The sequence below is a fragment of the Lontra canadensis genome, unplaced genomic scaffold, assembly GCF_010015895.1.
Source record: "Lontra canadensis isolate GAN:19392208 unplaced genomic scaffold, GSC_riverotter_1.0 scaffold14, whole genome shotgun sequence".
Lineage (NCBI taxonomy): Eukaryota > Metazoa > Chordata > Mammalia > Carnivora > Mustelidae > Lontra > Lontra canadensis.
Genome location: NW_022631008.1, coordinates 19396266 through 19540444, shown reverse-complemented (window position 1 = coordinate 19540444; position 144179 = coordinate 19396266). Strand labels below are relative to the sequence as shown.

Here is a 144179-nt window from a genome sequence, read left to right as displayed (position 1 = left end):
AACTTTCCTGATCCTCTGGCTTGCAGATACCCTGATCCCATGAGCCAATCCTTCATAATACATCTCTTTATACATATTGTATGTATATATATATATCTACCCAATACACACATACATATAAAAATGCATTTATGTGTGTATATGTATGTATATATGTGTGTGTACATATATATACACATACATATGCATATACATATACATTTTCTGTTTCTCAGGAGAAACCTCATGCAGATTTCGGTACCAAGAATGGGTATCATTGAGCCTACATAGTCCACTATTCTGTGGTGCCTGTCTTACCATGAGCCAAATTCAAGAAGCACATTCATTTGCTAGACGTGCTAGTGGTCTTTTGGAATATCAACATTCATTTTTAGGATGACTCTTGAAAATTGTTTTGGTCATCATTTTGTTTGAAATGTATTAAATTACGCAAAATGCATACTTCTTCTTAAAAAAAGTTTATTTATTTATTTGAGAAAAAGAGAGAGAGAGAGCATGAGGAGAGAAGAGCAGAGGAGAGAGAGAAGCAGACTCTTCTTGGAGCAGGGAGCCCAATGTGGGACTAAATCCCAAGATCCTGGGATCGTGGCCTGACCCAAAGGCAGACATTTAAACTGAGCCATGCAGATGCCCCCATACTTTTTCTTATAACAATAGCCAGAATCATCCAGTTTATTTTTTAGTATTAGTTTTTAGAGATAAACATCTATAAAATGTGAGCATTAGAAACCAAGAATCTGGGGCGCCTGGGTGGCTCAGTGGGTTAAAGCCTCTGCCTTCAGCTCAGGTCATGATCTCAGGGTCCTGGGATTGAGCCCCGCATCGGGCTCTCTGCTCCGCGGGGAGCCTGCTTCTTCCTCTCTCTGCCTGCTTCCTCCTCTCTCTGCCTGCCTCTCTGCCTACTTTGATCTCTGTCTGTCAAATAAATAAATAAAATCTTTAAAAAAAAAAAAAACACAAGAATTTTTTTACAGTGCAGACCACTGTTTAAGGACTGTTATTGATAATTGTTCTTGATTAAATACACACATTTTTCTTATTCATCTTGTACCTTCAGGCATATCCCACACAAATCAAGATTGTAGTTAGGCCATTAATAATTTTGATATCAATAGAAAGGATTAATTATTAAAAAATTATATGTTCATGAGGTACATTTAATACTTTTATTATAAAAACTATCTTATAAAAATTAAATAAGAGCTATTATGTTTTGGAGATTAGTCATTTTAGTGACAGTTAAATATTACTTATCTTGAAGTGTAGATCACTATAGAACTTAATTACCTATGTAGAGAATACCCTAATTTTAGAATGCTTTCAAATTACTTGCATTCATCATTTCCATATAAATTAATAATCCAAAATTGTTGTATGTATTTGTGTGGAATCAAAGGGTATGCTTTCTAAATCAAGTAGAAATCTTAATTTCTAAACAAGTTAATTCCAAAGTTTTTAAAATAGAATTTCTTTTTTTAAATTTTTTTTAAAGATTTTATTTATTTTATTTGACACAGAGAGAGAGATCACAAGTAGGCAGAGAAGCAGGCAGAGAGAGAGAAGCAGGCTCCCTGCCAAGCAGAGAGCCCGATGCGGGGGCTCGATCCCAGGACCCTGAGATCATGACCTGGACTGAAGGTGGAGGCCTAACCCACTGAGCCACCCAGGTGCCCCTAAAATAGAATTTCTTAATGAAGAGACGTACTAAAGTTTCATTTATTTTATCAGGTTGGTAGTGACTAGCTTGTAATATCTATGGGAAACTGGTAAATTTTATTATGACCGTTTTCAGAAGTATCATCCCTTTATGAATCATGCATGTGTCAGCGAAAGATCCAAAATCTTTAGCATGGCAGACAGGTTGTTAGTGTTTTGATCTTTCCTAACTTCTCAGCCTCATGGATTTAAGTTTGAATCACTCCCAAATGTGCTATGTTCTCTCTACCACTATATTCTATGCTAGGCTTCCTTGACTTTCCTCTCATCCCCTAGGCTTCCTGGATAACTTCCACTCATAACTCAAGATTCCACTGGTATCACTAACTCTGAGAAGCTTTTCTTTATAAATAAATAAATTTCTGTCTAAATAAAGTTCTGTCTATACTGACACTCTCCTTAATCAAATCACATAATGACTCATTTTCTTACCCCTCTACCTTCCCACCAAAGATCATGAGCTCATTGAAATTCAGAAAAAATATTTTATTCATTTTCCTGTTTTAAAAGCTTGGTTTAGTGATAAATATTTAGAATTCCATAAATATTTATTTAGAAAGATCCAAATTAATGAACCAAAACAGTATAGCACAAAAATAGTACATTTCAAACTGAAGATTCATTGTGTGATCTAGAAAAAATAATTGAGATAAGTTGTCTTTCTTCTTAAGATTTTCAAAATTCCTGGAAAAATCCTTTATAGTATTTTAGGTTCACTGTCTTTAGGGTATGTGTTTATTTTGTTGTATTATAAAGTAATATCTTTAAGTTATTCCCTCCAAAGGTCAAAGTAGTAAACTCTATGTCATAGTTCTACCATTAAACGAGGTATATTTAAAAACCTAGGACCCGTTTACATTATTGAAGAATTGAAAACCCAAGTATGATAAAGAGTTGATCTTGTTTACAACCTTAAAAATTTATGGATATTTAATATTTACAACTTATTTTGTCATTTACTTTAAAACAGTAAGCAGTAGAGAAATATTAAAATCTAATCTTAAGATTCATGTAGGGTCAATTAAAATTATTATGTTATCATTAACACAGTGGGTCATCTACTTTTCTTTGCATATGTGATAAAGTTTCCAGTCTATAGTGTGTTTCCAGTCTATAGTCTGAACCACATGTATTCTTAATATATAAACCACTATCACCAAAAAATTAATTTTATTTTTCACATAGGATTTATAAAATAAATTAGTAAATACAGCTTAGGGATTCTATAAACTCCTTTTTTAGTCCTTGTGAACATCCCTAGATTTGGCTAGGAATTCAGTTGGCTTCAGAATTGTACAACAAACCTCAATTTCAAGTAATCTCCAGAGAAGTAATACTTCTGGGAATATGTGTATAGTGTTTTAAATGTTTTGGAGACTTGCTACAATGTTTTTCTCTGCTTTCCTTCACTTCCTTTCCTCTTTATATCCCTTAAGAAAACCTCAGGCAGGGGCGCCTGGGTGGCTCAGTGGGTTAAGCCGTTGCCTTCGGCTCAGGTCATGATCTCAGGGTCCTGGGATCGAGCCCCGCATCGGGCTCTCTGCTCAGCAGGGAGCCTGCTTCCTCCTCTCTCTCTGCCTGCCTCTCTGCCTGCTTGTGATCTCTCTCTGTCAAATAAATGAATAAAATCTTAAAAAAAAAAAAAAAGAAAACCTCAGGCACTAGATTTAGCAATAAATTGTTATGAGTGTTATCTCAGAAAAGAAAAGGTGCTCTGAGATACAGAACAGAGGCATATTGCCTATTCTGTGAGGTCAGGAATGTCCTCCTTGGAGAAGTTTTGAAGAAAGAGAATGAATAGTAATTATATGGGGCAGGTTTTCCAGGCAAACATAATAGCATATTTAAGGGTTTGGGGAAAAATAAAGAAAAAAAAAATCCATTTACCTGTCTATATAGCTCTGTGTGTGTGTGTGTGTGTGTGTGTGTGTGTGTGTGTGACTGTCCTTATGTCCTTATCATTAGCTGAGGTTACAATGGTCATTTACCCACAGATTAATCTAGATAATCTAAGCAGAATCTGCAAGGAAATGCCCTAAAACCGACTTTGTGGCCATTAGTTCACCCTACTCTAAAAAAGCTTATGTTGAAGAAGTTGGGAAATTTACATAGAAGATATTTTTAGAATGTTATAATATGTACTCTCCTCTTCCAGTGAAAAAAGGAGATGTTTGCCTCCCCCTCACCTCAAGTTTGATAAGCCATATTTCAAGGGACAACATATATAAGGATGAAGGAAGAGCACTTCATGGGCTCAGCTCTCTCCTGTTCATAATTTTCCATTTCAAAGTTAACCCTAAAAGTGAGTGAACTCGCAGACACTTCCTTATTACCTCATTCTGACTTTCTGTAGCTGCTCAGGAATACAAGTAAGATTCCCCAGGAAAATAGGCTCAGAGGTGGAAATTTGAACGCAAAAATTTTAGTCAGTATGCTCCTTAGAAAAACTATGTGGAGGAAGCAGAGCAGTGAAGCAGTTACAACAAAATGCTCAGCCCAGCTACAGAGCCCCTTCATCAATCAATCACAGGCCAGGAGAAGGGACCAGACTCCTATTTCTGTATTAGCCAGTCTTTCTAGGCAGGCCACATCCAGACTGATTGTGAGACCTAACAGGAACCATGTCTTTCTGCTAAGGCAACACCTAGAAAACTCTCAACTTTGTTGCTAGTAGGCAATATTTCCTTCCACTAAAGAAATAAGTTCCTTGGGGCACCTGGGTGGCTCAGTGGGTTAAACCTCTGCCTTCGGCTCAGGTCATGATCTCGGGGTCCTGAGATTGAGCCCCACATCAGGCTCTCTGCTCGGTGGGGAGCCTGCTTCCCCCTCTCTCTCTCTGCCTGCCTCTCTGCCTACTTGTGATCTCTTTCTCTGTGTCAAATAAATAAATAAATAAAATCTTAAAAAAAAAAAAAGAAATGAGTTCCTTGTTTTGGAGGAGCATACGAGTGACTCATTATCATTATTGATGATATATTAATGACATATATTAATGACTCAGTGTCATTATCTTGTGATATGCTTCTTGTTCAGTGGCAGTGGAGAACTGATTCCATCCAGTTTATGGGACATGCCAGCTGGGGGAACTAGCTAGCTGGGATAGCTCAGCCAAGGTGAGACTCAGGCTGTGCCTCTGGAATAATAACATAGTTGCTAAACCTGTGTGGGTATATAACATTTGTGTCTAATTCAGTCAGCTCTTTGTAGCAGTTATTACTCATACAGAATTCAGAGATTCACAGAGCATTCAGTTAATGGGAGGAAATTCAATATGATGAAAGGTTAAGTACCAGTGGGACAGAGGGAGATGAATTTGGAAAGTAAAGCAAGCACAAGTTCATATCCTGCCTAAGAAGCCACGTTTGAAAGTTTGGACTTTATCCTAAGATAAATCAGAAAACATGTCAGAAGTAACAGGATCAGATTTGAATTTCAGCATGCTTACAGAATAAAGAATGAAAAAAAATAAATGTTTAAAAATTAGAAAATTACCTGACCAGGGACTTTGCAAATAACATGTTCAACAGAAATCATTATAAGCTACTGAGCCTAATTAGTCATTCAGGAAATGAATTTTTTTTTTAAATTTTATTTTTTATAAACATATATATTTTTTCCCCAGGAGGAAATGAAATTTTAACCAAAACAAGATGCCAGATAGTTATCATGAAAAAGAAAAAAAAAAAAAGTTTGGCTAGAGATATAGAAACCTAGGGCCTTTCATTACTTCTGGTATTTAGTATTACTGCTTTGAAAACAAGAAGCCTGTACGAAAGTGAAACATAGGACCTATGACCTAGCAATTTTACTCTTTGGAATATATTTAACAGAAATTCATTCATAGACCTATAAGGACATAAATCACAAAAGAAAAGTTTATAGGAACCTTACTCATGTTAACTAAAACTGGAATTAAGCAAAATGTCTATCAAAAATAGTCCCCCCAAATTCCTGGAATGTTCACTATGAAATACAATTTGCAGTGAAAAAGAATGAACTATGAATACATGCAGCAGGATGAAAGAATCTCCAAATGTAATATTGACCCAAAGAAACAATACATGGAGTTCATTTGGCATAAAAACAGCAAAAACATTTGTTAAGAGAAAAAAAGTTCTCAATGAAAAAGTTAGAAAAAATAAGAGCCATTATTATCACAGGACAGATATTAACTGGGGGAAAAGTTTGTGTAAATTTTAAGCAAATGTACTTATAAAACATGATTACATATTTTTCAATGTGTGCAAAATTCAATATACATAGAAATGTGCATTATGAAAAAATCAGAAAAGATATCTATTGGTGAAAAATAAGACAAAAAATTGATAATGAAGGGAGCACCTAATATAATAAATAGTGTACCATGAATTAAGAATTAGTGCTGACTCTCCTGCACTTGACATACTATGTTAATGAAAAATATTATATTATAGTTATTCATGTTACTGGGAAGATTTAGTTGAGTATACTGTCCAGTCCATGAAGATGAATCCTGGTATTTATTCTGCAAAATGAACATTAAGTATACTTAGCTAAGTCTGGAATAGGTACACCAATAAAAATATAAAAGCCAAATGTAGTTCATCGAAAATTAAGAGTTTCGGGGGGCCTGTGTGGCTCAGTGGGTTAAGCCTCTGCCTTCGGCTCAGGTCACGGTCTCAGGGTCCTGGGATCAAGTCCTGCATTGGGCTCTCTGCTCAGCGGAGAGCCTGTTTCCCCTCTTTCTCTGCCTGCCTCTCTGCCTACTTGTGATTTCTCTGTGTGTCAAATAAATAAATAAAATCTTTAAAAAAAAAATTAAGAGTTTCTCTGTATAGTTTGTAATTCTCTTTGAGGAATTATTACTTTGGTCAATCAAGACATACAACACTGTTGATTTATTCACTTGCATATTTAATCAATATAAATAATGGAAGACCAAGTACTTGAGAGGCAAAACATTGTTCTGGACCCTAACAAATCAAGTGGAGGATATAGACAAATGAATCATTTGCTACAATATGTTACACTATAATATGCTATTGTGTGACAGGAGGCATGAATAGAATGTTTTATAAGGTAAGGTAAATGCATCAAACTAAAAGGGTATACTAGGAATGCATTACCCTGAAAATAAGAGAAAATAAACTAAATGTTGACTAGTCGTGGTTCTGGCAATGATTTTGGAGCACCACAATGTTAGATCCTGTGAATATGTTTTTTCATTATCTTTTCCCCTTGCTTCTGGTTTATAGTCACAAATTGATTGTTGCTGCTTTTCCAAGAGACACGTATGGTTCCATAGTCCAAAAAGAAGAAAACAGTTTCTACACCTTTATCTTAATATTTCTGAGGGAACAAGCCCTGTAATTTCTGGTAACAGTTCATTGACCAGGATTACTACATGCTCACTCTAACAATAGAGTTGCTTGGTTAGTTAACACTTCAATTTCCATCCTTTATAGCAGAAGAAGAGAGAAAAAAAGTAACTGGGAATCGATGTGTATGAGAAGTTTTGAAGAAAACTTCAAAAAGCCAATAGAAGGTATTATTTGAGTTTCATTTTTAGTGTCAAGCAGGGTGTCATTTAAGTGTATACACGGAGTGGAGAGAGAACAGCATTCCAGGAAGAGGGAACCACTTTTAAGTAAAACCATGAGCCCTGGGTAAAGCTGTAATTAATTCTATGTAGGTGAACAAAGGGGAGATGTTTGGAGTGGTATAACTTGAGGCTAGAATGGTAAGCAGGAATTACTCCATGAGATGCTTTCTAGAGTAAGTTAAAGAATTTGAATTTTGGACGAAAAATACAACAAAACATTAAAATACCCTTAAGAAAATGTTATATAGTCTAATTTGCATTACAGAAAGATCATTCTTATAGAACACAGAGGCTAAAATAAAGGGATGCCAAACAGTTGCTAGGTGAGAAGTCATGAAAGAGATAGGAATAGTAAAAATATGATTGGAGTCAGTGAAATATATTTAAGACATACTAAGGACATTATATCTATTGAAAATATAAAGGACCAGAGAATAAGTAGTAGATAAGGAGATAAGAAATCTAGAATGTTTGTTATGATTGTGGGTTGATAAATGAATGAGGCTCAATCCATTTACAATGTAAAAAATACAAAAAGTTGAGCAGATACTGTGAGAAAGAAATTAAATTCCTTTTTGTATTTATTGAGTGTTCAATGTCTCTGGACATCCAAATGTATGTACCAAGGTAGTGGATGGACAAGAGTAATAGATTGAGAATATGAGTAGTGGTTGGAATGCTGATTATAGATGAAGTTTACTACAAATTTTATGGAAAGAGGTAAGAATAAGATCTTGGGAGGAAAATCAATATTCAAGGGCTATGTAAGGATGAATGAAATTAAGAATAGATAGCCCTCTAAAACATTTGAAGAATACTTAAAGGGTTCAGTGTCAGAAACTGGCAGCAGGTATGGTCAAGTGAAAGCAATGAAATAGAGAAGTCAATAAGGTAAGTACAGAAAAAAGAATGAAGTTTTTAAGAATGAAGTTGTGAATATATTAATGAGTTCTGTTTTACTAGACTGTTGATAGAAAAGATAAGCTAATCAGTGAGGAAGAGAAGTACATGCAAATGGAACAAAGAGTATAGAGTATGCTCTCAAAAACACTTTCGGGATCATCTATATGATCTATGAGAGCCTATTCATCACATGATACTGACTTATTTGAAAGTGTGCATTTTCAGTAAAAAAGCATAAAGCAAAGGTTTTTAGTACTTTCAGTTCTTTTGATTTCCCTCTCCTACCCTGTATTTTTCCCAATTTTTTACTCCTCAACAGACTGCTTCTGCAGCTTTAAAAAGGGCTTGTGTCTCACTTGAACTTACCGATTAGTTATTACTGATTTCAGTCAATCATTAAGTAAATATTTATTAACCCATCCTACCCTACTCTATGCACACGTTATCTCAAAACTGAATAAAGTAATTATATTGAAATAATTTAAATTAAATTATAAGTATTCAAACTGTTACTCATGGTAGAGTTGCTTTTTCAGTGTTTTAATCTAATAAGATCTCCATTGGTGAAATACACAAGGGATGTATTTGAACATGAGCCTTCTTGGGCTTTGAAACTGACACATTTTTTTTCAGTCCTATCCAGTTATCTTCCAGAACCCAGACATTTTATCATCTTTTAAATGCCAAAGTCATTATATTTTCCATTCCTCCAAAGCACAGTAAAACACAGATATCAGCTAGGGAGAGACTGAATCGGTACAAGGTCTAAACCTAGAGAGTGGAGATGCCACAATTTATTTATTTTTATAACAATGTCCTTTCTTCAACTTAACAGAGCACTTTGAATAAATCAGGAAAAAGAATATGAGAATATAAAATAATTAATTGTGTAATCACACAATCACAAATATTTATTTTAGGATATAAGAAAGGACTTTACAAATGACCATGAATAGAGATTAAATGAAGAAGTATTCTTGAGTACATAATTATCTCCCATGAGTGCTATGAGAATTAATGAGTTAATCTTTAAAAAGCAATTTGAAATATTTTGATGAGAAATGCCATTAAATACTTTATAACCCCAACTTGTTAATTAAATTTCCTAAGGAATATCATTTTATTACTGTCAAATTAAAGTACAGGGTATCCCCTTCAATGTGACTTGCAGTATAAAGTTATAGCTTTTAGCCCTGGAAATTGCAAAGACAGTAGAGTGTCTTGTCAAACTTACAAGTAGAGGGTTAAAATCTGGGGAAAAAAATAAATGAGCCTCTTTTTATCCAGAAGAAAAAAAAAATGCCTTAGTCCATTTTAGAACATGGACCTTACCTGGAATGAGGCTTTTAAAATATAAAAGAACATCTAGATTTTTGATAAAGTGGTTAATCATTTATAAAATGCCAATTCCTAGATGAAATCTAAATAAATAAACATATGACACTCAGCAGAAGAAGTTGATGAGAAAACATTTTAAATCTGTGCAGTTAGAGGCTGAAAGAGATGGCAAGACAGGAAGTAGTTATTAAAATCTCTGCAAAAGAGATGTTTCCATATTAAAAAAATATATGCAGGGCAGATAACCAGTTTCTGTGGGATTTTTGACTTAACCACATTTATATGAATGGCACATCCAATGCTCATTTCAATCTGTAATTCTATAAAATTTACAAAAGAGAACTAAAATATGTATTAGTACTAGTTCTAATTTTCATAATTTATAGAATTCAGAACTCTAAGCAATAATAAAAACAGCATTAAATAGTTTGGTTTATCTCATTTTGTGAGTTTCTTCTTTACATGATCATGGCTAATTCTTTCACTTAAAAGTGCTTCAGATCCTCTATTTAAAAAAAAAAAAAAATCACCAAAGCAACATGGCTAAATCAGGAATCAACTGAAATTAACAATATTTTTATCATTTACAATGTTACAAGGTTTTCAACTGATAGGGAGAGTAACACTAACTAGTGCTTGTACTTAGTAGATCTTGTTTCTATTAAGAAAACTCAATAATCTTTATCTATCTATTTATTTATTTATTTATTTATAAAGATGTTCTTTTTTGAAAGAGAGAGGAAGAGAGTGCATGTGTGCATGGAGACAGGCAAAGGGAAAAGGAGAGAGAATCCACAAGCAGTCTCCCTGCTGAGCACAGAGCAGGACTGGATATTCCATACCAGGACCCTGAGATCATGACCTGAGCCAAAACCAAAAGTTGGTAGATTAACGGACTGTGCCACCCTCGCACCCCAGAAAAACTCAATTTTAAAAATTGATACATTTCCTTTTTTTAATGTTATTTGAAGTATATGCAGTCAGAAAAGTGAAATATTTCCTTAATGGCTCAATTAGGAGGAAAAAAGTCTTCAAAAGTGCTGAACTGGTTAAACACTAAAACCTTGGCTTTATAGTAGGGTCTGTGTTAATGGATAACTTAATTATCTAATAAAAAATTTATTTACCAAGTAACAGTTGAAACATTTAACCATGTAATATGAAGCAAATATACTTTAGTGTTCTTGCTATTTATAATCATTGATAAATATTAACTTCTGATCTATTAATTGATTATTATAAACATATGTTTTTATATAGTTTTATGTTAACTCTAGAAAAATCTGAAGATTTCCATGTTGTTTCTTTTTTTAGTAAGACTGAAATTTTTCTATTACTAGAATTAGAATACTTTTGTAACATTTTTTTATTTTAAGAGAGTTTTAATGCATTTTTAAAGTAAATTTCAACAATGAACTATTATCTACAGTTATAGGTGCTCAGGTATATTCTATGTGATGTTAAGGATTTTAAAACTTTAGAATCACACCAACATACTAGGGGAAAAATAAATCAGTAGTCATAATTTTTTCCCCCAGCTACATGATTTATTTTTCTCTTGTGAAGTGGTCAGAAGTCTCTCCTCTGATGGTCTGAAAGTGTTGGGTCATGTCCTGAGCCTGGGGCAAAGGAAGCAGAAAGAGTTCTTAAGGCAAATACTCTCTGGAAGATTCTGGAAAAGTAAGCCTTGGGGTAGATTCAACTGACAATTATCCGTGTTAAAACAGATCACAGACAAAATATTTCTGTGCCTCAAAGGGAAATGTCCTCAAAGGAGATGAACTTTGAACTGGATTCCTAAGGGATTATAGAATTCAGTTAGGTAAAAAAGTCTGTGGAAGGCTAATGTAAATGGGAAAATAATATGAGATATTAAAATCTTATAGAAAGAGTAGTGTATAAAGCATTATAGGGGTGGCTAAAAGGTGGAATATATGGGAAACAAAATAGGTTAGAGAAATAACTTGATATCTTTGATCTATCAAGAAATGAGTGGTATATTTTAATATCTCCTCCAGATTGTGGGGGCATTCAGTTCTAAGTTAGAGTATGGTATTATCCTATGGGTTAAAAATCACAAAAGGTTTTATCACAGAACACATTAATTAAAAAGAAAAAAATCTAAACATGCACTTTTGTATGTATCTATTTCTGTGTAGTGAACTACCCCAAAATGTTACTTCTTAAAACACTAAGCAAATTTCATGTTCACAATTTTCTGTGCAGCCATTTAGGATAAGTTCAACTAAGTGCTCACTCATCTATCTATTTATCTATGATCTATTTTTACTACATGCTGAGTACTCTTCCAAGAGCTTTGCAATGATTATAATTCTTCCTGAGAACTCTTACATAGTTTTATTATTATTCCTATTTAGAGCAATGGAAACTGAAACACATTAGAGACATGCCCAAAGTCACAAAAGAAATAATGGATATAACCTGTCTATAATTATATAAAAATGGGATTTCACCTTTCAATCATAACTGATGGCAGAGGAATTGTCAAATAGTCCACAGAGAAAAGTAAACTGGGGGCTCAGAACAGAATCCTGAAGAATACCAACATAGAAGAGACAGGCAAAGGAAGGAAAGCATTTTAACAATGGTCATAAGCCTGGCAGTAAAGCTAAACCCTGAGGAGTTTTAATGAGCAAATCCTTATACCCCAGGACACAGTAAATATGGCATGGAGCCATGGAACCTATATTTTCTCATACTCAAATTAGGTAATTCTAGTGCATCCACTTCACAAATATGCATTTAGGTACTTAAGGATTACCTAAAAACTCTATATGAGGGGCTCCTGGGTGCCTGGGTGGCACAGTCAGGTTAGCCTCTGAGTCTTGGTTTCTGCAGAGGTCATGACCTCATGGTCTTGAGATAGAGCCCCACATGGGGCTCGCACTGAGCATGCAGTCTGCTCAAGATTCTCTCTCCCTCTTCATCTGTCCCTCCCACTCGTGCTCGCTCTCTCTCTCTCTCTCTCTCTCTCTCAAATAAATAAACAGATCTTAACAAAATTTTTTAAAAAATGAAAACTGTACATGAATAACCAGAAACTTAGTAAGATAATCTGTGAGAGTTCAGAAACCAAAAAGAAATATTTCAGGTAAGATGTGATTGCTACAATGGTAGAGGACACTTGAGCATTTCAAATTCTAATGAGAAGAAATCAGTAGAAAAAGAGAAGTTGAAGACATAGGAAGGCAAGCTGATAGCTATAGAGTAAGAACCTAGAAAGATAAGAAAGGGTTAAAGCAGCAATTGAGAGTTTAGCTTTTAACAAGAGGCAAATTTCCCAAGTGTGCAGAGATGTGGGATATTTCAGTATATAAAGTGTGAACAAATCAATTTACAACATATGAGAAATAATTGCCTAAGGATACAAGTGAAACTTATAGGAAGATTTCAAAGCCTAGTTAGAGGAGAATATATTTTCTTTGTACTGCTGTGAAAACTTGTATATTTTCCCCATCAGCTTCCAGCAACCATTGTATAGTGCAGATAAATTAATCCAAGTTCAGTGTTTTGCCAGACATTTTATAATGAAAAGGAAGTGAAACTAATTGACTGCCCTTGGTTAGGGTGGAAACATCAAGTCTAGGTTGAATAAGGAAAGGAGTTATCAGTGGGTAGCTGCCTCTTTAGAGATGTAGGGAGAGACAAGATTTAATGATTTTTTTTTAGACCAAGGTATTTCAAGTACTCATGCCAGTTTTGTCATGATCTAGTTTGATGATCTTGAATACAATTTTCTTCCTCACTGTCACTTCTCTGAGACTAAAATCCTACAACTTCATCTCTAGCACAAAAATTCAGTGAAATGAATATATTCAATTATTCAGGTGTTGTGCAATCAAAGCTTTCTCTCCAAGGTTTGTCCTCTCACCTGGCAACCTGAGGAGAACTGACAAAAGATCCCTAGCATTGTTTTCACCTTGTTCCCTGGCACATTTTTCCTGATGTCTTTTACACTTTGTCGGTCTTCTATAGGCTACACATCTGTACACAAATGTTGGTGGACTATTTATTTGAGTGGAAGTTAAGAGATCTCAGCAGAATTTAAAGGGAGGGAATTACTCTCTCCTTTTAACTTCAAAGCCTGGTGCTGCCACTTACATCCATCTGGATGTATCTGTACTTTGTCTCTTAAAATTTGCTAAGTTCTCTTTTTACTGATACTATCATTCTCTACTTTCATTCACTTCTCAGTTAATTCCTTGCACAGTTTTGAACCCTTCCTTCCTTTCTTTCTTTCTTTCTTTCTTTCTTTCTTTCTTTCTTTCTTTCTTTCTTTCTTCTTTCTTTCTCTCTTTCTCTTTTTCTCTCATTTATTGGACAGAGAGAGAGTGAACACAAGCAGGGGAGCAACAGAGGGAAAAAGAGATGCAGGCTCCCTCTGAGTAGGGAGCCCATCATGGGGTTCCCTCCCAGGACTCTGAGGACCTGACCTAAGCCGAAGGTAGACGCTTAACTGACTGAGCCACCCAAGTGCCCCAGTTTTGCACCATTTCAAAATGGTACATTCTTGCTTGTGTCATTCAAATATGTCTTGCTATCACTTTATCCACCTGATTTAACTGTTATGCTTGATAAACTTTCATTGATTTTATTTATATAAATCACTATTGAAATTAATGTGTGTTTTTTTTTTTTTAAGTTTGTTTAAGCAATCTCTACATGCAACATGGGCTCAAACTCACGACCCAGATCAAGAGCTGTATATTCTACTGACTAAGCCAGCCAGGTGCTCCTGAAATTAATGTTTTTGATATAGTCAAGAAAATGTGTTTTCTCTTACTTATTTACTACCCACAGTATCTACATAACCTTAGAAGATATCATTTAATCTTTTATTATCATTTTTTTCATTAGATAATTCAGATATATTACATCATTAAACTAAGTGTACCATCCTCATCTCACTGTTCTCCATGGTCGCTACACAAGACAGAAGCGACTCTGGGCATGTGTCCCTTCATGTACTCATTGCCATATTACTTTTTTACTACTTTTCTTCCAACCCAACCTTCCCTTGCTGCCCCATCACTGTCTAATGTGCTAGATCAAACCCATATTATTTTGTAAACCAATACCTGGCATCCTCAGCCAATTTGTTGAAGACTTCACTTTACTACAACTTAATTGAAAATTGTCTACATTCTGAGGACATACTTTTCATGGTTTTTCTTTCAGGAGGAAGAAAATTGCTTTTTCACAGACTATGACTCTCAGGAGTAGGATGTAAAGTACATGTCTTCTTCATTCTACCCTGTTGAATTAAGATTTTCATTCATGGACTCTTATGGGGGGGGGGAAATCCCATTGGCCCAATTCCTTTTATTTTCATACTATCTGCTGACTATCCCAACATCTGTTCTTTTCACTTGCATTTATATGTTGCTTTTCTTGTTCATCTGTATACTTCCTAAGCATTGAGGCAGAACCTACAAAGTGATCAGAAATAAAAAATCCATTTCCTCCTGAACACACAGGTAGACATCATCTTTAAGCCTTCTTTGCAGTTAGCAGATGCCATGTGATTGGGTTCTGACCAGTAGAATTTAGGCAAAAGTGATATATGGCATTTCTGGGACCAAAATAAATCTCCAGTATTCTTCTCCATACTTTCTTTCAATCTACAAACTAAATATGCAGATGGAAGAAGTATTTGGATTGGGTGTTTGGATTGGTCAGTTTGATTTAGATACTCCTCCCTGGATTGAGATAAGAGCAGTATAGGTTGAAAGAGAGTCAATATTCCAATTAAATAAGAACTTTGGATATCATAAAAGGGAGAAAGTGACAATAAGCAAAAACAGATACAATAAATGATGACAGTCCATTGACTTCTTGTTACTGTTTAGTAAAAAAATAAAGAATTAAATTGAAATGAGCAATTCACCTAAAGACCATTGAATCTAACATAAATGGGAATTTTATCACACTTTTTAAAAAATTCGTCTTTCTGCAGTTTACAAATGTACCCAATTTCATTGGATTTCAGTCAAAGAATAAACACCAGAGTCAGAGAAAAACTTCACTATACCTTCCAAAATTTTCTCTCCTTGCAAAGAAAAGCTCTTGATGAAGCCATCAAAAGTCTTTTTAAACACTTTGAAACACTTTTAAAACACTAAACACCAAAGTCCTGAAAAGGACTATTGTCCTTGCTTCAAGTGTTTAGTAGTGGGCTAGTTCTGTTGCAAATGCTGGCTGAGAATGAATTGAGCCAGGATGAGCAGAATGCTTAAGGGAACTCTAAATAGTAATAGGACTTTTTTGTATTTTACATATATGAAAGGAAGGAAAGAAGGAAGGAAGAAGGGGGGAAGAGGAAGACAGAGCCAGAGGTAGGGAGAAAGAGAGGGAGAAAAAGAAATTTAAAAAAAGAGGAAAACAAAAGAAGGAAGAGAAAGCTTCACATAATTTTTTGATAGGAGTATATGATGGATATATTGCTCTGATGAAGATGTCATAAAGATAGGTAAAATGATGTCATGACCCATTTGAATCTTTTTTAATCAAACATACAAATTATCTACTTTATTACAGGCTAATTTTTTGGGGATCAAAACACATGATTTATTTTAAAATATTTTAATGGATTAGTTCAACTCACCACATAACTTTGGTGTTCTTATTCCATTATATTATGGTAAATATATTGTATGTATTTACATAATTCTTATGTCACTCTACTTTCTTAAGATATTTAGGATATTTTCAACTCAAAATAATCGCATTTGCACAAATTCAGTAAACATCTGTAAATAGGGTGAACTCAATTCCTTTGAAATGTGTGTTATTTATTCTCACGAATTTAAAATAAGAATTGGATTACATATATTTGAACAAACTTTGTTATCTTTATGATACAATAATATACATTCTTATAAAATCCTCCAAAGGGCAATTCACATCAAGTAATTATTAGTACAATTTTACTAAATCATAGACCAATCATTTGGAAAAAGTAGAGTATGTATAGGCTTCTAGAGATACCTACCTTTTTCTAAATTAAACTGTCAACTAAGAAAAAAGATTACAACAAAACTAATGCATTTAAAAGTTATTCTGGAGGAGCACCTGGGTGGCTCAGCCGTAAAGGGTCTGCCTTTGGCTCAGGTCATGATCCCAGGGTCCTGGAATCCAGCCCCACATAGGGCTCCCTGCTCAGCGGGACGCCTGTTTCTTCCTCTCACAGTCCCCTTGCTTGTGTTCCCTCTCTTGCTATCTCTCTTTGTCTGTCAAATAAATAATTAAAATCTTAAAAATTATAAATAAATAAAATAACCTGTGTATTGGTTAGTTACAGCTGCATAACCTATCTCCCCAAATTCTGTGGCTTAAAAGAATAAGCACTGTTAATGTTTGGGAAACTACACCTTGTCGGGGAGGTTTTGGTAATGTGGGCCATTTTCCCTTGACTTTGGCCAGAGTTACTCATGTGTCAACTGCTAACTTATCAGTTGGCTTGGCGGATAGATAGCTTATGATAACCTTATAAAAGTGTCTGCTGATTGGATTGACTTGAATAACTTAACATATATCTCTTACTATCCAATAGGTTAGCCAGGCTTATCTACAGGGCAGTAGATTTTTTAGAAGCTTTTAAACTTCTCCTGGGATTGAGTCCCGCCTCAGGCTCTCTACTCAGCAGGAGGCCTGCTTCTCCGTCTCCTACTCCCCCTGCTTGTTTTCCTCCTCTCTTTGTCTCTCTCTGTCTAATAACTAAATAAAATCTTAAAAATATATATATATATAAGTAGAAAAAGTTCTCTCTGGCAAACTGAAAGAATGTTTTTAGCAGAAATAATTCACCAAAGATAATAACCAAATCCCTGTAAAAGGATTTAAATTGACTTTAAAAACATGGGAACACAATCCATCACTTCAGCAATTTTCATCAAATTGTGTCAAGCAATATGCAGAGAATTGATAAGGAAATGAGTTAAAATATAAAGCAAATAAGAGTACACATGCTTTTTAAATTCATTCTAAAACTAGCCCAAAATAATCATGACCTGAGATCCCTCAGGTGCCTTTATTTATATAGGTATATAGGTAGTTTGAAAATTAGAGGTTTTGAGTGAGCCAGTGATAACCTGATTAGCAGAAAACTATTTCAATCATGGGGTAGTTCACCTGCTTTGAGATTTAATTCCAGTAAATTTCCCTCAACAAAATAAAAATATGATACATTTTAAGATTTACATAAATTAATTTCCTTATCTATTCAAGTAGAGAAGTTCTTGATCCTAAGTCACATTGTGAATGAAATACAACACTATAGAAAGCCGTCCTAAGTAGAGGAGCCTATTTGTTTCATGAAATCAAATAATCTGTTACTTTCAGAATTGTTTATACTATTGCTATTCTCTTAAGAGAGCCTATTACAATTTAGCTGTGTTCATTCAAGGTGCTTATTCGGGGTTTATTTAAAAGTAAAATGTTATACAGTGGGGCTCCTGGGTGGCTCAGTCTGTTAAGTGGCTGCCTTTGGTGTCTGCTTCCTTGCTCAGTAGCAAGTCTGCTTCTCCTTTTCCCTCTGCCTCTGCCCCACCCCCGGCTTGTTCTCTCTCTAATAATTAAATAAATTAAATAAAATCTTTACAAATAAATAAATAAATAAAAGTAAAAGGTAATACTGAGCTCAAGATATGTTTTTGTGTGTAGTTTATCCAAATAAGTATCGCATTATGCAGGGGAAAAGCTTGAAAGTACTTCCACTGCCCAGCAGGAAAAAGTATTAAAATTCTGATAATATTAGCTTATGCTTTGTAACGTCTAATTCTCTGGTCGGAAGATCAGCAGCATTTTTAGCAATAGCTCCTCACAGTGACAACAATCAATATAACTGAAATAAAAAGAGGCGCCAACACTTGTTTTTTTTTTATTTATTTTTGTATATTAACATGAAACAGCTCTGTTTGCTACCAGTCATATGTGCTTAGTTGGTTCAGTCTTCTACTTCACAGCAAACAACAAATTAGACCTATTCAAACCTCAAACCAACACATAAAACTTCACTGAATTATGCAGTTGTCCAGTGCATTTTTAGAAGGAGTCTTATTACAAGAATAAGAGACTGGAAACCCTGTCCAAAGTTAATTTTCTGGCAGTTTTGCCAAAATGACAGAGAATATACAATGAGAAGGCCTGGGCTTAGTCTTGGTTCTGATACCTTAAAATGCCTTGGAATATTAGGAAAATCACTTTATTGCCAACATTTGTCATAGCTGAAAATGTAGGCAAAAAAAAAAAATCTTATCTACCATATCTCCCCCCACAGAGTTTTTGTCAAAGTTGTTAAGAAGATCTCTTTATAGCTGTGTGATCCTACCTTACTTCAGCCCTACTTCAAGGCCCTAATAAAACTTATTTATCATCCAACCAGGTTTTATCCCTATTCCAAAGTCTTTAATAATATGTATCATTAGAAATTATATCTCATGGAAAATGTTTTGTTTTATTACAAATAATATAAAAGGAGGAAAGCCCAAAGAAAAGCATTAATTAGTAGAGAGTTATGGTCTGTTTGATTTTTCAGGTTTTTTTTAATTTACATTTTTCTTGTAAGCACATTACAAATTTTTCATGCAAGAAGAATTGAATGGGAAAAGAAAATCTTCAAACATCTTTAAGAAGGTTTGATAAAGAGACCTGAAATTTGTTCAATATATTAAAAATTTAAATTAAAAGAGACAGTCATATTAGATTTCATTAAGAGGATAAATGAACACAAAGCCTACACACATATTCAATTGGTACTTCATGTCAAATAGCAAAATAAAATGTACTGGGATCTATGCACTTGTCAACAAAACAATAAAATGCATTTTGTTATAATCCCCAGTCAAAAAAGATTTTGCAAATCAAGTTTGCATGCTGAAATGCTATTGTAATGTCCTAAGGTTATATTCCAGCATTCAAAATAAATACTCACTATTCTCTCTGTGGGATAATATAAATATAAATAAATGCAAATATAAATTCCTTATTCTAACTCCACATATTTACAATGAATCCGAAATGTCCCTCAAGGTTATAAAAATGTTATGGCCTAAAACCAGAATTGGATTTGAACTTTGAAACTTTAATTTTTAAATATGCATGTTACCTAAGATTTTAAATTATACAAAGTTTTTTAAATTTAAAATTGTAAACTTTGTGGACTCATAAATGTATGTAATTCAGTTCATTTTTTTTCTTTTAGCATATACATTTAAAGAACAAAGAAATTCACAAAACAATTATTTTCATATTGCTTCATTCTTTCCGTAGTGGATATACTACAGATCTCAAATCTCTTATTTACTATTCAGAAATCCAAAAACCTTTGTTTCAAAGTTTTGGAGTACATTTATTTGATGGCAAATATGTCCTGCACTGGCTTAGATTATTTATAGTCTTTTGAAAATCTCATAAACTGTGAATATTCATCATTTTGTTGAAGAAATATTAAAGTGCTTGCTTATGCAGGACTGTTCACTGGCAGTGTTACATAATCTATTCTATATCACCTTTCTTCACCTCTGAGATCTTTTGAATAGCAAAACACATCATGCCCAAGGTTTTTTTAAATAAGGGACCAAGGTAGTTCAGACTAAGATTACAGTACTTGGCTAATATATAAGGAATAATTTAGGTAGAAGTAGGATATCCATGCAGGTGAGAACATTTCAAAATATTATTAAGGTGAGTAACCTAAGTAAAAATATTTTAGAGTCTGATGACTCACTCCATCACCTGGAATCCCTTTAATTTTCTTTCTGTTGTCCTTTCTTTTCCTTTGCTGCATTTATGTGTTCTTTCCACCTGTTGTGCCTGGTAATTTTTTATTGTGTTTTGGATATTGTTCATGAAATAACTATAAATATAATTTGAGGCCTAGAATTGTATTATCTCTCTCGAGAGGTTTTTTGCTTACATCCAGCAAGCCTCAAGGGAAGCTGGCACTCTTAGTCCCAAAGTGTTGCCCCTAATGGGATTCCAACATCAGAAGCAGGTTTGCAGGTATACCTCCTCATCTTAAAAGACCTCAAGTTCCAATATTTGCCTGTCTGTCAATGAGATGCTTTTAAGTGTGTGATTTGGCTTCTTTACCTCATCCAGAATTTAAAAAATAGCTCTAGAGGAAAAATAGCCCCACATTAGCCAACCTAACTCTCTGGATCACTATCTTCTCTGGCTCTTGGTTCTGTAATTCCTCACCACTTTTAAAAAACCAATGCCTCCTTACATTTTTTTTTTTTAATTCTGATATTTTCATTTTTCTTATGTTAGTGGAAAGCCCTGTTCCCTGGCCTGGATTCTTGAGAAAGAATTCAGAGCCAAATCTTAAGCAAGCAGGCATTTAATAGTGCTCAAAGCAAAAGTACACTTTCAAGGCAGAAGAGCCAGCAGGGCCAGAAGGTTGCCAGGGTCAGGGTTGTCTTGAGTGCTATACTTGCATGGGTTATGGGTAATGGTTGGGTTGTCTCTGACTGAGGTTCAATCATCTAAAGAACTTCTCCTAACAATGGGGAGAGGGATTTTTTGGCCCAATATGGTCCTTGTCAAAACTATTATGGTGGCCATCCTCCACAAGAAGGTCCAAAACCGAAATACAGATGTATTATAATGAAGCTATAGGTTACTTTAGGGCAATGGTTATAGGGAAGACCTCATGAGTGTTCCTTGGGGTTTTCCCCGGCTGTTCATGTTTCAGAGTTGGTTGGCAGTTTCCATCTTTTCAGCAGTTGGAAAGTCCTGTTTCCTGCTCCTATCTAGCTAACTGGTTACTCTATCACTTAAAGGGAAGGTTGTAAAATTATCTAATCTTCCATTTTAATAATCAGATATCCTTGCATAATATTGACTAATTATATAAGAGAAAAAGGACAAATGGTTAAAATAGATTCCATGGTCCAGTTTGCCAATTGCTTACAAATAACTTAATTTTTATTTTTCTTTTAAATGTAGTGTGAGCCATAAAGCCCATTGGAAAGTTATATATCATATTTTGTATCATCTTCTGGTATCATTTTCCTTCTTAGATTATATTCCTTTGATTTATTTGTTTGTTTTTATATATATAAAGGTCGGTTGGCAGAAATTTGCTTGATTTTATTTATCTGAGAAAGTCTATTTTGCTTCCATTCTTAAAAAAGACATTTTTTCTAAATATGAAATTCTAGGTTGTTGGTTATTTTTTCTCAGTACTTGAATGTATTTTTACTTTCTGATAGCTTCCATATTGGTAGTGAGAATTTAAATATCAATCTGATTATAACTTATCTTTAAGAAGTCTATTATCTTTAGGGAATCTATTATTTTCTCTGATAAATCTATTTTTTGTTCTATTTTTGTTTTTGGAATTTGATGTTTTCATATATGTGTGTAGGTGTGGATTTCTTTCTATTACTGCTTCTGGATATTTACTGAGATTTTTGAACCTGAGAATTTTCAAAATACTCATATTCATCATAATCTCTGTTGCTGCTTCCCTTTTTTTCTTTATTATTTCCAAATGAAAATGTGGTTAGGTAGGTGTTGGGCCATTTCATTCTCTCCTCTAATCCTTTAATTTCACAGATATATTTTGTCTTTTTTCCACTCTAGACCAAATTATCTGTACTTTGTTACAATGTTTCTTTAGTCTACTAATTCTCTTTTCTGATATTTCTAATGTATGTTTTATGTTGTTTATTTCATTTATGACTTTTTTTATCATATATTTGTAAGGTTTTATAGGCGAGATAAACACAACACCAGGCGAAGTGGACGCAAGGCAAGATTTATTAAAGGCATTCTCCAGGGAAGTTTCGGGGCTCCAGAGAAGGGGAGCCAGGAAAGTTGCGGGGAGGAGTGGGCACCCTTGAGCAAGGTTCCTCGACTCCGGAAAGAGGAGTGGGGGAAGTTGCACTGGGAGGAAGTTGGTGGGGGTCTTTTATCGGGCCAAGGTAGGGTATGGGCTCACATCCATATATGGTAGGGTATTTGGTGATCGGAGGGTATGGGGTGGGGGTTCCTGATACCTCTGTTTCCTGCATAGGTATCAGGTTACCTATGGAGACATGACCTGGGCATACATCCTTTTGGCGGGAGAGTCAAGGGTTAGGAAAGGGGGGCGGTGGAGGAGGCTGGAAGATGGAGGGACCCGGTGGTCATTTCTATTGTTCCTCATGCACTCCCGGAGCCCGCCGACCCAACAATATTTATCTCTATAAAATTAGTTGCATTTTTGTATCTGGTTAATTCACTTTCAAGGTACCTTGCTGCTTAATAATATCATGATATATTACATGTACTTAATAATCTGTAACTGATAATCTAGTAACAACAGTCTTGGCAAGCGTAATTCTAAATTCATTGTTTTTTCCAGCTATAAATAGTGACTTGTTTTCTCATGAGCTTCATATTTTATCATGAGCTCACATTACCTGCAATTCTAACACTGCACATTTTTTTAACTCCACTTATAAACTGTAATACTTCAGAGAGGATATGGTTTGCTTCGGCCAGCTACTCAAGGGGAATTAAAAATCTATGACCAACTTAACCTAGTCAGAGGACCTTATAAGAGTAAGCTTTTTTTAGAAATTGTAAGGAGAGACTTATTTTTCCATCCTCACCCAGAGCCCAGTGTGAGACAGGTGTCACTCTCAGCAAACCAGGTGCGTGTGTGTGTGTGTGTGTGTGTGTTTTGGCGGATTACATACCAAGGTAAATTATGATTTGGGAACCTCAGAACCAAGTTCAGTCCTTGTTTTGGCCCTAGGCTTTGTCTTCTGCTCCCAGTGAAAACAATGGTCTGGGATAGTCACCAGAAGTTAGCAGATGCCCCCAGGGCAACTGCCAGATTCTTTGCAAGTTTCTTTCCATATAATCCTGGTTTTGTGCTGCTCTGGGGGCTCTGATTTCCTTGTGCTCTCTTTACAATGCAGTTATACAGTCAAAACCAAGATTCTCATACTTTATCTAATGTGGTTGCAAAAGTCTTTCAGCACACCATTTAAGATTTAATTTAGCTGAATAATATTGGATCCGGATTGCTTAGGTTTGAATCCTACCTCTTCCATTTATCAGGTATAAGACCCTGAACAAACTCTTAAAAATTCCAAGGTTCTCAGTTTTTTCATCTGTATATTGGAGAAAAATAATAATAACTGCATCTTGGCTTAACTGTGAAAAATGCATGATTTTAACTTATATACAATGTAAGTTAAAATCATGCATTTTTTGATATTGTTGGACTACTTGGTAATCAATAGTGCTGGAAATGGAAAGATTCAGGTTTTTTTAATATAATAAAATGATCAGATTTCAGAACCAAAATTAGAAAATAAACTATTTGAATCCAACATGAGGTTTTCAGGAAGTAGAAACAATTCTTCTGAGATTAAGGAAAGAATGATTTCGAATTGGTCCATTATGTAGAGTTGCCTTGATTTCAGAGAACATATTCATTTTAATCAGCAGGTATGGTGGAGAGTTGTCATATTACTATAGGAAATAATTCTGCTCTCAAATACATTTAAAGACATCATATAAAAAAAAATACGATTCTTAACTTCAAAGACTTGGGATGAAGCTTTCCAGGGTTAAATAATTATTAAGTTGCTTATGACTTTGCAAAGTTTGGAATCAGAGCTCTTGGCTTATTTCTCAAAATGATTAGTTTATGTACTTTATACATATGAAAAAGCCTCAACTTCTATGGCATATTTCCTAAAAACCACTTAAAAAAAGAAGAAAGCATTTTTGTGAATTTGATGCCAGGTTTAGAAAGCATGTTCTTTTCTGGAAAGTTGTCACATGATACATGTCATAATAGAGCATTATGATGATATGGAACCAATTGATCTCTCCAGGTATCTTTTTGAGATTTCAAGTCAAAGACTCAGTTCAGGTAATTTTAAGAGAATAATAATGTAAAATGCAAATTTTGAAAGCATCAGTTTATAGAAATTAAAAGAGGAAAAAAGAGTTTATTATTTTCCATTTGGTTATGACGTATTTTGTCATTTAACAATAGCTACCTATCTTTACAAAAGTCTAATTTTAAGAAACTTTGTCATCTAGAAGTAAAAAAAAAAAATCATTTAACTTAGATTTACTTCAGGTCAGTCAATAAGATAACTCAATCACCAAGTTTGACAACTTCTAGGTATTCATTAAATATTTCAGAAGGAATCTGTCAATAAATTATCATCAATGAATTGAAGAGTTAACTTTCTGAACTTTGCCATGTTCATAAAATCTATGACATCCTGAATTTTACTGTTAATTTCATTCTAAATACTTTATTATTCTTGCATTTTACAAAATAAAATAGACATCTATTACCTTTATTTCTTGGGTCTAGTTTTCCAACTAACCCTTTTTCTTCACTCATTTGACATCTTAAATGATTTATATCAGTTTCCAAATCACACAAATTTCACAAATAGTGATGTCCTAAGTTATACCATTAGTTGTACCTTTCTCTTTTTAGCATGGTGTTTATATAATTCTATAATGCTAACATCCATTCCATATATTACCCATTTTTTCTAATTTTAATATAACATTAATAATTACACATTCCTCTGTATACTTTTTTCTTTTTAACAGTCCCTTTTAAATTCTTGATCAAATGTCTTAAACTATAAGGAAATATTGTATATTCATTTATTTCATCAGCTTTTCAGAGGTGTCCATCTCAGCAACTTCATTAGATATGTAACAGTTAGGCTTACCTTTCTTAAACTATGCAATTACCTATGCTTCTATTTTTTCTAAAGTAGCTTTCACAGTGAAAGTCATTTTTTTTATGGCATTAGGCCTGCAAGTGGCAGCAGATGCACTCACATGTAATGAAGCACAAGGCCCCAATTTGGCACTGTTAGTCAAGAGTTTCCTCTTATAGGAGATGTCACTTTTTGCACTCAACAAGCTCTCCTGCTAAATTAATCTTTGGTTGGCATTTGTGTCTACTTGAAACTAGCTTGCCACTTCCTCAGTATGGCACCATGACAACCTAACAGATGGGCCTAAGGACATGCATGCCAGATGATCTGAATGACGACCAGGTTTAAGTATTATGGGATAGATTCCCAACCTCAAATATTGCAATAACTATCCACATCAAATATGTGTATATTAAAAAAATTAGGAAGAGTCTCATTTCAACTTTACATAAAATTATAAGTACTTTTTTCAAGTATATGTGAAAATTAAAGATACATCACACCTTGTATTTACACCTAGGTTTTCATATGTCCAGATACCAGTTAAATGAAACTGAGGCCAAATTTGATCCTAAGCGCTCTTAGAATTACAGAGGGTGTTAAAGGTACCTTCCCTCTGATGAAACATTGAAATGACTAAGGTCAGGTATCTGATTTCTTACTCAGCTTCTTAAATACCTTGTCTTGGTTACAGGCCAGTTTTCTGTCCCTCTTCATCTTCCAGATACTAATCTACCATACTCTAAATTGTTTACTTTTTCTTATTCTTTATTACCTGTCTCTTTCATATTTTCCCCTCCCAGTGTAATTTTATTTCTTGTTTTTACTCCAAACTCTAAAAACCTTGACTCATTATCAATCTAGTTGTACTTGCTATATTTATTACATTATTTATCATTGTCATTATCATTATTATTTTGTGGCATTAATTTCCCCTTTAAACTGTGATGCACCTTGCCACAGGATCCTGTGTTTGTCCAGCTTTCATTACCAGTACTTGTATGCCTTTACCTCATTTTTATCTTCCCTTTTTTTGTTTTGTACTTCTTGTTATTCTTGGGAAGAAACCTCAGGTTTATATATCTCTTGTGCTTAGTGACAATATTAACAAAAGTGGTTCCAAAATGTGGATGGATTATTATTTGAAAGTGATATGGTTGAATATGGCTGTATTCTTCAAAAAAAAAAAAAAAAATCATTTATTTTCCTGAGGGTAAGAGGACTTAAGGGCTCTATAATTTGGCTAGGTTTGCCCAATACAGGTCCAAACAGAAAACTAAGTCAATTAGACAACTGGGAAACAAAAATGTTTTTATTAAATCATTGCTTTAGGAAGCCTGATATATGATAGAAAAGTTTTGGTGTCCTAAATCTTCCCAGCTATGAACTTGGATTTCCACTATACTTTCATAAAGTTTTATCATGTAGTTAGAAAGGAGCTTACATGAAAATTTAATCTAGCACTTTTAAGTAGTTAAGGCCACATATTATTTTAAGGTGTATTAGTAACTCTCAGAGAGCTTTAATGTTTCCAGTAGTCATTCAAGGTTTATAGTCCTTCTTTTTTCACACCTTTTGTAGATTCTTTCTAGCACATTTATACCTACAGCTTATATTTTATTTAAGGTTATTATTATTATTATTTTAAAATAAGTATTACTTTTCTCCAAATATATTTAAGATAATTCTATAAGTAGCAATTAAATAATTCTATTAGTAACAACTTAAAGTATACTGAACATTTAGAAAGAGAGAATGTCTAATAGAATTAGCTCAATGCAGTCTACTTTCAATGTAGACTAGCTAAGTTGAGCTCTTGACTCCAGCATCAGGACTATTTCTTTCTGTAAATTTCTGGGATCTTAGTGCTCAATTTTTCCTTCTTGAATTAGGTCTTTTTACAATAGCTCATTGCCTGACATTTTGCCTCGTCAAGTTTTGTTATGCTGGGTTTTAGAACTACAGTTTTATTTGAAGATGATGCTTAACCAAGATGAGAGTGTTGCCTATAGGAGACTGACTGCCCACTGGTCTAATTCAACCCTGTGACACTACCTTAGTGCTGAATTGGGCTGTTAGAGTCCAGGAGCTGGACCTCATCCCTGGAGTCTCAAGATTTCTGTTATTATTATGTCAAGAGATTATTAGAATCTCATAGAGTACTCACCCATTTACATTAACAAAACTCAAAGAGACTGATAAAAATTTAGTAATGACTATGAATTTATATACAGTTAAACACTATAATCAAGTGGACTGGATATCCATGTTACCAACTTATTTATTATTTCCTGTGAGCATATCCACATAGGAAGTCTAATTCTAATCAGATTTCTCAGTGAACTCGGAGGCAAAGGAATGGTTTTTGTGTTCTGTGTTCTTTTAGGTAAAGGCCAGTCAGGTACAGGTGCAAAAGGGAACCCAGAAGAGGCACAAGAAAACAGTTTATTCTATTCACAGATCCTAGAGAAGATGCAGAGCTGCTTAAAGGGCCCCATACACATACTTAGAGCACCTTCCAACCAAGTCAGGGCGTAGAGCCATATTACCTTTTTTTTTTTTAACTTACTTGTTTATTTATTTATTTATTTTTACTTTTCTAACCCTCCTTTATCTGTGCCAGCATTGCTTCTGATGGTCTGTTTGTTTTAGATATGTTAGTAATTTTACTTAGAGTATTATTAACTCTTAGGTTATGGACCTATCTGTGTCTTCTAACAATGCATATTTTATCTCTCAAAAGGAAATCACCCCCTCTCCAAGTGTTTGGATTAAGAGACCTTTATTGATGAAAATAACTTAGCAGCAATGAAGAAAAGATATTTTTAATGTGTGTAGCCTGCACAGCTGTGCCACGTAACTAAGGCTGAGCTTTCACCCTAAACTTTTAGTTCAGTGCTACTTCCTAGTTTCTGAAATTCTGAAATTGCCCTGAAGTGCAATGAATCACTGAAGCCTTTTAACTTCTCCAAGTCCTATCCTCTCTGGCTAGTTCACTGCAGGAGGCTAATAGCCTGGCCAAAACCCTGCAGATCAAAAACATCACATTTTTGAAAATTGGGCCAAATATACTCCTTGATTTGTCTACAAGTGTGAGTCTCAGATTAATCTCTTGAGACAGAGGTGCCTCAGGCTTATTACCATATATTTGTTATAAATTTCATCCTTTATATCCTACTTTTACTATATCAACTCCCCATCCACCTTCTTATATCCTACTAAGGCAGGTACATTACACACTTGTGGTTATGGTTTTTAAACAATTTCTAAAAACCAGTTACTGGTTTTTGTTTATAGTATCTATGGTCTAACCGCAAACATGTATTTAATTAATCTTACCAACTTTGATCACTCTCTTATTTTCTTCAACCAAGCAAAATCTTCTTTATCATATTGCTAGTGCTGACGGGTTCTCTTGGACAATGAAAGCATTTGTACACATAATCTGATCTTGGGCTCATCTTTTTTATAAATGCATTATAAGCCTAAGAATATCTTTGGCACCAAGGACAATATCTATTTGCTTTCCAGCCATCATATCTTTTCCACAGCCTGAGCATGCCATGCCTAGAAATTATCTCCTTCTATGGAGAAATTTCTATTAGTACATTCATTTCTTTGACCTTGACTATTGTCTAGATTTTCTTTACGGACTAAAACTGTGACAGCTCTTTTGAAACTCATATGTTTGGTTGGCATTTGTCCCCTTCTTCACCTGTGTAACGGAACATTAGGAACTCTAGATAAAAGATAAAAATGCTGTATACAGACACACGTTATCTGAGTAATTTCTCACCCAGTGGGGAAAAGGAGACAATCAGAGTTTAGGATAATATTCCACACTGTATTTTCTACGGTAAGGATAATAGCACCTGTTTGACACAATCTCATTTAGTAGCTGCCAAGGGAACAATACTTTTAAGAAACATATAAAAACTTTTGAAATTCTTAAAAGAAGAAAACCTTGAGGTAAATTCCAAGGAGATGTTTAACTTTACAGATAATGCAATGATGGTAGTATTTTTTTTTTAATCTTTACCTTTGCTATGTTCAGTTCTATATTTCTGTCAGTAGACTATCTTGATTTTCTTACATGCTCCTCAAAAAAGAAAAGAAATAAACAAACAAAAACAATGAAGAAAACTATACTAGACTCACATATACAAATTATTCTAATAACAAACTCTTAGATTGCTCTGTTCATATATTCTTATTTAGAATTAGCTGGATGCTATTATTTTAATAGATAATTAAAATATTCAAGGTAAAGTTCATATGAAATTGACATTATTAATATTACAAATTGGTAACCTCTTTTTTTAAAACTTCTGAATAGCAAAATTATACTGAGTATTTTAATTTAGACAGCTTATGAACAGATTAGTGATTTCTATCAAGAAAACTAAGAAGTGAGATTTTATTATTAGTAACACTAGAAGGAATTCCTGACTTGAAATCCATAGCACTATATTTGCAGCTTTATATTATTTTACCTTCTATTTTAAGAATGTGCCAATCTAATCTTTCTTATTAGATTGCATTCTTCTTGAATGTAGAGTCCACATCTAATCCAAATTAATATCACCTATGGTGCCTTATGCTTAGAATGAGCTCAATAAATATTTGTTGTATAAATGTCTAAGAAGCAATAAGCAAGGATCTTCTCTGGCTTGGGATAAAACAAAAGAATAGCATAAACATGAAGCATAAAGTTGCCATGCCAACAATTACCCATCTGAAACTGAACATGCTCAAGTTTTAACAACCACTCAGGTTTTTAGTAAATAATATTTAGAAGCATTTCATATAATGTTAGAAAAATCTAGCCAGGCAAATAGTTCTTAACTTTTCATAATTACATCATGGTCGAAACCTCAGCCAGTCGTGTGGCCATCCCATGTCTTGCATTGTCCCCCAATAATAAAGTACGTAAAGTGGGGATATAGGTTTATGATAACCATTTGGAGAGCATATCACAGTGAAAGAGCAGGCAGTGAAATAAAATATGGGTTTTAAAGCAAGTTTTTAGTGCTTCGGCTAAGGTCCCTGACAGGTTATCTCCTACATGGGATGGATTCAGGGCTCGTCATATAGGTAAATTCAAGAAACGTATTTAGGAAGACTTTCTGAATTTGAAATTTGGTAGCTACAGAATCTTGGTAGAGTTCTTTACGTTTTTGGAGTGAGTTGGCCAAGTATAGGTAGGACTAAGAATGCAGAAAGCTTGGGACTTGGCAATGTTTGAGATTTCTAAGGTTTCTTAGCCTGGTATTCAGAGTTGCACACTATGATCCAAGCTTACACTGCCTTGATTGGCTGCATTGGGCAGGGATGCTGTGTCGTTGGCACTGACTCAGGAATGTTTTCTAATATTTTATTTCTGTGAGTAGGGACATGAGAGAGGCTCTTGGACCCCAAAAAGCACAAGCTATACTTCCCCCCAACCCTGGAGCTGAAGGCAGCTATCTTTTCTTGGTGTCCCTTCAGAGAACATCATATAGTATTACTTCCAGAGCAAATGATTAATACATATTGGAGTTTCTTGAAAATATATTCTATATTTAATACTTGGTCAGTTATAACTGAGATGAAATCCCATTCATGATTAACAGGAAGTTTTCCCAGAGGAACTGTCAAAAAACTGAGACCCAGAGAACAAAAGTTAGTGGCCTTAGACTTTTAAGGGGATTAGTCTTGTTTATGGCCTGTTTTTTGAAGAACTAAAATATGCCAGAAAGACAAGAAAATGCTAATGAATAAATAGGAGAAGGCTAAAAATGATAAAGAAGTTATTTCCTTCATTAAAACATATATATATGATAGACAATTAGGGAGACTGGGAATAAAGTAGTGTGAGAGTTTTCTGAAAGGGTGGTGACTTTTATATGTTTAGGCAAAGAACATATCCCTCTTGGGGGTGGGTCAGACAACCCATTTGAGACCCAGTGCTATGCGAGTAATTATCATTAGAAAATGAACTAAGAAAATCCTATAACACATAGATAGCACCCAAGACACAGGAGGAAAATAAAAGAAGGTACTGGTGGCTGCTGGAAGGGGCAATAGCAGGTAACCACTGCTAGGAGTAAGCAAGAAAAGCAAACCAGGAGATAGGACATGATAGAAGAAGAATTGGGAGACCCTGGTAGATATTGTATAAAAAATCCACCTCACGTTATGCCAGGGTGAACTGTGTGTGTCACAGATCACAGTCAAAGTAAATGACCCAATTGGGAAGTTTAACATTCCAAAAATAGAAAGCATGAGTCTTAAGCTCTGTTGGATTCTCTAAGTCAATGGCTTTGCCTCAGGGTCTCACATCTGCCAATCTTGGATCAAAAGATCAAGGGCAAAAAACTGGAAAGTGTATTAGAAAAGGGAATGTTTCACTGACCTTTTTGATGTAGTTAACTAACAAAGAGAAGAAGACAGAAGAGTATTTTTAAAAAATGCTCTCATATGTATCTGGACAAGTTGCAAGCAATTTAATTTTCCTTGCTTCTACAGGAATCTGCTTAAAATTGTGAACATAACTTTTTTTTTTCCTTTGCCTTCATGACAAAATAGGGTTTCTCTTAGAGAAATCCTAACTTTGAAAAAATAAAAATTTGTTCACAAAATCCAGTAGGAAGAGATTGCAGAGTTTCAAAATAGTTAAATTGGGGAAGTTACCTACAAACGAATGATTAACACTGCTTAACTGGAAAAAGAAAGTTTCATTGTTAAAATTATAAGTTTTCTCACTGTAAAACCATGAATTGTGCATGTGTTTGGTTCATGTGTTTCCTGCTCAGAATCTTCTGCATTCTCTCCTCAGCTGTTTGTGTGCAGTTATAAATTCTCACTTTCTTCTCTGGGATAAGATGGGGCTATGTCTTACTTGATCAGTAAAAATTTACACAAATAGGATTATTAGGAATAGCAGATTCATTGAACAGGAGAAAACAACGGGCTTTCACCATGCTTAATCACTCATTTATTTCCTTAGTCAATCATAATTTTCCTCTTTGGTGGAAATTTTTTTTTTTTTTTTTTTTTTTTTACATTTCACACATAATTTCTTGATTTTTTAATTGGTTTGTTGATGCTGCTGCTGCCACTGTTCATATCATCATCATCATCTGTGTTTCAAGAATAATTTACCCTGCCTTTCAGTAAGAAATTTCTTTTCTTTTCACTTTAAAAGCAGAGTCTATTGATCTGTAGAATTGGAAAGCAAACACAGATAAAGAGTGGAAAATGTTAAATCCATTCTATCTGCTATCTAACTGTTATCTCTCAGTAGTTAAGTATATACTTTAACACCTCTTTGAATCTTGCGGGGCGGCTCAAGGAGGAAAGGATAGGAGACTAAACAACTTCCTTCCGTATTTAGAAATAATCACCTCAATAAGTGATTTTTTAATTAAATTAAAATATGAAAATAATGCAAAACATTTTTAACCAAGAAAATTATTATTTGTAAACTTTAGAATTTTTTTAACCTGAATATCTCAATTATAGTAACATAATTTTATATTTGAAAGTTGGATTTGTGTTTGTGTTTGTATGTAGGGGTGTTTAATGTTGTGTAAGTAAATACATATATCTATATTTTTTTTATCTCAGGGTGACAGTACTGTCACTGAAGAATGCTACATTATGGCCAGCAAAGATTTTGGAGAGCTCAGAAAAACAAATATGACAAACCTTCCCTGTCTATGTAAAGTACTTTGGGTATAGATTTAAAATGCCTGAGGTTAAGAATGTATGAATATAAAAGAAATATTATGAATTCTCACATAACTAAACATATCATGTCACACATATTGTGTCCTTCAAAAAAATCACACAAGAATTGTTAATATCATCTTATCTTACTATGATTAAGAGTAATTCACTTTACACATATTTAATACCCTGAGAGCTGGTCCAAGTTTCCTCATTAAATTACTAGGAAAAAAGATTCTAAGTTTATCATAGAAACATTTGGCCCAATTGAAAGGAGGGAAAGTTGTGTTTCTGTTGCAAGGAATGTAAGCAACAGGAGGAGGGTATGGAAAGATAATGCAAAATCACATAATTTTTCAGTCTCCTACATATTTTATCATAGTTGCCATAATCTGTCAAATCACCCTTGATTATAATCTTTAAACTCGTTCCTAAAAACTTTCTTTTTTTCAGCTTTGCTATTCTTGTGTATGATTTTTCCTACAAAAAACTAGAAATAAATTAGTGATTTTCATGTCATTGATTTATTATATAATATTCATGTCTATATCTGGTTGTCCCAAAACTGCATAATGGAAAGATTTCTCCTATGACATAGTTATTTTATAGTTACCCTAACTCTAAGAAATAATCTCCAAAATGTGGTTCCTCAGAAACTGTGCCCAAGATATTTATGCCAAGTACATAGAATTAATTCCATATCTCTGCCTCTACCAGTACTTTGCTGTATACCGTCTTATGAAACTGAAATAAACATAGGAAACACACAAGAAACACTTTATGCAACTTAAAGAATAATAACAGTTGGGACTCCTACTGTTTATACTCCGTTCATACACCTATGAACGAGAAATGTACCATATCTCAAAAGACCCCGAGGTGCCGTCCCCATCAGGATAGCCTCTTTCTCCCTCAAATAGCAACTACTACATTGAATTTTCTATGAATTATTTCCTTGCTTTCCTTTATAGTGTTTACCATCACTGTGTATATTCCTCCCCAAGTATATTGTTTATAATACCTCTTTCTGAAGTTCGTATAAATGAAATCTAAGCCACATATTTTTCTGACTTACATTTATTTTGTTTTGATTGATCATTGTGGCCATTTTTTTTACTACTATAGACTACTCTCTCCTATAGATGCCTAATTTATTCTTCCCTTCTATTGATATTATCGTTTCCAGTTTTTGCTATTTTACACAATAGTGATATAAGTCCTTTTGAACATGTCTTCTTATGTCCATGTGTTACTACAGCTTTTAGAGGAAGCAAATGTTTAACTTTACTAGGGAATGACAAACTATTTTGTAAGATAAATATATCAGTTTACACTTAGGCTAGAAAGGGAAGAGAATACACTAGTTTTCATTCTTACCATCATTCTGAATTATCTGGTTTCTTCCTATCACTTTCTTGCAAAATGTTGTTATATTATGACTTTATTTTGCATTTCCCTTTCCAAATACATATTGCTAGTTTGCCTATCTTTAAAAAAAAAATGTGTGTTTCATTGGTTCACTTTCTATTATGTCATTTTTTTTATTCATGTCTTCTGTATTTCCATATATTATAGATATTTATCATTTCTTGGTTATTTGTGTTTTTGTGGGGTTTTTTAAATTTTATTTATTTATTTGAGAGAGACAAAGTGTATAAGTGGAGTATAGGAACAGAGAGATAAAGTAGACTCTCCACTGGGCAGGGAGTCTAACAAGGGGCTCAAACCCAGGACCGTGAGATCATGAACTGATCCAAAGTCAGACGCTTAACTGACTGAGCCACCCACGTGTCCCATTTGTTGGTTACTCATATCACAAACATCTTTTCATTGTTTGAACATGGATTTTGATTAACAGAATTTAATAATTAAATATCATCAAAATCATCAATATTTTCCATTATCATTTACACTTTTGGATTTTATTTTAAAAAATCATTTCACATACCAATATCATAAAGAAATTGTCCTATCTTCTAGACTTTTACTTTTTTAATATTAAGTCATATATTATCTATGAGATGTATTTGTTTTGAATAATGAGAGGTAGGCCTCTGTATTTTATTTTTCCACATGGCTAGCCATTGTTCCATCACTTATTTAAAAGTTCATGTTTCCTGATTGATCTGCAACTCCATCTGTCACATAACAAGTGTCCATATGTAGGTAGTTTTCTTCTGGCTTTATTTAATTGTTCTATTTGCATAATAAATGTCATTTCTTTTTTATGCTATAGATTTCTAATACATCAGGATGTATGATAAGACTAGTCCTCCAATTTTGTCTTCATAAACAATAATATAGTGTGATTCCATTTTCTCTCACTCCATCATGAACAAAGGATGACTGTGTATGACATTGCTATTCCGTTAAATTGTTAAGGATTAGCAGGAGACTCCACAGCATTGCCTTTTTCCACCTTTTTTCTAATATTCCTAATTTTCATACAATTTTCTTAGCTTCCTAAACAGTACAATGTTTAGTAGAATTGATAATAGTGGAGCACTTGTTTATTCTTGACCATAATGGTAATACTTCCAGTGTATTTTTTTTTTTTTTTTATCAAGCACTCTGCTGTGGGGGTTTTATAGACATCTTTTATCAGGGCAAAAATAAAGTTTCTATTTTCAAGATTTTCTATGAATCAGTTAAGATAACCATAGTTGTTATTTTTGTTTCCTAAGAAATATTTGTGTATTTTTTTAGAATTATTACAGTTAGATATTTTTGAGTCATATCTATTTTACATTTTGAGTTAAATTTTGTTATATTTTCCTATATATTGATGCCCAATTGTTCCACTACCATTTCCATTTATTGAGATTAACTTTTCTTCATTTAATTATCTTAGCACATTGTATACAATCAATTGTGTGCAAAGGTGTAATTTTGGATTCCCGCTGTCATCCATTGATATATGTGTCCACTCTTTCGACAACCAGACTATCTTGATTATATAACCTTTATAATTTCTTTAAATCAAGTTGTTTGAGTCCTTTATGTTACAATTTAGTTACATTTTTTATAACAGTATATAATGCACAATACTAAATTTTATGAAGTGTGTGTGTCTATGTGTGTGTAAGGAGACATCATAAGTCAGTTGAGACCATCAATGTGATCTAATGACTAAAACATTGTGAGAATACTCCATCAGTGACACAAGAAAATAGTTGCTGGAAATTCCTGTAGTTATTTTATCAATACCTGTTGTAGCAACCAGACCGTAGCCAACTCACTTTCACATCCTGATGGAAATCAGAGCTTTGGTGGAATGTTGGCATACCATTACAAACAAAGACAAAAGACAATGACTCTCAATTTTGTTGTGTCAGAAAACAAAATCGCTTTCAAATATGTTTGAAATGTGTTGGAAATAAAAACAGGAGTCAAATTAGAGAGGACACCCACTGGAGAAGTAGTCACTAATTGAGAATTTTAAGTAAATAAATCTAGATACATGTTACATATGCATAAACATATCCCTCCCCAGTCCCCACACACCTTTGTTGAAAAGAGAGATATCACTACTGTTGTCTCACAGAGGGCCACAGAGTGGAAAATTGAGAGGAGAGGCTACAGGCATATCATGATGTAACCCATAAGTACCATTTTATGAATTATTAATGGAATGAATCTAAGTAATGAGAAAATTATTAAAATAACATAAACTAACATAAAACTGTAGTAAGAAATATTGATTTTCAAGGTCTATGTAAATAGACGGTATATGAATGAATCTCTGCTCAGTAAAAAATTTTCTCTTGGCCTGACATCATTTCTACCAATTACTAAAAGTTAATAGAATGAGAAGGCATAAATAAAGTGTACCAGGAAACTTATAAAATGTAAGGGAATATTGGAAGAATATTGATGTTGAATATTTAGAGGAAGGATGTTGATAATTTAGAGTTTGAAACACTGTTATTATAAAGATCTTCACAATTTTGTATCCGTATTTTGTCCACAGAAATATTTTTCTCAACGTCTTTTCATATACCTCTTTTATACTCACTCTTTTCTTAGAAGTGCTTATTTCCTCCTCTACTCATTGTACTTTTGTCCTTTGTAAATCAATCCAGTGACCATCAGCGATGCTTCCTGTGGGAGTGTTCTGGAGTGTATAAAGTACACCAAGAGAGAAGAATCACAGGTGTTAATTACAATGCAAAATCTCAAATTACTAATGGTCATAACCTACTGCAACATCTGGAGCTTATCTTTTAAAAATCATCCAAAAGGTTACTACTTTTAGATTTTAGCATCAGTATAGAAAAAAGTTAAATCACAGATGGCATAATTCTTTTTATATATCACCAGAGAGCTTTAATATGTCATATTATAATGGAATGCTTTAGACATATGAGCTTCTTAAGATATAAAATTTATCATATAGTTTATTAAACATATTCTCTGAGGCCATAACATGGAGGTCAAGCATTATTAACCTTGAAAAATAGAGACAATATAAAATGGTAAAGAAAATAAAGTTACAGTTCTTTTCAAGAATTGCAATAACCTTATCTTCCATTTTTTAAATAAATAGCAATGCCTCCTCTCTAATTATGTTTAGTTCTAATGAATTTAAATGTACTCTCATTTTATTTAATTATATAGATTAGTAGATATATTTACTTTTAGCAAAGGTACCACCTCTCTAAGTCTTTTTATATCAGATGCTTATTAATTAAATACACAGTCTTATAAATGTATAATGTGTGTGTATATATGAAAATAAAAAGAGAGACTAGGAATCTGTGATCTTGTTTGACTAATAAGACAGTAGATGAAGAAACATAATAAATAAAATAAAATGGATAATATAATGGAAATATAAGATATAAACAGAAATTAGTGAAATAGAAACATATATTCCTATATATAAAATCAACAAAACCACAACTTACTTCTTTGAAAGGATTAATAAAATTCCCTAGATATATTACTTTAGAGGGGCGCCTGGGTGGCTCAGTGGGTTAAAGCCTCTGCTTTTGGCTCAGGTCATGATCCCAGGGTCCTGGAATCGAGCTCCGCATCCATAGGGCTCTCTGCTCAGCAGGGAGCCTGCTTTCCTTCCTTTCTCTCTGCCTGTCCCTCTGGCTACTTGTGATCTCTCTGTCAAATAAATTAAAAAAAAATTTATCCATAAACAAAATCCCTGATGAAATCATTTACCAAGAGAGTATTCCAAATATTTAAGGAAAAAGTACTACTGATATTGTAGCCATTAAAAGGATAATAAGAGAATAGTACAACCAATTCTATGCCCATAAATTTAATTGTAGATGAAATGAGCAAATGTTTTGAAAGACACAAATTATATATACATATATAATTTGTATTTATAGATTATATAATTCATATATATTTACATATATTACATATTATATATCATATAATTAAAATATATATTTAGTATTTATATATGACCTGGTTTGTATCTGTTTTCTTTTTTTTTAAGAGAAAGAGAAAGACAGGGGTGGTTGGCAGAGAAAGAGGGAGAGAGAGAATCTTAGGCAAGTTTCATGCCCAGTGTGGAGCCTGATGCCAGGGCTCAATCTCATAACCCTGAGATCATTACCTGAGCCAAAATAACAGTCAGATGCTTAACTGACTGAGCCACCCAGGCACCCCTGGGCTTACATCTATTAAGAAAATAAAATTCACAGTTAAAATCCTTCCCCTCCAAAAAATTCTAGGTCTAGATTTTTCACTGGTGAATTCTACAAAGCACTAAAATATAGATATGACACCAGTTCTCTACAAGATTCACCAGAAAATAGAAAGAAGAATATACTTCTTAACTCATTTTTTGAGGCCAGACTTATCGTGATACCAAATTCAGACAAGGAATGTATAAGAAAATAAAACCAAAGACCCATGTTCATCACAAGTGCAGACCAACAATTCTCAAAAAGAGCATTAGTCCATCAAATCTAGCAGTATATAATAAAACCTCACATTTAAGTAGGACTTATAACAAAAAGAAAGGCTGGTTTGATGTTCAAAAATTCAAATTAAAAAATCGTTCTTCAATAAAAGGAACCAAGGGTCTTTGAATAAATGTCTTATTCTAGGGCTGGGGTATGGACTATACAAAATGAGTTTGGACTTCTTGCATAAAACCAGAAAATAAAACAAAATAAAGCACAATAACCAGATTATGCCAAAGGGACACAAAGACCAAGTGATAGAGATACCAATGGCCAAGTCTGGAACAATCTGATAAATAACATCAATAATGTGGTATTGTATTATACTACATTACTACATTACTATAAAATAAATATCCTGTATTGATATTGATATAAAATGATTAAATAAATAAAAGTCTGGAAAATACACAAATCTTTTGTGCAGAAAAATTCCAAATAATTTATGCAAATATCCCTCCCTCAAACTGGTATAACCTAAATTCCCATCCAATAATTGTGGATTGTGCATAGTAACTTCCCTTCAAAAACAACAGTATGGAAAGTGGTGAGGGAGAGAATAATTTTACAATGGAGAATTCTAATAAAATTAATTCAACCTGCAAAATCAGGATAACATATACCTTGATAGGATATGATGAAAATAGAACTTAGTCTTTTAGTAGTCTCTCCATTTACTTATGAAGAAACATAAGACAAATCCCAGTTGAAGGACATACTAGAAAATGTCTAATCAGTACTCTTCAACACTACCAAGATCATCAAAAACAAGAAAAATCATAGCCAAATGGAGTCTAGGGAGCTACAATAACTAAATGTGTTATGGAGATAAGATCCTGTAACTGAAAAAGGATGTTAGATTAAAATTAAGGAAATTTGTAAAAAGATGGACTTTATTAAATAATAATGTATTTATATTGATTCATTAGCTGTGGCAAATTTAACAAACTAATGTAAGAGGTTAATAAAGGAAAATGAGTGTGGTCATCTAGAAAGTCTCTAATCTTCACAATATTTCTGTATATCTCAAACTATGATCGTGTCATTTGGTCTAGAAAAAAGATGACAATATTCAACACATATTCATGTTAAAAATTCTCAGCAAATTTGGAATAGAAGAAACATTCTTATCCTGATAAAGTGTATCTAAAAAATACTCTCACTCAACATCACACTGTACGATAGAAGATTGAATGTTTTAACTCTAAGATCAGCTACAAAGCACAAAGTTCAATCTCATCACTTCTATTCAACATATAGAAAGTTTTAACAGTGCTCTAAGAAAATAAATGAAAATAAGTGAAAGAAAATAAATGAAGTAGTAAAAAAAAAAAAAAGAAAAGAAATGACAGCAAATCAGAAAGGAAGGGAGGAATAAAGCTGTCCCTATTCACAGATGGTAAGACTTATCTAAAAAATCCTAAATAATATACAAAGTTCTTGAAATTACTAAATGAGTTTAGGAAAGTCATAAAATACAACTTACAAACATATTTTTAAAACTTATTTCTGCATCTCACACTGAAAATGTAAAAACCACAATTTAAATAGGTACTCATTATAATAGGTTAAAAAATTGAGATGCTGAATTATAAACCTTACAAAAATTGTGCAGGAAATGTGGACCAAAAATAAAGACTCAAAGACCCAAATAAATAGATAAATATATTAGGTACATCGATTGAAAGACTCAGCACACTGAATAAGTCCGTTGTCCCCAAATTGATCTATAAATTCAGTAGAATCACAGTGAATAAAAATCACCTAATTTTTTTAAGTATCCACATACTAATGCCAACATTTATATGGGATTCATGGAACCAATATTACTAAAACATTTTTGAGAAAGAAAAAATGCTGTTGAATGACTCCCACTAAGCCATATAAATTTTTTTTTTTTTTTAAAACCTGTAGTGCTACATGTTACAGTAATAGAGAAAGTGTGTTAGTGGCTTGAGTGTGGTCAAAAAGATTGATGGGAGAAAATAGAGTCCAAAAATTAATCCACACAAATGTGGTCAGTCGGTTTTTGGCAAAAGTGCAAAAACATGACAATGGAGAAGGTATAGTATTTTTAACGAGTACTGCTGATTCCATTTAAATAAAATTCTAGAAATTACAAACTAATCTAGAATTCCAAAAAAGAAATCAATCATTGTCTTATAATTAGAGGAAAAGAAAGAAAGTTCACATCTTTGGGAGAATAATGTAAACATATTTGGGGACATGGCTTCTTGGGGCATATATACAGTTTATTGAATGTCAATTATAGTTCTATCTATAAAAATTTTTTTAAATAACAATGGCAAAAAAACCCTTCATGTTATTATTTTAGTTTGTGGCATCCAGTAATCATTGATTATTGAAAGAGATATTTTAGCAAATGAAAGATTTTTTTCTTAAAAAAAAGTTATTGAACAAATATCTGTCAGGCAGGGAATTAGTGCTTATACCACTTAATTCTTACTACTACACTTTAAGGGAGTAACTTTATTTTAAAAAATCGAGTCAGAAGTTCAAAGAAATTTGTAATTGCAGGTAACACTGCAAATTACAAAACAATATCAGAGGAAAGTTTACAAAAATTGCTGAATGAAAATTCTCTAATAAAATGTGTATCTCCCTAAGAATGTACTTGGTATGTCTAGATATGACACCATCAGATATGCAATTTGAAATATCACTCCAGAGACACCTGGGTGGCTCAGTCGGTTAATCCTGTGACTCTTGATATCAGCTCAGGTCATGATCTCAGGGTCCTGAAATGGAGCCCTGTGTTGGACACTCTGCTCAGTGGAGAATCTTCCTGAGATTCTCTCCTTTGCTCCCTGCACCTACCCTGACTCATTCTCTGTCAAATAAATAAATAAATATTTTAAAAAAAGGAGAGAAAAATATCACTTTGACTTTAATGTGGAAAACAGGTAGAAAGGATGTTTAGGACCAGGTAGTTGTAAAAAAACCAGACAGTAGGCTAAATTCAGTATTCTATCCAGCAAACAATTACAGTCTGGACTAGGACAGTGGAAATGAAGATAAATGGACATTGCCAAAATATATTTGTAAGAAATCTCACTCATGCATATCCTAGTGACTCTGAGAACTTGAGAAAGTATTTTTATTACTTAGAGAAAATAAAAATTTTAATAAGAAAATTAAATTACCTTTGTCCAGTTTGGGGGGGGGGCTTTGAATACACTAAAGTTATAGTCTCTAAATATCACTTAGTCTCAACTCTATCATTAGAATTAATTTAAGTTATATTAAGATCCTACATTATTCATACTACATGGCTAAGAAAATGTAATGAAAGCCACGTTATTGGATATATAATCCTAACAAATACCAAAGCCAAACACATTTATTTCAGTTATCAACTTAGTATCAACACCATCTGCTTTCAGGATCTACAATTCCCCATACCGCTTTTTGGTATGATTCCTGGATAGAGTCTGCTAATGAGGAACAATTAGTATATATGTAAGGTGGAAGGAAAAGAGAGATCATTGTTCTCCAGAGGCGACTGCAGGCTTAGGGGATGTTCAAAGTGGCTCTGAGCAGGCTTCTGTGAAGCATTTGCTTTGGTGCTGTAGCTGCTGGGGGCTCGCAGGGGCTCCCTCAGAATCACTGGTCTGCCAGTAATAGGTGGAGCTCCCAGTAGATTCTTGATATTTAAAACAGCTGCTGTGGAAGACCTCTTATGACCACCTGATTTGTTGCTGCAGGAAGAATCCTTTAATGATAGCTTCTGTCTTCCTTGATCTGTACTCCATCCAACCCATGTAATGGGTGAGTTAAATTTCTAATCCCCTATATGAAACTTGTATGCTTGAAATGTAAATAATGCTTTCTGCTCCTCCTGGTGGAACCCCAGTTCGAGATCTACTTCCAGACATTATCAGACTATGTAAGACCACTTCAGGTGCATTCTTAGATTTTTACTGCATTTCCCCACACCTCTATATACTTATTTATTTATTTATATATATATTAGACTCACAATTTTTAAACACAGAGATCTTTACCTTTGGACCTCAGTCCCTGGAAATGCTGGGCCTGTGCCTGGCACCAGTGAATGCTCGTTTAGTCGCTATTGAATGATTATTGAAATGTTTATAGCATTAAGTGAATTTATTTTTACCCAGGGATCAGCTATTATATTTTGAAAATAATAAAAAGGGTGTTACGACAGTATCCACATGGACTGGGGAAGTATAGAGATATGTTTTATATAAAATTTTATATTATCCTGCCCTCTGTATAGTAAAAGAATCTCTGTAACCAATATTGGAGAATTAATGGTGTGCAGCCATAGTTTTATTATTTTTAACAAGTCTAAAGTTTGAGTAACCTATAATAGTTTTTGATAACTTAAAAAAGCAAGAAACTTATCTCATTCACTTAAAAGAGACATGTGAAATGAATTTCATGAAGAAAAATTACCCAAGGGATAGTCTGAATTTTTCAGTATAAAAGACTTACCCATTCTCCTTTTATTAGCTTTGTAGACATAACTGCAAAATTAACAAACCATGAAATTCAACACCACAGCAAACAGTAACAGATGCCTGACTTTGCAGTTGCTAGAGCAAAAACCCACAAATATATTTCAAGAATTGGAAGAGAGATCGTTTTGCCTCCTTTGAACATTTAGACATTTTCATGCTTTATGCATACCCACTTAGAAAAGATTCTTATTAAATGTACACTCTAAATCATTGGTGAGATGGAGGAAACATTTCAAAACTCACTGAAGCATTGCCGTCATGGGTCACACTTGCAAATATAAGTTGTAGACAACAGTCATAATCACAGATATTTTACAGAATAAAAATTAAATACTACATCTTTGTATGTGTTATTGAAGACCTAGTCACATCTCTTACAGATGAGATATTAAAATTACAAACTAAATTTTATCTCTAGTTAAAGTAATGTGGTAATTATTAGTGGATTTTTTCCTTCATACATTCATAGGATTACCAATATTAATGTTGTTGAGAATTTGGTTACTGTACAGGCTTAAGTTATTTAAAAAATACTTAAACTTTGTGTAAAATTACTTTGAAATTGTTAAGATGAAATTTAGTCAATTTAAAAATCAATTACTGCCTTTTAAAAATAAAATCATATGCCCCTTAAGAAGTAATAATAAAATAAAATAAAATAAAATAAAATAAAATAAAATCCTACTTTGATCCCGATATTCAATTGTTAGGATTTTATCCTAAGGACAGAATCAGAGCTATAGAACAAGATTTATATACAAATACGGTAAGTCACATATTGATGATATTCCTAATAGTGAAAAATTGGAAATAAGCCAAATGGTTAAATACAATTACCCATACAAAGCACCATGTGTCCATATGTGTATTTTAGAAGAGTCTATTAAATCACACGTTTTTGTAACTTTATTAAATACTAAGTTTATTTCACAAGTAAATTTATGTGTCCCCACCATTTCCATTTGTCTGACTACCACTACTACTATGTCCTATCATAACATTCCATACAAACTTAAAACCAAAAAAAGAGTGGAGGAGTTCCATTTTTAAAACTAAATAGGCATTTTGTACAACACATTCTTGGCAATGGAACCTGGACAACACTTATCAGACATGGTAGGAAAAGTTCTCACTCTGAATTTTAAAAAGAACAGTCAGATATCAACTGTTACAGATATGAAGACAACATTTTAATAAACTGTTAAAACTATTTTCTTAAAGAGACTTCTTCCACTGCCAGGGATCTTGAAAAGGCTCTTGGTCAGTCATCTGGAAGCAATTCTTTGCATAATTGACAGACTTGGCTTCCACTTTGGGAAGAAAACCACCTTTTTCTACACTGACTTGTATTTTTGCTTCAATGTCTTCTATAGAACTCTGTCCTTTCAGTGTTTTGGGAGTCTTTTCCTGTTTTTTGAAGGATTCATGACATTTTGATCTTGGTGTTGATGGTTTTGAGTCTTTTCCATTGTAGTTTGATTTTCGTGCATTTTTGGCTGGAGGATCTCATATAGATTTCTTTACTGAAGACTTTCCTTCAACTTCCTCATCATCAAAATCATCATCATCATCATCTTCTTCTTCATATCATCTTCATCAGCAGCAAGTTTTACTTTCTATCTGTGGAACCTCGCTACCACTTCCAGGGGGCAGAAAGCTTTCCAGATAAACTAAGGAGTTTCACATCCTTTTCCTCTTCATCTGCTGACTCCACATCTTCTTCCATAGCTACTAAGTGCAGTCCACTAATATGCAGTCCACCTTTCAATCTAAGATCACAGGTGGAATTATTTCAAAGCCTCCAAGAAAAACTGTTCAGACATTTTCAAAGTTGCCAGTGTGACTCTAATTGGACTCCCTTCCTAATTCATTGCCTCTGATTCAACAGTGTGCAATTCACCCTTTGTACCAGCTGCCAAACTGACCAGTCTTAAAGGTGTTCATTTTCATCATTATCTACCTTAAAGTGATCATCTTTGTTAGCCCTTAGTTCCCAACAGAAAAGATAGTTCTAGGGCCTCAGGGGGTTCATGTCCATGTCCATCAAATCTTCCATGGGGTGGTAGCACACTTAGTGATTTAGAAGTTGGACAGAAATAAATGAACTGTTCTAGAGAACTGCAGTGCTGGATGGAATCACACTATGAAAATGTTTATTGTAATGAGTAATTAAATTACAACAACAATTTTTTAAAGGTTATGAAATATCACCTCCCACTCAAGTGCACAGTGAGAATACACAAGTACACAAATGAAATCTGTGGCTGATATATGTAAAGCAAAATATTAATAGTGTTTATATCTGAGAAGAGGACATAGGTAGGTTTTATCTCCCCCTTCTGCACATTTCTATCTTTTAAAATGTTGTTTTTCTTGAGATTTTATGTATTTATTTGAAAGAAAGAGAATGCAAGAGAGTGAGCATGAGGCGGGGAAGGGGATAGGGAGAGGGAGAAGCAGACTCTCTTTTGAGCAGGGGGACAATGCAAGGCTCAATCCCAGGAGCCTGGAATCATGACCTGAGCCAAAGGCAGATGCTTAACAGACTGAACCAACCCAGGTGCCCTATCTTTTAGAATTTTCTATCATAAACATTAGCAAAAATACAAGTAATTGCTGTTGCTTTAAAAACTGAATAACAGAACATAGTTTGACCTGTCAACAGCTTGTACAATAATCAAAGTATTTACATAATATGAATTTAGTATTATATGAACTTTGTAAATGACATGAGACCAGCAGATCTGTAAAGTCTTGAATTAGAAATTAAGAGATTGTACAACTTTTCACATAATGATCAGGTACGAAGTTTCAGAATATTAAAATATACTCAATCAAATTCAATACTAATAATGGAAATATTAATTTTTGATAATATGCCAAAGGTAAGAATTCAGTGGTTATTTTTAAAAAAGAAAAAAGGAAAAAACAGGCTTATCCCATGTTATGTACCATGGTGAAAAGCAGACGTTTTTAGCTTAAAAATATTTTCAAGTATTCAAATTATTATTAAAGAGTTTTAAGTACAGAAGAACTCATAACAAGTATACCTACCCATAAATGAAAGGAAGGGCCTATTTTGTGATGCCTCAGAGAAAAATACCTGAGCTGAGGAAAAAAAAAAAATGAATAGAATAGATATAGAATAAAATAGCATTTTAAACACACAATATCTTTGGCTAAGATGCAAAATTAGAATGGTGAACATTTAAAAAAATTGTAAAATCCCCACATTAGAATGAAGATGATATTCACAGAATAATACAATATATTCCCGGAAAGGTAGCTGGGCCTGTTCAAGCAGTGTCTTCTACCATCTGAAACAGGTTGTCTTTTGTTCTGGGAACAATGAGAAGCCATAGCCTAGTTTTTAATAGAGAAATTCCATTATCATATTTTTTTGAAGTTTATTCTCTCTGCATTGTAGAGACTTTATTGAAGGAGGAAAGATGTTGATAGCAAATGGATGTTTGAAGATTACCAATAAATTGTGAATGATGGTGAACTGGACATGGTTGTGCCAATAGAGATGGACCCTATTAAGCAGATTTGTGAGATTTGGGGCTAATGGAGTAGAAGAAATCACGCGTGACTCACAAGTTTCAAGCTTGAGCAACTGGGTAAATGATAGTGCCATTTATTTAAACTGAACATTGGAAGTGGGGAAGATTTAGAACAAGGTGATAGCTCTAGTTTGACTTGTTTAATTTGAGGTATCTTTGTGAAATGTAGGTGGAGATTTTGAGTAGATGGTTTGATATTTATGGATGGAGCTCAGAAAAAAAAGTCTAGATATCAAATGTGTGAGTTTTTCTGGAGATAGTTGGGCAAATTCCATTTTGTGGCCATGGGCATCTATCTCTTATCACTTGCTATTTAAACAATGACTTTTAATTTCTTATCCTTGAGGAAAATATAGGATTAATAAATTATACATATTAATTAAAATACACAAATAATTGTGTAACAAGGAAAACTAATAATAATGTCAAAATTCTGGTTAAAAATATGTGTGTGGGGGGAGGAGTCAAGATGGCGGAGAAGTAGCAGCTGAGACTACTTCAGGTAGCGGGAGATCAGCTAGATAGCTTATCTAAAGATTGCAAACGCCTACAAATCCAACGGGAGATAGAAGAGAAGAAGAACAGCAATTCTAGAAACAGAAAATCAACCACTTTCTGAAAGGTAGGACTGGCGGAGAAGTGAATCCAAAGTGACGGGAAGATAGACCGCGGGGGGAGGGGCCGGCTCCCGGCAAGCGGCAGAGCAACGGAGCACAAAATCGGGACTTTTAAAAGTCTGTTCCACTGAGGGACATCGCTCCAGAGGCTTAACCTGGGTGAAGCCCACACGGGGTCAGTGTGGCCTCAGGTCCCGCAGGGTCACAGAAGGATCGGGGGTGTCTGAGTGTCGCAGAGCTTGCAGGTATTAGAACAGGGAAGCCCGCTACAGAGACGGAGCCGAGGAGTCACTCTCAGCTCGGGGTTACCTTGAACTGGTCGCAGGCTCGGTCAGCTCAGAGCGTGGCCGGAGGCCAGGGTGATGGGAGTAATTGGACGCTGTTCTCTGAGGGCGCACTGAGGAGTGGGACCCCGGGCTCTCGGCTTCTCTGGGCTGGAGACTGGGAGAGCGCCATCTTCATTCCCGCCCTCCAGAACTCTACAGAAAGCGCTCAGGGAACAAAAGCTCCCGAAAGCAAACCCGAGCGGATTACTCAGCCCGGCCCCTGGTAAGGGCGGTGCAACTCCGCCTGGGGCAAAGACACTTGAGAATCACTACAACAGGCCCCTCCCCCAGAAGATTAACAAGAAACCCAGCCAGGACCAAGTTCACTTACGAGGAGTGCAGTTTCAATACCAAGGAGAGCAGCGGAATTCCAGAGGAGGAGAAAGCAAAGCACGGAACTCATGGCTTTCTCCCCTTGATTCTCTACCCTTGCAGTTAATTTAATTTTTTTTTCTTTTTCAATTTTTTTCTCTTCTTTTGCTAAATTTTTTTAACTTTTACCCTTTTCTTTTTTAACGTTTTTTAGCTAGTTTATCTAATATATATATTTTCCCTTTTTATATTTTTTTCATTATTGGTTTTCTTTTTTTATTTGTTTCTTTTTTCTTTTTCTTTTTCTTTTTTTTTTTTTTCTTTCTGAACCTCTTTTTATCCCCTTCCCCCCCCCCACGATTTGGGATCACTTCTGATTTGGCTAAAGCATATTTTCCTGGGGTTGTTGCCACCCTTTTAGTATTTTACTTGTTCCTTCATATACTCTTATCTGGACAAAATGACAAGACGGAAAAATTCACCACAAAAAAAAGAACAAGAGGCAGTACCAAAGGCTAGGGACCTAATCAATACAGACATTGGTAATATGTCAGATCTAGAGTTCAGAATGACGATTCTCAAGGTTCTAGCTGGGCTTTAAAAAGGCATGGAAGATATTAGAGAAACCCTCTCGGGAGATATAAAAGCCCTTTCTGGAGAAATAAAAGAACTAAAATCTAATCAACTTGAAATAAAAAAAGCTTTGAATGAGGTGCAATCAAAAATGGAGCTCTCACTGCTAGGATAAATGAGGCAGAAGAAAGAATGAGCGATATAGAAGACCAAATGACAGAGAATAAAGAAGCTGAGCAAAAGAGGGACAAACAGCTACTGGACCACGAGGGGAGAATTCGAGAGATAAGTGACACCATAAGACGAAACAACATTAGAATAATTGGGAATCCAGAAGAAGAAGAAACAGAGAGGGGAGCAGAAGGTATATTGGAGAGAATTATTGGAGAGAATTTCCCCAATATGGCAAAGGGAACAAGCATCAAAATCCAGGAGGTTCAGAGAACCCCCCTCAAAATCAATAAGAATAGGTCCATACCCCGTCACCTAATAGTAAAATTTACAAGTCTTAGTGACAAAGAGAAAATCCTGAAAGCAGCCCTGGAGAAGAAGTCTGTAACATATAATGGTAAAAATATTAGATTGGCAGCAGACTTATCCACAGAGACCTGGCAGGCCAGAAAGAGCTGGCATGATATATTCAGAGTACTAAACGAGAAAAACATGCAGCCAAGGATACTATATCCAGCTAGGCTATCATTGAAAATAGAAGGAGAGATTAAAAGCTTCCAGGACAAACAAAAACTGAAAGAATTTGCAAACACCAAACCAGCTCTACAGGAAATATTGAAAGGGGTCCTCTAAGCAAAGAGAGACCCTAAAAGTAGTAGATCAGAAAGGAACAGAAACAATATACAATAACAGTTACCTTACAGGCAATACAATGGCACTAAATTCATATCTCTCAATAGTTACCCTGAATGTTAATGGGCTAAATGCCCCAATCAAAAGACACAGGGTATCAGAATGGATAAAAAAACAAAACCCATCTATATGTTGCCTACAAGAAACTCATTTTAAACCCGAAGACACCTTCAGATTTAAAGTGAGGGGGTGGAAAAGAATTTACCATGCTAATGGACATCAGAAGAAAGCAGGAGTAGCAATCCTTATATCAGATCAATTAGATTTTAAGCCAAAGACTATAATAAGAGATGAGGAAGGACACTATATCATACTCAAAGGATCTGTCCAACAAGAAGATCTAACAATTGTAAATATCTATGCCCCTAACGTGGGAGCAGCCAACTATATAAACCAATTAATAACAAAATCAAAGAAACGCATCAACAATAATACAATAATAGTAGGGGACTTTAACACTCCCCTCACTGAAATGGACAGATCATCCAAGCAAAAGATCAACAAGGAAATAAAGGCCTTCAATGACACACTGGACCAGATGGATATCACAGATATATTCAGAACATTTCATCCCAAAGCAACAGAATACACATTCTTCTCTAGTGTACATGGAACGTTCTCCAGAATAGATCACATCCTCGGTCCTAAATCAGGTCTCAACCGGTATCAAAAGATTGGGATCATTCCCTGCAGACTTTCAGACCACAATGCTCTGAAGCTAGAACTCTATCACAAGAGGAAATTTGGAAAGAACCCAAATACATGGAGACTAAACAGCATCCTTCTAAAGAATGAAGGGGTCAACCAGGAAATTAAAGAAGAATTGAAAAAATTCATGGAAACAAATGATAATGAAAACACAACGGTTCAAAATCTGTGGGACACAACAAAGGCAGTCCTAAGAGGAAAATATATAGCGGTACAAGCCTTTCTCAAGAAACAAGAAAGGTCTCAGGTACACAACCTAACCCTACACCTAAAGGAGCTGGAGAAAGAACAAGAAAGAAACCCTAAACCCAGCAGGAGAAGAGAAATCATAAAGATCAGAGCAGAAATCAATGAAATAGAAACCAAAAAAAAAAAAACAATAGGACAAATCAACGAAACTAGGAGCTGGTTCTTTGAAAGAATTAATAAGATTGATAAACCCCTGGCCAGACTTATCAAAAAGAAAAGAGAAAGGACCCAAATAAATAAAATCATGAATGAAAGAGGAGAGATCACAACAAACACCAAAGAAATACAGACAATTATAAGAACATATTATGAGCAACTCTATGCCAACAAATTTGACAATCTGGAAGAAATGGATGCATTCCTAGAGACATATAAACTACCACAACTGAACCAGGAAGAAATAGAAAGCCTGAACAGACCCATAACCAGTAAGGAGATTGAAACAGTCATCAAAAATCTCCAAACAAACCAAAGCCCAGGGCCAGACGGCTTCCCGGGGGAATTCTACCAAACATTTAAAGAAGAATTAATTCCTATTCTCCTGAAACTTTTCCAAAAAATAGAAATGGAAGGAAAACTTCCAAACTCATTTTATGAGGCCAGCATCACCTTGATCCCAAAACCAGACAAGGATCCCATCAAAAAAGAGAACTAAGGACCAATATCCTTGATGAACACAGATGCGAAAATTCTCACCAAAATACTAGCCAATAGGATCCAACAGTACATTAAAAGGATTATTCACCACGACCAAGTGGGATTTATTCCAGGGCTGCAAGGTTGGTTCAACATCCACAAATCAATCAATGTGATACAACACATTAATAAAAGAAAGAACAGGAAATATATGATACTCTCCATAGATGCTGAAAAAGCATTTGACAAAGTACAGCATCCCTTCCTGATCAAAACTCTTCAAAGTGTAGGGATAGAGGGCACATACCTCAATATTATCAAAGCCATCTATGAAAAACCCATCGCAAATATCATTCTCAATGGAGAAAAACTGAAAGCTTTTCCGCTAAGGTCAGGAACACGGCAGGGATGTCCGTTATCACCACTGCTATGCAACATAGTACTAGAAGTCCTAGCCTCAGCAATCAGACAACAAAAAGAAATTAAAGGCATCCAAATCGGCAAAGAAGAAGTCAAACTATCACTCTTCACAGATGATATGATACTATATGTGGAAAACCCAAAAGACTCCACTCCAAAACTGCTAGAACTTGTACAGGAATTCAGTAAAGTGTCAGGATATAAAATCAATGCACAGAAATCAGTCGCATTTCTCTACACCAACAACAAGACAGAAGAAAGAGAAATTAAGGAGTCCATCCCATTTACAATTGCACCCAAAACTATAAGATACCTAGGAATAAACCTAACCAAAGAGACTAAGAATCTATACACAGAAAACTACAAAGTACTTATGAAAGAAATTGAGGAAGACACAAAGAAATGGAAAAATGTTCCATGCTCCTGGATTGGAAGAATAAATATTGTGAAAATGTCTATGCTACCTAAAGCAATCTACACATTTAATGCAATTCCTATCAAAGTACCATCCATTTTTTTCAAAGAAATGGAACAAATAATCCTAAAATTTCTATGGAACCAGAAAAGACCTCAAATAGCCAAAGGAATATTGAAAAAGAAAGCCAAAGTCGGTGGCATCACAATTCCAGACTTCAAGCTCTATTACAAAGCTGTCATCATCAAGACAGCATGGTACTGGCACAAAAACAGACACATAGATCAATGGAACAGAGTAGAGAGCCCAGAAATAGACCCTCAACTCTATGGTCAACTAATCTTCGACAAAGCAGGAAAGAATGTCCAATGGAAAAAAGACAGCCTCTTCAATAAATGGTGTTGGGAAAATTGGATAGCCACATGCAGAAAAATGAAATTGGATCATTTCCTTACACCACACACGAAAATAGACTCAAAATGGATGAAGGACCTCAATGTGAGAAAGGAATCCATCCAAATCCTTGAGGAGAACACAGGCAGCAACCTCTTTGACCTCAGCCGCAGCAACATCTTCCTAGGATCATCGCCAAAGGCAAGGGAAGCAAGGGCAAAAATGAACTATTGGGATTTTATCAAGATCAAAAGCTTTTGCACAGCAAAGGAAACAGTTCACAAAACCAAAAGACAACTGACAGAATGGGAGAAGATATTTGCAAATGACATATCAGATAAAGGGCTAGTGTCCAGAATCTATAAAGAACTTAGCAAACTCAACACCCAAAGAACAAATAATCCAATCAAGAAATGGGCAGAAGACATGAACAGACATTTCTGCAAAGAAGACATCCAGATGGCCAACAGACACATGAAAAAGTGCTCCATATCACTCGGCATCAGGGAAATACAAATCAAAACCACAATGAGATACCACCTCACACCAGTCAGAATGGCTAAAATTATCAAGTCCGGAAATGACAGATGTTGGCGAGGATGTGGAGAAAGGGGAACCCTCCTCCACTGTTGGTGGGAATGCAAGCTGGTGCAACCTCTCGGGAAAACAGCATGGAGGTTCCTCAAAATGTTGAAAATAGAACTACCCTATGACCCAGCAATTGCACTGCTGGATATTTACCCTAAAGATACAAACGTAGTGATCCGAAGGGGCACGTGCACCCGAATGTTTATAGCAGCAATGTCTACAATAGCCAAACTATGGAAAGAACCTAGATGTCCATCAACAGACGAATGGATAAAGAAGATGTGGTATATATACACAATGGAATACTATGCAGCCATCAAAAGAAATGAAATCTTGCCATTTGCGACGACGTGGATGGAACTAGAGGGTATCATGCTTAGCGAAATAAGTCAATCAGAGAAAGACAACTATCATATGATCTCCCTGATATGAGGGAGAGGAGATGCAGCATGGGGTGTTAAGGTGGTAGGAGAAGAGTAAATGAAGCAAGATGGGATTGGGAGGGAGATAAACCATAAGTGACTCTTAATCTCACAAAACAAACTGAGGGTTGCTGGGGGAGGGGGGTTGGGAGTGGGGGGGTGGGGTTATGGACATTGGGGAGGGTATGTGCTATGGTGAGTACTGTGAAGTGTGTAAACCTGGCGATTCACAGACCTGTACCCCTGGGGAAAAAATATATGTTTATAAAAAATAAAATTAAAAAAAAAAAAAAGATGTGTGTGTGTGTGTGTGTGTGTGTGTGTGTAGTAGGATTGTAGAGTAGGATGTTCCACTTAATCTTGCAAAGGAGATAGTCAATTTGTGATAGGATGTCACTAATAATTCGATTCCAAATGTTCATGGAAGTATGTGATGCCTAGGATCTGCCATTTCTGTCTCAAGAATTATGATAAGAATGTATCAAAAAACTTAACCAATTTGAAACAAGCTCCCTGCCTTACCTTGAGAGATTGTCTACTAAATGTAGATAAATCCTTCTTTGTCTACCTATTTATTTAAAGTTAGCTCTGATAATTTGGTTGCTATGAATACTTGGAAATTCTCTCCTATGATAGAGGGCTAAAAGCAGTGCTAATAACAACTAATTAGCATTTACATGGAGATGAAACAAGTGGTCTGTTTAAAACACTACAAACAGAAACCCCATCTCTTAGAATCCTGAAACTTCCTTTACATTATGTATAAAACAAACAAGTCAGATTCTATGTCTTTATTGAGTTCTTTATTATTTCTGAGAAATCCTTATGAGTTCCACCTGTATTACCTGAGGCACTAAACACATTAGAATATTTTTCTATGAATTATAAGTTGGATAAATTTTTAATTTCTTGGAAATACACATTTTATTGCTCAAAAACTACATATACATGGCTTCACTATTTCCTAGCTTTAAATATAATCAATTTTACTACCTGTGTCATTGGCATGCTTTTTCTTGCCCTGATAGCTTTTATTTTGTCTCAATATTTCAAAGCTTTGTAACTTCACTGAAATATATCTACCTATTGCTGATTTTCTGTGTAGTTTTTTCCTGGAACTTTTCTTTTCTTTTCTTTTTTTTTTTTTTTTGGACAGATTTCTTTCTCTTATTATCACTTATAAGTAAAAGAAAAGAAAAGAAAAGTAAATATATCTCCTTTGTTTTGGTTTTGATTCTATCAATTGGTCATTTTTCTCTACTTTACTTGAGTTATTGAGTTGCTATGGTATTGCCTTTGTCATAACCATTGCTATACCTTAATTTTCTCATCTACATGATTTTCCTCTCCATAATCTACATGTTTGTTTCAGGCGTTTTCCTTGTGTTATTGATCCACTATTAAATTTTCTTCTATTCTTCCTGGTTTTCTTTTCATTTTTTTTTATTTATTTCTAAATTCTGTGATAGTTTTGCTTCAGTTTAACTAATCCTCAACTTGGATCTTGCTCATCTATGTCACATTTTATAGCCCTTAAATAATCTTATATTTGTTATCTTTGTAACCATTAATGTTACTAAGATAGTATAAAATATTTACTGTTACTTGTTTCTCTCCATTATAAATGTTGTTTATCTGTCTCATATAGTTTATAGTACTTTTTACTTTTTAATATTTTGTACTGTTTCTGTGCAATTGCTCCTTTTTTCTGTTTTTGTTTTTGTTTTTTTAAGCAGAGACTTTCCACTTGTTTTTAATTTAATTCAATTTTTTTTTCTCACCAAATATATCTTTGTTGTATTCTCTTTCCTTGTGTTTACTACCATAACAAGTTGTTATTTGTACAATACTTCAAAGCACCAGTTTGAAAACTGGCTGATGGTCTTTATTATGTGTTTCTTTTCTTTCCTTTCTTTTTTTCTTTTTTTTTAGATTTTGACAGAGCAAGCAAGCAAGCAAGCATGAGCAGGGGTGGGGGAAGATTTACAATAGTTTTAGAAGAAAAGGGTGGTTGGGCAGAGGAAAGCAAGAAGCAGACTTTCCACTGGGCAAGGAGCCCAATGTGGGGCTTGATCCCAGAACCTCAGGATCATGACCTGAGCCAAAGGCAGGTGCTTAACTAAGTGAGCCATCCAGGCACCCTTCTGTGTTTCCTTTCTATATGGCTAAGGGATATCAGGTCAGGGGATAGGGGCATATATGCCTATTTTAGTCTTCTCTCAACTGTCAGAATCCCTTGGAAAGGACACTGTGTTTTGCAATACACATTAAGAGTGAATGGAACAAAAAGCTTTTACTTCTGCCAGAGACAACCAGTTCATTCCTCTAATCCACCTATCTCCTAGCTAAAAAGCTACTTTTCTCATTCTCTTTGCAGGTAGAATTACAGGAAATAGACAAAACCTAGGTATACTTTTTTTTTTTTACTGTTACTTTTTTTTTCTTTACTTTATTGTAATTTCTATTATGCAAAAGCAGAAGCTTGCCCAAAGTTACTCAATTGGTGGGGACCATGGCTTATTTGAGGACATAAAAGTCCATTATGGATAGAAATTCAGAGAAAAAGACAGTATGGGTGAAATGGAAATGTTGAAGTTGAAGGAATACAAAGTAGCCAGTCTACATAGTCTATGTATTAAATATTTACAAGGGTTTCAGCAGCTACAGGTTATGATGCCATGATTAGATCAGTATTTTTAAAAGCTCTATCTTGTTACAGTATGGATAATGGATTAAAAGTGTTGTTTGGTGAGCAAAGCAGTCAAGCCCAGGATGATAATCACTTTTATTTGATTGGTATAATGAAAATTGATAGAAGCACATGGATTTATGATTGATTTAGTTGTCAAGATGATGGAACCTAGAGAAGCTTAATTAGGAGGTATAAATTTGAAAAATACTGACATTCATAAGTAATTAAGACTATAGGTATGGGCTCTTTCAGAAATCTAATATTGATTGAGGGAATCTAGGAACTTAGATCTGAGCCTTGCTAATTCCCACTATGCAAAGAGATGACAAAGAAAAATAGTGTGTGGGGGGGTAGGTAAGACTGCAAAACTTTGGTTAGGAATCTGGACAATGTCAACTAGTTCCTTTGAAATACATGTTTCCCTTAGGCAAGACCTTTGCTATGCAGTAGTTTTACAAGAAGGCATTAGTCTGAAGTGGTTAAGAACATGAGTTCCATCATCAGATAACTAGGCTCTTCTTAGATGTTGGCCCTACTAACTGCATTATGGGACCTTCTACAACTTATAAACCTCTCTATGTCTCCATTCATCTTAAGTAAAATAATTGTTTTTGTGACATAGAGTTCCGAGAGAGTTAAAATATGCACCTGACATATAGTAATGTTGACAAAAGACAGTAGTTACAATGTCTGCCATAACTGAATTCTAGAATTATGTTACCAATCTCACACTTTCTGTCAGGAAAGAGCTTAACTACACAGTTATGAAGACAAAGATTATATTTGTGAAGTAAGTCTAATATTATAGAAAAAAACCTACATATTCAAAGATTATGCTAATCCATTTATTTTTATTATTTTTTAAGATTGTAATTTTAAGTAACTTCTACACCCAACACAAGGCTTGAAACTGCAGCCCTGAGATCAAGAGTCACATGTTCTACCAACATGCCAACCAGTGCCCCCATATCAATCCATTTAAAGGAAAGTAGAGGTCTATAGTAATTAGAAAAGTCTGCATGAAGTTTATCCATTCAAATAGCTTTAAATGGAATGCTATGTTTGGAGTATTAAAAGGAATGAAGCGGTACCAACTATCAATTCCTGAATAACAAAACAGCCCCAGGCTAAAAAAGAAACCATTCAAATTCTCCATGATTCAGTGAGTTACCAGTTTGGATTGAGTTCAACTGGATGGTTCTTTGCCGATATCACATAGTCACTTGTGTGGCTGCAGACATATGAAAGCTTGATTGCATTTGGGTTGTCTCAAATGTCCCCAGTCACATGTCTAATGCTTGGGGCTTCCTGTCAGATGGTTGATATAGGAAAGTTTATCTGGGTTGATTTGTCTCCACTTCACTCAGTTTCTCACCATCTAGTACACTAGACCAGGCATCTGCACAGCTAGTGTTTGGGGCATCATTCTAAGAAAAAGAAAATAGAATCTGTAAGACTTTTAAGGACCTAGGTTTGGTATTCTCACAAATTTGCTTCCTCTGAATTTCATTGGTCAAAGAAAGTCATAATGCAAGAGAATGGAGAAATGGGTTCTGTGTTTCTTGAAGGGAAAAAATAACAAAAACTCATTGAAGAAATAAATACATTCATATACGGATGGGAGGAAAGTGTATCCAACGGATATTGTAGATGACAGATAAGGGGAACATACATGACAATAATATGAACCACCACATGTTGAAATGTTAAGCCAGGCTGGTCTGCTTAGAATGGAAATTTTTGTGTGAAGTCTTGAGCTATATAAAGTATTAACTCATGGAGTTTCTAGAAAAACACTACCTGATAGAATTATATTCTAAGCTACAATAGTGAGCCAAATATAAAATTTTAAATCATTAAACAAAGTAAAAAGGTGAAAAATATTTTCTTGACCCTATGTTAACATTCATATATTATTATTTAAATGGGTAATTAATGCTTTTAAAGTATTAGAGGCATTTTGCTTTCTTTTTTTTGTACTAAGTATTTTAAATAGGGTATGATTTTAGGACATTTCAATTCAGGCAACACACCTTTCACATGCACAGGAGCCAAATGTAGCAACTAGTCACTGATTAAACAGTTCAGATATATAATGCTGGATTTAGAATTTTTCATTTGACTATTTTAGAAAATATAGTTTCAGGGGTGCCTGGGTGGCCCAGTCGGTTAAGCAGCTGACTCCTTGATTTTAGCTCAGGTCATGATCTCAAGATTATGAGATTAAACCCCCTGTTCTTCTCTGCACTGGGCATGGAACCTGCTTAAGAGTCTCTCTCTCCCTCTTTTTTAGCCCCTTCTCCTCTCTTAACATAAATAGAAAAATAAATAAATAAATAGAAAAATATTGTTTCCAGTTTGTAGGAATAGACAGATAGTAGCTTGGAATGATTGTAACTCTGGCTTCTAACTCTGGCTAAGGCACATATGTGTATTTATATTATAAAGTTAGTAAATGCTATTTTTATTTCCTTATCAAATAGTAAGGGGATTGGCACATATATATATATATATATGTATATATATGTATATATACACATATATACATATATATACATATATATATATATATATATATATAATATATAATTGGTGATCTGGGCTCTTTCTGTAGTTTGGCTATTGTGGACTTTGCTGTATCTTTGGGGTAAATCCCTAGGGATGCAATTGTTGGGTCATAGAGTAGCTGTATTTTCAACTTTCTGAGGAAACTCCAAACTGTTTTCAAGTGGCTGCACCAGCTTTCATTCCCACCAACAGTATAGGAGGGTTCCCCTTTCTCTGCATCCGCTCCAACATCTGTCTTCTTCCGACTTGTTAATTTTAACCATTCTGAATGGTGTGAGGTGGTTATTTCATTGTGATTTTGATTTGTATTTCCCTGATGCTGAGTGATGTTGAGCATTTTTTCATGTGTCCGTTGGCCATTTGTATGTCTTCTTTGGAGAACCGTCTTCTGCCCATTTCTTGATTGGACTATTTTGTTCTCTGGGTGTTGAGTTTGATAAATTCTTCATAAATTTTGGATACTAGGGCGCCTGGATGGCTCAGTTGGTTGGGCACCTGCCTTCAGCTCAAATCATGATCCCAGAGTCCTAGGATTGAGTCCCACATGGGGTTCCCAACTGCATGGGGAGTCTGCTTCTCCCTCTGACCTTCTCCCCTCTTATGCTCTCTCTTTCTCTCAAATAAATAAATAAAATCTTTTAAAAATTTTTGGATACTAGTCCTCTGATAATACATTATATATACATACACACACACACATACACACACAGAACAGAGTACTATTCAGCAATCAGAAAAATGAAATTTTGCCATTTGCAATGACATGGATGGACTAGAGGGTATTATGCTAAGTGAAATAAGTCAATCAGAGAAAGACAATTATCATATGATCTCACTCATATGTAGAATTTAAGAGACAAAACAGAGGATTGTGGAGTAAAGGAGGGAAGACTAAAACAAGACAAAGTCAGAGAGGGAGACAAACCATAAGAGACTCTTAATCATAAGAAACAAACTAATGGTTACTGCAGGGGGTGGTGGTGGGTAGGGGAAAGAGTAATTGGGTAATGGGCATTAAGGAGGACATGTGATGTAATGAGTGCTGGGTGTTATATATAACTAATGAATCACTGAATTCTACCTGTGAAACTAATAGTATGCTACATGTAAATTAATTGAATTTAAGTAAAAAAAAAAAAAAAAAAGTATATGGCCTGAAACTGTGGCAATGGAAAGACAGCAGAAAATGTCACACTGATTTGGGAAAGTATATTACTTGTAGAACTCATATGGTATTTCTCCTTATACCATTTGTTCCATCGTATTTAACTCAAGTTGTTCACAGGATTTCCATTAGGCATGTGGACACTTCTAATAATTAATCAACTGATTATGTAGATGTGGGGAAGGGAAATAATTTTCCCTTACTCTTCTGGGTTCTTGGCTGAGACCCAACCCTACAATAAAAGACCATTAATAGAAGAAAAACAAACAGAAATTTAATAACAGGTACACCTCCTATATACCTGAGCCATACCCAGAAAAACTGAGTTAGTCCCTAAAAGGGCCCAAGCCACCACTTTAAAAACTATCTCCAGCTAAAGGCAAAAGATCTTGGCAGGGCAGGGGTGGGGGGGGGCGGATTAGAGAGGGCAGGGAGCCAGTCATGGCAAGCTAATGGAAAAAGCACAGTTAACAAAGATAAGGTTGTTACCCAGATTTAGGCCATTGCCTTCTTCATTGATGAGAGTTTCTATATATTTTCTTCCTGATACAGGGAGGGAGACACCCTTACAGATGGGGATTTCCCTTCTAAATGTAAAGGTCTCTTACAAAAGGATAGCTTATATACAGTTTTCAGAACTTTTCCTATCTGCTGTTTCTTAAGTGTGCAGCCTTTAATAATCCATATGCTCAAGAGATATATTTTGGGTGGTAAATTTTGCTTCCATTCATAGATAAACTTTTCTTTTTTTTTTTTTTAAAGATTTTATTTATTTATTTGACAGAGAGATCACAAGCAGGCAGAGAGGCAGGCAGAGAGAGAGGAGGAAGCAGGCTCCCTGCTGAGCAGAGAGCCCCATGCTGGGCTCGATCCCAGGATTCTGAGATCATGACCTGAGCCGAAGGCAGTGGCTTAACCCACTGAGCCACCCAGGCGCCCCCATAGATAAACTTTTCTATAAATGCAGTTGCTAAATTGCTAAATTAGAACTTAGATGTTTAAATAACCTCTAATAACAGGTATATGGATTGGTATTTTGCTAAGTAATAAATATTATTAATTGAATCAGGCGTATTCCTGGGAAGCTTCTCCACAAATTTCCTTTCTATACAACCCAAAATTTTATAATAGTTTACTAATGTTTAAAACATTATCAGCACTATCTTGTCAAATAAAAACTGCAAAGAATTTAAGTGGCATATGGTAGCGATAGTATATATTAATATAACTGACTAAAAAAAAAAAAAAAAAAAACCGAGGATCCCAATTTAGCAGTTTGGAAAATTCAAGTAAAAAACAGAAAATGAGGTGAAGTAAGTGTTTCAGATACAATTAAAAGATTATATATACATATTTATAGTATATATATTATATTTTATAAATGTATATATGTTATATATAGTATATTGTATATATATAGTATATTGTGTGTGTGTGTATATATACACACACATTAAAGAAAATTGAAATTGTTCTACTTTGCACCAAAAGGTATTAAATAATGAAAATTCAACCTTGTAAATTTAAAGATCTGATTGGTTTTAGTCAATGACTTATGAATTGGGCAGCAATGCTTCTTACAAATAGAATGGTACTCTGAGGAGGTGTACAAAATGGAGGCTTTTATAGGCAGAAATGGGATAGGACAAGGAAGTTATTAGCTAAAGAAAAGAAAGGTCACTTAACCCTGGAGAGAAGGACAGAGGCCTTATCATGTGATTACCTTACAAGTGCTGATCACAAATTCCAGACTAATTGGTTTAAAATTCCACTCCTAGGAGAGGCTGACACTGCAATTAGGTTAGGTATTAAGTCTTGGTGGCCCTTATCCTAAGTGACTACATTTTAGACCTGTTATTTCTTTTTTACAAAGATAAATTGTTAACATAAGAGAATTTATTAAGAAAAATTGGATTTAAAATATTTTCATACATGTAAATTAAAATGTTAACAAGTTCCCTGATATAGCTATGTTTAAATCTTATTGTAGTTAAGTTAGTAGGCATTAGAACTTTGATATTAGAGTAGTTCTTAGAATTTTGAAAGCATATATATATGGTTTACAGTCCAAGACAACTATTTCGATTGGCCACAGGGAACCTGGTCAACTGTAAGAATATTATTACAATACTATTTGGAATCTAATCCCAAATCTGCACCTACTTGGTTTGCTACACCTTAATATTCCTGCTAGCCCTCCAGCTAATTTTTCTTCACAGTGGGTCATAACTAATGTCTGCTCCTTGCTTATCTCTGACATTTTACTGCTGCTCATCTATCTTCTGCTGATGACAGAATGTGTGCCAATATAGTTCTATAACTTTGCTTCCTCTGCTTGGATGCACAGAACAGCTATATTCTTGCCACTTTACTGTCCTCTCTGCAGTGCCTTAGAATTGGGAAAGTGTCATTTGCTCTAATGATTGTAGGACTTTTAATCAAATCTGCATTGAGTTTTCTTGTGATTATAGATCAGTAGGGGAGTGATTCTTGTTTTCAGTAAGCAAGTAATCTTTTCTTCTCATTTTAAGATTCTTTTTATCGGGATACATTAAAGATTTCCCTTCGATATTTGAAGCACATCTATCAGTATTGTCCCACACATTCCTCTTAGTTCTTAAATGATGTCCCAGGTTGAATCACATGAGTTTGGACTAACACCAAGAGTGGATGCTTTGCTACCCCTCCGAGAAACTAAGCAATTGTGTTCTCATCCTTTTCGTGTTTTATTCCCCATGCTACTGGAAAATGCACTTGTCACCATTCGTCACTAAGGTCCTAGGTTTTGCTTCAAACAAGCCTCCTGGGGGGTGAAGGGAAAGAGAAGTAGCCAGTCAGATAAATGAATCTTTGGCATAAGGATTATCTTGTGCTGTTTTGTTTTGTTTTGTCTTTTAAGATTTTATTTCTTTCTTTGAGAGAGAGAGTGAGAGAGGGCAAGAGCTGGGAGGAGAGGAAAGAGCAGGCTTTCTACTGAGCAGATATCCTGACACGGAGGTGGATCCCAGGACCCCGGGATCACGACCTGAGCCAAAGGCAAAAGTTTAACTGACTGAGCCACCCAGGTGCCCCTTGAGCTGGTTTTTAAGAAATAGCAGACACAGGGATGCCTGGGTGGCTCAGTTGGTTAAGTGGCTGCCTTCCGCTCAGGTCATGATCCCAGGGTCCTGGAATTGAGTCCCACATCTGGCTTCTTGCTCAGCGGGGAGCCTGCTTCTCACTCTGCCTGCGCTCGTGCTCTCTCTCTCTCTCTCTAACAAATAAATAAATAAAATCTTTGGGAAAAAAAAAAAAAGAAATAGCAGACACAGGAGAATCTCTGAAAATCTAGTAGAAGTTACTCTTTTATAAGGGACATTTACATTTAAAAGGAAATCTCCATTTGTGAGGCTATCTCTGTACTAGGAAAAGGAAGATGATTAATTCTCTGGAAACTCTTATCAATGGAGAAGGCACCAACATAAATCTGCATAACAACTATAGTCTTATTCACTGTGCTTTTCCCAGTAACTTCTTATAAGCAGCCCCCACATCCCCAATATCTTTCTTTCCCCTTTAGCTGAAGATGGTATTTAGGATGGTGACTTGGGCCATTTCAGGTAGTTACTCAGTTTTTCTGGACATCTCTTATGTATACAGGAAGTATTTGTATTATTAAACTTCTGTTTATATTACTTCTATAATCTATATATATTTATATTTCTCCTATGTGTATAAATTAGAGGAGAAATATATATATATTTATCCTCTAATTATAGTGTGGTCTTAGCAAGGAAGCTAAAGTAAAAGGAAAATTATTTTTTCCTCCCCTGCAGTGGCATTCCTGGATCAAAGTTTCTGAATCCTGAAATAAACATGTTGATTAATGTTATGTTTTCCTTTCTTCTAGTCCTCTCTACTTGCCGCTGTCTCTAATGAGACTCTGACATGTTTTTTACCTCATAAAAACTTTAGTCTATACAATAATCTATCCATTTAATAAAACTTTATTTCTTTCTTGAGAAAAATTTGACAAGGGACATTTTTTTCCTGTTTTTTTGAGAATCTCCATTTACATGATTTTTGTATTAGATTGTATGACTTTATAAAGGAGAGATTTATTAGACATTTTCTTTGGTAAATCGTTCTCTAGATTTGGAGATATAGTCAAATAAATTACTCTGACATAGTTATAGCTTAATGTATCTTCTCAAAATGATCAATTTGTCACAGATTTTTTAACAGAAGACTATATTCTAAAACGTCCTTTCTGGAATTGTATTTTAAGTACCAGTTTTACATGATATTTTTAAACTTATAAAACTCTTGGTGAAAATCTTCAGCTTCTCTGAGAGAGGAACTAATGATTTTCTAATTCAGTCCACATTGTATAAACAATGGGAAGTTATATATTTGAGAAAGATATTTATCATCTTCTGAAAACTGAAAGTGACCCTGTTCAAAGTATAGGTTTATGATGTAACCTGACAAACATATTGAATAAAAATTATAGATTAATCTTATGTATAAGGTAAACATATAACTTCTCATCCAAACTGTGATAATTTGAGAATAAAGTTATGTGCTATTACTGATTGTGGTAGGAAAACAGACATAAAATTCAGGGTTTCTGAGCAAAACAAAACATATGATCACCATACTAATGTAATTTTGAAATGTTAGAATATTAATAGAATGGGTAAATTCATCACTTCCAGGCAAGGACTGTAAGAATAATTTTGTAACATTCCAGTTCCACCAAACTGTTGTTTATGAGATATAGGATTGACTTAATAATATCATCAGTTATGAGAATAAAGAGAAAGAAAGAAAGTAAAGTCTCCTATTGCAATTCTGTATCAATTATAAGATATACCCTAATAATTGAAACTTAAAAATACTAAAAATGCGCATCTTATAGTTAAGGAAAGAAAATATAAAGATATTATTATAATATGCCATATTAAGTTAGCAATAATTTAAGACTATGAAATTGTAACAAACACTAAAAAAACAGTTAAAAATATATAATACTTTCGTTACAAGGAAACAAGTTGAAGACAAATGTTTCCATGTTAAAATATATCTATTTCAAATCATCATCACATTTAAAATCTGATACTTTACGATGTACTATGAAAAGTATAATAAGCCGCATCTTTAATTCTCATTTTAGTAGGAATAGTAGTATGCTAGTGCAGTACACAATAAAAAAGAAGTGATAAATTTTCAAAACAATTAGAAAATGGTGGCCAAAGTGTTTGTTATTGAAAGGTACATTTTTTACTGCACAAAGAACAAATCAGTCATACTTTTGGCATTTGGAAGGCATCTTTACTGATACAAAGAAACTGCTAACAGACAGATTCCTCCCACTGAAAAAATAATAATGCTTACCAAAGATGCATTTGAATATATAGAACATCTATTTGAAAACAGGCTCCATGACCAATTTTATAAATACCTTTTTTCTAACAGCCACATTTGATATAATGAAACTATCAATTATATACAAAGTTTGAAATATCAAATATATCAAGACCATGATAAGGCTTGTTGGACTCAAACAATTGCAAGTCTTCAGATCTCCGTCAACTTAGTTTTCTATGGTTGGTGCTGTGGATACTAATCACTTCCCCTTTACCTCTACAGGTTGTGATATAATTGTGAAATAGTCAAAGAATATATATAAGGATGAAAATGTCATCTTTCCTAATTGTAACATTTGATTAGAAAATATCACCTGAAATGAAATCAGATTCCTGTTATGGATTGACTTGTGTGGGTTGAATTTATAAGCTGAAGTTCTTAACTACAGTACCTTGGAAATACTGCAGAAAGAATTAGTTAAGATGAGACCAACGAAAGTAGATAGACTTCTGGTTTGTGTCACTGGTGTCCTCATATAAAGAATGCCATGTGAAGAAAAAGAGTCATACAAGAAAGCTGATATAAAAAATAAAAGAAGAATGTCATCTACAAACCATCTACAAACCCAAGGCTACCAGAAGGTAGGAGAAAGGCATGGAACAGCATAGTTCTCAGAAGGAGCCAGGCCTGCCAAAATCTTGATTTTGGAACTTTTAGCCTCTGGAACTGTAGGAACAATAAATTTTTATTGTTTTAACCATCTAAAATGTAGTTATTCCTAATGGCAACCTTAGGAAACTAACGCATTTCTTACTATTCTGCACTCATCCACTACTCCCAACTAAATTTAGAAAGTGGGTTCAGATTATTTGGACTTTTGTTATGATTTAAGTTCGTTATATATTTTGGATATTAGCCTCCCTCCAAAACCCTGTATCAGAGATATGATTTGCAAATACTTTTTCCTGTCTAGTAGACCACATTCTCATTTTATTGATGGTTTCCTTTGTTCTGCAGAAATTTTTAGTTTGATGTAGTCTCACCTGTTGATTTTTGCTTTTGTTACCTTTGCTTTTGGAATCAGACACAAAAAAAATCATCACTAAGACCCAATGTCAAAGAGATTACTGCCTGTGTTTTCTTCTAGAAGTTTTGTGGTTTCAGGACTTACTGTCAAGTCTTTAATCCATTTTGAGTTAGTGTTTACATGTGGTATAAGATAGTATTGTAGTTTCATTCTTTTTCATGTGGCTGCCCAGTTTTCCAACACCATTTATTGAAATACTGTCCTTTCCTCATCATGTATTTTTGGGTCCTTTGTCATAAATTAATTGACCATATACATTTGAGTCTATTTCTAGGGTATCTATTCTGTTCCATTAATTTGTGTGTCTGTTTTTAATACCAATACCATACTGTTTTGAGTACTACAGCTTTGTAATATACTTTGAAATCAGGAAGTGTGATATCTAGCTTTGTTCTTTCTCAAGATTGCTTTGGCTACTTGGGATCATTTGTGGTTCCACACAAATTTCAGAATTGTTTGTTCTGGTTCTGTGAAAAATGCCCTTTGAATTTTGATAGGGATTGCATTGATTCTGTAGATTGTTTTCAATAGCATGAACATTTTAAAAATATTAATTCATTTAATCCATGATCATAGAATAATATTTAACATTTTCTATAAAATAAGGTTATTGGCAATAACCTCCTTTAGCTTTTGGTTTTCTAGAAAACTAGTTATCCCTCATTCAATTCTGAATGATAATCTTGCCAGGTATTGTTACTGATTTTTGTTTCCTTTCAGAACTTAGAATATACCATTCTACTCTTTTCTGGCCTGCAAAAGTTCTTGCTGAAACATCTCTCTAAAGGGGGTTTGCTTGTATGTACACATTCTTTTTCTCTTGCTGCTTTTAAGATTCCCTCTTTGTTTTCGCTTTTGACATTTTAATTATAATGTGTCTTAGTGTAGATCTCTTAAGGTTCATCTTAATTGAAACTCTCTAGGCTTCCTGATCTGTGTATCTATGTCCTTCCTCAGGTTAGGAAAGTTTTCAGTCATTATTCCATCAAACTAGTTTTCTGACTCTTTTCTCTCCCTTCTCATCCTGGGATCCTTAGAAAATGAATGCTATTCCACTTGATGATGGTCTCTATGTGCCTTAAGCTATCTTCACTTTTTAAAGTTCTCTCTCTCTCTCCTTCTCTCTTTTCCTGCTCTGTTTGGGTGAGTTCCACTGCTCTGTGTTCTGGACCACTAATCTTTTTTTTGTGCTCCGTCTAGTCTTCTGTCAAACCTCTTTACCTTATTTTTCAGTTCAGTCGTTGTATTCTTCAGCTATGTGACTTCCATTTGGCATTTGCTTCTATTTTATATCTCTTTGTTGAAGTTCTCACTGTGCTCATCCAATTTCCTCCTGAGTTCAGTAAACATCTTTATGACCATTTCATTGAATTCTTTATTAGGTAAATTACTCATCTCAGTTTAATGAAGGCATTTTTTCTGAGGTTTTATCTGGCTCTTTCATTTGGCATATATGCCCGTTTGTTTGTTTGTTTGTTTGTTTTTCATTTTGCTTATCTCTGTTTATTTATTTATTTATTTATTTGTAGGAAATTAAAGAATTCATGACCTTCCAGTCATGAAGGAATGGCCTCATGTAGGAGATGGAATTTATTACTCAAGATGTTGTCTCCCAAACCTTCATGATTGTCTAAGTAGCCCGATTTATTTTCATTAGGCCCTAACTGTTGAAGGTGCACCAAGATCTGTCAGTATTCTAAAGAGAAGGGTATCAATCAGCATCTTATTTAAAGCTGATTGGAAGCCAGAACTTCAGGGTAAAGCTTTAAAAGTGTACAAATGTATAGAGTCCTGAGGGACAATAAACTCTGCTGGTCTCCTAACCAGGCAATCTGAAAGCACCCCCTGAGCAATGGATGCAAAAATTGCAGCTCAGACAAGTATATAAGCTCTTTTGGGGTAGGCACTAATAAGCTGCAGCAAGGCCAAGGGAGAGCACAGTGATGGCATCCATCAGCTTACATACCCAAAGAGAAACTCTGTAGCCTCTAGATATGAGATAAACATGAAATCTCCTAGCCATTTAACTAGTTTTCTAGTCTTTTTCAGAGGGAATTGCTCCTTATGTAACTGTAAATGTGGTTTGTCGATGGGATTTGGTGAGTTCAGTGTCTTTCTATGCTGAAAATTTTTTTAAACAATCCTAATTTAGATTTTTAAACCAGATGCCTGATCAGTTAAAATTTGATGATATGGCAAAATGTTAACAAATATAACATTTAAATTATAACTTGAATAAACAACATCTTTCCAATAACTGGATTATAGGTTTCAAGCCCTAATTTAGGTTCTGAAATAACATTTATTGCTTGAATAATAGCATTCAAAGCTTTCAGAAATAACTGGAATTATGTGCAATCTATTTATGATTAGCTGCAAAAATGAACCCTATTAAGCATATTTTTTTTGTAGGAGTGTCTGTATATTTATTATTAAAGTATATTTATTTTAAGGAAGGTATCTTAAATGTAAAGTTTTTAAAAAAAATTTCAGGTGATAATAGTGCAAATAGATAAGAGTGACGATTTTTAAACAACCTTTCAAGGTAAAAAATGTTATTATATTTTCTCATCACAAAATATGAACATCTACAAGTACATTTTGAAAGAGTAGTTAGGGTGTTGTCATGGAAACATTCCTATGCTCCCACTCTATGAGTCTGTGGCAAAATTTTCCAGACTCTGCTCTTAATAATCTCAATACTATCCAAAAATGCCATTGATGTTGTACATGCCTCTTGTACCACAGATATTGAAATTGATATAAAATCCTTTATTTTCCATCTAAAAGTGAAAAAATAAAATCTATCTAAATTGGCAGTAAAACATTTTTGATTCCTATATTAGTAACAGCTTACTTAGAAACTAGAATATAGCAAAAATTTTAAAATTAGTATTTTCTATTATATACTTTTCAAAGGCTTTATATATATGAATATCTCTACATATGCATATTTATGTATTTTATATACATATAATATGTTTGCTTTTGTTTATTTATTTATATTAAGACTTTTGTAGCAAGATGGCTCAAGCTACTGCAAAATTTGCAATCATGATTTGAGATGGTTGTAATTCATGGTGGAATTTGGATCTGGGTGATGTACATTAATAACTATTAAAATTAACTTTCGTTATACTGGGCTCAACTTACTGATTATTTTCCAGACCATTTAACACTCAACTTGTTCTTTGGGAATGAAAATCATGTAAATAAGATTACAACAACACTGACAAGTTATGTGTAATTCATAGCACATGGAGAGGGAATAATAATAACAACAATAATAATAAGAGCTCTTGTATATTTTGTATTTTCTTCATTACATACACTTTGTTTAGCACTTGAAAATCTATGTTTAACTATGAGATTTTAATTCTATTTTATGAACTAGAAAATCTATGCTCAGAAAGATTGTGTAATTTGTCTAATATTACAAAATTTTTAAATGTTTGAATCTGGAACTAAAATACAAATTTATTTGACATTAAAGCCAGTTCTTGTAGCACTGATATATACTGTTTCTCAGAGAAAAGGACTATGGTTATTATAGTGGAAGCTAGCTACAAACAAGGTACAAACATTAATTTAGATTTTAAAAGATAAGTAAAAGTTTATCAGACAAAAGGAATCATGAAAAGTAGAATAAAAAATGTTATATGTTATAAATCTTGCCCCACTGTTTATTAGCATTATGATGTTTGTCCAGTTACTTAATGAGTAATTATATCAAAACAAGGAAAATAGCATTATGGAGTTATAGACTTATTTTGATAATTACATAAAATTAATGTATAGGGGCTCCTGGGTGGCTCAGTGGGTTAAGGCCTCTACCTTCAGCTCAGGTGGTGGTCCTGGGGTCCTGAGATGGAGCCCTGCATCAGTCTCTCTGCTCAGCCGGGAGCCTGCTTCCTCCTCTCTCTCTGCCTTCCTCTCTGCCTACTTGTGATCTTTCTCTCTGTGTGTCAAATAAATAAATAAAATCTTTAAAAAAAATTAATGTATATAAAGAATGTAGCCTAATGCCCATCAAAAAGATGTACTTAAAAAATAAGTATATAAAAGATCCCATATTAGTAAACCACTTTAAAAATCCTGGAATTATTTTTTTTTTTAATTACTCCAGAAAGAATGATGGTATAAATTAAGTCTTACAGGAAGTCCAATTTTATTGAAGTAATCCATAAAAAATATTTCATGAAGCTATAAACAATGAACTATTAACATGATTCACTCATTGATCCTACCAATAGTATGGTTCCTTCTATGGGAAGCCATAATGTACAAACTCTTATGGTGTTATGGGTTAAATTGTGTCTCTCCCAAAAAGATAAGTTGAAGTCCTAAATAACTCAATGCCTTATAATATGATCTCATTTGAAAATAGAGTTCTTGAAGATGTAATTAATTCAAGTAAGATGAAGTAGTACGGGAGAGAGTGGTCACTTAATTCAATCACACATTAACTGAAGTAATAATTAAGAAAAATGTTAAATAAATTACATCATAGTAAATAACATATACACAGTAGAGAGAGGTAAAGTCACATGTTAGCTGAAGGGTGAACAGAAAGACCAAGCTAGAGAGAGATGTGGATAAAACAGCTGGATCACATTAAAGGCAGTATTGCTGGAATGAACATTGTCAGATTTTAATTACTGAGGTTCCAGAATTCTTCAGATTTTAGAATGACCCTTTTATCTGGTACTCCTTGGGGCATAAAGTTCTTGTTGAATTAGCCTGAGCTTGTTTTCATTATTGCTCCACATAAAACATTTTGATAATTCTCCTCTTCCTGACTTTTTAGCTGAATGATCTACATTTCTTGTGGAACAGTAAGTTCCCACTAGCAAAAGTAATTTTTTCCCTGATAAAGAAAGAAGTATTTTAAAAAATTGATTTGTCTTTGCTTTCTTAAATCTTTATATTTGTTCTTCCCTCACCACCTTTCCTTTTGTTTCTTCCTTAAATGTTTTGCTTACTTATAAGACAGAGAACAAAGGACTGAAAAAAACCTCACTTGATAAAGTGAGCTAAGATGAATCCCATGCTTAAGGAACCACCAATGGGGGGCGCCTGGGTGGCTCAGTGGGTTAAAGCCTCTGCCTTCGGCTTGGGTCATGATCCCAGGGTCCTGGGATCGAGCCCCACATTGGGTTCTCTGCTCAGCAGGGAGCCTGCTTCCTCCTCTCTCTGCCTGCCTCTCTGCCTACTTGTGATCTCTGTCTGTCAAATAAATAAATAAATAAATCTTTTAAAGAAAAAAAAAGACTTGATATTAAGAAACCACTAATGGTAGGTACAGTAGAGAGTCAACAGGAGACACACAAAGAATGAAGATGGACATGGGGAATGGAAGTATGAGAAGTAAGAGATTGGGAGAGTTTGAATGATAAGGGATTGTGATAAAAGAAAATGGGATATTGGTTTAGGGAGAAATAATTGCTCTATAAAAGTAATAAAAGTGTACCACAAACCAGAAGTTTATACTGTTAAAAATTTTAAATTAACCTCTCCAGATTCCTTTATGGATATATTTTATAATACATGGATATTTATGATATATATTGATATTATATATATGATATATATGGAATTATACATGTGGACTGTATATGTGATTATATATTATAGATACACACACACGTACATATATAGAAAACATTTATCTGCCAATTGTAGTAGAGCAGAGTGTTATAAACATCTGTAGAATCAAAATGTATGAATTTGAATACTTTCTTCACAACTTTCTAGCTATATGATTTGGGATATTATGTACATTCTTGTTGCTTCAGTTTTCACATCTATAGAAATGATAAATAACGTTATCTAAACAATCTGTACTAAAAATTTAAAATAAAGCATACAGTGTTCTTTAGTAATCATTCAACAAATCTCACTTCAGTTCTAACTAAATATATCTGGACATGCTGCCATCTTTACACAGTAGGATAATAGAATTTAATGTAACATACTGTAAGCTGAAAGTTTAAAATCCATCTAAAATCTGATCTCCTAAGGTTTTCTCTGATTAAGCCATTATGTTGCCCTCTATTTGCTGTAATAATTCTTGACTGAAACTCTTAGACTTAACTGCTTAAGCTGTAGAGTGACTTATGTTTTTAGGACTTCCTTAGTTCATGTATGTTAATGAACTTCTGTTGAAGAGATGTAATAGTAAAATACAATATAAGAAATCAAGTGGTTTTGCTTTTCTTTAGGGCTTAAAAGGGTACAAGGGAGCAAAAGTCCTATCCTAAAATTCATTTAAAAAAAAAAACTAGAAAACCTTCAAAAACATAATTTTTTGAGCTCATTAGAGTGCTGGAATCACAAGTGAACTGAATTCCAAATGATGCCAAGCCTGTGTATGGAAAGAGACATGCAGACTCTTTCACTTTGGGAAGACCATGGAAGGAAGAAGTGGATACCATAAAAAGTATGTAAGAATAAAATAAGTAAACATTTAGCAAATTTTTAAGGGCTGAGTAGACTGGTGTGATATTTCAGAATCTGTGGGAGTCCCAGACAGAAGAAAAGTCTGTCCCAATTGCCATCATTTGCAAGAACTTTCCTCTTAGGCTTTATTTACCGTGCCACTAAATAATCCTATTATTTCAAGTTGTAGCTTTTAGCTTCCTTCCCAAGGTTCACATTGCTGATCACTGAATCACAGAATATTTTCTTTTATAATCAGGCTCCAGTTACTTTTTACATCATCCTGGGTTGTGCTCCGAGGAGATTTTAGGAATTGAGCCTTAAACTTGAAGCATTATTAGCTTACAGCTAATAAACTCAAATGTTCATTTTTATCATTCACCAGGTAGTGAAATAAAAACACTGAAATTTTATGACAGTAGTTTGTAGGCCATAAGAGGAGAGCATAGTCTGATGGAAAGAGGACAGATTTTGGCATTAGACAGACTGAGTCTTACCCACGTACTCACTGTGTGACCTTTAAAATGTTACTTTAATTTTAGCTCTTGGTCTCTCATTTTCCCAATCTATAAAATGGGATTAATAAAATCTAACTTCCCTATGTTGAGAATTTGAGGTAATATATGAAAAGTCATTCTATAAACGGTAGTCATTATAAATTCAAGTTTTTTCAATACTCCATCTATTGTTAATAGTAACCTTTGGATTGTCAATAGTTTGTCTATATTAATGGGCTTGTGAGAGAGTTGGAGAGGATTATTTTTATAAAAATAAGATTATCTGTTAGTATTTTATATGTCAATTAACATTTTTAATATTGGTATAATTTTCTGTCAGTAACCTACATTATCATCATCATCAAATCTGTTCCCACTAACGAAATGGAAAATCCATAATGATCCATAAATCTACATGAAAGCCTAACTATGTAGAAGCTATTAATATTTTATTAGCAACATAGTTGCAGCTGTCCTTACAAAAATTTGATTTTAAGAAAAGTTTTTGAAAGATTTTTCTCCATTAAACAATTGAGGATATATCTATTTTCATTTTTTAAAATATGGCTTTTAACTTCAACTATGTCACTGGATTCAGAAAGGAACATTCAATCATGTTTAATGGAAATAACTTATTAAACATTGTAGAGAGATGACTTTGATGATACTTTCATTAATTGAAGGTTGCCATAACAACTGAAGGTCTACGTTCACCACCTCATAGTTACAAAGAGAACTAGCTGTCCTATATCACCTTTATTATAATTCTTAATACTTGCACATGTGTGGCATGCCTAATTTATCTCAAAATGATATTGAGGTGAAAAGGACATGATAAAAATGCAAATACAGGGACTCATGTCCATTTTTGTTAGCACAAAGTATCACAAGTTAACTAATGTTTTTCTGTCTCTGAATATCTTAGAATGTATTTACTGTTTTCAAACATGTAATTGTACCCAGGCAATACTCCACAAATTGGATCTTTATGAGATTTTCTAAATATGTTATATATATATATATATATATATATATACATATATATATATATATATATATACATGTATATATATATATATATATATATATATATATATAACCAGACATCTTTTTGCCCTATGTAACACTCACACTAATTAAGCAGTGAATACATGCTTGTTGAAGGAATATCACATTAGAAAGTAAATAAGGGATTTAGTTGACAAAAAAATATAAAAAATTAATGTCTTCTGGAAGGAACACAATGTAGGGCTGTCATATACTAGTATGCATGTAGCTCAGTCACATCTTTTGAGGCAAGAAATATGGCAATCCATATAAATCTATATAGTTTCCACGAGACACAATATATTCTGAATCCAAATTCCCCATTTTGAACAAATCATTTAAGATTCATCTTCAGCCCTACCTAGGGTTCTTTCCCCCATCCTTAGGACTGATCATTGTATTTGATTATACAAAAAACTAGCTAGTATTTTATGGAATGAAAAAATTTTCTGTTCTATTTTAGAATGGTCAAAGACCTTCCTTTTACTCAAATTATTTACTAGCTGTTATTAGTTACCCAGAATTCTCCCTTACTATAATATTCGATTAGTTGGATTTTATTAATATTTTAAAAATTATGGGTAGGAAGGCAGTTTTAGTTAGTCACATCTTTGCTCAAATATTGTAACAGGACCTATATTCATTGAACCACCAGACCTACCTACCTAACTAGAATATTTGAGCTCATGTTCCTCTGCCAATATGGTTTCAGACATGCTAAAAAAACATTTCTCTACTTTTTCCTGCCTTAAGTCAGTCTTGCAGTTTACTTCTTGATTTACACTGTCCTCATCTCAGTGTGATGGAAAATTTACCTAGGCAGACTTAGCCAAGAATGTAGGGCTCCTTTCCCCTCACAGCTCCTGGTCTACAAGGATGGTTCTTATGGGGGGACAGGTGGCCAGTATGTCTTATCATCCTCAGCCCCATGTTACAGAAGCATTATTTTAGGAAAGTACAGCTGAGATGTACTAGGCTTTCTTCTTTCACTCAGCTTCTACTTATAAGATAGAAGCCTTAATCTAGACATGGCAAGCTGAGGACACCAGGCTTTGTTTGCTCTCAGTCTTTGGAGGTTCCAAACCAGAAGGGGCAAGTTGAGATCAGGACTATCGTCACCACTCAGTGCCTCACTAGTAGAGCAGAATCATTATCCTGAGAGAAGCAAGCAAGAAGACAGAGTCCTTAGTCCTGGGATTAGATATATCTGGCAATTTTTATGGCAAATTCTTATTTCTTTTTACTTGTTGCTTTCATAATGTCATTCAGCTTAGAACCACATAATCTGGATTTCCAGAAATGATACCTCTCAGTTTTTTTCTAGAACTCTAGCAATCTTTTTTATTTCTTGCTCCTTCATCCTGTTGCCATTTTTATTACTAATGAGAAAGAAAATTTCTCATTTTCTTTCTAGATTCATTGGTCCAGAACATCTATATATGTAGATAAATAATGTAACATTATTTTTTTAATGAAAAGAACAAAATTTGTTTGAAATACTTATCAAAGTGCATGTAACAGATTAAGTAACATTTCTTTAACTTTCTAGAATGGGTGGCACAAAAATTGAGTACATTTATCCTACCTGGATAGTGTTTTGTGTTTTGTTTTTGTTTTAAATACTAATGTGTTTAATTTTTTAAATTCAAGTTTAGTATAATTTATTCTATTATTCTGCTCAGGCTGCCATAACAGAATACAACAGCAGAAATATTGTCTCATAGCTCTGCAGGCTGGGAAGTTCAAGGTCAAGATGCTAGCAGATAGGTTTCCTCTGAGGCCTATCCTCTTGGTTTGTAGATGGCTGCCATCTTGCATTGTGCTCACATAGTCTTTTCTTTCTCAGAAGTGGAGAGAGAGATCTCTCTTCCATAAAACCACCTAAATGATTAGAGCTCACCTTTATGACTTTATCTAACCTTAATTATTTCTTAAAGGACCTATCTCCAAATAAGATCACATTGAGGTTATGGTATCAACAGATGAATCTGAGAGGAGGGAGACACAATTCAGCATTTACATTGGGCTTTTACTATGAATATGCACTGAAATATTCAGCCATTGCAGTAGTAGAAGTCTATTTTAATACTTTATTTTCATATCTTTGAACATGTTTATTGGTGAGATTTCCTAGCTTCATGCAGTTTAATATTTGACCTCACTTTCCTTTTAGGATGGTTGCCAAATGGTCTATAACCTCTGCGATGACTAATTTTATAGTTACTTTCATAGCAAAGTCATTATCTTCTAGCAGTTTCTGAACGATTTTCCAAGGATATTTCACATGTTCAGCCTGTAAAAATTCCAATGTGATATTTGCTTCCAATTTCATTGTAACATTTTCAGATATGCCTGCATAAAATAGATTGGCTAAGAATGGATTTAAACACAACTTCAATTTTTGCTTTGGAGAGGAGAATAGATCACAAATGGCAGAAATCTAAAATACATTTTCCAAATAGTGGGTGGTAGCCTAAGGGTACTATGGAAATGATCTGAATTAAAATATTTAATTTGATGTTAACATAGTTTATATGTGCAAAATGTCAAATGTTTTAATGATGATAATAAATGCAATATTAAATTGTTACCATTTTCCTCTAAACTGCTACAACTGATATTCATTGGAAATATCAACATGAAATTTTAGAAAATTGTTTCATTAAAAGAGTTTTATTACCACCACTAGGAAATAGAAATAAAAATAAGTAATAAAAAGACAACATGGTAAGGAGATTAGGAGAACAAGCAGCTTCAAGAGCATTTTGGGGTAAATTAATTTATAAATAACATAAAGATAATAAATCTGTCTTTTGATCATTGTAATTGGCAAGATTTTTTTATTAAAGATCAAATACATTGCTTAAATATTAAATAGTTGCAGCTGAGATGTTTAGTATCTATAAATTTGAGATTCTAATACTTAAGGTTTCTTTTTCCCTTAACCAAATTTGTGATGCTAATTAGGAAGCAAGTGAGTTGTCATGAGTTACAAATGTTTTCAAGGAGATAATTAATGTTACCTGTCCAGGATAAGTGACAGCTCTTTAGTTATGTCACTTAATTGTATCAAAATACATTCAGATTGATAAAAGTAATCCATTTTAACTTTACTTTGCTGTTGCATCTTAAAACTGTGTCCTCCATGGCAATGAATCAAAGAACATACTTTAACGTTAGAAGCAAAAGCATCTTCCCATGACTGGATGTTTTAAAACATTTTTTGTGCATTCCTATTTTTAGTGTTTTCAACTTGTTTTTTATACTGATTTTTCTTAGTTTGGCTCATGCACGTGACAAGCAGAACTACAACTTATTCTGTGTTGGAATATTTAAAGATACATAGATCGCCTGTTCTGATTAAACCAAATTTCAAGAAAACATTTCTCTTTACTCTAAATCACATGTTTTTTTTAAGTTCCCTTTGATTTCAAAAGTCATAATTTCTTATTCTGACTTTCAGTGAAGGGGGGGACATGAATCGGAACCTAATTACTCTTTACTTTCTGTGGTTTATTTTCCAGGTTAAGTATAAGAGTCCCATACAGTCTATATTGAGGCTTACATCCCTATACCTGGGCCTTAATTGAAACAAACAGTTGTTCCAGAATAAAAGAAAAATATAGAGGAGATGGAACTATATCACATGGGAAGAAGAAATAAAGGAAATACCCTCATAATTCTTCACAGATGAAGAAGTCAGCAAACTTCTAACAAAAGGAATGTATTTTTAAAGGAGAGATTATTCTAAATCAAAACCCCTTGTATTTTGTAGATACTGATATATGGATTCAAAATGTGTATGAAAACACAAAAGATTGAGAATGACCAACACAATACTGAAGAACTAATTTAGAGTACTAACACTACCTGCTTTTGATACTTATAAAGCCATAGTGCATCCATACAACTTGGAATTGGTGAAAAAAATAGACATACAGATCAATAGAACCAAATAAATAACCCAAAAATTGAGTGGCACAAATTTAGTTACTTGATCTTTGGCAAAGGTGCGAAGATAATTCAACAGAGAAAGGCAACTCTTCCAAAAATGGTAATGGGGAAACTGGAGTCCAGGTTCAAGACTAAAAATGACATGGACATGGAATGCAGTTTATATTTCCACAAAAATTAACTTCAATGTGTTGTAGCTGGATTAAATGACAAATTCTAATAATGACAAAGTATTTACTATTAAATAGTTAACTCAATTTTTTGTTTATTTGTAAGTATATATACCTAGTCATGCCTAATCTATGGATATTAAACAAAAAATCAGTGATTACATTTGTTAATTCTATTGTTTTTACTAAAGAATTGATTTGCCATTTATTTTCCAACATACATTTTTAAATCAAATTTACACATTTACCTCTAAATATTTCTGACATCCCTTGAGTTTAGTTACTAGGCATTTTTTAATTTAGTTTTAATAGTGTTTAATTTCCATTATGATATTTTTTTTCTACCTATCACTGATTTTGTTATTTTCAAAATTTTACTCCTGTGTTTAACATTCTTTGCAATTTAATTGAAGTATTTTACAATATATTTTCTTTGGCTTTTTTTCAGGTCCATGATAATTATGGTAATTATTATTTCTAAACTTCAAAACATGGAAAGTGTTTATTCACCTAGGATATGACTGTTTTGGAAAATTGTCAATGTAAATGTGATCAGGAATATAAAATCAATTTAAAAAATATGGATTTATGAGCAAACAGGTTAATATGTCATTTAAATTTCCTATACCTTTCATGATTTTTCTGTTAATACATAACAATAGAGGCATGTTAAATGTTTTGATTACAGTCATGGACCTACCAACTCACTCTTGCGATTTGGTTTAAATTTTCCCAGGTTTATTGAGATATAGTTGACATATATCATCACTAATCATTAGGGAAATGCAACATAAAATGACAGTGAGCTTTCATCTCACACCTCTTAGAATGGTATCATCAAAAAGAGAAGAGAAGGGATAACAGGTGTTAACAAGGTTGTAGAGAAAAGGGAACGCTTGTGCATATTGGTAGGAATGAAAATTGGAACCATCACTACAGAAAGAAGTGTGAAGTTTCCTCAAAAAAATTGAAAGTGTAACTACCATGTGACCCAGCAATTCCACTTTTGGGTATTTATCTGAAAGAAATAATATCACTATCTCAAAAAGATATCTGCATCCCTATGTTCACTGCAGCATTATTTACAATAACTAAGACATAGAAAAAACCTAAATGGCCATCAAAGGATGAATGGATAAAGAAAATGATGATATGGGGACACTAGGTTGGCTCAGTCTGTTAAATGTCTGACTTTCCATCTCAGCTGGCCTTGATCTCAGGGTTACGAGTTCAAGCCCTATTTGGGCTTCATGCTGGAAATAAAATAAAAAAAAAAAAATGGTGTGTATTTGCTTGATGATTAGTGATGTTGTGCATCTTCTTATGTACCTTTAATTTATTTCCTCTCTTTGAAATAGTAACATATAGTATTCCATATTTACTGTTTTGGATGCAAAAATATTTGTAGCAGAAGTTTTAGTAAGATTGAGAAGGAAGGAAGGAACATAAGATTTAGTATGTAGAAAGACTTTTCAGTGTGTGGAATTACATACTTTCAAGTTCTAAGCAAAAAGGGATACTCTCAGGTGATGAAGGTATCAACTGTAGTAAGAAGAGATTTTTATGTTGTGATAATTTGTACATCAGATATGGATTTGAGTCTTCTTTGTACAGAGACCTATGAACAGTCTTCTCCCAATTCCTACATACCCACACAAAGGTAGCAGGACCGGGACAGAATAACCATAACCCTCTCATTTATGGGAGATGGGACAGTTCTGAAATCCTCCTCCTGAGGAAATATCCTAAAGGTTGCAACCCTGTGGCAGAAAAGTGATCCTTAATTCCATTCAGCTTCCACTTCCTGCACTGTTTTGTTCATGTTTCTCTGTGGTTCTTCTGGGAGAACTTTTCCATTAACTTTCTAAAACTCAGGATGACATAAGCACTGGGGAATATACTCTTTGAATGGCCTGCATATTTTTAAGATTACTTCAGCCTAAAGAAGATCTAAGGTTCAAAGTTCTAAATCTCACAACCACAACTACCAGCCCAATTTTTCCTGGAAGTAAAACTCACACAGTGTGGAATTTATGTCTTTTCTGATGCCTGGCATCTCCATTTGCCAGGAGCCACCCTTACAGTTGTTTTCACACCTTTGTTCTTAAATATGCCTGCTTTGGTGGTGCTCCTCTTTTCTTGCTGGAGTTTTATTCTTTCTCAGTTTACATAGGACTACCTTAAAGCTGTGGGATTCTGTGGGGGAGGTTTAATCAGGACTTTGCCCTGACATATTTTACTCAATTAAAAAGATCTAATAGATATCACACTTTTGGTCTGATATTAGTTCTGATTCAACTTTGTTTAAAATTTTACTGTTTGTTTATCTTTCAAAGATTTTCTCAATAATTTGGGGGGAGGTTAGGGGTCTCACATCAATTGGCTTTTCAGCTTTGAAAAGCTCACAATTTCTGTATTTTTCTATCCCATTTCATTTTTTCTTTCAAACCTACCAATTCTTTCCTTGATTTACTATTATTTCCCTAACACCTTCCTGAGGACAGACAACAATAAAAATATCACTGGTATTCTGTTTTCTGAACTCTTTTCCTTTAGTTAGAGTCAGAAGGTGAGATCTTTTGACTTTTAAATTCTCTCAAGTAACAGTTTTCTAAAATGTTTTGCCATTGTGTTATGTGGATTGCCTTTTTTTTCCATTTCCAAAATGTTTTTTAGCATCTATTTTCCTAATTATGACCCTTATTTCTTAAGAGTTATATTATTCAAATTATCTGATATTTTTGTAAGAAAACATATATATTTAAAGATTTACTTAATAACTGCTGAATTTAAATTTAATACATTACAGAGAGACCATTACTTATCAAAATTGCGGTAAGGTAAGGTAACTTCTTCCTTAAACATTGGATGCCATATCTTTATCTTTGTTTTTTATGGAATGAACTAAGTTGAGAAAGTCTCTATGAAATTTGATCATTTATACCTATAAAAATACAAAAGATAATTTATTTTTTAAAGGATTGTATTTATTTATTTGAGAGAGAGAGAGAGAGCACAAGCAGGGAGGAGAGGCAGAGGGAGAAGCAGCCTCCCTGCTGAGCAGAGAGCTCAATGAGGAACTTGATCCCAGAACCCTGGGACCATGACCTGAGCTGAAGGCAAACGCTTAACCAACTGAGCCACCCAGGTGCCTACAAAAGATAATTTTTTTTAAAAGATTTTATTTATTTGATGGACAGAGATCACGAGCAGGCAGAGAGCAGGCAGAGAGCAGGCAGAGAGAGAGAGGGGGAAGCAGGCTCCCCGCCGAGCAGAGAGCCCGACACGGGGCTCGATCCCAGGACCCTGGGATCATGACCTGAGCTGAAGGCAGAGGCCTTAACCCACTGAGCCACCCAGGCACCCCTACAAAAGATAATTTTAAAACTTCTAGAAAACGGTTAAAAAAGATTAGATATAGGCAGAATAGTGAAGAAATTCCTTGAACAATTTTAATCTCTGTAATTATGTCTGCAACAGAGCTTGGGTAGTGAAAGTAAGGAATTGTATGTGCTTTTAACACCAATGAATTAGGAATCACTTACAGAGCCTGAACTCAAGTAGAAAGCTCTAGCATCCAAAAGGTTCTACAGGCTGAGAGCCATAAGGATTGCAGGCAGAGTATCACAGCATGGGTTCAAGTAAGCAGGAATTACATAAGGCCGTAATCAATGAAGCTCATCTAGTGTATTTGTCATAAACAAGCAAATTAGTTACTATAACCAATGTAGGGAAAGCTAGCAAGGATAATTAAAAGCTAAGCTAATGATGAAACATTTAAAAATGCTCATTATCTAATTTAAAATTATCACTGAACTCATAAGTATAGAGAACAGATGGGTGGTTTCCAGAGCTGGAGGTGGGGCTAGGTGAAATGAGTGAAGGGGGTCAAAAGTACAAATTTCCAGTTATGAACTAATTACGTTCTGGGGTTGTAATGTAACATATGGTGACTATAGTTAATAGTACTATATCATGTGTTTGAAAGTTGCTAAATGAGTAGATCTTAAAGGTTCTCATCATCAGGAAAAAAAAAGTAACTATGTGTATTGATAGATGGTAAGAAGAGTAATTGTAGTGATCACTTTGTAATATATACAAATATCAATTCTTTATGTTGTACCCCGAAACTAATAAAATGTTATATGTCAATTATATCTCAATTCATTAAAAAAAGATATTGAAGTTTGAGATGCATCTCTGCTACAAATGGGTATTAAGTAGGCAAAAAAAAATTAGTAAGATGCAGAAATAATAAAGCAAAGATATCATTACAGAAGTCTCTAGGAAATACTACTTTTTATTTGTAGTATTCATCATTTTAAAGTATTTTTTCTATAATAAATATTTTAAATGTCTCATAAGTTGGGACATAAACCAACTGATCCATTAATTTGATTATTGTAAATAAAAATGAAACACATAAAGTATTTTTTATTATTAAAGTATAATTGACATAGAATATCCTATTAGTGTCAGGTATATATTATCCTGATTTGATATTTGTATGCATTATGAAATGACTACACAATAAATTGTTACCATCTGTCATGATACAACATTATTACAATATTATTGACTATATTTTCTATGCTGTACATTCTATAATCATGGCTTACTTATTTTACAACTGGAAGTTAATACCTCTTAATCTCCTTTACCTCTTTTACCTGACCCTGAGCCCTTTCCCCATGTGGTAAACAACAGTTTGGTTTTTTGTATCTATAAGTCTGTTTCTGTATTGTCTTATGTGTTCATTTGTTTTGTTTTTAAAATTCCACATATCAGTGAAATCATACAGTATTTATGTTTCTCTTTCTGACTTATTTCACTTAGCATAATACTCCCTAGGTCCATCAATGTCATAAATGGCAAGATTTCATTATTTTAAAGATTATTTCTTTATTTATTTGAGATGGAGAGAGAGTGTGCATGAACTGGGAGAGGGGTAGAGGGAGAGGCAGAGAATCCTAAGCAGTCTCCACGCTGAGCCGGAAGCCTGATTCAGAGTTTGATTCCATGACCCTGAGATCATCACCTGAGCCAAAACCAAGAGTCAGACACCTAGCCTACTGAGACTTCCAGGCACCCCAAGATTTTATTCTTTTTATAGTTGAGTAATATTCTATTATAAAAATAATACCACATCTTCTTTATCCATTCAACTATTGATGGACACTTAGGTTGCTTCCATATCTTGACTATTGTAAATAATGCAGCAACATAGGTATACATATATTTCTCTGGATTGGTGTTTCCATTTTCTTTGGATAAATGCCCAGAAGTGGAGTTGCTGGTTATATAGTACTTCTATTTTTATATTTCTGAGGAAACTCCATACTATTTTCTATAGCAGTTTCACCATTTATTTACATTTTCCACTGATAGTATATAAGCATTTCCTTTTCCCTACGTCCTCCCCAACACTTGTTACTTTTTTTTTTTGTCATTTTGATAATGGCCGATTTGATAGGTATGAGGTGATATCTCATTGTAGTTTTGATATTTATAGGTATGAGGTGATATCTCATTGTGGTTTTGATATTTATAGGTATGAGGTGATATCTCATTGTTGTTTTGATATTTATTTCCCTGATGGTTAGTGATGTTGAGCATTTTTCATGTGCTTGTTGGCCATGGGTATATCCTCTTTGGAAAAATGTCTATTCAAGTCCTGTGTCCATTTTGTAATCAGGTTGTTTGTTTTTCAAAAGCAAGTTGTGTAAATTGTTTATATATTTTAGGTAGTAACTCCTTATTGGACATATGGTTTGCAAATAGCTTCTCTCATTCAGTAGGCTACTTTTCCATTTTGTTGATGGTTTCCTTTTCTGTGCAAATCTTTTTAGTTTGATGTAATCCCATTTGTTTAGTTTAGCTTTTGTTGCCCTTGAAAACACAGAAAGCTTGAACATTATAAAACACAATGGTGAAAAATGTGGATCCTAAATGTATGTCAGGCACCACTAGATGTTTTATTCATATTACAGCATATAATCTTAAGAATGACTTATTATTATTATTCTATAACATTTTTCATAAATATACTCAACCATAAATTAATTAAGTGCTAACACCTCTGGGAAAATTACTAAGAGTTATGATATGAAATCAAGTCACAAATACCTATATTGTACAACTTAAAGTCTCTATTGTGAGCTTATAAAATATTTCCAGCTGGTAGATAATAGTTGTGTGCTATTATCAAACACTAATATGTTAAACAATGACACCTTTAGTACATGTTCCAGTGGCACAATAAGTTACTCTTATATAATAAACCCCTCCAGCTTTATTGTAAAGCTGGGAGCTGTTTCACTATTGTGAAACACATGAAGTAGAACATTTATTGCTATTATGCCAAATAAATGAAGTGAAACAACAAAGAGGCCCTTAAATGAACGGTATTTTATGGCTAAAGCACAAAGAAGACTAAATGAAAAACCAACTTGGAATTCATTCAGTCATTTTGCTTCTTCGTTTGTCTGTGTGAGAGCACAGTCCATTCTGAACAGGAGGGGAAGCCCTAAATTCTAGTACTGTCTTGTTATGGCAAGGGGAGGGTAAGGTATGAATATGTGTTATGGCAGAGTTATGAAAGAGCCTAAACCAAGAGTGAAGAAAATCTGCATAGTACATCATATCATGTGATTTAAAATATGATTTTAATATGGTTTATGATTTCAAATACAGAGATGAAAAGGAATAAAACCTGTCATTTTCCAACTTCATATGGATATGATGAAGCCAAAGGTGTTTAAATCTCACTGGGGAAAATGCTGATATTTAAGTTTATAGCGCAACCACAAGTAACATATTATTTTTTTAGATTTTATTTATTTATTTATTATTTGAGAGAGAGAGAGAAAGAGAGATGGGGGTGCAGAAACAGAGGGGGAGGGAAAAGGAGGAGGAAGGACTTTCAAGCAGACTCTGTGTTGAGCGCAGTGCCCAATGACGCACGTGATCTCAGAACCCTGAGATCGTGACCTAAGCCAAAACCAAGAGTCAGACATGTAACCAACTGAGCCACCTTGACCCCTCAAATAATGTTTTTATATACCCTATTTAAAACCCCAGTTTTTGAAATTTTAGATTCCAAACTTTAAAATATGTAATTTTTTAAAAAATCTAATTTTGGGGGGAGGGTAAGGTATGAATATGTGTTTTCATATCTTGATAAATATCTTCTGTCCTATTTCCTTAATTCATCCCCCATATTTTTTACATCATTCCTATTATCTTAAAAGGTACATGTTCCCATAAAAATAAATTTGCTGATATGGGAATATTAATTTGTGTGGACCTGTGTCAATTTTGACACTAAAGACAGCAGTGTATGGGACGCCTGGGTGGCTCAGTTGGTTAAGACAGCAGTGTATACTGTCATAAGCAGTTGCAGAAAATCAATTGTTGTACATATTTAAAATCAGTATGATGTTGGAATGGGTTACAATGATATGTTATTGATCTCTCCTTAAAATATTATAACAACCATAAATCAGGTTTCTGGGACCATAGCATTATCTATATATAAGGACAGCAGCAGTGCTCATTTTTATATCTTTGATGATTTTTCTCTAATCCTTTTCTTTCATAATAGCAAAACTAGAGCAGAAATTTGCTGGCCATAAGGCAGTAAAAAATATGTGTTCCTCTCAGTGCTGCTGGAGTTTGTTCTATCTGTCTGTTTAATCCCTCACCTTCCTGAGCCATCAGCCTTCATAAATGCACAAGAATTTGAAAGAAAAAGAAGAGGAAGAGCAAGAAGAAGGAGGAGGAGAAAGAGAGAACAAAGGAGGAGGAGGGGGAAGTAGAGGAGGAAGGGAAAAGAAGAGGTAAGGGAAGAAGTGAGAGAGGGAAGAGAAGGGGAAAAGGAAAAGAAAAGAATGTACCTAATCTCATCTCTAAGGGTATATTTTTCTTTTCTCACTGCTAATAGTTTTGGGGAACATGTGGTTTATTTTAAATATCTCCATCCTTCTTTCAATTCCTTTCCTCTTCCTCCTGTAATACTTGTCCAAGAAATCCATCAGCCTATCTCCCACGGAATTTATCATTACTTTGGCTTTGGATACACTTAATTTTCCTAGGTCTTTGCTGTATTTACAGTAGATTCTTCTCTCTCACTCAGTGTTTCATATTCTGATTTAAAGTTGATCAAAATAGCTTTATTCTTACCAGTGTTTATATAGTCCATATGAATAGTAAGCAGATTTCAATCTTTCCCTTTCGTTCTCTCTCTTTTCTTATTCCTCCTCCTCCTCCTCTCTCTCCTCCTCCTCCTCCTTCTTCTCTCCTAAAATAAAAAGAGAACATATCCTAAAAAGAGTAGTATAGTGGGATACCTGGGTAGCTCAGTTGGTTAAGCAGCTGCCTTTGGCTCAGGTCATGATCCCAGGGTTCTGGGATCGAATTGTGAATCAGGCTCCTTGCACAGCAGGAAACTTGCTTCTCCCTCTGCCTGTTCTGCCTGCTGCTTCCTCTGCTTGTGCTCTCTCTGATAAAAAAAGTAAATCAAATCTTAAAAAAAAAAAAAAAAAAAGTAGTTTAGTACTGGTATTATTGTTGGAATTTTGGAGTGGTAATTTAGCAAAAATAGTATGAGAATAATGTGTTTATCTCATAGGAGCTAGAATTCAGTCAGGTTTGTAGAGATGTACCTTATCTTCTAGATGACTACAAACATGTCGGCTGAATAATTAAAAAAAAAAAAAAAACTTGGCATTTTGCCCACCCAAAAATCTACCCTAACATGGATTCTATGTTCTTATTACCTGCTTGTGTGTTCTATATGAGTCCAAATCTTTCAAAATGATATAAATCATTTTGGAATAAAGACACTGCCTGTTTTCCAGGTCTCCCAGGGAGGGAATAAAAAGGGACAGTAAAGGGAATTGACTACTTTTCTTTTATCTAGGTTGTTTGAAAATAGGTTATTTTAGAGATCTCCACCCTAAAATGGTGTGAGTGTTGTCAGCTGAGCCTGGTCCTTACAGCATACCATAAAGTGCTTCAGAAAAAAATGCAATGTGAATGTGTATATGTATACACACGTGCCAAGGAAAAGGACAAAAAAGAAAGAGCCATAGAGAAAATAAAAACAAAATGGTGCAAAATGAAAGCAATGTCTGAATCAGGGAAAGGGGGTATTAGAACTTCTTGCATTATTCTTGCAACTGTTCCATAAATTTTGAAATAAAATAGTAACAAAATTTGCAAACACATAAACATTTTTAAATATAGAAGGAAAAAGATTGAGCAGGATGGAGAAGACCCAAGATGACTTTGGAGAAATAAATAGGGACCAGAACATCAAGGGTTTTGTGGCCCATGGTCTGGGCTTAGATTTTACTCCAGCTGCATGGGAAGCATTAACTTATTTCTAGTAAAATCTGATTTGATGGTTTCAGATCATTGAGCTGCAGTTTGGATGAGATGGGGTTTTTGTTGTTTTTTATTATTTGTTTTGTTATTTTCATTTTTCTCTAATAACTGCTATCAGCTGTGTAATGTGCACTTTTGTTTGCTAATGGAAAGCCAGTTTACTTATTGACATCCGTCTAGTTCACAGCTTTTCAATTGCTTTTAGTTTTTACAGCTGTCCACTTAACAAAGCTTCTTCCTGCCTGCAGGACAATATGGGATTGTGACTCCAAAAGAGTGGAGTAGAGGATTGGAGAAGTCTCATGTATTCCATCCTTCCCCTCTTTGTTTGATTCTCTGCTCTCTTGTCTGAGAGACAACATCAGAAAACAAAGGCAGTTCCTCCTTTGAGGCTTTTGGAGATAACTTGTATTTGTTTTTTTAGAATCAATATTTCTAAATGAGAGCAACAATATATCCATGAGAGTGAACAATGCTATCTCTCATTATTCAACTTAGGTTTTAGCGCCTGGCTGAGAATTTGACTTTAGTTTGCATTGAAGTTGTCCTTTTTAAGCGAGCCCAATATTTTTGCCAATAGTTATATTTAAACATATTTATCATTTTTAACAGAAAAGTACTGCTTTAGAAAGTAGCATAATTAAAATAGGCATTAGTTCACATAGATTTTTTTTTTAAAGTTGAAAAAAGCTTATTATATATAAAAACAAGAGTATGGCTAACATATCACATATACAGTTGTGGATATAACTGATAGAAGCAAATTTAAATAGCAAGAAAAATAACAAAATGATGTTGAATCTTTATCATGAACCAACATATATAGATCATTGATTATTTTTCCCTAGAATCCTTCATTCAAAGAAAATGTCACAGGGAACTCAATATAAAATAGATGAAATCTACTATGTTCTGGTGAAAGCATTGGTATTTGTCCTAAAGTCCCACCTATTCAGCCCTTCCCAATTCCTATCACCTGCAGACTCCGCAAATCACTTCAAAGCTCTCACAATAAACTTTGATACTTGCTTAAGTGATGGTGTTTTCCATAGATCTCATTTTTCTTGCTAAGAAAATATGTCTGAAGTCAGTGTAATAGTTTATTAAATGGTATATTATAATTAACATAACATTTTTATAAAAACTAAAGTGCCATTGACATTATATTTAAGAAAACCATGATATAAAATGTATTTGCAAGAGGACTCAATTTTCTAAAAGAATGGATAGAAATATAAAATATATTGAAGTTGAGAAAAATGTTAGTGTGTTTATCTCTGTGTTGTGGGATTTTGGAGGGAGTTTTACTGTATTTTGAAAATGTGTATGTTTTCTCAATTATCTATACCACATAAGTATAACGCCAGGAGAATATTTTAAACTTAGATCACTCTTTAAAGTCACAGTAAAACTTGTGTTTAAATTTTATTTAAATTGTCTTTAATCCAAACTTTATCCTAATAGAATTGTTTTTGGAATTACAAAATATTATAGTTAAAGAAAACAATATAGATCTTCTCCTTAAGTCTACATAAAATCAGTGCTCTTGAAAACACTGCTTTGTCATTATATAATGTAACACTTCAGGAAATACCACATCGTATCCTTTAACTTTAGAGATTTATAATTACATTAGACTTGTAAAAGCTAACAAATTGGAGATTTTTAACTTTGTCTGACTGTTTTCTAAATTTATTTTCATTTAACACTCATTATAATTTTTAGTAGCACAAGATGTAGCAATATTACTATAAGCTCTTCATTTTATAGGTGAGGTAACTTAAATCGATGGATGAGGTTCCCTGCCTGAGATTATATTATCAGAGGGGAAATAAAAATGAGAACAGAGACTTTCATTTTTATCTTATTAGAGAAGGAGGGGAGGGCAGAGAGAATTTCAAGCAGGCTCCAACCCCAGCATTGAGCCCTGCACTGGGTTCAATCTCACAACCCTGAGATCATGACCTGAGCTGGAATCTAGAGTTGGCCACTTAACTGAGCCACCTAGGGGCCCCACAGAAGAGAAGCTTTTTAAACTAGTGTTTATAGTCTGTAGATATAGTCCAATGCTTAGTACTTGGCTCTAATAGTTCCAAAAAATCTGAATCCTGTATATTTTAATCGAAGGCACACCAAAAGGTTTATTGTACTTAGACAAATAGTTAAATCTTATTTTTTAAAAAAGTATTTATTGTATTTGCTACAGGCTTCAGGAATAATCACAAATTCATAGACTATCATTATATTTCAAATATTAATCCTACAGAAATATCTTTCCTGCTAGATAAATAAGAGATGGGAAGGGGTAAAAGAGCAAGCAAGAAAAAAAGATGAATATAAAGAATTCATTCAAAAACAATTATAAGGAAGTCTTACTATGTATCGGCATATGTGTTTAATTCAAATGTAACTTTTTGTTTACTTTATTCACAATATTTCTCTATTCATATTTTTAACTCAAATTCCGGAAGGATACTCAAGAGAATGAAATGGTCACTCTATTTTTTCTTTTCTTTTTGTTACATATGAATTTTTAATCACTATTTGATTACATAGATACCATGATGTTCTAAGGAATTTTGTTCCTGACGTCTATTACTTTATGGAATGAAAATCCCCACATGCTTATGAAGGATTCCATGGCTTATAATTCCCTGGAAAAAAATCACCATTTATATTCAGTTTTGTTTAATGTAAATAATGCTATCTTAATGATGTCTTTTATCTTCAAAAGAAATAGTTCTGAAAAAAGAATTCACACAAGGAAGAAAATATTATTTGAAAAGAAAAATGTTAGGTCAACAACTTAGATAAAAAATGACTGTTAAGAATTAAATTAAATATAAACTGGCAAAGCCATTGTTAGAACAATCTTCAGTTTGTGTTATGGTTCAGTTATATTTTAGATAAAGTTACTATAAAAAATAGACTCAAAATGCATATTGGCTTAAATATAATACATATTAATTTTTTACTGATATTGCCATTCAGTTTTGGTATTACTGATCAGTAGGTGGCTCTATTACACATGTTGACTCATACATGGATATAGATTTTCTCCATGCAGTTTTTTATTCCCCAGGGCCTTATTATCAGTGTACTGCTATGGAGAAGATACACAGCTGTCCCCTAAGTTTTACACTGGAAGACACATTATGACTTCTATTCATATTACAGTGATAAGAACTACTCACATGGGACAGGACTAACCATGGGAAATGTAAGCTTGTTAATGTAGTCCTTGGCTGGACAGCCACTTTATTTATTTATTTATTTATTTATTTATTTATTTTTTAATTTTATTTTTTATAAACATATAATATATTTTTTCCCCCAGGGGTACAGGTCTGTGAATCGCCAGGTTTACACACTTCACAGCACTCACCATAGCACATACCCTCCCCAATGTCCATAACCCCACCCCCCCCAACCCCCCTCCTCCCAGCAACCCTCAGTTTGTTTTGTGGGATTAAGAGTCACTTATGGTTTATCTCCCTCCCAATCCCATCTTGCTTCATTTACTCTTCTCCTACCTCCTTAACCCCCCATGTTGCATCTCCTCCCCCTCATATCAGGGAGATCATATGATAGTTGTCTTTCTCTGATTGACTTATTTCGCTAAGCATGATACCCTCTAGTTCCATCCACGTCGTCGCAAATGGCAAGATTTCATTTCTTTTGATGGCTGCATAGTATTCCATTGTGTATATATACCACATCTTCTTTATCCATACGTCTGTTGATGGACATCTAGGTTCTTTCCATAGTTTGGCTATTGTAGACATTGCTGCTATAAACATTCGGGTGCACGTGCCCCTTCGAATCACTACGTTTGTATCTTTAGGGTAAATACCCAGCAGTGCAATTGCTGGGTCATAGGGTCGTTCTATTTTCAACATTTTGAGGAACCTCCATGCTGTTTTCCCGAGAGGTTGCACCAGCTTGCATTCCCACCAACAGTGTAGGAGGGTTCCCCTTTCTCCGCATCCTCGCCAGCATCTGTCATTTCCTGACTTGTTAATTTTAGCCATTCTGACTGGTGTGAGGTGGTATCTCGTTGTGGTTTTGATTTGTATTTCCCTGATGCCGAGTGATATGGAACACTTTTTCATGTGTCTGTTGGCCATCTGGATGTCTTCTTTGCAGAAATGCTATTCATGTCTTCTGCCCATTTCTTGATTGGATTATTTTTTCTTTGGATGTTGAGTTTGCTAAGTTCTTTATAGATTCTGGACACTAGCCCTTTATCTGATATGTCGTTTGCAAATATCTTCTCCCATTCTGGACAGCCACTTTTTAGCTACAAATGTATACCATGAATGGAAGATTGCAAATTGATAGATAATAAGACAAATCTGCCATTAAAAAAACATATATATCAAGATATGCATGATAATTGCAAACAACTCTTAACAAAAATTTACTTTTTACTAATTATAGTGCATTTAAATTCTAAAAAGCTTAAATGAAACTAAGAAGCATTTTTTTTTAAACTTCAGATTATCAGATAGTAATAACAACATCTACCTAAAGTGCATATACATATGAATCCTAGCATATCCGGACTAAAGTAGAAGTTATTGATTATTCTTTTAAATAGTGCTTAAATGGACTTATATGTGACCTTTCCAGCCTTATTTTTCTTTACTGTGGACACTCACCCTTCTCTGAACAGGCCATTACTCTCTCACACATATACAGGATGATAGAATGAATTCATTTTCTTTACTTGATAAACTCTAAATTTCCCTTAAGTAGACCACTCAACTACTACCTACTCTAAAACGTTCAATGACATTAGATAGACTGAATGCATTTCTACACTGCTCCTACAGCACAAAGCATAAGTAACTAGCGGCAAACCTCAGAGAAATTAACCTCTTAAAACACCTCATTCTAAGGAATACTGCTTAGTACTACTCACTGGGGCCGATTATGTTTTTCAAAAATGGCCACAGGAATATTGCGATCTTACATGATCTTACAGAATCCATTTCCCTTTGAATCTGTGCAGAATTCTGTGCCTCAAGAAATACACAGAAATGATGCGGTATTACCTTCTAGTTTAGGTCATAAAGATGGTATGGCTACTCGCTCTCTCACTCTCTCTTGCTCTCTCTCACTCTTGTGCTCTCTCCCTCTCCTTCCCTTACTCTCTTTATTTCTCTCAGGCCATTTGCCCCTGGGGAATAGCTACCATTCTGAGAGAAAGCACAAAGTAGCCCTCTCAAATAGAACACATGGTAAGAGAAGTGAGACCTCCAGCCAACAGCAGCAACACCTGGAACTGTGAGTCAGTTTGAAGCCACATGACTCCAGCTTCCAGGCTTTAAATCTTCAGTCTGTGCCCCCAGACCTTGTGGAACAGAGACTAGCAATTTTGCTGTCCTCTGTCTGAACTATTTCCCTCAAAAATCTGAACATAATAAAAGCTGTTTTTATGCCACTAAGTTTTGGAATAATTTGCTAAATAGCCAGAAAGGCCGATATACCCATTTTAGACACAAAAAGCCAGGTAGGTTGACACACTTTAGATACTTATTAGATATCAAGAAGAGATTAGAGATATCATGGGATCAGTAAAGAGTGTAGTTGAGAATGACTAACCCATAAGATGGACTTGGGCTAGAAACACATTACAATATCGATAATACAAGCATAAACATATCCAATTCAAAACCTTTGTGTCCTGGGATGCCTGGGTGGCTCAGTCCCTTAAGTGTCTGACTTCAGCCCAGATCACGATCCCAGGGTCCTGGGATTGAGCCTCACATCAGGCTCTCTGTTCAGCTAGCTTAGCCTGCATCTCCCTCTACCTCTGCCTGCTGTTCCCACTGCTGTGTTCTCTCTCTCTCTCTCTTTATTTTTTCTCTCTCTCTCCTTCTGTCAAATAAATAAATAAAATCTTTAAAAAAAAATCTTTGTGTTCTAATAATCATTTATAATTATCTTCTCAATAAGGAATTAGCAAAGAATTCACCAATGTACACCAAAGGAAAATGTCTTTATTCTGATCACATTCAAATATTTTTCTGTTTTGTTCTTTTTCTTATCTTCATTCTTTGATTTTTTTTTTTTAACCACATGTAAATTCATACTGGGTTATCCTCCGATGTCTAAGACCCATGTTCTCAGTCTTTGTTACTAAACATCACAAAATTCACTAAAAATACAGTTTGAATCAATTAATTACAAAGAGACTGACTGCCTCCAACACTTTCTGGGAAAGAGCTGGCCACTTACTACCAGTTAGCTTTGGAGTGGCCCTCCTTTGTATCTTTGTGACCTGGCAGCTTTCCGATGATCTTAGTTCTAAGCCCAGGGTCAGAATACTGTGTCCTGCCTATGCTGTGGCGATGGTCGGGATTAACTCTCATTCTGGTCAGCCACGACACGTACTTCCCTGCGTTAGAAGCTAATGACTGACTTTCCCAATTGGACAGCACAGAAATGCTGACCCTGTCAGTAAGGCATTGTTACATACCTGCTCTGGCAGAGGCAGCTTGGGAGCACTCTCGTTCACTCAGTCACCTCTGCAGTAGGGACTATCAAACCCAATTATTCCTTTTTTTTATTTTGCTCTTATCTACCTGGCTAGAATCTCAGCTCCGTAAGAACAGAAAACCTGTCCCATCTTCATTTCTACAATCCTAAGAACAATTTCTCATGTAGGGGTGATGCTCAATAAGTGTTTTTGAGTGTACTTTTACATAGAAATCTTAAAATTAGTATCCGGCAATAACACTGCTCTTTGCCATCTTAACAATTATTCACTCTACAGTGGTTCTTTAACTTTTTCAGACATCTGGTTTTTAACTCCTCTCCTTTCTTTCAAACGATAAGCCATGCCATGTGTTCTTTTTATAAATATAGGCTGTTCTCCACATGGGCCACTTCAACCAAGCCCCTATCTATACTCACAACCTCAATATGCGAAACTACAAGGACAGAGTAACCAAGATATATACCATTTTCACCCCTTACTAAGGTAGCTAAACCCAAAGAGAGAAACATGTCGTTGAATATGTAATGAATTGTTAGCTCCAAAAATTCTCAGTCTCCAATTTTCATGGCCCTTTAGAGCTACCAGACAATCATTCGGTTTTCCCAATAAATCCAATCTCCCCTTATTTCCAAGGCTACTTCAAACCTTCTTCACTTAATTCCTTTTGCACATTACATTTCTACTCACTCTGGATAAATGATTCCCTATTGACTAAAAAGATAGACTCTATCACACAGTTCGTCATTCCTCTGTGCTCTTGTGGTCTTGTGGAACCTTGTCACTATACTTCCATCCATCTGTCCACCCATCCTTTATTCATACCTAACAGATGAAAATGTGTCTCCCACCATTTGCTCCAGATCGAACCTACCGTCTATGCCAGCTCTTCAATACAAAAATCTGAGAAATTATTCCAAATGTCTTATTCTTCAACCTTTCACTTTTTGTTGGCTCATCACTTCAACATTTAAACATTGAAAAAACAGATTCTTCCTCTCGAAGTACCACCTATCTCTATCTCCTTTCAGAAATTATCTTCTTTACCTGAGGTTTCTACTTCCACACTTCTAATGGACTCCTCAAATACTTCTTCTCTTTCTTCACTTCATTCTCCATCCAACCACCTCTTCATTGAAAAAGTCACTTATTTATGGTAAATGTGATTGACATTAATGTGTGTGCGTGTGTGTGTGCATAAAATTTATATAAAATGTAATTTATATATATTTTTAAAGATTTATTTGTTGGAGAGAGAGAGTGTGTGCACATGTATGAGCAGAGGGAGAGTCAGAGGGAGAAGGAGAGAGAGTATCCCAAGAAAACTCCCTGATCAATACAGAGCCCCACAGGGGGTTCCATTCAGGATGCTGAGAGCATGACCTGAGCCTAACTCAGGAGTCGGAGGGTTAACCGACTTTGCCACCCAGGCATCCCAGTATTTTTATACTTTATCACCAGACCAGATTCTTGCTTTTGATAGTTTCAATTTTGCCTTGATGTTTTCACTTCCATTTACTCCATTTACAACACTGTTTTTCCTGTTTTTTTTCTCCAAGCACTTCTTAATCTTCTTAATGTTTGTTTTTCTCTTACCACATTTTCAGTGCTCGTGTGTTTCTTTGTGTAAAACACTGTTTTTCCTCTCTTCATGCTATATCATTTCTCTGGGTGATATTGTCTGTCTCTTGTTTTAATTATTATATCTGAATGCTATTAAATTCTAAATACACTTAATATATAAGATTTATTTAATGGGTTCCAGATCTATATATCCTACTACCCAATGGACATCTACACTTGGGTTTTCCATAGTTCTTACAATTCATCTCTGTTCTTATAAGTTCCAGTTATTACAAATACTAAAGTGACCTCATAATTTACATATCTCTTAAATTTTGTTCATGCCTGTGTACCTTAAATAGTTAAAGCAAATAAAAGACCTTCTTGTGCTTTTGATATTTCTAAACCAGACTTAACCACAGGAAATTTTGGCAAAATAGTGCAAAATTCATTCTCTACATATGTTGCCAGGAATCAGGGCACGCACTCCCTTCACCGCCCTAAGAAGTCGCCGATCTTGGACCAGCTTTCAATTAGTGAGATCCTTTAGTTCTTACTTCTCAATTCTCAGAAGAAACCACTAGAAATTCCTTCACTATACATCTGAGATCTCCAGCATAATTCCAATGGTGTTTTACAAAATGCAGAAAGTTTCTTAAAAGCATCTTTTTATTCAGTCCTACCATAGATTTCAGAGGAAATAATCTTGGTGAGGAAGAATCCAGAAAGGAGAAAATAGAGGGGGTCTAAGTAAAATGTAATTTAATTTTTTTTTTTTAAAGATTTTATTTGTTTATTTGACAGAGAGAGCAAGGGAGCACAGACAGGGGGAGCAGCAGAGGGAGAGGGAGAAGCAGAATCTCCACTGAGCAGGAAGCCTGATGCAGGGCTCGATCCCAGGCCTGCCTGGGATCATGACCTGAGCTGAAGGCAGATGCTTAACTGACTGAGCCACCCAGGCACCCCTAGTTTAACATTTTAATTAATTGTCTTGTCATATTTACACAAACTTAATATTTTAACAAAAATATTTTAAGTTAACATGGAAAGTCTACAATAATCTTATTGTTTCTCTAAAATGATCTAATCACTGATGTGTGAGAAATATAAATATACTTTCTACTTCTCTCACATGAAAGGTTGTGGGGAAGGACTATAAACCATCAAAGACAGACTCTAGATCTCACTAATCTCCCACTCCAGGGCACATGAGCAAACTGCTTCTGTAGATTTGCTTTTCTAAGTCCATAAACCATTGTCCAAACCACATACAGAGAGATGTTTTGGAATTCAGACTTTTTTTCCCAGATTTTACGAAGGTAACATGGTACATGCACTAAATATTTTTGCTAAACAACTCTGAAAATCTCTGAAACAACACTCCATAATCATAAACATTCATATGACTTCAGTAAAGGTAAGTGAAGACTTAAAGAGTCATATGCAAACGTAGGTCAGGTTTTCTAACTAACTAGACTTACACCGAACTCAAGCACGATGCCTGTTACATTTTTCGAGACTTTTAGATTTTGAGACTGCAAGGGAAAAATGTGAATCTGTATATCTTGAGAGTTAGATTGCAATGAACAATAATGAAAAATGAAAATCAAAAACTTCAACAGATAATTGGAAATATAAGTATATAATCCCTGGACTGCATAAAGTGTGTTAAATCTAACTAGAAGTAATTACTTTGCTGGAATTTACTTTTAAGATCACAAGAAAATGGAACAAAGAAAAATGGAAGGGAACAACGACTAGCTAGAGTACATTCATAAAAGTTCAAACCTCTTAGTTCTTGAGTATTATCCTGGTTTAGATAAAGTAATCAGCTATTTAGTGTTTCACATGTCCAATCCTAAAATGGAAAACTATCCCTGTTCTCTCTTACCTTGAAGAAAAATGACCGAGTCTCAAAGTATGTATAATAGATTGTGAAGTTCATGGACTAAGGATAACATTTTTGTGATGATTCTGAAATATTTAATTAAAATATATTTCAGTACTTATTTGAAAGGAATTAAGCTTTAATGAGTTTATAATAAAATAATTAAGAAATTCTACTTCTCATTGAACATAATTGTTTTTATTAAAATATAGCATTAAAATGTTCTAAAATAAACACTTCTCTACATTTTTTTTAAATTTTAGAGTATTTCTTTAATTTTAGAATTTTATTTTTTCAGTGTTCCAAGATTCTTTGTTTATGCACCACACCCAGTGCTCCATGCTATATGTGCCATCCTTAATACTCACCACCATGCCCTCCCAACCCCTCACCCCTCCTCCCCTCCAAAAACCTCAGTTAGTTGATTATCATATGGTTTCACTTCTGTACATTTTTAAATGTTTAGAAATGTTCAAAAGTTACAATGCCACACAAGGCTAAAAAGACTAATGAACACAATTAGTTTAAGTAATGCTATCCATTTAGTTTTATATAGAAGAATTAGATTTAAAATGTCAAATTGATATCTTTTTTACAGAGTATTAAAAAAAATTTAGTGGAGGTTTTCTTTTCTTCTTTTGTTTCCTAGATGAAACTATTTGACATCTCAACAATTTGTACATTAGTTGAATGATAATTCCATCTCAATTCAAGATTTTACATGCCTTCATAAATTTTGCCCTACGTTCCATATTCTTTGTAGTTTGAAACATTAGAGACGCACTTTTATACATCTTATTTTACCTCTAAAATAATCCTTAGGTCTGTGTTCATTTCTTCATTCAATTCTCCATTGCCGTAGCACATGTCTTACCTCCTGTCATTTGGATTGCTGTGACCTTTACTGATTGAAGTATTCTATAATTCTTAGAGACTTTTGTCTATGGAAAGAAATAACAACCCAAATGTGTGTTTTACTTAACATTCAATGATCAAAAATATTCATCCAAAAACAAAATTTTGTGTATTTGTCAGGGTTCTTCAGAGAAATAGAATCAATAGGGTATTTTTAGAAATATATATATAAGAGGAGGTTTACCATAGGAATTGGTTCATGAAGTTACAAAAGTTATGACATCCCACAACCTGCAGTCAGCCAGCTGGAGACACAGGAAATGTGGTATAATTGTCTGAGTCTGAAGGCTTGAAAACCAGGAAACCAATGCATTTTATCCCACTCCTGTGCTGAAGGTCTAAGTGCCAGCAGTTCTGATGGCTGAGCACAGAAAAGATGGAAATCCCAGCTCAAGAAGACAGAGAGAATTTGTCCCTCCTTTGCATTTTTGTTCTCTTCAGACCCCCAGTGGATTGCGTGATTCAGGTCCACATTGGTGAGGGAACATCTCTTCATTCAGTCTAAGGAATCAAATGCTCATCTGCTAGAAATACCCTCACATGCACACAGAAATAATGTCTTACCAGTTCTCTACACATGTCCTACACATCTCTTGGCCTAGTAACATTCACACACAAAATTAAGCAACACAGTTTGAAAACTAAAAAAAGAAAAATTTATTTTTCTTTAAAATATTAAAATAAATTTGAAATTTAAAATATGAAAAATTTAATAAATTAAATTCTAATCAGATTAGTCTGAAATTGTAAATTCATTCAGGTGATTATTTTGGATGGACCAAACACAAGAAAAAATTGTTAATATCCAAAAAAAAGTGCATCATTACAAGATAACCTACAAATGCTAACATGTTAATAAGGCAATATTATTATATTTATTTCAATAATTTTGACAAACTAGAACAAAGCTTATAGACCAAATGTGCCCACTGCCTATTTTTATACAGCTTATGAGCTAATTTGAAATGATTGAAATATAATCTAGAGAAGAATAATATTTTGACTCATGAAAATTACATGAAATTCCCATTCCATTGCCCTTACATACAGTTTCATGGAACTTAGCCACACATGTCCAGCTATGTATTGTTTATGGCTGCTTTTATGCTGTAATGGCAGAGTTGAATAGATGCTAAAAAAACTTATATGATGCTCCCATTTTGTGCACTTCTACACAACATGAATTGTAGGGAAACAGTTGCCACTTTATAGTGTTTCAAGTCAAACTACAATTAGGTGAAATGTAATCTTCCGGAAAAGACTTTAATACTTCTCATTAGTCAATTGTGTTAAAAAGGTAGTAGATCTGTATTACAAAATAATAATGTATCGTTAATATATTTTGAATTTTTTTAAAAGATTATTTATGTATTTGAGAGACAGAGATTACAAGCAGGCAGAGAGGCAGGCAGAGAGAGAGGGGGAGGCAGGCTCCCTGCTGAGCAGAGAGCCCGATGTGGGGCTCCATTCCAGGACCCTGGGATCATGACCTGAGCCAAAGGCAGAGGCTTTAACTCACTGAGCCACCCAGGTGCCCCGTATTTTGAATTTTTTTCTTGTTATGAGAGTATTTAAGTACCTTGATGTTGAGTCTTGGCCTACACAGCCTAAAATATTTAAGATCTGACCCTTTAGAGAAAAAAATGTTGACTTCTGACAAAGAAGAAATAAATTACTTGAAATATACATATTACCCAAACAAGTGTAACACAGATAAAATTGGAAAAATCGTCTATAAAATAAAATGAATTTATAATGTAAAAATTTTCCACAGAGAAAACTTCAGGCACAGATGGCTTCACTGATAAAAATTCCATGAAACACTTAAGGAAAAATACATGTATTTAAGAAAAAACCACGTTTGTGTAGAATCATCTACACAAACTCTCATGAATTAGAAAAAGGGGGATCACTTCCCAACTCATGTTATGAGGTAGTAACTCTCTGGCCAGACAAAGTATCACAAGAAAGGAAAACTACAGAAAATAGCCTTCATAAACCTCAACAAAGAAATCAAAATTGGCAAGCCATATATAAATGGATCAGATATGATGACCAAGTGGGGTTTATTTAAGGAAAGCAAGTTTGGGTTAACTTAAAAAAATTAAAGTAATTCACCCTACTAAAAAATAAAATAAAAACCTATGCCCATATCAATAAATGAAAAAATCTTGATTAATTTAGTACTCGTTCATTATAAAATCTCAGCAAACTAGGAATAAAAGGGAGAGTCTCAGTCTCATTAATGATGATCATACATAAAAATCTACCTTCATGCTGAATGTTGAAAAGGTGAATGCTTTCTCCTTAAAATAGAAAATAAATGAGAAAAGCCCACTCACACATCTATGTGTTCTGATCTGTTGTATACATTTATATGATTGTCTTAATATCAGTAAAACACTGCCTTGGTTGCTATACCTGTCTATGGTATGCTTTCAAGTCAAGTATTATGAATCCTCAAATTTGTTATTTTGTTGAGAGAGAGAGGGAAAGAACGCACATGCACAGGGTTAGAGTCAGAGGGAGAAACAGACTCCCTGCTAAGTGCAAAGTCCTATGCCAGGTTCCTTGCCAGGCTGTCTCTGACCGGGGGCTGATCCTAAGAACCCAAGATCATGACCTGAGTTGAAGTCAGATGCTTAACTAACTGAGCCACTCAGGTCCTAAGATTCTTTGCCTTTCTATCTACATAAATTCTAGAATAAGATGGTTAACTGCTTTAAGAAGAAGAAGAAGAAGAAGAAGAAGAAGAAGAAGAAGAAGAAGAAGAAGAAGGGATAAAAGAAAGAAAAGAGAAGAGAAAAGAAAAAAGAAAAGAGAAAAGAAAAGAAAAGAAAAGAAAAGAAAAGAAAAAAGAAAAGAAAAGAAGAAAAGAAAAAAGAAAAGAAAAGAAAAGAAAAAAGATAAGAAAAGAAAAAAAGAAAAGAAAAGAAAAGAAAAGAAAAGAAAAGAAAAGAAAAGAAAAGAAAAGAAAAGAAAAGAAAAGAAAAGAAAAAGAAACCTATTGGAATTTTTACTGATGTTGTGTTAAATCTATAGATGCATTTGGGGAAAACTGGCATCTTAACATTATTGAGTCTTCTGATTCATGAATGTAACATCTCTTTCCCCGTATTTATCTGGCTTTTAAAACATATAATTCAGAAATATACAGTGTTCAGTATATAAGTCTTACACATATTTTTTTAAAAATTTAACCTTAAATATTTCATGTTTGGGTATTGCTGATGGTATGTTTGTTTTACATTTCATTTGGCAAATTTTCATTGCTACTATATAGAAATCGTGACCTTTGTGTAATCTTGCATTTTGCAGCCCTGCTAAATTCACTTGTTATTCTAGAGGCATTTTTTTTTAAGGTTAGTTAAGATTTTCTAAATGTAAAATTATATCATCTGTAGAAAACAAACAAACAGATTTTTATCTTGTTCCAATCTAATATTTTCATTTCTTTTGGTGTCTTATTGCATTGTCTATGATGATCATATAGCAAATAGCAATACTGCATTCTATGTATTTCCTTCTTTAATGCTCCATAAAACATGCAAAATATTTTCTTATGTTTTTGGACTGCTGATCTCTAATCTGATCCCACCTACTTCCTCATTGTTTACTATTTTTACTTCTTATTTTAACGACAATGCATACAATTAAGGAAGATTTGAATTCTCAGATTTTGTAATAGTACTTACTACAAACTTGCCAGGCACTCTCCTCATTCTGCGTCTTCCCCTTCGCTGTTCCTTCTGCTTAGGACAAACTTACCCAAATAGCTGTAGAGCACATTCCCTTGTTTCTTTTAGGTCTCTACTCCTGTTTCCTTATCAGTGAAATCTACCCTGACTATCTTATATAAACAAAACAATCCCTTTCCAGAAGCTCACTTAGAGACCCCTGCCATGCCTTATTTTTCTAAATGCCACTTATTAACATTTAGTGTTATTATATTATTTTCTCTCCATATTAGAATTTGAGCCTCATAATTGGGACAAAGTATATTTTGTTCTGTGGCATCTTCATCAATTATAACAGTGTCTGACAAATTATGGGTGCTCAATAAATACTTTGTGGAGGAATGATTGAAAGAATAATGAATAACTCCAATGGGAACTCAAAATGCTTTATGTGTTTGTTCAATATATTAACAAGTACTAGTTATTGTCAGTGCAAGGACAAGATAATTTGAGATTTATAGAAACATTTAAATATATATATATTTTGGTGAACATTAAACAAGTACAGAAAGTATATAAACAAAATGTGGCATAGAACACTTATTTTAAAAGCGGAATGAATAGCATGTGTTTCATGAATTAATAGAGGAAAACATGACCAAAGAAATTAGTTGTTTCCTAGGTCCTTCATGAAGCTCAAAGCTGTTGCTTTCTATGGGCCAGATTTTGACATAGAAGATATCATATTCCCTATTTTCCAATATTACATAAAGATTTATCTTACCTTTTCTAGACTGGAAAGAAAAAGACTCAATTCTTTCAGTGAATAGCTGAATATGATACATCCCATTTTCATTTTTTACAATCCAGTTTAATTTAGAGACTGCAAAATGACCAGAATCTCTAAACCATTGAAGTGATTATCTACATGGTCATCAGCAGTGGTGGGGTAAGGATAGAAGGATACAAATGATTTAAAGGAGCTAGCATTGCTTCATGGGGATGGATCCACTCAGTGGGAAACAATGCTGTACAGCCCTAGTCAGAGATGCACTTTGAATGTCCCCCAAGGTTTTTACAAGATCATACAGCTGCTGCATGCTGTGTGGTGAATTCCCTCCAAGCCCCAACATGAGATCTGGCTGTGTCATTGCCCTTTTATCAGTATTTTGGAAAAACTGACACTAATAATCTATATAATACTTTTTAAATAAAATATTAATGAGAGTAGGAGCTTATCAGTAAGGACACATATTTTTCCCTGGGCATGGGAAGGAAGAGTGAGAAAAGCAGAGGCAAAATGCAAATATCCCTAAATAGATTCTTTGTCTTCTGTTTTATAGGATCCAAGAAAATCTACTTCCAAATAAAACATGTAAACCTACAAGGAGAAAGACACTGTAAATGATGAACCAAAAGGAAGGTCTATGCATATATGTTTGCCTAGGTAAATATTAAAATAGCACATGTTAAAAATTTAAAAATAGAAAAAGTTTTGTTTCATTTCTGTTTATATTTCAGAAAGAATGAACCTTATTAAAGGAAAAAGAAACAAAAAGAAAGCAAGCTGTGAAATTTCTTACCACTGTTATTATGCTCTTTCTGACACCACAATTATTTTGCCACTCTATATATAAATAAATATTATAAATTATATAATTATAAACTATTATATAATCATATATAAATTTATATATTTTATATGTTTATTAATATAAATTTATATAAATGTATAATTATAATTTTATATTTATTATATATGTATATCTTGAGTAGGAAAACATATAAATCCATGTGTATACACATGCACACATATTTACCAATATATAGTGGGTAAGAATATACAACAGAAGGTAAATTATTTTTTCTAAAAACTGAGGAATTATTTAGCAAGTTGGAAAGTTCATTTATCATTTTCAAATATAATCACAGCTTTTTCTGTGAGTCAGTCCACATGCTATTGTTCAGTGTTGCCTATACTAACATTATTCAGCACTTTTCTGGGTAATAATACTTCTAAGACAAATATGTAAGCAGAGTACTTTTTTATTACAGGTTTTCTAGAATTTAGAATTCTCTCAATTAATCAAGCTTTGTCTCATTTTTGATACTTTTTTTCATTGAGAAGTTCTAGCAATTCCAGGTTGGAACTGAGTAAAAACCGACTAAAATTGAAAATAGAAGTTAAATGTCAGAGTGACAAGTGTCTGGCTTTCAAGAAATAAGTATTTTCAGGGAATTCAGGAAACATTTTTCTGAAGAGCACCTGAATGAAATTATCTAGTATTAAAAGACATTAATACAATTTTATGTAAATGTATTTTATCTTTACAAATAAACCCAAGGCTTTGACATAATTATTATATTCTTTTAACACCAATAGTATATTTTTATGATTAACAGTATTTGTGAACTATTTTGTGGAAATTAGGAAGACTGGAAAAATAGAGATTAATCTCAATGAAGAAGTTAGTAAACACAGAAGCAGAAATATAAAGGTCAAAATTAGCATTTCTTGCTAGATATATTAAGATCTTTTATTCTTTTACTCAATTTGTTTAAATATTTTCATGTTAAAAAGTCAGAGTGATTCATATTAAAATTTTATAGTGGAGTTTGTCTTCTGCAAGCATGGGCTAACAAATCACCTAAACCGTATAGAGTAACCAGAGTTGACAATGAAATTACATTTTGTAAATCGACTATGACATGTTCATCTTTGATATTCTAGACTTAAATTTCAAGGAGCAGTCTCAAATGCCCATTATGGTAGGCATATTAATGGCCTCTCAGAGATGTCCACATCCAAATCCCTGGAACCTATAAATGTTACCTTACATGGCAAAGGAAGAATATGGTATCAGATAGAATTAAGGGTGCTAATCAATCGCTTAACACAGGGAAATTGTCCTTGTGGATCCAATATAATTTAAGGGTCTTTATTGTGAAAAAGGATGGCAGAAGTTTCAGTATTTGAATAATACTATAGGAGAAAAACTCCACCAGATATTATTGACTTTGGTGCTAGAAAGGGAATAAGAACCAAAGGTATGTGAGCAGCCTCTAAAACCTGGAAAATACAAGGAACTGATTCTTTCCTAGATTTTCCACAGTGAAATGTAGCCCTCCTGACAGCTTGAGTTTAGTTCAGTAAAAAAGACCCATTTAAGGTTTCTAACCTACATAAATGTAAGATAATGAGGATAATAAATTTGTGTTATTAAGTTTATGATAATTTGTTTTAACAGAAAAAACTAATACATTTACCAAACACAGATGTTAAAGAAAAGAAAAAAAATGTTTGCTATGAGTTAAATTTATATTCTAATGCTATTTTTGTATAAATTAATATATAATAAAGTATAAAAAATTAAGTCTATCAGGTTATTCCCAAATGTATTTTTATATCTAGTCATGTTTTAAGACTCTGACCTTCTCTATCAGACCGTTCTTGAAAAACTCGAGATAAACCTACTGTTTCACATTTTCTAGTTTACATGAAAGTAAAAAGAAAATTTTGAGGTGTAATACATAACATCAGCATAAATAATCACATAAATCTTAAGTGAACATTCAATCAATGCCTAAATTTTGAATCATTTAGAGCATAAACTGTTTTTTAGAATCTCAGCTAGATTTAGAATATTATCAGCAAACTCAGAAACCTTTTACATTCTTCTTCCCAGAAGATACTCTTGCCAAATGTAAATAATATTCTGAATAGTACCTTTGATTTGTTTTTTGGTAGATTTTGAGCCTTATTTTTTTTTAAGATTTTATTTTTTTTTTCATTTTAGAGAGAGAGAGGGGGTATGGGTGAGCTGGGGAGGGGCAGAGGGAGGAGAGAGAATCTCAAGTAGACTCCATGCTGAGCACAGAGACTGAAGTGGGGCTTGAGCCCACGACGGTGAGATCATGACCTCAGCCGAAATCAAGAGTCCAACATTCACTAACTGAGCCACCAGGTACCACAGTGTTGAACCTTATTTATGTAAACAGAATCATATAGTATGTACTTTTTATTTTTTAACCTGGGATGTTTTATTCAATATTCTATCTGTATTAATCATCCATTCTGTGTTTCCTGTAGTTCATTCTTTTTGGTCATTGTATGTTATTTTGACATTTGTTTATGCCAGGTGCAGATGGAATTAAAGCTGCTAATCAATTAACTTTAACACAGAAAGATTATCCCAAATTATCCAGGTGAGCCCAGGATAATCAGCATAGTCTTTAAAGATGGAAGAAGAAACACACACACACATGGTTTATTGAGATAATTATTAATGAATTATGAATCAAATCTTTAGAACATTCTGGGGAGAACTGACATCTTCACAATATTGAGTTTTCTACTATGTGCCTTCCAATCTAGGAAAGTCTCTAACCTCTAATTATTTGAGGTTTTAATTCATGTCAAGTAACTTTTATATGGTTTTTTTTTTAAGATTTTTATTTATTTATTTTTGAGAGAGAGAGAGAGAGAGTGAGAGAGAGCATGAGAGGGGAGGTCAGAGGGAGAAGCAGACTCCCCATGGAGCTGGGAGCCCAATGTGGGACTTGATCCCAGGACTCTGGGACCATGACCTGAGCCGAAGGCAGTTGCTTAACCAACTGAGCCACCCAGGTGTCCCTTATATGTTTTCTTGTGCCTACTGTTCAAAAGACGCTAACACAAAGACAAAAATTCATACTTAGAGATGACACTGATGCCTTGGACTTATAGATTATTTTTATTTGGATTGATGGGATTCTGTCAAATTCTGTCAAATACCATTCCCTGAGGTAATAAGAAAACTACAAATAAACTGCAGTTGAGCAAATATCTATTTACCTATCTCTCTCTTTCAAGTGGCAAATTAGTCTTTTGTGAAATCCTTCTTTAAATGTAAAGGAAAAATAAATTATAGTATAAATTACATTTTCCCTTCTAGACTGTCTCAAACATCTACAACGTAAAGTTCAACCTTTATGTTTGTAACTGTTGCTTGGCAAATAATGCCAACTTATTAAATATATTCTTGTTATATTAAATTATATAATAAAAAGATAAACAGTATAGGTTACTTGCTTTTTGCTTTCTGTTTTTGTTTTTCTAACTATGTATATGTGTATATATACCTTTTCTGAAAAATATGTCAAGGATATTAATATTCATTTCTGAACTGATCTTTCCATTCTCGGCAACATATTTTTTTCTGGGAGGTAAAATTAAATAATCCATTTACTTAATTTTTATCAATTACTATTTTTTCCCTTAATTTGCTGCATCAGCTTTTCAAATACATAGCTATAACTTACTTTTTCACAAATGCATAAACTTTATCAGATAATCTCTCAGTTGCAAGGCCCATGGGTGTCCTGTTGTAATCTGCAACAGGAAATAGATTTACAAGTCTTATACTAAATTATGGTTCTGGGACTCCTATCTACTATTCATCTGTGTTGGATGCTTATTTCTTTTTAAATGCAATGTCCTCTAATTTTTTTCTTGGTTTCATGCTTTATTTTCTGAATGACTCTTTCAGTTGATTCACAAAGGAAGACTACATAGGATATGAAATTGTTAGTCTTTTTACATCTTAAAAATATTTTTATTCAACTATTGCTATTCATTAATTTTTTAGCCTAATATGTCAGTTTATGAAATATATTTCTATTACATTCCCTATATATTAAATATAATAAGTGTCTTTATTTTGCTTTTTGTTTCCTGTTTATGTTCCTGTAGGTCTTTTGTGTTTTTCTCTTGTTTATTTTCCATGTGTTTGATTCCTTGCTCTGTTATCTTTGAACCCTTCTGCTACTTTTACTTCCAAATTGTGGTTATCATATTTTAAATCTTTAAAGGTGTTTCTTATCCTCAAAACCTTCATCATAGCATGACTTTGTGTCTTATAGTAGCAATATATCTTCTCTCTCTGAATATGTTCAGTACATTAAGTTTTGCTCTGCTCCCTGCGCCTGCCTTCTTCCTTTCGAATGTGTAGTTTGTCTATTTTAGTTTGTTCTTCATCCCTAGGGATCTGCTTAAATATCTGGTGATCTTCGACCCTCCTTGTTTAAGATGAGGCAACGAGAGGTGAAGGAGCTCTGACTGTGTCTGTGAAAGAGTGTGTGAAGGACACGTTCACGATTTTACATGTGATTCTGTCTTCTCATTTGGAGATTCCCTTTTCTCAGATGTGACAGACTTTTCCTTGGGCAGTTCAGTTTTCTGCAAGATTTGGGGATGGGGACCATGAACTACCTCTGTCTGTTTACTTTCGTTAAGAATGTAAAATAGAGAAAAGGATGATGAAAGTTAATAGCCACATTTGTATTGTATCTTTAACTATAGCTTCAAATCCTATGTCCTATGCCTGTATGTTTGGTGTCTGTGATGTCTGGAGCCCTTTGGTTCAATTTCCCCTGTGAGAAAGACCTCTGTTTTCTTATAGGACATGGAAATTTAGGTATCTGGTTACTTGGTATGTGCTACTCTGTTTTCTTTAAGTTTTGAATATCTCAGGGATTCTATACAGAAACTGATTTTTATGTTAGTCTCTCCCTTTTCCTGCTTAGACTCTAAATTCTTTGGCTCCCAAAAGTCACTTCACATTCTTGTTCCTGGTTTTTATCTTTCAAAGAATTTTAAATATTTTATTCACTTTTTTCCTCTCTCCAGTTCTCTTTGTCTTTGCAGTGTAACACTTTCATTCCTCTAATACCACTTTATAAAACTGGAGAAAGAAGAACATATAAAATAGGTTTTCCTGGAAGTCTTTCTTTCTGTTCTCCTTACAGAGAGAACCCAACCATTATTACAACTTTAAAATTGTAGATACTCTGCTAACTGCATAACAGTCACTTTATTTATAACATAACTACTATCTTACAGCCTTCAATGTCTGTGGTATATCTGACATCTCATTGAATGGTTTATTGCCACTACAAATGCTACCAACTTTGACACAAATTTATTAATTCTCCAACTTCCCCCTCCTGTTCATGTTTCTCCACATTAATGGACATTTGAGTTGTTTTGAATGAGTAGTATTACTATAAATATTTTTGTACATGTGTTTTGTGAGATATATATGTAATATCTTAGGAACTTACTTAGGTGCGAGATCACTGATTTAAATGTGTTGTTTGGTTATTGCTGCTATCTTTAGATTGTGTCTAGAATCATCTAAAGTTGTAACTGAACCAGAAATTGAAAATGACTCAATCCTATAACGGACAGTTAATGTTGTTTGTCAGTTGGGAGTTACTTCAAATAAGTCATTTACTCATTGCTTTTGTTTTTACATGTTGTTTGGGATTCTCAAAAATGGACAGTGGGGTCTATGAGGGAGTGTCAAAGGTGAGCGTTCCAGGAAATCCAACAGGATGTTGCAAGACTTCTGATGTCCAAGACTGGATACCTCAAAATACCACATCTGCCTTATTTAATTGTTCCAGCCAGTTGCAAAGGGCAGACTGATTGAAAAAGCAGGAAAGATAACTTTGGAATACTAGGGTTGAGAGGCCATCTTTGGAGACCAGCTACCAAATATACTACATTTAAAAAAAAATATTATTTATTTATCTACTTATTTGAGAGAAAGAGTGAGCAAGAGAGACAAAGTACAGGAATGGGCAGAGGGAGAAGCAGGCTGAGCCTGATGTGGGGCTCGATCCCAGGACCCTGGGACCATGACCTGAGCCCAAGGCAGATGATTAAATGACTGAACCACCCAGGCACCCCATATACTACATTTTGTAAACATCCAAAGAGTTTTCCAAGACAGATGCATCAATACAGGGGTGCTCCAGATTCTCCATACCTCATTACTACTTCAAACTTTTAGTACTTTTAATTGTAGTCATTTTGGTGAGTGTGTATAGGCATATTATTGAGATTTTAATTTACAATTTACTAATGAGTATGTTGCTGAGGAATTTCAAGTCTGATCACTTGAATGTTCTCTGGTATAAAGTGTCTACTTAAATTTGTGCCTGTTTTTTATTATGTTAATTTACTTATTTTTCTTATTTGTAGGAAATTATTTAAATATTTGAAGTACAGGGGTGCCTGGGTGGTTCAGTGGGTTAAAGACTCCGTCTTCGGCTCAGGTCATGATCCCAGGGTCCTGGGATCAAGCCCTGTGCATCGGGCTCTCTGCTCAGCAGGGAGCCTGCTTCCTCCTCTCTCTTTGCCTGCCTCTCTGCCTACTTGTGATCTCTGTCAAATAAATAAATTAAAAAAAAATTGAAATACATGTTCTATGTCAAATGTATTTGTTATTCATACACTCTTGTATGTGGTTTGTCTTAACATCCTGATAATGTCCATTTTTTAAGAAGCCCTGAATTACAATAAAATCCAAAATATTGTTTCTTTTATATCTAGTATTTTTATATTCTAAGAAATTTTGTCTACTCCAAGGTCATACAAATATTTTAGAGTTTAATTCTAGAAGCCATTATATCTTATGTTTATTTTAAGAGGGTCTATAATCCACTTAAACTATGTTTTCTATTTAATTTGAGGTAGGAATAAAGGTTCATTTCATTTCATGCAAATCTTTAACTGATCCAAATTTCAGGGGAACTTCTGTCATAAATCTGGTGACTATGTATGTTCAGGTCTATTTCTAAAGTTTCAATTATCTTTCCCTAGTCTATTTGTCTATATGTTTTGCACATGTTTTGTTATATTGTATTTTTTCCTAGGTACCTATTTTGTTGGTATTTTAACCTCTAAGGAAAGTATAGATGATAAAGTCTAAGTAATTTGCACAAAATTAGTAGCTCACAGTGATGGAACAAGGCTTCATGTCCCTGCCTGTTTGCCCAGATAATTTGTGTTATTGATACTTCATTATACGAATGTCTATGATAATAATATTACTTTCACATAGAAGTACAGTGCAAATCAAAGAGAATAACAAAAGTGAATCCTCTTTACTAGCTGGAAAGCACTAAAAAAACCAAATAAATTATTAAGAGATAGATGTATTTTTTATTGGCTCAGAAGACATCAGTTGTGAGTCTTGTCTTTCTTAGTTATATGGCATTGCATAAGGTACTTACACTTCTGGTGACATGCCTTCAAACTATCTTAAATCCCTGACATAAAATTAGACTACACATTTTCTAACATCCTTCATAGTTATTATGGCTATGTGGTTAAATTTTGGCCAATGAAATATGGTCAGGAGGGCTCTTGGGTGGCTCAGTCGGTTGGGCAGCTACCTTCAGCTCAGGTCATGATCCCAGGGTCCTAGATCTAACCACCCTCCTCCTGGATGGTGCTCGCTCTTGCTATCTCTGTAGCTCTCTCTCAAATAAATAAATAAAGTCTTAAACAACAACAACAACAACAACAACAACAACAAAAGCATGGACAGCAGTGATGTACAAGCTCTTCCAGTGCTACCCAGTAAATCTTCCCATGCATTTTCCTTCATCATCTACCTTGCCTAATGTCCTGGTTGGATATTAACACACACAACAAATTCAGAAACCAAAGCTGAAAGAGGCAGAGCTTTCATCAGCTTGCATTCCAGAATGTCTATGTGAACCAGAAAACTTCCCCTCATATTGAATTCCTGCAAGCCTCTATCAGAAACAGCATGAGTAAAAAATAAGTGCCTGTCAAATTAACTCTCTTCAGAGTTTTCCTATTTTATAGTATATACTGTATAGTATTCACATTTAATCTGCATGGTATTTCGCATTTGGTTTGGTACCCATATAAAACAATTTTATATATTTTTTTAAAATGTAAAATTACCCTTTTGTGTAAATTTGTTTTTTTCTTGTACTAGTTACATTTATAAACAGTATATTATAGCAGTAACCAAACCCCCCCATAAAACAAAATAAAACCGCCCAGCACTGACACTATCTTTGTATCACAAAGAGAAAAACAAGCTCTTTTAATAAACAAGTAGGAGCTTGTAGTAAATTTTAGACAAAATGCATATTGAAAAATACTCCCTCATCTCTAAGTCTATTGCCTTTTATTATATGCCGTAAATCCTAAAATTAATTAGAACTGCACAAATGGTAAAAATAAAATCCCCAAACTACAAACATTGGTTTCAGTGCCAATCCAGATATCCAGATACACTTATATGAAATTTTATATTGCACTTTCAAGCTAAGAATAGCTTCTCTAGGACACGTATAGTAGAGTTTTATATCGGGGCTCTTTTCTGGAATAAAAATATATATTGTTTATGAAAGCATTCATGTGTAAAACGTAGTTCAGGAAATATTCTATAAACTTAATCAAGCATACAATTTTCCATCTTAAAGTGACTGGCACTTTTTTTTGTTTTGTTTAGTTTTTTTTTACTTTGTGGAGTAAATAGATAAATATTCAAAAAAGACTAAGAAAAGTAGCATGTTAATATTTGATTTATTTGCAACATTTTTTTCTTCTTTCTCACTATCAGTATCAGTCATAAAAAATAAAAAAGTAGCATATAAGACATAGTTCTGTGGCTGTTACATCTCTCTCTTCAGAAGTACAATTGACAGTGGTGCCAACATCCTAGCCTTTGCCTGGGGGTCTGTCAAAGATTCATCTGTTGAAGGACAAACTGTCTTTAATACATTGCTCTCTCATAATCTTTTAGATTTCTGTGATATTACATTATATTACAACTCCTACTTCAAAGATCTCAGAGTGTTTCACAGATGTCGTGTATTTCAATCTCAAACTCCCTCCAAGGTCAAATCTAAAAAAAAAAAAAAAAAAATTCTCCTTTTTTGTGGTGGGATTTCTCTAAACATGCAACAATCATAATGAAGTGTTTAGCATAAATAACTCTCAACCGGCAATCGCAATTACGTGGAGGAATATGAAAAAGTAAAAGTAATCATAAGATAACTGAATTTTTAGTTGTAACAAATTCTCCAATTTAAATTGTATCAGCATGATTAACATAACTGATGAGAAAAATTTACAAAACCTTCATTATTCAGTTATATGCATCCTTTAAAATTAATTCTTATAAAAATAATTTTGCTATTCTTTTTTTTAAACAAGGCAGTATGTTCTCCTGAAAAATATATTTGATTTGTTTTGAAATGAATCAGTTTTCTATTTTGATTCTGACACTAGCTATCTAACTTCAATATGGGGATCATCAACTAAATATTGAGAATTTTGTGCACTGTAAACTATTACTGAAATTAATACAATCCAATGGATAAAATGTGAGATAGGAAAATATTTTTGTATACATGTATATATTTTTATTTAAAATTGCAGAAAATTAAGTACAATATATAATAACTAACTTTTTAAATAATAACTAACTTTTGAAGAACATCTACTATGCATCAAAAAATGAATAAACTTTATTCACTAGCAAAAACAAAAGTAATATTTTGTAGGTCAGGATATTGAGAATCAAGTGGGCTTAGTGACTTTCAGATTCATCTAATAAATGGATTAGCTTAAATGTGAATCAAAGATCACTAACCTTTGAATTTTCTGTGATACTCCTAATGATATCTGTTATGCAGTGACTATCTCATATAGTTTAAGGAAGAAAGCCAGAAATATATATAAAATTGCCTTTGAAACTAATGGGCATATATTCTTAAATGCCCACTATTCTCCACCACCAATAGTAGCCTTGGTCTTGAACAAATATTCACACTCTTGGGACACAGTAGACCAGGTCTATTTAGCTTTAATGAAACACACATGACAGCCAACAGAGCACACACAATAGAATAGCAGATTCTCCTGACTTTCAGGGCAGCTTCTGATTGTCTTCATTAGTTGGTACTGAGACACACGTGATCAAAACGGACTCAGCCAAGTAGATAAGGAACTCCTCAGTTTAAGGAATTGTCTTTGGCATTCTTTTAGGTCTTACTTTGCGGGTCACACAGCCTTCTGGGAATGACATGTGTAGCCCCTGCTCTCTAGGTTAACCACATTGCATCATCTAATGGTTACTAACCAATTCGATATTATAAATTATCAATCTGAGCAGGCAGCTGGCTACATGGCAACTTCAGCAGGATTATCATTTATTTTGTATCTGATACATTCCAATATATTGCATGAGTAAGGAATACAAGAAAGATTATACAGAAAGTCAAATTCTCAGGCATTCTCGAAGTTAGAGGGAAGACTACAGGACAGTTGTTTAACCATTCCTTTTCAGATCCTATCAGACTTATGCACTTGACTTAATTGGAAATACATAATGCCAATTCCTTTCTGCCAAGGGCTCCAATAGGTGCTGCTTCTAATTTTCTATTGAGGTGTTAGATTGTTTTCTCTTCATTCAAGGTCTATTCCCACATATGTCTAATCTCTCTTTTCAGGTTGGAAAATGTTCTGAGGGTAAAGAGCTCATGCAAAAGAAAAAAATAATAATAATAAAGTTAGAGACAGACGACCTATGTTCTAGTCATACTATTCCTTAACTTTAGGACATCAAGGAAGTATATTGAACTCCTTGATTCTTAATGGGTACAATAAGTGGGATTGCCTAGATGGATATCAAAACCTATTTACAAATCAATTACTTTTTTTAAAAGATTTATTTATTTATTTATTTATTTGAGAGAGAGGGCACAAGCAGGAGTGGCAGAGGGAAATGGAGAAAGAATCCCAATCAGACTCTGAACTAAGTGTAAAGCCCTAAGTGGGGCCTAATTGCATGACCCCGAGATCATGACCTGAGCCGAAAACAGAGTCAGGTGTTCAACCAACTGTGTCATCCAGGCACCCTACAAATCAAATATTCTGTATATCTCTGAGTCTACCAAAATAACTCACACAGAGTATAACATTAGTTTGGAGGGAGATTTGGGATGCATTCCATATAGTGGTGTATATTTTTTGCTGATAAGAGAAAGGGAAAATCTGGAAGCAAGAGGGGCAGCTAGCTTATATTTTTACTTTCTGTTACTTTCATTCCAAGACTCTGTAATGATTGCACACCACTGCCCATTGTCACTTGCAGCAGTCTCCTGTGGGAAGAGTTGTCCTTGCCTCTTTTGTTGTGCAGCTTGGCCATGTGAATTTTTCTGGAGGAAGAATCTGAGCGGAAGTGACATGATAGTTTTGAGAAGAACCTTTAACAGCCACTACATTTTTCAGTAGCTTACTTGAACTTTTCCATCTGTTCCAAAGCCAGCATGTTTTAGTCGTGTTGATCCCATTGAAGACACAGAGCACAAAATCTCAGCAAACGTGTAGCTTACATGTAATGAGAGAATATACATCTTTGTTCTGAAAGTCACTGAGACTAGAGTTGTTATCAATTCATGAATTCCAGATGGCTCAATAAGCAATATCAGAAACCAGATTTCTACATAGCAACATCTAAATAATTTATATCTCAAAGGAGATTCATGTGTGTATTGCCTTTTGTGGAAATGTTTAAGCCTATGTAATTTAACCTCCCACAAAATATATGTTTGCATGTATCTGAACATAATAAACTAATCCAGCCTGACAAAAGAACATAAAGTAAAATTAATATTTGATATTTTAATGCATCAGATGAAAGTAAGATGCACCAGCTGACTGTAATTAAATTTATACTACTTATCTATTTGGGCTTGGTGATCATCAAAATACCACATACTAAAGTGTTAAAATTGGATGGTTGAAATAAACTCATTTGACAATTTCTTTACTTCATAAACTCCTTCATATAATCTCCCCAAATTGTCATTAGCATTGTGATTGTCAGTGATTCATGATAAGAACTGATCAGTAATAGATTGTACTAAAAAATAAATGATATATTGAGTAATCAATTTCAGAATTCTTTCTATGACTTTAAACCTTACTCAGATGAAACATAGAAAGTAACATTGAGGAAATATTAACAGTGATTTGAAATCATTTAAAATTCATTTTTGGATATTTTTCCAGATTGGTTAGAAAAATATATGACTAAAATATTATTCTCTATGAGCTCTATAGATGTAGATTTAACCATTGTATTCATTTGCCTTATATAAAGAGAATTAATATAAGAAACATTGAAATATTGCTAATTATATTGGGCTCTGGCTTCAGGTCAGTGGAGGGCAAGGCGGCCAGGGCAGCAGCTCCCACCCTGCGACATGCAGGCCATCAAGTGTGTAGTGGTGGGAGACTGCCTATTGATTAGTTACACGACCATGAATTTCCTAGAGAATATATCCCCACTGTGTTTGACGACTACTCTGCCAATGTTGTGGCAGATGGGAAACTGGTCAGTCTGGGTTTTGGGGATGCAGCTGGACAAGACGAGTAACATATTTTATAGCCTGTCCCATTCGCAAATAGATGTATTCTTAATTTGCTTTTCTCTTGTGAGTCCTGCATCATTTGAAAACATTGGAGCAAAGTGGTACCCTGAAGTAGGACACCAGTGTCCCAAAAAACTCTCTGGGGCTCTCTCCTGCCCAGTGCCCCTTGGAACCTTTGTACGCTTTGCTCAAAAATGGTGGAAACTGCGCGCTCAATTTCAAGTTTTTGTGACAGATTAGTTTTTTTCATAAAACTACTTTGAACCAGTCAGTAATTTTTAGGTTTTATTTGTTTAAAGTGTAAAACCTCAAACTTACCCATTATATTAAAATTTAGCTCTAAAATGACAAGATTTCTTAAAGCTGTATTTTTCCAAAAGCTCCTATTCTTGCTCACATTAAGAGTTGGAAAAATACTTTGTGAACTAAGTTGTATTTTGCTGAGAACAGTGAGCCCCAAACCATTCAAGACCTTTGTCTTTAAGAAGAGTCTGCAGTGTCTCTTTGGAAATACGGACACTTCCGAAGAAGTTTCTGATATGGAAAGCAGCACAGCCTCCTTCATGAAACTTTGCTATCTAATGCACCCCTAGTTTATCAACCCCTATCTGTTCCCTAACACTGAGTTTGAACTCACCTCTTACTCCTATGTCCCTCTGACAAAGTGTCTGTTCTAACCGTGTGCAACAGGTGTGATCTGCGTTTGAAGACTATTTCGACAAAACATGGAGATTATATATACCATATTGTACATGCCATAATTAAAATGAGTGAAAGTGTCATGGGTAAAATTTTAAAAGGTTAATCACTAATGCAGTAAATGATGAAGAAAGGTCAGTGTTACAACTAAGCAGTTTTAAACTTTACCTTTATTCTCAGACTTGCCTTCCTTCCTGAAATCGGGCATTTAATTCATCTTTGAACTGGTCATGCCCATAGTTGCTAACTTAGTATTTTTCTTATAGAACCCCTTCTTAATGAGCAATATGCCTCCTTGTATTATAAAATCTTTCTGATGATGCATTAGACATTTTTTATAGGTTAGTAAAAGTGCATTCTTCTTTCTTTGTTACTTTATTCAATGCTAATAAGTGGTTTCTTTAGTTTTCTAGGAAATAGGTGTAAAAATCACATGTGGCTGCTTTATAGTTTTTGAAATATTTTAGATATTCCTAAACTATAAACTTTCTTAACATCACTGTCTTGCCAGATTACCAACCATGTACCTTGACTAATGCTGACCCTCCTCTTGGCTTAACCCCGATGGACACGCCCTTCCTATTGCTCTGCCTAACCATGTTCCTCTGGATCTGTGAGGTTCTGTAAGGCCCTGCTCAGGCTAACAAATTTCTGTACAACTTACTCACTGACAAGAAGTCACCTTCCAACCAACAAAATTTTTTAAATTGACAGTTGTAGAATTGAAGGGTATCTTTACATTGATCTTTTGCTAATGGAATTAGCAGTATGTTTTGCATGTATGACTTAATAAATCCTTGATTCATAAAAAATTATTGCTAATTTTAAAAATCCTAAGTAAACCTTTATTCTTAGTAGTCTTCTAAATAGAAAAAATGTATATTTAATGTCTTAAAAATTTGTCAATGTTTTAAAGTTTTATAGGGATAATATAATCTTTCCTTTTTTTTTTTTTAAGATTTTATTTATTTGACAGAGACACAGTGAGAGAGGGAACACAAGCAGGGGGAGTAGGAGTGGAAGAAGTAGGCTTCCTGCCTAGCAGGGAGCCCAATGTGGGGCTCAACCCCAGGACCCTGGGATCATGACCTGAGTTGAAGGCAGACCCTTAACGACTGAGCCACCCAGACACCTGGGACAACACAATCTTTCCCCCATGTGCTGTTGCCATATCAAAGTATATTCTTCAGATATATTTCTAGTTTTTTTTTTAATTCTTGCATGAAAGAAATTCATGGAAAAGATACTTACATTATTTATTATAATAGTTAAGAATAATACCTTTTCCTTAAAGATGTCTCCTTAAAGATTCCTAGAATCTGTGAATATGTTAGGTTATTTGGCAAAGTTTAATTAAGGCTATAGGTGGAAGTAAAGTTGCTAATCAACTAATCTTAAAATAGAGGTTATCTTGAATTATCTATGTGGGCTCAATAAAATCACAAGAGTCCTTAAAAGTAGAAGAAGGAATTAGAAGAAGAGTCAGAAAGATGGCAGCATGAAAACTGGCCCAATGTAGCTAACTTTGATGATGGAAGGACAGGGCCATGAACCAAGGAAAATGGAATCATGAGAACAATAATAACAAAGACAAAGACATGGATACTAGGGCCTCCCTCCAGAAAGTAGTACATCATGACAATGCCTTAGTCTTAGCCAGTTAGATCTATATGAGACTTCTGATGTATAGAACTGTAAAATAATAAATTTGTGTTGCTTTAAGATACTAAATTTTTATAACTTATCACAATGATTGTAGAAAGTTAGTACCTCTATCCAATAAATCTCATTATAGTTCTTTTTTTTAATTAAAAGATTTTATTTATTTATTTGACAGAGAGCGAGATCACAAGTGGGCAGAGAGTCAGGCAGAGAGAGAGGGGGAAGCAGGCTCTCTGCTCAGCAGGGATGCTGAGGCAGATGTGGGGCTCCATCCCAGGACCCTGAGATCATGACCTGAGCCGAAGGCATCGGCTTAATCCACTGAGCCACCCAGGTGCCCCCTCATTATAGTTCTTGAGCAGTATGTAACCTTATTATATTCAAATTGTGTTAGGAATGAAAATAGGAAAAGAAGAAAATGGAGAAAAACACTGAGAAATGAATTCATTCACTTATTCAACACATATCTGTTTGGTAGTATAGATATATTATAGCGTGTATCTATAAACAGTATGTCTATAGCATATCTCTATATCTGCATATATAGAATAAATATATCAATAGCAATAATACAGAGAATTGGTTGTTGTGAGGAACAGCCAAGACAGATACAAGAAACTGGTTAGGAGGCTCTTTTTCCAAAGAAAGGAAAATACACAAAGATCCATGCTTCTTTATTAGTGTGGTTTTAAGTAGTGATGAGGGTAAATAATGTGTTTAGATATCTGCAGCATATGCGTTGTAACATCAAAATACCCATGATTTCTATTGGTGACAAAGCAGTTAGGTTTTAAAAATACTACTGTAGCTTGTAACCATCACAATGAAGTGCTAAAATTTTGTTAGAGGTTAGTGAAAATAAAAATATTATTTTCTCCAACTATGTTCAAGGATCTTTCAAGTTCTGTATATAGATATCTTTGGCTCAGTTCTAGGTCTAATGATCCAGGATTAACTTTCCTTAAATGCCTGCTAGAAGCAAATATAATTTTTTCTCTGGAGGAATATAATATTATCCTTAGGTATCAAATCATGCAGGAAACTTTCCCTATTGAAAGTCTGAACAGAGGCGCCTGGGTGGCTCAGTGGATTAAAGTCTCTGCCTTCAGCTCAGGTCATGATCCCAGGGTCCTGGTCTCTCTGCTCAGCTGGGAACATGCTTCCTCCTCTCTCTCTCTGCCTGCCTCTCTGCCTACTTGTGATCTCTGTCTGTCAAATAAATAAATAAAATCTTAAAAAAAAAAGTCTGAACAAACAAAAACAAAGCACTTCAGCCAACAGTTAGTAGAATACATATTCTTCTCATGTGCACATGGGAACGCACCAAGATAAGCCATATTCTGAGCTATAAAATAAGCCTGAACAAATTTAAAAGAATATAGGTCATATCAAACATTTCTCAAGACATAATTTAATTAAACTATAAACCAGTATCAGAAAAATACATGGAAACTTTCTAAGTAATGGGAAATTAAATGATACACATCTAAATAGTTCATGCACTCAAGGCAGAAGATTCAAATAAAATTAAAATTATTTTAACCAAATGTAAAAAAATACAATATCAAGTTTGTGAAATGCAGCTAAAGCAGTGACTTAAGTGAATAAAAATAGTATTAGAAAACAGGACATATCTGAAAAAAGAGAAACAAAATGACAAGCAAGTAGAAGGAAGAAAACAATAATAAAATAAGAAATCAATGAAAATGAAAATGAAACAATATAGAAAGTCAATGGAAGCAGAATCTAAGTTTTAAAAAATAACTAAATTGATCATTTCTAGCCAGACTAACCAAGAAAAACAGATAGAAAATAAAAATACCAAGATCAAGAATGAAAGAAGTATATTACTACTAATCTCAAAGACATTCAAAAGATGATAGGAAATACAGTTAACAAATCTATGCTCATCAATTTGAGCATTTAGCTATAATGAACCAATTCCTTTAAAAGTGCAAACTATCAAACTCACAAAAAAGAAGTGAATAAACTGAGTAGTTCCATATCTATTAAAGAAATTTTATTTTTATCTATAATAATCTAAAAAAGATAACTTCAGTCTCAGATAACTGCACTGAAAAATACTGTTAAATATTTAAAAAATAAATAACAAACTTTACATATTTTTCCTGAAAGCAGATTAATATCAAAAGCAGATAAAATCACTAGAAGAAAACTACAGAACAATAACTTTTGTAAATATAGATGCAAAAATACTTCACAAAGTACTAGCAGAATAACTTATTTTTAATAGATTGATATGAAAAACATATATATATAGATTATTTGCAAATTTGCACACAATGAATGTGCATGTATGTATACATGAATATATAGACATATATATGTGTATGTCTATATATATATATATATATATACATATATATATATATATATGATAGCTTTCTCTCTTGAGAAGGCCTCCAACAAGCAGTGAGAACATAATAGTGATGAACACATTGAACACATCTTGTTTTCAGATCTTGGTTTCTAAATGTTATTTTCTAACAAAAAGAACCAGGATTCCTTGACAAGGTGACTGACTCTAGTTAGGAAAAGGAAAGGACAAGATGAACATGGAGCATCTTGTACAGTCATAAGGAAGTGTTTGAAAAGATAAATAAATAAAAATGATTGGTGGCATATCATCAAAAGGACATAGGAGGCAATCTGGAAAGAACTCCCCATGGCCAAAGTTGGAACAACTAGAGCAGCAAAATAAATGAAGTTCATTATAACTCAAAGAATCAAATAAATACACATATATTTGTGTCCAAAATAATAAGATACACTATTGAAAAATAAAGAAAGTGGAGAAAAAGGGAAACTCTTCATTACAGAAAAATTTCAAGTAAATATGGAAGTTATGTGGTCATAGAAAATCAGTATTCGTACTTTATAGTAATGAGTACTGCAGGTATGATCCACTGATGAATACTATATTAGCAAGCCTAAGAAGAGAGCTCCATTGCCTCAAATAATCTTAAAATATATATTAATTGATGTAATTTTAACATGTATTTACAAATTCATTAATACTCTTCTTTCTGGAGATAAATTTTAAATATCTTTTCTTTGAATATTGGCTGGATTTGGTGAATTGCTCAAATAAGTAAAGTATAAAAGGGAAAATTGTAACTTTAAAGAGGAAAAATCTGGAAGACACCATCTTTTTTAATTTTTTATTTCAGTATGGTTGACACACAATGTTAGATTAGTTTTAGGTGTTCAACTTGGTGATTTGACAAGTTTATACATTTCACTCTAAGTGTAGCTGCCATCTGTCCAATTACCTTGCCATGACTATATCACTGACTATATTGCTTATGATCCATTTTTTATTTACATGACTTACTCATTCTATAACTGGATGCTTGTGTATGTCTCTCCCTTTCACTCATTTGGCTCAACCCCGTCCCCCACCCCTTTGGCAACCATCAGTTTGTTCTCTGTATTTATAGTTCTGATTCTGCTTTTTGTTTATCATTTTTCAAGGATTCCATTTATGAATGGAATTATATAGTATTTGTCTTTCTCAGTTTGACTTATTTCATTTAGCATAACACCTTCAAGGTCCATCCATGTTGTCTCAAATGGCATGATCTCATCCATTTTATGTCTGTGTAATATTGTGTGTGTGTGTGGGTGTGTGTGTACATATACACACACTAAAATATGACATTGCACATGATTTCTTAATTTTGATAAATGAACTATTTATGTAAGATGTTAACATTTGGAAAAGCTGAGTGAGGAGTGTATAGAATCAGTCCTTACTATCTTTGCAATTCTTCTGCATATCTAAAATTATTTCAAAATGTTCAAACACAAGAACAATAACAAAAATAACTAGAAATGCAATAAGGCAAAACTATGACAAAAGAATATGAAGAACAACAGTCAATAAGAACAGATTTATAAGTAATCCAGTTAATGTAATCATCATGTGCAGACTTTAGAGTAAGTACGGTTAAGATAACCAAGGAAATAAAGGACAATATAAAAATGTCACCAAAGGAGGGGCACCTGGGTGGCTCAGTTGGTTAAGTGTCTGCTTTCGGCTTAGGTCATGATCCCAGGATCCTGGGATGGAGCCCCGCATCTGTCTCGCTGCTCAGCGGGGAGTCTGCTTCTCCCTCTGCCCCTCCCACTCTCTCTCTCTCTGTCAAATAAAAAAAAAAAAATTAAAAATCTTTAAAAAAAAAATTCACCAAAGGACTGGAAAGTATAAAAGAATAACCAAATGTATATTTTGGAACTTGAAGCTACAGTAACTGAAATTAAAATCATCAAAGACCATAACATCACTTTATTGAAAAGACACTTCTCCGTTCCTATTTTATTTGAGTTTCCTGAGTATTTAAAATTGTTGACCAAATGTCTCTTTTAGTTCTTACTGCTTCTTGCTAATTTTCCTCCAAGCGTTCTTTGTCTGATCAGTCTCTAGAGTCTTGCTTCCTAAGATTTCCAGATTTGTGTTTTATGTCATCCTATACAATTTCTTATCAATTGTCTTTGAAAGTATATAGCGTACACCTCAAATTTGACAAATATTTACTTATCAGCATTTTTCTTTACTTTCTAAAAAATTATTTGTTTTCCCAAAAAGAAATTAAACTCTTGGTATTTGTTTCTTTGAAACCCTAAAGTGTTTAATGTTGTGATTTGCACATAGTAGACACTAAAAATATATTAACAAATACAACTTTTACAAGGATCCTTATTACAGTTTAGTGTCACATTATTACAGTTCCAGAACAAATGCAAATATTCTTAGTATTTATGGCAGTATCAGGCTTTGAAAATTAATCTTTAATAATCTTTTTCGTTATGATGACATCATTTAACTTGTTAATGTTTTAGAAATGACTTACTTGGAAAACTAAAATGTCAGTTTTAAAAATCCTCTATGCAAAGCAGAATTTATTTATGGTTCTTAATTTTGAAGCTAAATAGATTATTTTTCTCATATTATTACACTTCACCATTTTAATTATTAAATGTGCTCAAAGATGAAAATGACTATGAAATGAAATGTCTTTTTTTTTTTTCACAAGCAGCACTTATTGATTATTTTGCTCAAACAGGTACTTTGGGAATGAAACACCGTTATGCTGTGCTTACAGCCTATTTGTCTTCTGAATGACCAGACATAGTCACTAGGTATCCACTTATGAAGCAGAGGAACTAATATTCCTTATGAGGGCAATATATAAGGCAATCTGTGTTTCTAGTAGAGAATGTGTATAAGCAAAACACAAAAACTAATCAAGCTAACTAGACTGTGCATTGATGAAATTAGTGAGGTGTATGAGTTCACTTTTTAACTGGGAAAGGAAGAAACAAATGTGAAATAATAGAAGCATAATTATTCTCATAACTTCTGTTTAGTGTCTTGTTGAATTTAAAAATATATACAAATTTATTAGATGTTATACATTGATAATAACTTTAAAAATATTTCACATGAGAAAAATTGAAGAAAAATGGCAGTTTAGAACATTTAGTGTCTCAAAGCCAAAAAAAAAAAAAAAGTGGAGGAAGAGAGAATAAAGAAGGGGGGAAGGGGTAATTCCCCCACAGGATAGTATGGCTGAAGTTGGAACGCAAACTAGCACAAAAAAAATTTCATTTATTATTATTATTTTTATTATTAGATAAAGCAGTCAGTTGAGCTCTGATGAGCTTAATATAAATACATGTATTCTGTACAAGTCCAGTGTACCACCACACTCTAATTAACCACATCACATTTCTTCATTAAAGGGTGAACAGCATTTTCAGCGCTGTTTAAATTCTGAAAAAGAGTATGCAATGTTATAGATTCGTAATTCTTTATTCAGGATCATGAATTCAGAAGAAATCTTTTGAATATACCTTGAGATCTGTGTTTAAGATTAGGTTTTGATGTGGCTTAGGGTCTACTAGCATGTTTTGGAGAAATTGATCCAAAATGCTGGTGCTTTACTGTTATTTTCTCCATGTAAATTTCCCTGCATTAACTTCCATCAGATTGTTGATCTCTGTGTAGGCAGCTACTCATCAATAGTTCTTTAAATGATATGATTATAGGAAGTATATCAGTTTAAAACATGGTAATACAATTTTAATTTCCTCCACATTTTACTCCTCCATTCATGTTGTTACATAGTATTTAAAAATCTCAAAACCTTGTTTTATAATATGACCCAACTCAAAAGTACACAATGGATAAATGCATTCCCTACTCTTATATCAAGATTTCGCATGTTAGTCCCGATACTTGTTCATTACTTTATAATAGAGATCATGACAACAATTTTACTTTTATTTTCCTGGTGGTCTTCAAAGTTTGAAACTTTACAAAAGCATATAAACATTAATATTTCAACAAGTCTATTTTCTCCCTTCACCCAGATATTCTAAGATTTGTACATCCAAACTATTTTTATGTTAATGTAGTGAATATATTTCAGCCATTTTAATAATATTTATTTGGGACTGGGGTCTAAAGTAAATACATCCAGCTGAAACAGCCCAAATATTGTATGTTACCATCGTCCTCAAACTTGTTCTTTTTTCATGTTTTAATTTTGAAGAATCATTTCTCTTTGCACTTACTGGAACTTTAGCTTTTTTTTTTTAAGCTTTTATTTATTTATTTGACAGGAAAGAAAGAGAGAATACAAGCAAGGGGAGCTGCTGGCAGATAGAGAGGGAGAAGCAGGCTGCCCACTGAGCAGGGAGCCCTCCTCAGACATCAGTCTCAGGACCCTGGGATCATGACCTGAGCCCAAGGCAGATGCATAGCCAACTGAGCCACCGAGGTGCCCCTAGCTTTTTTTTTTTTTTTTTTTTTTTAAATATTAGTAATCTGTATGAGTGCTAAGGGGAGGAACAGAGACAGAACGCCCTATAGGAAAAGAGCCATACACTTGGAGTGAAATGTGTTTGCTTTTTAACTGTGAAATTTTAGCCACATTAACTTATGTAATATACTAAAATTCTAAAAAAATCAACTTTCTTAGATAAGATATAATACAGTTTACATGTAAAAAATGTAATTATGACTTTTGTATAATCACTACTGTAATAAGCACATTAGATTTACACATGAAGACATTTTTAATTATAAAAGCCTAAAAGTACATAAAATAATATTTTAATTGACTAGGTTGTGGGGAATACATTTATATGTCCACAGTTTGTGCATTAAAAATAAAAGTGGATAAAATTGGGCATTAATAAATTAAATGTGAAATGATAAAATAGTTAAGACTAATATAAATTAGTTCATACTGAATTCACTGATAGACAATAAGCATATTAACCAAATTCCATTGTTTTAAGAGTACTAACCACCTTGCCAAGAGCTTTATTTTTAATTTGTAGTTAAAATAATGCAACTTTGCAGAATTTTATTTGAAATGTGAAGCAAGATACAATTAACAGGGGAAATGCAAATGCAAATTAGTGGTTGTTTTCATAAAGGATTTAATCTTCATGCTCATTTAACAGTAGGTGATTATTGTGTGTTTAAAATTTTACTGTGATAAAATATTGGTCCTAGGTGTATAAAATAAAGAATTCATAATGTCTAAACTAAAATATTATGATTTGTTTTTACATTGACACTCTTCCATATTACATTCTCTGACTTGTGTGTGAAAAAGTGAAAATTCATTTCAGGCTTAAAAAAATTCATGTGGTATTAAATACAATTTTAATATGCTCTAATATATGTTCTAGGTAGATTTGATTTAAAAAGAAACAAATATTTGGAGAATTAAGGAAATACATTGAGTTGATACACACACACTGCATCAAAATTAATTCCATATAGCTACTGAATATTAAAAATACATAGAGAAAAAGAGGAATAAACTGAGATATGTGTAAATATCCCAGGTTAACTTACAGTAGATGTTGACTCTAATAATGTCTCTGAATAACTTTCTCTGGCTGTACCATTTGCTTTCAGTCTACAAAAATTAAAGACAATAACATGATTAATTTAGAGGAGATAGCGTAGCCTGTCAAAATACATTAGAAGATAAAAGCATCTACAATTGTGAAGCAAACTTCTTTCTCAACAACAACAACAACAAACAAGTCAGTAACATCAATATTTTAAATGGTAGTTTTTAAATATTTGCTTTTGCTAAAACAGTACAAAGATACACATGTGATGTTGCTTCACTTGGAATGATTTCAATAAATTAAATTTGTCTCTGACCTCTTTCTCATAAACATTTCTAAGGTTATTAATAACTCTTGTTAATATGGTAAAAGTTTAGAAACTATTACATATTGGTAAATTCATCACTTAAATGTAATGAATGATATTTAAAATTATACGACATAATAAATTACCTGAATATTCTTTTTCACTGTAAACTAATTTTAAGCACACATATTAAAGCATAAAATATTTTATCACATTGCCATCAATGGAAGAGTTTCTTGATGTTGAAACAACTATTTGATGGTGACGGAGGATAGGAATACCACAGCATTCCCCATGGAGTAGGACATCAACTTTTTTTTTTTTTTAAAGAACCAAATTATTTTTAATTTTTTGTATTCATATACATAGAAGAATGATGACTGATAAGTCAGGAGAGCAAAATCAGTTTTCCCAATTCAGAGCACATTCTATAGATGCATACAACATCTCTATTTAGAAGGAGACGGTACTTAAACAGTAAGACAAAAATATTCCTGCATAACCGCCTGTTACAGTATCATAAGTAAAACCTTGATGAGAAAGTTTGGTAGAGTAAATGATAGGTGGATTGATAGGTAGATGCCATAGAGATTTATCTTCCATATTTTAGGTTATTTAAGGAGTATTTCCTATGTATAGAAATACTGGATAAATATATATGAAATATCTTAAATCTTTTCATAAAAATAATTTTGGAAGATACATTTGAAGATTATCTCATGAAGAACACAACTAAAAAATAAAAACACTCAGACAATCAGAGAGAAATAATGAAATCCAGGGTGACACAGTGTACATATTCCTAAAACAATAAAGAATTTCCATAGGCCATGAGATAAGAAAACATAAGTCAGCTTAGGATACCATTTTTAAAGAACACAGAATTGGGATATAATAAGTAAGAACAACCCTCGTACATTTCAAAGATGAACATCCTTCAGCATTGAGGTAGAGAGTCAATACTTGGAGTATAAATTTCTCTTCAAATGTCGTCTTGGAAGATTCTCTTCAGCATTACATCTTGTCCTATTTCTTCTCATTTTGATGCAGTCCACTGTTGACGTTGTTGTTGCTGATCACTGCCTAGAATGATAGACTTCACCCCCATAGGATTTTACTCCTCTCCACAAGTGTCTGAGAGAGTACTGTGAAAGGTAGTTTTCTATTTTTTGTTCTTTTCCAAACTTTCTCAATCTTCTGTTTACTTTTCAAAATCATTTTATTTTTTTATTCAAGATTCCATATGCATATTTATCATTTTCCCCCTGACATTCCTTGTTTTCTCCCACAGAAGTATTACTAATCTATAAACAAAAAAATAATAATTACCCAAAACTTTATTTCCTCTCACCAGTGTAGGTAATGGCACCAAATTTATCTGTGTATACTGACTTGCTAAGATTTCCTTCTAATTTTATTTTTGTTGTTGTTGTTATTGTTCTTGTTGTTGTTTAAAGATTTTATTTATTTATTTGACAGAGAGAGATACAGCTGGAGAGGGAAAACAAGCAGGGGGAGTGGGAAAGGGAGAAGCAAGCTTCCTGCCAAGCAGGGAGCCCAATGGGGGGCTCCATCCCAGGACCCTGGGATCATGTCCTGAACCGAAGGCAGATGCTTAAGGACTGAGCCACTTAGGTGCCCTCTAATTTTAAAATAATAACAAAACAGTATCTCACTGTAACTAGGAAAGTGAACATGACTTATAATCACAAATTTAAATATGTGATCCTTATTTCTGATGAAAGCAATATTGAAAGATTAAAAAAATTTTCTAAGAAAACTAGTAAGTTTACATGCAGTTCCACATAAAGAGAACATGTTCTCTAAAAAGAAAAGAAATGTTTAAGTACAATCAGTAAGAACCACTAATGTCTCAGGAAAAACGAAGCATTTAATTTTTTTTCCTATACACACTTAAAAAAAGAAAGAAGAAGAATTTGGACTCTAGATATTGTCCATTAATAAAATATAAATGTAGAACACTGATATAAAACTTTGGTTATTTAAATAAAATAAAATTGTAAAATTTCTAAATATTTCATAAAGCATTAAATTGTATAATTTTGAAAGTATAATGTATAAAAAACATATGTATCTGTATGAGAAACTAAAGTAGTTGAAATTTCTGAAAAGCAAATTAACATGGAAATACCATCTGGCTGAGTGATGATGTACTTCCTGTAATATGAATTCTAGAAACATTAGAAAAGCTGACACTAAAATATGCATAATGCAATATTGTTTTGAATAATGACATTAGAAATGATAGTTAACACATTTCGACTGCTTTTTATATAGTGGGAACTGGGGTAAGTGTTTTTATATGTAAGTATTGGAAATCAGAAGATTTTAGATTCAGACTTCACATGTGCCATTTATTATATGATCTGAGGCAAGAACCTAATCCTTGTGAAATACATCTCTAAAGTGTGGTGATAATAGAAAATAGCTAGAAGTGTGGTGTCTAAATTAAATGACACAATACACATGGAACTATCTGGTAAAAAATATGTTCTCTTTAATTAGCATTTCTAATTTGCAGGAATAGGTTGAATTCTGGTTAATTTTTAAAATTCAATAGTTTCAATATTTATATTTATTTTAAAATTTGCTGCTAGTTAAAACTAAAATAGATTTCAAAAAAAGAAAGCCAATTGCTAAAGTTTATCCAAAGGAAAATTATATAAGCAAGGATATTAGTTTATAGCTGTGCTACACATATTAAGTCAATACTGAATGCCCACCTAAAGAGGAAAAATCTCAAAAAAATCTCAAGAAAAATGTCTCCTGTGATTAGGAATGTTCAAGACATAGATAAAACACTTCAAAAAGAAGTGAAGGCTGCAATTTCAAGTCTTTTTTTTTTTCTTTTTTCTTGATTCTCCAAAGATTAGGCACTGGAAAGGTGAAACTTCATAACATGGGAAAATATAATTGAGACAACAGGTTTAGAAAAATATATAGAAACAAGAAAAGATGATTTAGGTCAAATATAATTCTCTCTCTTGAGTAAGTAAGGTGGTTCAAGAACAGAAAGTTAATGTGTGGAAACTCTAACAGAGAAAATAAAAGGAGAAACCCTCTTTTAATTCATTATATCACTTTAATACTGAATCCAGAAAAGAAAAATACAAGGAAGCAGTTCTAATGGAAGTAACAGATATTATTTACTTCAGTTTCTGGCTTAAAAATCATCCCAAAATTAGTGGCATAAAACAACCACCATTTTATTGTGTGGGGCAGGAATTGTGATAGTGCACATTTGGGAAGACATCTCTACTTCATACCTGGAACCTCAGATGGAGAGACTCGAAAGGCTGTGGATGACTTGTACAGCAGAGGGCAATAATGCTTCATTCACATTTCTGTCATTTAGGCTGAGATGATCTACAGACCACAGTCAACTATGAATGGTGACGCACATGTGGCCTCTCCATGTGACTTGAGTTTCCTTCAGCATGGTGACTGAGGGCTCAAGAGTGGGTATTCATGCAAGCAAGGCGAAGACTAAAGTTTCAGGTAAAAGGGACATAGAACGTACCCCTTCTTAGAAGGAGAATAAAAGATGTAGTCATATGTTGGGTGCCTGGGTGGCTCAGTCGGTAAGGTATGTATCTTCGGCTCAGGTCATGATCCTGGGGTCCTGGGATAGAACCCCATGTCAGGCTCCCTGCTCAGTGGGGAGCCTGATTTTCCTTCTCTTTCCGCCTCTTTCCCGTTTGTGCTCTCTCTGTCTCTCTCAAATAAATATGTTAAAAAGTAAAAAATAAAATAAAATATTGTTAAACATTTCAACATTTTATTTTTAAGCATTGAATCAAACATAAAATAATAACTTAATTAAAAGTCATTATTAGCTATTGGTCAAATATGAAACATAAGTTTCATAATATATATTGAAAAATAAAAAATTCCCAAGAGTGTAATATATTATTTTAAATATTAGAAAGATCTACATCAACATTACTATCAACATGATACAGCCTAATATATACATTTTGACATAAGCTAAGGAAACTGACAGAGAAGTTTAAGCTTTCTTATTTCCAAATGCCTTGGTAATAATATAGAAATTTTATGCTGAAACCATAAATATTTTGAAAGACTTTCTGGTAGTGTTTTCCTCCCGAGTTGTTTTTTAAAATAATGTATAATAGATGTGAGATAATATCCTTCAATAACAAAAGAAATTCTGGACACCTAAGCTACTCTAATATTATTTCTGCATCTGGATCATTGATTCCATTTCTGTTGGCTTCTTAGGTTGTTACTATTACTGACATTTTAATACCGTCCTTTGTTGAGAGAAAATTTAGGTAATGAGAGTTTTGCATTTAATTAGCTCTCATGGATTTTATAGTCTGGATGACAAATCAATTCCCTTAATACACAAAACTAAATGAAAAACAAACACTACCTCATTTAGTCTATTGATTTCCCCCATGTTTTTGCTGTCTCGCTTTTATTTACTTATTTTTTATATTTTTCTTGTCATGCTTGAATTGAAACCTAAGCTTCCAGGCACAGTTGCTACCGTTCAAGCTCGTCCGAAAAGTGAAATGAAGTCCGCTCCTCTCGCTGACCTTCCTGGCCTTAGCTTAGAATGAGATCACATATTCCCTCTCTCAGACCGATGGCAGCACTCCTCCCTTCCTGAAAAGCTGCTCCGTCCATAATCATTAGATAAGGCATAAAGCACTGGGTGCTATGAATGCTTTTCTAGCACAGAGAGCTTGCTCATTGCTTATGTCTCAGTTCAGGGGACAAAAAAAGGCTTAAGAAGTCTTCTATTTGTTCTGAGGTCTTAGTTTATTCTGCCAAGAACTACAAACGGTTTTATACTCCTCTATAGTTTTTGATGATGAGTCTACAAAGGAAATAATTTATATGGCTTCCTTCTTGATACAGTTCCTCTTACCGAAAAGAAATACACTTAAAAATAATTGACAAAATTAAAGTAAACACTCAAATACACTCACAGATTCTAGCCTCTGCTTTATAGATGGACTCTGTCAGGATTCTATGGTGGGACAACAAAAATAAATATTATTTTCTAAATTGATACCGAAACAAATGAGATGGCCGTTGTCATTTTTCTTTTGTCATATTGTATTAGTCCACACTGAGGAAGAGCGGCACAGCTATTCGAAAACATTCCCATGTTGTCAACCCACGTAATGGCTATAAAATGAAAACCTTTCCTGTAATCATGAACATTTACCGACATATGCTTTGGATTCTGTGATATGTATATGCATTTAATTTTACATTTATATTTGAAAGACCTCTTGGGTCAAGTATGTCTTCATTTATTTAGGTCTGAATTGACAGGCCACTCTTTTATATTCTGGATGCCATTTTCTAGAGGCAATATATCAGAGTGTTAAGGATTTGGATGTTGTTGTGGCCATTTCTTTTGGAAAATACAATTTGTGACAATGTAGAATATTCTCTTAATCTTGACACATTTTAGTAGTCTTAAATTTTGTTGTTTCTCAAAAGGATATTGTTAATTCTTCCTTAGTTATTAATACATTTAGAATGTATAAGACAAAGGTGATTTTTAACATATATTGAACATTTTTTTATTATAAAAGGTAATTATGTTGACAAATGATTTGAAAATGAGAGAAACTCATGAAAGTTCAGTGTTATTAAGGAGCATGATAACTCTTAAAAATGTCATAATAAAATAAATAAAATACAGAAGTCACTTTGCCATTAACTTCTTTGGCATAATTTGTTAAGCTTTATAATTTTTCTTATAACCAAATAATAAAGGAGTCTTTCTTGAAATCTTTAATCGTCCGTATTGAAGTTAATTACTTCAAACTAAGGATTAGCCATGAGCTGGGTAAATGGTTTCAGAAGATAATAATATTATGAAACCACATAGTCACGGCAAGAGATACTTAAGATATTAAAGAAATTAATATGGTCTGTTCTTAGTGAATTAATAGAGATTCAAAGGATTTGAGTAATAAACACTCACATACTTGGAAACTTTACAAGATGGTAAAAGGAGCTGTGGCGTACAAAATTAGACTTCTGGGTCAAAATGTTACTACGTAATGTAGTCCTTTCGAAATTGATAATTAAACAACCATATTTTCCCAGATGACGCAGGCACATTTTCTATATGATGAAAGTTTATCTAGCTGTGAATTTTAACTGGAAACAATGAAAAAATAATATGCTCTAATTGTCTAGAATGGTGTTTTATTTCAAACGGCTTAATGATTTCCCTCTCTAAACTAAACACAGAAAGTTCTGGGTGAAGGAACTGGCACTCTGTGGAAAAGTTGTAACTTGGTCTTACATAGTATGGAAACACACAACAGCAACAAAAAGGAGATGCTTGCCTTTTATGATAGTTGAAACCCACAAGTGAGAAGAAACTGATTAGATACCAAAGTTTAGAGCTGGGTAATATGAGAAGTTGAACAGATGCCAGAGGTTTAAAAAATAAATTAAAAAGGCTGGAGAGATCATTTATTCTGAGAAAATGTAATAGCCGTTTGAGAGCCTTTAAAGCTCAGAATCAGCGGCAAAGTTGTACTAATAAGTTACTTAATACCTTTATTCCAACCGTTAGCTGAGGATAAGCAAAAACAATGGCTAGAAAAGGAGAATGGGCTGACATTTATCACGGGTAATAGAAAAGATTTTTTAAAAACCCACAAAAATAAGCAATAAAAGAGATTAAACGGGAGTGAGAACTCTGGCTAGTACAGTTCTTCAATTTTAAATTAGATTTGTGTTTCTTTTAATACTTAATTCTAACATCTTCCATCAGTTGTTTAAAAACAGAAATAAACAAGTAAGGAGACATTACCTAAAGAAAGGTTGGTATTTTTATGTATTAAAAAGCACAATTAAATAAGCAAACTCATATTTAATTAAGTTAGGTATCTCTCGTTTCCACTTCTACCCGAGTTGGTATACATTCTTCTACTCGTCCCAATTACTTACATCTGACAGGACTGTTCAACTGCTGGCAAATTACAGAACCAAGCAGAGAAATTGAAAGAATTTGTCATTTGTGCCAGTAGTCAATGTTAGGTGTTTGGGAAACCTTCCTTATCCTACTTCCACATGCGTAGCTGGTTCTGTGAATTATCATGGAATTTATCACACAATAACAAATAAATAAATATGTAGGTGTTTGTTACTTTCATATCACAGATTATTTTTAAATATAGCAACCTTGAGAGCTAGGAAAGAAAATATCACAAGGCAACAGTTTCATGAACTAGGTTAAAAAAATCCATAATCTCTTACATTATTACAGGCATGTAACAACACACAGGTAAGGTTCTTAGACTCTACTGATTGCCATTACAAGTTTTTTGAGTAGGTATATCATATGTCCCCTATAGCTGATCAATTTGTGGTTCCAGTAAGAGTTGCCTTAATTGTCCATCCCTAAACCTCCCAGCTATTTTAAGGCCTTTGGCCTCTTCTCTCCTCGCACTGTGGCTTGTTAGAAATGAGGATGAGGATGAACTAGAAAAACGGATCACAGTAATTGCATATGCCTCGAGCAGTTCCATAGACCTTCTCACACACCTTGGTGCTGCTTGCTCTAATTTCCCGACAGATTCTCCTGTCTAGTAAAGAAGTGGAATGTCCCACTCTTGATTTTTTTAGACCTGTAATTTAACAATGCTGTCAGCTGTAGACAACTGAAAAAGCAAACAATCCAAAAAACACCTTACCTTTGTAAAATCCACTAATTTTAGGTGGTTACATCTGCAGATAACTAAAAAAAATAAGCAATTCCTTTGCTTCTTTTCTCCCTTCCTTCTTCCCTCCCTCTTTCTTTTTCCCTTTCTTTCTCTCTCTCTTTCTTTCTTTCTTTCTCTCTTTTACTACCACACTCCTCTTTCTTAGGACATATAAGATAGTAGAACTCCATTTTTTCCCTACAACTATGCATCTGACAAACATGGCATATTCCTCTTTTTATAGATGACTCACCATTTAATAATTTAATGACAAGTGTCTGAGGTTCTGTGTGTGTGGAGTGGGCTGGTGAGAGTATGAGAAACAGATGTGAAGAAGGAAAACAACTTTCAAAAGGCCGTTTTCATATCTCCAGGGAACGTGGAATGGTTGAAAAATTCACCTCACCACCACCACCACCACCACCATCATGATGATTCTGATAAAGGTCCTTGGCTTAGACTCACGGATGAAAGGCAATGGCAGAAGCATGAGGAGAGAGTTTTGAACCACCAGGAGGTTTCGTGATCACCTTATGCAATATCTATCTACAGCTGCATCTGGCCTGATTCCTGCATGACACACAAATCATCTTCTGTCCTGTGTCCTGCTGCCTTTCACTGAAATTTGACTTCTGTTGCCCTTCTCCAGTCTGTCTGTTTGTATGTCAAACCAACTGTTCAATGAGAACATTTGACCAGATGCCCATTGAAATGTTTCAAGTACCCTGACAGTTAAGAAGGCTTTGTCTGTTCAGAACAGATGGAAACTCTGGGCAGGGCGAGATGGGATGTTACCTGATCCACATATTGGCACTTCAAAGTCTAAACTTCAGCCAAAAAACCCTAAGAAACATTGTTACAAATATACCAGAGTCTTCAAACCTTTTTAACCCCCCTTCAAAAAAAAAAAAAAAATCAGTTAAGTCCTGGCTTAAGATCTAAAAAAGTTCTTGTGTAGATGAAATCTATTTATAATTGCTGCACATAGACTAATAAGTTGAAAAGCAACTGAAGCATCTGCTTACACTAGCTGGCCAGCTCTTTAGGGACAAGAAACAAGGTTCTATCCATTTTTATACATCCAAAATTTATCTATCCAAACATTTATGTCAAATATTTAAAAAGTATTGCATTAGGCACCTTCCTGGGAGCTATTCCCTTCCATCTGGATGTCACGGTCTTCCTTCTCAAAGAAAGACAATTAAGCAACCAGTTTAATATCTTTTTATAACTACAGGGCTGGAGGTACAGACAATGTTCTGTGGCGGCACAAGGAATGTTGGGTGGCAAAGTCAAAGTTTCCCGGAGAAAGCCACACTTGAGATGAGCTGTGAAGGATGCCAGAACACAGACAAAGTTTACAGAAAGGAGAGATGAAGTGCCACCCAGAGAAACATAACAACACCGTAACAAACTGGTATGTTTGGGGAAGTAAAGGTAGAAGCCGGGTTGAGCTTGAGAGAGAATGCAGAAGGAAGGATTGTGTTCTTCATTCTGAAACATATGGGACCACAGAAGGATTTTATTACAGGGACTGGTATGATCATATTTGGATTTTATAAATATCCCTTTCGCAGCAGCGAAATTTATAGGAGTGGAACAGGACTGAAAGCAGAGGTACAAGTTATATTTTACTAAATATAGGATTCTTATATGGTTCAGATATTGCATCCAATACAGTTTTAAATTGGCTAAGTTTTTAAAATTTTCTTATCAAAGCCATATGATTAGTTTTATTGAACTAAGCCTAGGATGGGTTTGGTACTAGTTCCAGCTCTAACATGGTCTTGTCCGGTAATATATGGTACTCATATGCAATGAAGAGGCCTTGCATTTACACATGGTAAAATCAGAAAAACAGCCCTTCTCTCTTACCCCTACACTTGTGACTCAGCATACATCTACCTTTTTCAAGAGCAGCTAGCAGGGCACACGCTAATAAGCACAAAAGGAATTCAAATCTGAGCAGGTAGCAAGGACTTAGTGGTTGAATGAGTGGCAGATGGTGGTGAGAGAGGTACCTTCATCCCTTGGTGGGACAGTAAGTTGTATGAGAGTGTCCAGTGACTTAAACTACATGTGGTCCGCCACTCACCAGGCCTGGCTTCGAGGGAGTCACTAGGGTATGTGGAAAGTTATCCTAGAAGTACATGAAATATGTGCAGGAAATGTAGATCGACATTCCCTATCTGCACTATCAAGTATTTAAACATATGGGGAGAACTACAGTATGGCATTCTTATATTTAATTGGGTAAGTAAGGTACATTAACTAGAGTATGAGTTTTCAACACTTGAATTTGGCAAACTCTTTAAGAGAAGCATATAGTTAACAATTGGATTGTTTTTTTCACAAAAAATATTTGTTGAAGAAAGCACTCGGGTTCTATCTTTTTGTGTCTTTTACGACAAAAATATCCTGGTTGTGCAAACATAGGATCTGAAATATTTATACACCTTAAAGAAAAATCTTAAACTGAGACTATCTTCCATTCTGAAGCACTGGCTCTGAGCTTATCAGGTGAACTTCCAACAAAAAAACAAAAGGAAGAAGCATGCCAATGCCTTAAATCTGCTTTCCTAAAAACAGAGGCTGTTCTTGAGAAAGGGATTGATTGAGGGAGGGCTCTCAGGAGAGGAGAGTAGAAGGCAGGGAAAGATCACAGGAAGAAAGGGAAACAAAGACTGTCTTGGCAGGGGATTAACTTCAGCTTGGCCCTAGGGGAAACTCAAATCACAGGGAAAAATGTCCCATGTAATGCCGGGAAGCTAGATATTTTAATTCCTTCGGTGGAGAGGGTGATGTTCTCCAGCAAGACAGGCAGAGCTATTCTCTGCCTGTTGAGAGCTATTCTCTAGAAGGATGGAGCCGCTAACAGTCTGAGCAGCAAGAAGCACCAGAACCCCCAGGACCCCATAGATAATTGTCCCACTGAGAGGATGGGGAGGAGGGGCATAACGGGATCCCTTACAACTGCAACCAGATTTGTGCATTTATAAGTTAATTTTCTGTTCATTACATATGAATCTTCCAGAATTTTACTTATACTGTACATGTGCTGCTGCATTTAAAAATATATCAGATCTTCAAATGGTAGCTTAAAAATTACAAAAATACCTTCTTATTCCTAACGGGCTCATCAGTCTAAATTACTCTGTAATTTTTCTAATTTAATTGGAAAAAATACACAGTTACCCTTTAAACATTAAATGCCAATTTTCAAATTTTCATAGTACAATTTAAAATCCTTGAAAAATAGGGGTTACAGTGGACGTGCCAAGACAGCCTTAATTACAGCACTGGGAAAAGTAATGCTCTAATAGCTAAATAGTGGATTGTATTTCAAGTGAAGAAACAATAAAATTGTAAACCATGAAGCGCAAGTGGGAGGATGAGACATATGTCTCATGGATTCAGCCTCAACTAAAGTGACAATTTTGAGACCCGGTTGGATTCTTAATCAGATAACTTTATCAGGTGCAAAGAGCTGTCATTCTCACTGGCCATTAAAAAATAGCTTTTAAAATGGTGTTAAAAGTGGATCCCTGTTTCTTTCCTTCAGTCACAGGCACTAGGGTCTGCCAGCAGCATATATGTGCTCACTTCTAAGAGCCTAACTCATCTCGTTTAGGTCTTTTACATTTTTTCTTAGAAATAATAAAATGCTAAACACTACAGAGTATAACCAGGCAGCATCCACACCAAAAGAATTAACTAAAACATTTTCACATTAGCCGTGATTTTTCTTTGAGGGCTAAGTCACAAGTTCTTCCTGAAAGGGATAATCTTGAAATTTCGATAAGGTGGAAAAGCTTCTGAACAAAAGGTGAGGAAACCTATTTGTCCAGCATAGCTAAAACACTTTAGCTAAAACAACTATATAAAACTATTTCAATCTATTATATTCAGTGAAAAGTTTCCTCTAAAAATGAAATAAAATTCAAACATAAGAACAAAAAAAATTTTTACTCATAGATTACCCTTCCCTTTGGAAATAACACTTTTAGGAAACTATCATATTTATTATTCTTTTATTACTTCCTGTGGGCTTGTGGGAAAGATTGAATGATGAGTAAAGAATGACATATGTGAGATTTGGTCTCTTAACTCCCCTGCTCTTGTTCAATTTGAGGTTTTAATTCCTGTTACATGGCTTCCTGTTTCCAAAATAAGATTGAAAGGAGGAAGCTTAAAAAACGATGAAAGACAGAATGAAAGAATATATATTTGTGTAGGTAACATCCATGTATATACATCCATATGTACATAGATATCACATGTTCACACACACACACCATTTTATACAAAACTTATTACCAACCACAGAAATCTGTTAACAATGTGTCCTCACTCTTCACAAACAATGAAATCCAAATTTATTTTCATAATCACGTTCTATTCCCCTGATATTTTAGGTTTTTTTTCAATGTAATAAAGTATGATAGGAAATAGTACATTAATTAAAGTTAGACAGAGTGTTTCATGTCTGAAGCTTCTAGGGGTGAGATGAATTGCTTACATCACATAGCCAGAAGTAGAAGAACTGGGTTTGCATTGCAGAGATCCTAACCCTTCTATCACACAGAACTATTACACACTCAAGGGCAGGAAAAGAACCTGAGAATTTTGGTAGGAGTTGAGACATGGTGCCTGGGTGCAGGGGATAAGGAACATCCCAAACCCTCCACTGCACTGACAAACTATGAGGGAGTGGGGGTGTAGCAAATAGAGGTGGGCAACAATAAGGCTTTGGAAAACAATGACAAAAGAAAATATAAATATGAAAGTGAATATAAACACAATAAAGATAAATATAACAAATTGCATTTATTAGAATTGTTTCACAATTTAATATACATGAAGGCTGATAAGGAGAATAAAAAATAAAGCCAAGCCTAATTGATATAGAGCATCTGTGTTTGGATTATTGGTCCCCAGTCACATGAATATGTGTATAGACTGACTATGCACATTCTTAGAAGCATGTTGATAAGAATTGCTATGGTCATTAAGAAGCCTGTACTTCCTTCGAAGTTTGAATTCATACTAAAAAAAATTCTTTCCAGGAAAAAGCCATTGGCTACTAAGAGACAGCCAAACCTAGCTGCGAACTCCAAAGGACCAGTTCCTGTTTTTCTTGAAGAATGGGTTTCCGTTAATTCACCTGTTTCTGACTGCATATATGATTTTATATCCAAAATCTTTACAGATAAACATTTTCATTCTTAAAAAAGAATACCAGTGATTTTCTAATTTATGATGTGAAAAAATAAAATACATTTATGAAGATTACAGATTATCATAAAAATCTGCAATGCAAGGTCTTTCTTTTAGGGATTTTTTTTTAAAGATCAAAGGAGATTAAAGCTATAAAACAGGGAAAACAATAAGTTAGCAACCCACAGAATACTACCACAATTTGCATTATTCTTAAAACATTTAGAATTTAAGCGAAGTAGAAAATGAGAAAAAAATAGTAAAGCAACCCACACAAAAACCAAATAACATAGGAAATTAAACTATTCATAAATGTGGCAAAGCTTGATACAAGCCAAATGGGAATTGACTTTTAAAGCTCAATCTTCTGAAAAATTAAATATGGCTTAAAAAATGGGTATCAATATGCACCATACACCAGTAGCTCCAGTAGCTTTTCTTATTTACACTGTTGCATTTGTCAATAGTCCCTTCATATTCAATAAATATTAACATATAGGAAAGAACTCTAAACACCTTATTTTTCCTAAGTAATTGTAGAGTAAACCTAATTGTGAATGCTTACATGTGTAATTCTTTCAATAAAAGGACAACATTTTTAAAATATTTTTTAAAAGTTCACTCATAGGGGCGCCTGGGTGGCTCAATGGGTTAAAGCCTCTGCCTTTGGCTCAGGTCATGATCCCAGGGTCCTGGGATCAAGCCCCACATCAGGCTTTCTGCTCAGCGGGAAGCCTGTTTCCCCCTCTCTCTCTGCCTGCCTCTCTGCCTACTTGTGATCTCTGTCTGTCAAATAAATAAATAAAATCTTAAAAAAAAAAATCACTCATAGAAACAAGATGGGATCAGGAGGGAGGCAAACCTAAGAGACTCTTAATCTCGCAAAACAAATTGAGAGTTGCGGGGTGGGGAGGGTGGTGTTATGGACATTGGAGAGGGTGTGTGCTGTGGTGGGTACTGTGAAGTGTGTGAACCCTGCGATTCACAGACCTGTACCCCTGGGGCTAATAATACATTATATGTTTATAAAAAAATAAAAATAAATTTAAAAAGTTCACTCATAGAATCTGAGTGAAAAACTTTTTGAAGGAAAATAAGGGGATGAGGTTATGGTTCAGTTTTGTGATTCACTGATTATAAAAATGGCCTGTTAGGAAATATCTCACAGTATTATGCACAGACACTTATTTGGAACTAATTACATTATGTTGTGATTAATTCTTCATAAGTTTGTTTTATATAGGAGTCTGCATTAATATGTAGAGGAACATTTGGTACAAGGAGATGGCCAATTTCTTAGACCAGATGAAGGAAGTACTTTCAGAAGAACCAAAAAATATATAAAACATACAGAATTCTGAGAAGAGTAGATTGGTGAGTTTATAATTATAACAACGAAAATGCTATTTCTCTCTCCCTCTCCTTTTTTCCCTCATTCTATTTATGGAAACAGAATAGCTTATTTAAGCAGTTATGTAGTACTACCAAAGTTACATAGTAGTTACATAGTCTTCTAAATACTTATATGTTAAATACTTACCTAAACATAGACATTTAATTTCAAAATGTCACTGGTTAATTTCAAATTTTTGCATGCTTCCAAAAGTTAATTATTTTGATGTTTAATACATTTTAAAGGAAAGTGCAAATTATAACATATTTGAAAATATTATAGATATAATCTTATTTAGATCATTTGAAATCTTTATCAAATGATAACACAATAGAATTAATTTTAAAAAGAAAGAGTATTTCAATATTCCTTCCTTTGGCATTATATTTTGCTCAGTTGAGGTCAAATTAAAAACATGAATAATAGCAAATCAGATTTTTCGACTAAGAAATATAAATAGGTCAGTTCTTCTTTACAGTGTCTATATGGTGAATCTCTGGTTCTGCAATTTGTATTTTAATTATTTTTTTTCTTTCTGAATATAATTTTTGCCACTTGACTTTATACTTAGTTATTGCATGATGACTGTAACTGAGAAAATAATCGTATCAATATTTCTAGAAAATTCATTCATTTTCCCAAATTGAAACTCTGATTATAATTTAATCAGCCAATGACAATAATAAATCTATTCCAAAGAATATATCATTTGCCATTGATTCTGAGACTATGCTTCTTATATGTTACAGTACTATGTTAGAAATACTGGAATACTGAGCTAAAAGAATACTTCATCAATTCCAGTAAGTACTCAGAATACTAATCAGTATTATTATATGATCAGTATTACAGTTTTGAACTTAGAATATCATCCATTAACTCATTTTGTTTTTAAGGCTTCCTTCAGGTTATTAAGCAGTGACTCAATTCCAGAAAGTCACTAATATTTTCGTTAAAAATTATTGAAAAAAAAGGAAGCTTCCACTTAATTTTAGCAAAAAGAAAATCTTTCCAAGGAAAAACAATTATATCAACATAAAAATATTAGAAAATTCTAATTCATAATTGAAGATAAAAAAATAATACAATTAATTAAAATATCTTAATGAATTAAAAAAAATCATCCTTAGCAATTTATTTTTAAATCAATTTGAGGATATCCATTGCCAGCAGGAAATGGTACTTCAATGACCATATTCAATAAAAGATGCCACGAATTCTATAACCTTCTCAATCTGTAAGTCAGCCCCCCACTAGTGTTTCAGATTTGGACTGAATAATGCATGAATGCACATGTAGTACTGCTCCATTCAGTCTTAGTAGGAATATTTCTAATTAATTAGAAGAAATTTTTCCACTCCTAGTTGCCTTCATTTAGCCATATCAATTCCAGGTGAATTCTTAAGTCCAAGTTTACTCAAGAACCGCACAGTGAAAAGGAAAAAGTATAATGTTAATTATCTCAAATCAACTTTTTTATATCTTATTATATATATATAATGATATAATATGTAATGTATAATACATGATTTGATATATGATCTTACTATATGTAACTATATATATATATATTATACATATAATATATATATATATGATCCAAAAATATACAACACGATCTTTCTTCTTGGTTTTCTGTTCTGTCTGTTCTGTCAAGAGAAAAAGCAGAAGGAATCATTTTCCATTACACATGTACACAAAATATATTAGAGTAGGTAGATAAAATACTCTTTTCAGAATAATAGGGAAGTGTTAAGGTGAGATTTAATATCTTTGCTCCAATAATCACCTAACAATACTTACAGATAACTCAAGATTTTAGAAGTCAAAGGTTTTAAAAATTAGACAGAAGCCTCAAACAGATGTGTGAATAGACTTTATTAAAGTCTCAGAGTTTGAAAAATCTTTTAAAGGTATTTAGTAAAAGTACTTACATGGTGTTTGAATTTCTTCTAATAGATTCCCACTATGTGGTTGCACAGACAGTCTGAAAATCTGTGACAGAGAAGCCATCATCCCTGAGGCAGCCTAGTCCATCAAGACTGTTATAAAGTTCATCTTTAGAAGCCAACATTTGCCTTCTTATAGTTTTCAGTAATTGTACCTCATTGCACCATTTCACTTGAATATATTATATAATTGTAAGCATTAGAGGTCCACATGTTTCTTTACTTCTTTGCCTCACCACTATTTTGTGAACTTCATGAATTATTTGATGCCTTAGTTGTAATTTGATAATCTTTGTATTCTTAGCCCTTAATAAAAGAAAAAAATGTACTGGCATAAAAACAGACACACAAGGCAAAGGAACAGAAATAAACCCACCCACCCATATACAGATGTTTGACAAGGGAATCAAGAGCATACAATGGAGATGGCAAAGTCTTTTCAATAAAGGGTATCTGGTAAACTGGATATCCACATGCAGAAAAATGAAACGGAACCCCTATCTTATACCAATTCCAAATATGAACTTGAAATGGATTAAAAACTTAAATGTAAGCCATGACACAATAAACCTCCTAAAAAAGAACATAAGGAGATAATGATCTTGGCAACAATTTCTGGATATGACACTAAAAGTACAGGCAACAAAAGCAAAAGTAAATAACTGGGATTGCATCAAACTAAA

The 144179-nt window shown here is 33.9% G+C and overlaps 1 pseudogene; it reads right to left on the bottom strand.

The window, feature by feature from the left end:
• Window positions 1–44623: 44623 nt before the first annotated feature.
• Window positions 44624–45464, bottom strand: LOC116868215 (annotated as a pseudogene).
• Window positions 45465–144179: the final 98715 nt, after the last annotated feature.